At 33.2% G+C, this 144179-nt stretch overlaps 12 protein-coding genes across 14 annotated transcripts; 6 read left to right on the forward strand and 6 right to left on the reverse strand.

Moving 5' to 3' along the window:
* Window positions 1-3380: 3380 nt before the first annotated feature.
* Window positions 3381-13438, forward strand: pll (serine/threonine-protein kinase pelle). Its single transcript, XM_090115569.1, has 10 exons — window positions 3381-3578; window positions 4598-4820; window positions 5830-5909; window positions 6339-6416; window positions 6852-7017; window positions 7587-7724; window positions 8748-8874; window positions 11887-12051; window positions 12640-12833; window positions 13216-13438. The coding sequence occupies exons 1-10, from the start codon at window positions 3459-3461 to the stop codon at window positions 13389-13391; spliced, it is 1467 nt and encodes a 488-aa protein (XP_089971695.1). The 5' UTR covers window positions 3381-3458; the 3' UTR covers window positions 13392-13438.
* Window positions 13439-19358: 5920 nt separating this feature from the next.
* On the forward strand, window positions 19359-21935 carry LOC149898216 (juvenile hormone esterase-like). Its single transcript, XM_090115653.1, has 3 exons — window positions 19359-19512; window positions 19932-21271; window positions 21693-21935. The coding sequence occupies exons 1-3, from the start codon at window positions 19384-19386 to the stop codon at window positions 21862-21864; spliced, it is 1641 nt and encodes a 546-aa protein (XP_089971779.1). The 5' UTR covers window positions 19359-19383; the 3' UTR covers window positions 21865-21935.
* A 2928-nt stretch (window positions 21936-24863) lies between these two features.
* LOC149898217 (juvenile hormone esterase-like) lies at window positions 24864-27620 on the forward strand. Its single transcript, XM_090115654.1, has 3 exons — window positions 24864-25014; window positions 25287-26626; window positions 27291-27620. The coding sequence occupies exons 1-3, from the start codon at window positions 24886-24888 to the stop codon at window positions 27460-27462; spliced, it is 1641 nt and encodes a 546-aa protein (XP_089971780.1). The 5' UTR covers window positions 24864-24885; the 3' UTR covers window positions 27463-27620.
* Window positions 27621-28149: 529 nt separating this feature from the next.
* On the forward strand, window positions 28150-30129 carry LOC149898218 (juvenile hormone esterase-like). Its single transcript, XM_090115624.1, has 3 exons — window positions 28150-28275; window positions 28380-29713; window positions 29936-30129. Exons 1-3 carry the CDS (start codon window positions 28150-28152, stop codon window positions 30105-30107), a joined length of 1632 nt encoding a protein of 543 aa, XP_089971750.1. The 3' UTR covers window positions 30108-30129.
* A 771-nt stretch (window positions 30130-30900) lies between these two features.
* LOC149898219 (juvenile hormone esterase-like) lies at window positions 30901-33709 on the forward strand. Its single transcript, XM_090115625.1, has 3 exons — window positions 30901-31352; window positions 31783-33119; window positions 33496-33709. The coding sequence occupies exons 1-3, from the start codon at window positions 31224-31226 to the stop codon at window positions 33665-33667; spliced, it is 1638 nt and encodes a 545-aa protein (XP_089971751.1). The 5' UTR covers window positions 30901-31223; the 3' UTR covers window positions 33668-33709.
* Window positions 33710-34937: 1228 nt separating this feature from the next.
* Window positions 34938-45081, reverse strand: wfs1 (wolframin ER transmembrane glycoprotein wfs1). 2 transcript variants are annotated; one of them, XM_090115400.1, is made up of 9 exons: window positions 44898-45081; window positions 44242-44342; window positions 42455-42554; window positions 40425-40544; window positions 39665-39780; window positions 39088-39192; window positions 36636-37825; window positions 35879-36384; window positions 34938-35603 (listed from the first exon to the last, which is right to left on the reverse strand). In XM_090115400.1, the coding sequence occupies exons 1-9, from the start codon at window positions 44930-44932 to the stop codon at window positions 35231-35233; spliced, it is 2646 nt and encodes an 881-aa protein (XP_089971526.1). In that variant the 5' UTR covers window positions 44933-45081; the 3' UTR covers window positions 34938-35230. The 2 variants fall into 2 exon arrangements, with proteins under 2 accessions (XP_089971526.1, XP_089971525.1); XM_090115399.1 differs by having other exon boundaries at window positions 44242-44346; window positions 44899-45080.
* Window positions 45082-47840: 2759 nt separating this feature from the next.
* Window positions 47841-50645, forward strand: LOC149898221 (protein SHQ1 homolog). The gene has a single exon (XM_090115541.1). The coding sequence runs from the start codon at window positions 47948-47950 to the stop codon at window positions 49373-49375; it is 1428 nt and encodes a 475-aa protein (XP_089971667.1). The 5' UTR covers window positions 47841-47947; the 3' UTR covers window positions 49376-50645.
* A 4027-nt stretch (window positions 50646-54672) lies between these two features.
* On the reverse strand, window positions 54673-60017 carry LOC149898222 (myrosinase 1-like). Its single transcript, XM_090115261.1, has 6 exons — window positions 59983-60017; window positions 59094-59236; window positions 57250-57917; window positions 56140-56442; window positions 55312-55550; window positions 54673-54880 (listed from the first exon to the last, which is right to left on the reverse strand). Exons 1-6 carry the CDS (start codon window positions 60015-60017, stop codon window positions 54673-54675), a joined length of 1596 nt encoding a protein of 531 aa, XP_089971387.1.
* Window positions 60018-66449: 6432 nt separating this feature from the next.
* LOC149898223 (myrosinase 1-like) lies at window positions 66450-71969 on the reverse strand. 2 transcript variants are annotated; one of them, XM_090115324.1, is made up of 6 exons: window positions 71740-71969; window positions 70947-71092; window positions 69875-70542; window positions 69213-69518; window positions 67633-67874; window positions 66450-67160 (listed from the first exon to the last, which is right to left on the reverse strand). In XM_090115324.1, the coding sequence occupies exons 2-6, from the start codon at window positions 70999-71001 to the stop codon at window positions 66941-66943; spliced, it is 1491 nt and encodes a 496-aa protein (XP_089971450.1). In that variant the 5' UTR covers window positions 71002-71092; window positions 71740-71969; the 3' UTR covers window positions 66450-66940. The 2 variants fall into 2 exon arrangements, with proteins under 2 accessions (XP_089971450.1, XP_089971451.1); XM_090115325.1 differs by lacking the exon at window positions 71740-71969 and having other exon boundaries at window positions 70947-71196.
* On the reverse strand, window positions 71312-89510 carry LOC149898224 (myrosinase 1-like). Its single transcript, XM_090115263.1, has 7 exons — window positions 89476-89510; window positions 88951-89096; window positions 87721-88388; window positions 86995-87300; window positions 85992-86233; window positions 84102-84303; window positions 71312-71923 (listed from the first exon to the last, which is right to left on the reverse strand). Exons 1-7 carry the CDS (start codon window positions 89508-89510, stop codon window positions 71864-71866), a joined length of 1659 nt encoding a protein of 552 aa, XP_089971389.1. The 3' UTR covers window positions 71312-71863.
* Window positions 72478-80779, reverse strand: LOC149898225 (myrosinase 1-like). Its single transcript, XM_090115323.1, has 6 exons — window positions 80730-80779; window positions 80217-80362; window positions 79246-79913; window positions 76872-77177; window positions 75003-75244; window positions 72478-73638 (listed from the first exon to the last, which is right to left on the reverse strand). Exons 1-6 carry the CDS (start codon window positions 80762-80764, stop codon window positions 73419-73421), a joined length of 1617 nt encoding a protein of 538 aa, XP_089971449.1. The 5' UTR covers window positions 80765-80779; the 3' UTR covers window positions 72478-73418.
* A 1484-nt stretch (window positions 89511-90994) lies between the features above and the next one.
* On the reverse strand, window positions 90995-101080 carry LOC149898226 (peroxiredoxin-2-like). The gene is made up of 7 exons (XM_090115333.1): window positions 100927-101080; window positions 100806-100851; window positions 100191-100332; window positions 99632-99767; window positions 98647-98749; window positions 96145-96273; window positions 90995-91310 (listed from the first exon to the last, which is right to left on the reverse strand). Exons 1-7 carry the CDS (start codon window positions 100957-100959, stop codon window positions 91219-91221), a joined length of 681 nt encoding a protein of 226 aa, XP_089971459.1. The 5' UTR covers window positions 100960-101080; the 3' UTR covers window positions 90995-91218.
* Between the last annotated feature and the right edge of the window lie 43099 nt (window positions 101081-144179).

The following is a 144179-nucleotide window of genomic DNA, read 5'->3' on the forward strand; positions in this document are numbered from 1 at the left end:
TTATATACATTGAAAAGGTCTACAGAAAAGTCCGCGATGGTATATGTCTATCTCTTATGGATAATCCACAATAACATTTTTTTGTCATTTACTTTTTACGACAAATAATAGCTAATTTTCGAAGCGATTTTCACCAATACAGCATTAATTCTTAACCAATTAAATACATTTAATACATAGTTCATTTAATATAGATCTATATGGCTCTTTACACCGTATGATTTAAGTGAATATTTTCGAAGATATTACAGATTTAAAAATTGCGGGACGTAGCATTTGCTGCGGTACCGGCCGGCCCGTCCGATTAGGGCCCTTCTGGCCTCCTCCACTCAAGCGACAGCTCAAGCCGAGGTTCGTGGTCCCCGTCAAGGGGGGACGCCCTTGTGCATGTCGCTACCAGGGTGAACCTTCAGTTCACCCCCGCGTCCGCGTTAAAATGTAGAAGCCCTTCTGGCTAACATTGAGAGACACCACACAAAAAAAAAAAAAAAAAAAAAAAAAGGTACCGGCCGGCCGCGGGCCGCTATGTTTTTTAGACAACGTTCACAATTTTTCTGTAGTGTATTTAGTATCAGCATTGCACCCGTGCGAAGCCGGGGCGGGTCGCTAGTAAATAATAAAAAAAGCTCCTAAAAATAACATAAAAACGAAAGCTAGCTAGCTAGCAGTAGTACTATAGTACTATACAGGGTGTCCCACTGTTGGTATACTAAGCTCAAAGGAGGTTATAGTTTTGCATACGCTGAGTACGTAAAAAATATTTAAAAATTTCCAGACGCATTTTTTTTTCAAATAGATGAATTCTTAAAACTCTATGTGTACACCCATAACAAGCGAGCCGCCCAACTTTGCCACCAGCACGTGAGCTATCGTTTAAGATTATGTTTTCATAGATAAAATGCTCATATTAGAGAAGCGGTATATGCCGGCTACGCGAAGCTAGAGAAGAAAACATGGATTTTCAGGAAAAATTTAGCAAAAAATTTTGGACGTAATTTTTTTTTTAAGTATTTTTTACGTGATCAGTGTATGCAAAACTACAAGTTCCTTCGCGCTTAGTATACCAATAGTGGGACACCCTGTATAATTATAATACATAATGTATTATATTTTATAATACAATAGCTTTCATAAGTGAGCAAAATCGGTAGGAGAGCTTTTTGCATCCATTGCAGTGCATCCATTTGACGATCAGACACACAAATCTTTCGCATTTATAATATCATCATATCAATGGCGTATTGGTATAATACTATACTATTTTCGTAGGATTGGAAAAAGGTAACATGGATTAACAAGAGCCTGCGCTTTATATGTCTGCTTGAAGAAAATAAGAAAAAATCCAGATTGAATTTAGAAAACAATTTATAATTACTAATCATGTTCTTATAAATGTTGGCATGTTAAAATATACAAGGATCTTATTATACCTACAGGTATAATCCAAACTCTTCCACGCAAAAACTAAATATGTTCAAAAGTCGGTGACCTTTCAGTTTAAACAAGAATTCCATGTGAAGACAAATTAGAATATGATTTGTATCGATATCACTTTAAACCCAAAATCTATTTAATCGATTATTATAAATACGTGCGACAGATCCACAGTTGTTCAAACAATGTTACTCACTGCCCTCATTTTAAACCAACTGTTATAATGTGAAATGAAGCAATGTAGGTTTTTACATTTTTTTTTATTAACGTTTAAAATTTTCAATAGGTATAAAATGCACAAGTCTGCAAGAAAATGGTTTCCTTAGTTATTTAAATATTAATTAAATTATGGGCCAAAAACATTGAGGTATTATTACGTACGTAAGTACGTAGTACACTCAATGGCCAAAAATTATATCTTTTAGCATGAGCGAAACATAACGATATTCTCTTCTATACGCCAATTACAATCAATCAAAAGCTACTGCTTTTAAAACTCTACTAAAGATACTTTCTGTTTATATTTCTTTTATTGGCTTCACCTACAGTATGTTTGTAACTATGTAACCGACTTTTTTGACTCGATTTTGACTTAAAATAAGTCAAAATCGGACAGATTTAATTCAAATTTTGTACACTTATCAACGATCGGTAACAATACAATAACAACAATAATTTAATGATTTTAAGCGTGTTTTTTACTTCTTGAAAACTACTTGTAATTATTACCTATTTTAATAAAATCTTTGGCATTTAGGAATGTGAAATTCATTATTTTCTACGATACATGGGACATAAGTAGGTAAACTAGATACAAAGGGTATTGTCAATTGCGGTATAAAACCGCGAAATTTTAGATGTTGTGCCATCGGATGTTAGAAGTATTACAATCATACAAACCTACAATCCTTATTCTATAAATTTTAATATCGTAAGTGTGCGTGGCTATAAATCCTACCATAAATTACTTATATAAAATGCGAAAGTATCTATTAATTACTGAACTGATTACAATGAAATTGACCGCACATATAGAGGGTAACTTGGATTAACACATAGGATAGGTTTTATCGCGGAAATCCCAAGGGAACGGGAACTATGTGAGTTTTTCTTTAAAAATGCGGGCGAAGCCGTGAGCGGAAAGCTAGCATTATACGCCATATTATTCATCATATCAGTAAGAATTTAGTTCATTAAGTAGGTACTAACTTTCCGCTCCATGATGAATGATCATGAAATGAAAAAATGATCTAAATCATTTCTTAGGTTTCAAGCCATGTAGGTAAGTATCAATTTTTAAAGTGAAACTTTTATTACATCGTCTCAAACTTTTTGGTCTGTGTAGTGCATGTCGCGTGTATGATGTATCGCGGCTGCCGAGTAGGTATACCTACTCGGCAGCCGACCGTCACGCGACATGCGCTACACAAAGCAGTGTTCGGAACCGTTCGTTTCACTTTTACCGTGGTTTCATAAAACCACACAACATTTTTTTCTAAAATCGGTTCAATGAAAAGGCAGGCAGACACACACCGGACATACATTTTTATGTGCTTTACTTGAACTTCTAGTACTTACTCCCCATATTTTATAGATTTGAGGGTACTTTCGAAAAAAATATTTTTAATTTACAACAAGTAAATAATTGTTAACTAACTTTCTATTTTGAAATTGTATTAATTCCTGTACAGAAGTACTTGTACAATTTGATAAACTTAAACACTGAATTCTAAAATGGGATTATATGTATTATTAGAAATTTCTAAAGAAATGGTGATTATTCAAGCAAAATAATATGCGTCTCTAGTAATAACATTAGTAAAAATATTTTTGTTTTTATATATGGCAATAATTAAAATAATGTCAATTTGACATTGATTAATGATTTGACAGGGAAATCAGCTGTCCACTGCCCGCAGGCCGCAGCCCGCAAGTGTCAATTTTACGCAGTCATAAACAGGTGTCTATCGAGTTATGTATTTATTTTGTTGAATTTAACCTTAATAAATAAATGAAAGTGTAAAATGTATATTTACGAGTTACCTTTTGATATAAATAAAGAGTTGTGCAGATTATTAGACAACGATGACGACTGGAAGGAACTCTCAGGAGTTTATATGAAGTATTCTGCGTTTGATATCAATGTAAGTATAGTTTCGTCGGTAAGTATTATAATTTGTTGGGAGTTTCGGGTTTCCCCACACGTAAGCATATAACTCTTTGGATTTCCCAAATTAAATATACATTTTTGCCTTAAAACCGTTTTCTCTCGTGTATTTCACGTTATAACAGTTTTCCTTATAACAAATTTACGTAATATATAAACTAAAATCATGCTAGTTGGTTATTTCTATACATTACCGTTGGGTAACTACTTGAACTCAAACTATTTATTCATACTATAATCTACTAAAAGTATTTTTGAATGGTTATTTTTTATACAGTCATCTTCTCAAACATTACTTCAGTTATCTACTTAGTTAAAATCAAACCTAAAACTAATAAACATTATATAAATAACATTATATAATGAACAGAGGTGTTGTCGAATTCAAAAATATATTTATTGAAAATAATAACTTCATAATATTTCCTTCTGAGTGAATAATAACATTATTAAATAAATTAAATAAACAAAAATTAACATAATATGGTCAGTTTTATATCATATTATCTTCCTCTTCTTTGAAATGACATTGTTATTCTTAATTATTTCTATTGTAAACAATCTGAACTGTCTTAAGGAAAATCATCTCAAAAACTAAAGATAGACAATATTTGTATTATACATCATCCGATCTTCAAATCATATCTACTTAATAACTTCTACCTTTAAAATGTGTATGGTATTTCTAATAGATTACTTTTATAATAAACTTAATTCATCAATAATGATGTTAACAAATTGGAGATACTTACCTTGTTAAATTCATGTTGACTCTGAAATATGTTTATAAAATTATTGGGTTATACCTAATATAAACATTTCCTACACATAATGTTACAGGTAAATTAAAATACATGATTACACATACATACATACTGCTAAGTGATAAGGCCGCCTAAAAGACTATATTGATTTTTTATGTATAAAATTATAACAAAATTCTCTTATCTATAGTTATAATGAAGAAATAAATAAACATAACATACATTTTTATAGGAAATAGAACAAACAGCAAAACGGCAAGCTACATCGCCAACAAACCAGTTATTCACAAAATGGGGCCAACAGAACCACAGAGTGGAGGAACTATTCATACTTCTATACAGAATGAAACATATACCAGCTTTAAGGTGCTTAGTTCCTGTGGTGGATAGTCGGTTCCACAAGTTATTGCAGAAACATGACAGTAGGAGTATAAAGGACAGGAGTAATTTAATTGGTAAGTTTTTTAATGTTTTGTTAACTAGCGGTCCGCCCGGGCTTCGCCTGTGGTTCTCTCCATAAGAACCATCCTCGTACTTCAAGGAAGATAGTAAAAAAAGAATTATCGAAATCGGTCCACCCGTTCATGCGTGATGCCGTGACCAAGGAAAACGGGTTTCATTTTTATATACATACTAGCAGTCCGCCCCTGCTTCGCCCGTAGTACATATTTACGTTTTCTCTACATAAGAACCATTCTCGTACTTCAAGGAATATAATAAAAAAAGAATTATCGAAATCAGTTCAGCCGTTCTCGAGTTATGCGCTTACCAACACATTTTGCGATTCATTTTTATATATAAGAAAGATATAGATAAGTATTAGTTAAGGAATATATTAATAAATATCTAATTTACATTATTAGCACCTTGTAGAAATGTTTAGATAAATAATATTACAACTAATTGGAGACAATATAACTTTTCATGTATAATGGCTGCTTGTCCTGGTTTTGCCTTGGTTCAACTGTGATTAAAATTTAGAAAAGTACAGTAATATAAAATGTAATTACCATAGATAGGATAGACTACTGTCAGCTTCATGCTCTATAAGTTATGTTACAGTTAAAAGTAATCAAAAACTAAAAAGGTATGTTTTTCAAAGTACCAAATATGCAGTGAACAATAACATAATGTACTGGTTCTTTTGTGTTACTTTTTTTGTAGCAATAAAATGAAACATCAAACTTCACTTACAATAATTGTTGAACCAATATTCCTATAGGTCATGAACTGTATAATTATAATTCTATGAAATGAATCATTAATAAAGGTATAGGTTTGATTGTTTTAGTTTCTAAGAATGGATGAGTAACTTCATACAAATTTATTTTGACGACAGGATAATATGAAAATAATAAAAGTGAACATTCAATTTTACTTAAAACTGCTAAGGAAGTGGTCAAAGAGGCCAGTATTCATAATTTTATTATTAAGTATTAAATATTATTTTGTCTTTTCTTTCAGAAAATGCATATAAACAGAGCACACAAAAAATGGACGGTAGCGAATCATCATTGCCTCTTCCTGTTATGCTTATAGAGAAGGTAAATATTTTATTTTAATATGTTTTAATAACTTTAATATTTCAATAAAGATGACAATGCAATAATAATTTTTAAAGTTAATTTTTTATATATTTAATTTCACATGAAGTTATAATAAAAATATATATTACTAGCGGTCCGCCCCGGCTTCGCCCGTGGTACATATTTCGCAATAAAAGGTAGCCTATGTTCTTTCTCAGGATCTAAAGATTATCTGTGCCAAATTTCATCAAAATCGGTCCAGTAGTTTATGAGCCTATTCATTGCAATCAAACAAAGAAACAAACAAAGTTTTCCTCTTTATAATATTAGTGTAGATGACGTATTTAACGAAAAAACAATTATAAATGAAACTTATTATTTTTTCTTGTTTTATTTAAAACCATTTTTTATAATTTTTAAACATTTAAATATAATTTATCTTTTCAGGGTGCCCATTTCCCAACTCCAAGCCGCATTGTAGAAGTTCATACAAATACAGATGATTCAAATACAGATTCTACAAGGGTAACTATGATTCACAAATACTGTATCTTTTAAAAACATAATATGATTTTTAAATTGATAGTTTTTAACTAGCAAAAAAGCAATTATTTCTATATGTTTAATGTGTTGTTATGTTAAATACCAATCATCAAAATACATCATCAGCCAAGGAGGAACAAACATAAATGTAAATTATAGTGTACTAGCGGTCCGCCCCGGCTTCGCCCGTGGTACATATTTCGCAATAAAAGGTAGCCTATGTTCTTTCTCAGGGTCTAAAGATTATCTGTGCCAAATTTCATCAAAATTGGTCCAGTAGTTTATGCGTGAAAACCATACATACATACATAATTACAAACCTTTCCTCTTTATAATATTAGTATAGATAAAATTACCAAAAATCATAATACTTTTTTTTGCGTTTAAAAAAATCTGTAATCTTTCTTTTCATTTCAGAATAGTTCAACAGCACAAAGCGGAAAGGGTGATGTTTTAGACGACGAGTTCCTTAAAAGTGTATCAGCCATACCAATGTTGAGGTATGAGGATCTACGGGAAGCGACAAATAATTGGAATGATACTAATTTGCTTGGTAGAGGCGGTTTTGGACAGGTTTTTAAAGGTATTATTTTTTTTAGCCACAGACAATAACAGAGATTTTGATGTGCGTCATAGAGCATAAATATTTTGAATTTTTAAAGGGTTTTTTTGCCAAAATATATAATTGTTGTATCCAAGAGTTTTTGTACAATTATTAAAAATTTTAATAAAATTATTTAATTATAACATTGAATAATTACTATAATTAACAGCACAGTTCGTAAACAGCACATTTGAACTACATATAAACTAAAAAATGTGATTCTTATATTTTGGTATCCTAATTATTTTTATGAATCCCAAACGGAAAATGCAATCTAATTATTCTATATGTCCATTAATATTAAAAGTCGAATTGACGTGAATTACTTTTTGACGTGACAACGTCTTATAATTCGATAGAGCCGGCTGCACGCACGAAAAAACATGACTCATGCGGCGTTACCTCGCTCTGAGGCGTTCCATGTAAGGCTTGAAGTGCAAGCGAGAGCGCGGAACGAGCGACAAAGAAGCACAATCGGACGTTGTCACGTTCAACAGCTATCGTCAGTAAACCGACTTTACAGACAACCAATTTTTTTTTTATTTCAGGAGAATGGAAACTCTTACCCGTAGCTGTCAAACGGTTAAGAGATAATGATGACAAAAACAAGGAATTAATTCGTGAAATGTGCCTCAATCAGTACAGACATGATAATATACTGCCGCTGTATGGATATAGTTTAGGAGGTATGTTTCATTATTATTCATACTATCCATACTAATATTATAAATGCGAAAGTAACTCTGTCTGTCTGTCTGTTATTCAATCACGCCTTAACTACTGAACCAATTTGCATGACATTTGGTATAGAGATATTTTGATACCCGAGAAAGGACATAGGCTACTTTTTACCCCGGGAAATAGGATAGGTTTTATCACGGGAACGGGAACTATGCGGGTTTTTCTTTGACTGCGCGGGCGAAGCTGCGGGTGGAAAGCTAGTATTATATATATTGTATGTAGCTGTTATATTTTAGTATAAAAACTAATAATATCTAATATTGTACTATTATATGTATAACAATAGTATATGTATAACAATAGTATATGTATAACAATAGTAATATATTCTAGTATAATATTTTATCATAATCCAAGCAAACAAATCAAAAATAATATAATTAGTAAATTAACGGCAGGTTTCTGAATTGAGTATTTGTTGTTAGGAATGTCACGAAACATACTTAAATGGTGATTAAATATTTACTTATATCTAACATAAGCTTTCTCATATCTTAATTGAAATAATTTATTTGGAAACCCGCTGTAACAACTTTCTTTTATATTATACAACAGTTTATTTATTTAAAACAGTTACATCACAGAGATGACCCCCATAATAAAGTAAAATTATAATACCTACATTTTTAACTGCTTAAAGACATTTCTGTTGAAGACATTCATATTATAATTCAGTCACTTGAATGTTTAATTAGATTTCCGCCCGCGGCTTCGCCCGCGTTTTCAAAAACCCGCAAAGTTCCCAGGATAAAAAGTAACCTATGTCTTATTCTGGGTCTTCAGCTACCTACATACCAAATTTTTATTGTAATCGGTTCAGTAGTATTTGCGTGAAAGAGACAAACATCCATCATATTCAGAAACATTCGCATTTATAATATTAGTACGACAAATTACAAATTGATGTTTAAAAGCTCATTTCGTTATTCGTGTTTTAAAAGTATATACATATTTATTTATAATTTCAGGTCCAGAAGCATGTTTAGTATATCAATTAATGGCGGGAGGGTCTTTAGAGCAAAGACTTAGATGTAAATCTCATCACCCGCCGTTATCTTGGGGGCAGCGGTATAGAATAGTGCATGGTGTTGCCAGGTAAATATAAAGTTATTTATTCATTCTTGCTTAATACAACAAAGTAGAGTAAATAAAAATATTATAATAAATCCCATGAAGGTATTTAAATGTACGGTCTTTTTGTTAAATAACAATCTCTTCCAGGTAACCTAAAAGTGGAATAAACTTAGTGGAATTGAAATGCGATAAATAAAAAACAAACAGATATTAATATGGGTCTATTTATACGAAATTCTTGTCACGTATGACACAACACTATGCCATAATAATATGTGTTAGTGCCATAATTATTTGTGAAACTGGTTGCTATTATAAAATTAAATAATTAGTTATGACTTATGAAATATTCATTAGATTTGAAATACGTAGTTCCTAAACTATTTTTATACTTACTCTTCTATAGGCATGACGAAAGATTTTGAAATCCTCTTCCATAATGTGTGTATACGTTTACTATACAAGAAAAACCCTATATTTCGGTAATATACTTAAATTTAACGAAGATAAAAGCCATTTTCCAAAAAATATTTATTATCTGTGCCAAAACAGCTCGCAGGTGTCATGGCGTAGGCGTGACGTCACACTTTGGTAAATACGTAATTATTTGTACGCATTGCGAAGAAAATTAAAAAAATATTTATTTAATATGTGTTATAGAAACGAATTTCAAAGTTTATAAGTGGTGTGCAGTATTGCAGTGTGAATCCACATAAAAATAATGCTCAGAAATGTGTTAGTAATTATTTCAAGCGAGAAAATAATAAGAAATGATTGTATAAAGTTGGCGCGGAGAACCCCGAACCATGTATTCGTGAATTCGCAATTATATTTCTGTTCTGAGTCGATAAAGCATACGTGAAACAATAGAAAATAAATAAAAATGCGTATTCTCAACATATTCATAACAACAAAAAACATCTGACGTGAGTTGTTTACTTAAGCGTGACGTCACGCGTGTTTTAGTCAAAATGGCCAACTGCAGTATTTCAATGTTTTACTTTATTGATAATCTCATTAATCCTAATGTTTTTAAGATTTCTAAGTCACTATATGTAATTTATCTATTATACATTTTCCCTTAAAAACACTAATACGATCATTTATGGATACTGTCGTCATGCCTATTATACAGGGTGTCCCAAAAAGTAGTGATATACTGAAGCTGGGAGGTAGAGAACTTAGAGGGCTATCCGAATCACCCCCATGTGTGTTATGCGATTTTTCGTATTTTCGGAGTTATTACATTTTTTTCAATTTTTCATCTATCGCCGAGTACGATGAGATTTTTATTTATGGTGACGTGAATTATTGCGCTAGATGCTTGATTTTTTTTGGGTGCTAAGCTGAAAGATAGGCCAATTCAGTATGGTAACATTTACTATCATTAGATCTTCGAATGGAATAAAAAAAAGAATTAAATGCCAAGAAAGATAAAATTACCCAGTATGTTCATAACTTCAAGGGCCCATAAAAAATAAAATCACATAAAATGTTTTTTCCATTTGGCTTTTAAAAACTTGCTCTATCGATCAGGTAGCTACCCTAAAAATTTCATTTTATTATTATGAAGGCTTCAATCGAAAAATTGAAATCTAAATGTGGTAAGTGCAAAATTTTTATTAACATGATGATCATTTAAACCAATAAATAGGTGTTTAATTACCAGAATTTTTTTTAAATAGCCCCGCTGTTGCTCAATGCAAGTGCGACATCACCGTAAAAAGTTGTCTTTCTAATGTCTGAATGCTCTTTTATCATTTTTAATGGTTTCTTCTGCTACTATGAATTTCCGGGTTATTTCGTCCAAATTGTGGCAGTCTCTCGTCTTTGTAGTATCCCCACGGAAAAAATTCAATAGGGTTAATGTCCGGTGACCGTGGAGGCAAGGCTAAAGGGCAAAAATACCCTGAAAGATGGATTGGTCGTTGCAGCCTGCGCATGCGCCGGTGACGCCTGCTTTAAAACCTGGCCTCCACGGTCCCTCGACCTAAACCCCATTGATTTGTTTCAATGGGGATACTAAAAAGACTTCGGCTACTTGAGAGAATGCCACAATTTGGACGAAATAGCCCGGAAATTCATAGTAGCAGAAGAAACCATTAAAAATGATAAAAAAGCATTCAGACATTTAAAAGACAACTTTTTACGGTGATGTCGCACTTGCATTGAGCAACAGCGGGGATATTTAAAAAAAAATTCTGGTAATTAAACACCTATTTATTGGTTTTAATGATCATCATGTTAATAAAAATTTTGCACTTACCACATTTAGATTTCAATTTTTCGATTGAAGCCTTCAGAATAATAAAATGAAATTTTTAGGGTAGCTACCTGATTGATAGAGCAAGTTTTTAAAAGCCAAATGGAAAACCTTTTTTATGTGATTTTATTTTTTTATGGGCCCTTGAAGTTATGAACATACTGGGTAATTTTATCTTTCTTGGCATTTAATTCTTTTTTTTATTCCATTCGAAGATCTAACGATAGTAAATGTTACCATACTGAATTGGCCTATCTTTCAGCTTAGCACACAAAAAAAATCAAGCATCTAGCGCAATAATTCACGTCACCATAAATAAAAATCTCATCATACCCGGCGATAGATGAAAAATTGAAAAAAATGTAATAACTCCGAAAATACGAAAAATCGCATAACACACATGGGGGTGATTCGGATAGCCCTCTTGGTCCTCTACCTCCCAGCTTCCGTTCATCACTACTTTTTGGGACACCCTGTATAATGTATGTTCTGCCAAAAAAAAAAACAAATACCTATAATTATTTTAAAGTGAAACTTTTATTACATCGTCTCAAACTTTTTGGTCTGTGTAGCGCATGTCGCGTGTATCGCGGCTGCCGAGTAGGTATACCTACTCGGCAGCCGACCGACACGCGACATGCGCTACAAAAAGCAGTGTTCGGAACCGTTCGAACAGTTTCACTTTTACCGTGCTTTCATAAAACCACACAACATTTTTTGTAAATAAAATGTTTATTTTTATTTTATAAAAACATTTTATAATCTTTCAGAGGACTGCAATACCTCCACACAATGGCAGGAACACCATTAATACACGGAGATATAAAACCGGCTAATATTCTATTGGACCAATGTACGATGCCCAAAATTGGTGACTTTGGTCTGGCTAGAAAGGGTCCATATGGTGAAGATAGAACGCATATGAAGGTTTCTAGGTAAGAATATAGATAAATAATTATATAATTATTTATTATATTAGCTGTAGTTAAGGTTTTTGTTTTTATCGCCTGATATGTATCACTACATATTATAGAACAAAGTCCTCCACCACGTGTGTTTATTTAAAATAAACTTAAAAACTACTACACCACTTCCGTTATGTTTTCACCACTGAATAGCGTGGTTCTAGAAGGTTTTAGTACTGATTTGTTAAGATTTGTTTAAAGCTGCAGTCCACTAGTTAAAGAATAATAAATGCCTTCGGGCTTTTGTATTCTGCTCTATGTGTTCTCTATACAGTTCAAAATGATAAATAAACTTATTTATAATGCAGATTATCTTATCAAAATCCATTCAACCATTCCAAATATTTGAGAAACAACTACTAATAAAACAAATTGAAATGAAGCGATCTGCATCCTTTGTTTGACATAAATAAAATCCTCTAGTGTTTCCTTGTAGTCAATATAATAGTAGTATTATGGCAATCAGAAACAGACACTTTAATTTCATTGTTAATTTTAAAACACATGTTTAAAAAATTATATTACATACCATATTTAACTTAATTTCACTCATTCCAGAGTGCACGGAACCCGTCCATACTTGCCCGACGAGTATCTCCGATCGCGCTGTCTCTCTCCCGCAGTGGATGTGTTTAGTTACGGTGTTGTTATGTTGGAAGTTGCAACAGCACTACCAGCTATAGAGAGGGCGAGAAACATCATGTTGCTGAGCGATTATATGCAGCAACAAGCAAGGGAGGGGGTGGATTTTGGTAAGAGATCTATTACAACAGAAATTTATAACATTACAGTCGATCGGGCTACGTCAGGGTAGACATTTTTTCAAAATTTCCAGTTATCCTACATCCAAGCGAAAACAAATCCAAATAATCAAAAATAAATGATAGGTTCGAGATACTGGTTTTGAACACTGACAATTGAAATTTATTATTGTTAAAAAAAATCAAATATGTATAAGCATTTTCATGTTTCGAAACTAAAAATTTTATCATAAAAAATATATTGGTACTTCCTTAATTAACTCGATCAAACAAACTCTTCGTGTCAATAATATTAGCATACATAATATATTATGTCTCATTCATTACAACTACAATTTTTCCCATTTTAATAAATCTATTTTCATTTTCACAGCTACCCTCGAAGACCCTATACTAAAGAACACACCAAACGCAAACCCACGAATGTGTCGAGATTTCATATCTATCGGCTTACATTGCACAAAGTATTTACGACAAGAGAGACCAACTATGCTTGAAGTGTACAAACGTTTGGACGCTATGGAGTTCCCGGGGAAACATTATGCGTGAAACTAGCTTTTACATGCGGTTTTTCTTGTATAAATTGAGTGGATATCGCTGTTGCAAAGAAAAATAAACTTAAAAATAATTGTCGTCTTCCATCATCGTATTTTGAGTGAAAGAAAGAATAATAAACACAAAAATTATTACATTTTTTGTTCAACAGCATTGGCGTAACAACATAACAACAAAAATTAGTATCACGCTAAAATTTGTCCGAAACATAACTATGCCTACGCGTTTTTGGGCAGAGTTTATATTCAAAAGACTTTGAACTTGACTGCCATGTAATAAGATATTAATTTCAATGAATGTTTTATCTATAAAAAAAAGGTTTTATTATTAATAAAATTATGAAGACTAATGGAAATAAAACATTAATTTATATTAGTACAGGAATACTGATATTGATTTAAATAATATTGTTCTTTCCAAAAGATTCTCTTGCCATTTGAATGTGAATTTATACTTTATGAGATAAATTAAAAAAAAATTTAACACTCGTTTTATTTGATAAGAAACACATGTTTATATAAATAAATTTAAAATAATAATTTTGGTGCTATATTCAAAAGATTTGTAACATAAATGAAGTCTAATAAACCTAAATATACAGGGTGTAATCGTTAAGTGTGCACAGGCGATTATTCCGTAACTATTGCAGATAAAAAAAAATTTAAATTACTGATATCGAAAGTACTTAACCTAATGAGTAAAATGGCAATAATATTTTTTTAAAATAAAACGAGAAATATATAGAGTACTTTCGATATCAGTTTTTTTTTTAGATATCTGCAATAGTTACGGAATAAACGCTTGTGCACACTTAACGATTACACCCTGTATATAATATATTATTAATTCTGACAAATAAATCTGTACAAAGTCAATTATTAAATCTTATATATAAAAATGAATCGCAAAATGTGTTGGTAAGCGCATAACTTGAGAACGGCTGAACCGATTTCGTTAATTCTTTTTTTATTATATTCCTTGAAGTACGAGGATGGTTCTTACGTAGAGAAAACGTAAATATGTACCACGGGCGAAGCCGGGGCGGACTGCTAGTAATGAAATAAAATTAGTATTAAGGAAGCTTGTGTAATTTGTATACTGATGTTATTTACTTTTATTTACTGTTATTTACAATTTTAAGCATGTTTAAACATTCATTCAGTATATTGTTTTACAAAAGTGTAAAGGTATTTTAGTAAATTATGAAATGATAATTTACTGATTTTAAAAAAGAAGATATTATTATGTTCCACTGTACCTAAATTTTTCAGTCAGCTTTGTACTTTTAATGTATCTATTTGTATACTTAATAAATTAATAATAGCTTTAAACTGATTTTATACATAAAAAAATAATCGAATTAGAAGTAAGTAATATACCTAAATTAAAAATAAGTGTTATTATTATATTTTTTGAGTAAATATTAAATGACTGATTACATCTTGATAAAGTTTCATATTTTTATAATATACGCTACTATGAAATTATTGTGTTGTTTTATTTAATTTCCGCGGCGTGTTTATCCCTTACTAGCTGTGCCTCGCGGATTTACCCGCATTGTACCGCTCCTGTGGCTGTTGGTCTTAGCGTGATGAATGATGATATAATATAGCCTAGCCTTCCTCGATAAATGGGCTATCTAACACCGAAAGAATTTTTCAATTCGGACCAGTAGTTCCTGAGATTAGCGCGTTCAAACAAACAAACAAACTCTTCATATAACATTAGTATAGATGATATTTACTTTCAAAATTCTGTCGAAGTATTTTTTTAATCGAGTGGTTTTTTAGTTAAATCGAAACAAATAATCAAAATTTTATTCAATAATGGTTCTGTAAATATAATGACCACTGTTCATCTTACCAATTACCTATATGTTAATAACAAAAAATACAAAAACTTATGAACATAGAAAATACCTAACTAGGTACCTACTTCCACACTGAACAATATTTTTAACTTTTTTAACCGACTAGCTTTCCGCCCGCGAAAAACCCGCATAGTTCCCGTATGCGTGAGATTTCCGGCATAAAACGTCTATCCTATGTGTGAATTCAAGTTACCCTCTATAATATGTGTGCTAAATTTCGCTCTCTATTATGAGTTACAAACAAACATACACAATACACATACAGTATACACATTACGCACACATCCATCCCCGCAAACTTTCGCATATATTTTAATACTAGCTTTCCGCCCGCAGCTTCGCCCGCGTTTTCAAATAAAAACCCGTTCCCTTAGAATTTCCGGGATAAAACCTATCCTATGTCCTTTCTCGAGTATCAAAATATCTCTATACCAAATTTCATGCAAATTGGTTCAGTAGTTAAGGCGTGATTGAGTAACAGACTGCAGACAGACAGAGTTACTTTCGCATTTATAATATTAGTATGGATTAGTGGAAAGTAGGAATAGGAGTGGAAAGTGAGTGACGAAGTTTACGTACATAGCCACAGATAATATTAACTCAGGCCCCGGAATCACAGACACAATAGAAAATCTATTGTGTCGTGGACCGATCGGGCCGTTCGGGGCTCAATGGGAATAGTATGTACTATAATATATGTACTAGTTGTATCTTACAGACTAACATAATGTTGATTATCGAAAGTCGAAACGTATAATAGATAAAGCTCATTATTATTATTTTTTTGATAAGAAGATAATATTGCATTCATATGTTGCAGTTGTATACGTAGTATATTATTATTAGTCTGTGGTTGCAGGTAACTTATTTTTTAAACATGCCATTATAGATGCTTGTACCCTTCTTGTACCTAACTAGATCGTTGTTTTATACTAAAAATAAATTGGAACCGAAAACAAATTTTTATATTTATTTATAACTAGCGGTCCGCCCTGGCTTCCCCGAGGTACATGTTTACGTTTTCTCTCCATATAAACCATCCATGTACCTACTTCAAGGAATATATATTATAAAAAAAGAATTAACGAAATTAGTTCAGCCGTTCTCGAGTTAAATGCGCTTACCAACACATTTTGCGATTCATTTTTATAATATTATAGACTAGCTTTCTTCATGTGGCTTCGCCCGCTGACTATAACTTAACAAATTATATTCTTTAACCTTTCTTGTGAACCACTCTTAAAAAAAAGTGCATCATAATCCGTTGCATATTTTAAGCGTAATATGAACTGACAGTCAGGCGGCGGAAAGCGACTTTGCTGTGCCTACAAATTTGTTCTAAATCCGACCTTTTTGTATAATAGAGAAAAAAACAAAATAATAACCATTCATCTTCGTAAAGTGTCGTGTTCATATTATAGTAGCAACATAGACCTTGAAAAGACTATAATAATAATTCATGTTGATATATATGTTTTCTGTTTATTAGCAGTTGTTATTATGTATTAGTAAGTGCTAATTGGTTTAAAAAATAAAAACCACATTGTATCAGTCACGAGCTCACTTAGTTAACTATTTCAGTAGGTAAGTACCTATATAAAAAAGGTACTCTTTGGTTAACTATGTAATTTAATACATAAAAGTGAAGTCCCATGTCCCCTAGTGGGGTAAGAGGCAGATGCATTATACATCTGTTTCACTGATCGATTTTCCTTAGGGACAAGTAGGTGATCAGCCTTCTGTGTCCTACCAGACCGAGACATTTTTTTTTCTTCGTCTCCACCGGGAATCCACCGTGAACCCCAGGACCCCTCGGTGCTACGTTCACGCGTCAACCACTGTACCAAGGAGGCGGTCAATATATATATATTATAGGTATTATTTATTGTAATATATTACATAGGTACCTAGTTATTAATAGGAAATCCTGAGGAGAGAGACACCATATTCTAATATGCGACTAAATGAAATCAATTTCTTATCAAACACAAAAGTAATCAACGTTAATCTGTTGAAGTTTCGGAGTTATCTAGTAACAAAACAAAAAAATACAGTCGAGCTAAGAACCTCCTTCGTTTTTCGGAACGTCGGTTAAAAATTAATAATAAACACATTATAATTACAGTCTTGCTTTAATGTCAGTTTACACGATTATATCTGTGCAATAAATTATTCTAAGAAACCTCATTCACATTAAAGACAATATGTAATCCATTCAGGTCATACATGTAAAAAAAACGTGTCGTTTTATCATTTATGTTAACGAACCGGATAGGCCGTGACAGTGTTATTTGTATACTCTATAGTCTATGGCCATGACCTTTATTTAACTGGATTTTCTAAAAGATTTTTTATGGAAAAATTTAAGTACCTAATTAATAATTAACAAAAAACAAACCTACCTTCCAATTGTCAGAACTAAACAAAATTTAAATACGACGAACCGGAAGGCATCAAATTTCAAATAAAAAAGAACCATAAAAAAATCGTGTTGAGCAGCGGTTGCCACGATCTTATTGATATTGTGATACATGGATATCATAGACTTATTACATAGGAATATTATAAAAAAAGAATTTTCGAAATCGGTCCACCCGTTCACGCGTTATGCCGGAACCAAGGGATTCAATTTTATACATAGGTAAATAGAGATTGTGAATATAATAAAAATTAATAAAAAAAAATTAACTGCCTGTGCCGTACACGTATCCACTTCCTTATAAAAACTTTTAATAAAAAAATTTTTCGCAAGTTATGCACGCTGCATACGATAATTTTATGTATAAAGTTTAAACTATATGATGTTATCTCTCATTCCGAGGTTAACTATTATAGTTATGCTAAAACAACTGGTCTATAAATCCGGATTTTTTATACTTAATATTTCTTAGAAAGAACTCATAAAATGGGAACTAATTTTTTACATCAATCATATGACAAACAGTCATTTAAAAATGTAACAACTCTAGTAAGCTAGTCAATTTTACAAATACCCTTCAAATACCTATCTCACTTAGGAAGTTTTTTTTTAATTTACAGTCCAAAATTACTGACCAAGTAGAACTTACGTTCAGATTGTGGTTATACAAAACGTATAAAATAACGGTAACTAGATATACATTTATAATGTTACGTACTTGATAAAACTTATTCTAATACCAATGGCAATCAGCCAGCCCACGTACATTGCTGTGCTGATGTTATTATAGTGAACTGCCATAAAAAGTAAATAGGCAGATCCATACAGAGCAAGATGCTTTGCGTGCCTCGTGTGCCTCCACGAAAAGCGGTCGGCAGGCGGCAGCACAAACGCTTTTCTCGGCTAGGTCACATCCACAGAGAGCGATCAGCCTTGAGCCTATCGCAGAAATTGCTTCGCGAGGCTGCTCACTCTGTATGAACACGCCTTATGATTTGTTGATGTACACGTATTGCATTTTCCTGCTTCATTCATTATTTTTATTACACAGGTTCCTAATGAAACGACTTGTTAGTTAATTTAACTGCTTTATTCATTATTTTATTGCATAGGTACTTACTTAATGAACACCAGTTTCTATCCATTTTCATCTGCTAAACCCTGTGTCCTAAAAAAAAGTAATATTATTGTGGTAATATTATGCAGGTAGAACCGTAGAATACGGGTCTACTATCGAGGCACGCTCGCTTCGCTCGTATTGATTAAAATGATAACGGTTAATCAAAAAAAAATGTTGTGTGGTTTTATGAAACCACGGTAAAAGTGAAACTGTTCGAACGGTTCCGAACACTGCTTTGTGTAGCGCATGTCGCGTCACGCGTGACGGTCGGCTGCCGAGTAGGTATACCTACTCGGCAGCCGCGATACACGCGACATGCGCTACACAGACCAAAAAGTTTGAGACGATGTAATAAAACCCATTGCAAGACATCTATGAAATAATAAGTAGCACATATTTTTACGTAAAATCATAACTGGGCATATCACAAAACGGCTGAATTTTAAAAACACACTGTGACATAATAGTCTTTATGGAACCTGATCAGGTAGATACGGACAGAAATAAATGAGTTGTTTCAAAATATATTTTCATTTTCCCCGCGATCTCTAGTACGATCACATGTTTTGAAGATATAATGGTTAGAATTAAAGTGAATGAAGGGGTGTTGGAGGGTTGTAAAGTGGATAATATTTATGGAAAACCCTATTTTAGTTTCAAAGGTATTCCGTACGCGGAGCCTCCCCTGGGAGATTTGAGATTTAAGGTAACGAAATTAAGATAATTACGAAATTTAGCAATGACCAAAAAAAAGTATTTTAATTCGTATCTAGTGTTTTCACCGACATAATAATATTATATAGCTTGAACAATTTGATAATGCTATTTACTAATATTTTTGTTATCTGCTTCCGTTTGTTTTTACCAGCGGGTATAAACTGCAATATTTCTCGCCTATCGAAAAAATATTCTTATGCAAAAGCAGATGAGTATTTTTGTAATAAAGACGAACACCATCCAATTGTATCATCTTTTAACTTAATAATTTTTGAATTCCCAATAAATTCTAGTAGGTATCGTTGGAGTTTGGGATTGATGGTGATTGGTGAATAACATTTATTATTAAACCCTCTGTAAGTATATGATCATACTAGTAGTTAATGATATGTATATTTTTCTTTCAAGGCACCGAAACCTAAAACGTCATGGACTGGAGTTCGTGAGGCAAAACAACACGGCCCAGTAAGCTGCCAAATGGACACTATATTTGCACAATCTAAAGAATTTAAGGGGGAAGAAGACTGCCTATATCTAAATGTATATACTCCAAATATTGAACCAGAGAACCCACTTCCCGTCATGGTGTACATTCACGGAGGGGGTTTTTTGTGTGGCAGCGGAAATGACGATCAATACGAACCCGAATTTCTGATAAAACATGACGTCATTCTGGTGACAATAAATTATCGTCTCGATGTACTTGGCTTCCTAAGTCTTGACACCGAAGATATTCCTGGAAACGCAGGAATGAAAGACCAAGTCGCTGCGCTTAGGTGGGTGCAGAATAACATAAGGAACTTCGGAGGCAATCCTGATAATGTAACTATTTTTGGTGAAAGTGCTGGAGCAGCCAGCGTATCGGCACACTTGGTTTCACCAATGAGTAAAGGACTATTTAAAAGAGCTATAACGCAAAGCGGAACAACACTTTGTCCGTGGGCACAAACATATGGAGCGCGGGACAGAGCTATCCTCTTAGCCAGAGAATTAGGTTGCGAATGCAACAATGATAAGGAGATATTTGAGTTTTTCAAAAATCAACCAGCCGAAAGCCTGGTGAATAGAAAAATACCTATATTTTTCACTGAAAGTGCAAAGTTATTCCCTCATGTTTGCTATGCCATCGTTTCAGAAAAAAAATTTAAAGGTCAAGAATGTTTCATTGAAGGGGACTTCTTTGAACTTATGCGAAATGGAAATTGTATTCATGACGGGGTAGAAGTAATGAATGGATACACAGAGGATGAGGGTATTCTCTATTTTGCAATGGGTGCTCCTCCTGAAAAGGTAATTGAGCAAGCCAGTCATTACGCACAATTCTTTGTGCCGCACGACATTATGAACCATGTTCCCCCTATTCAGCAAATGGACCTTGGCAAAAAGATTAAGAAATATTATTTAAAAGATCAATTTGTGAATAAGGAACGTAATTTTGATGAATTACTGAAATTTTTGAGTATGGATTATTTTATACATGGAGCCTTAACTTGGCAAAAATTGTGTGCAAAGAAAAACAAAAATAAAATTTATTTATATAAATTTTCATGCAAATCTGAGAGGAACCTTTTCGCTCATATGATAGGATGCAGTTTCGTTTATGAGAAGAGAATTCCTGTATCGCACGTTGATGATTTACTATATCTATTTCCGTTTTCAATTGGTCTACCAGCAGTTGATGTGAATTCCAAAACCTTCAAAATGATTGATCAATTTACGAAATTATGGACTAATTTTGCTAAATATGGGTAAGTTGATAATATTTTTATTTCTGTTCTATGTAAATTGAAGCTAATTAGAGACTAATAATGGAGGTCGGTTTGTCATTTATTTTAAAGATACATTTAATTTATTGACCTTCGTTCAAAGTACTTGTCGTTTAATGTTTGTCTCGCTATTATATTTTGCAATTATATTCATAGATATATAAAAGACTACTTAAGACGAAATTGAAATGTTATTTGTTATTGTACTTATTTACTGTATTTTTACTAGCTTTAGCTACCGTCTCCTTTGGGCTTTGAGTACCTAATTTTTAAATAAATTCTCGCTATTCCAAGGACAAGTTTTAAAACAGTAATAATATATACATTATTACTGTTTTAAAACTTGTCCTATCTAATCCTAATCTAATTTCCAAATTGATTCATGTATGAAAAATTATTTAAGGAACCCTACGCCTGATGATAGTTTAGGAGCAAAATGGCTTCCATATACAACAGAACAAAATCATTATTTGGACATTGGAGAGAAGCTAACACCCGGTACATCTCCAGATGATGAACAAATGCAGTTTTGGGAAGATTTTTACAGAGAATATTGTCCACAAAGATTGTGTTAACCAACGTTAACAGTGGAAAAAGGTTTTCCCACAGGGTTTTCCAATGTGATAAAATATATTGCTTCAATTGACATTATTATATTATTCACCACTTATTCACTTATTTAGTTATTTTCCGATAATTTGTTTATAGACAAATTATTTTAATAAATTAATTGTGTATATTTTAATTTGTTAAATAGATAAAAGTCAGTTAAAGTTGCAGATCTTTATACCGATACTAGCTTACCGTCCGCGGCTTCGCCCGCTTTGTCTAAAAACTAATAAATTATATACTGAAACCTTTCTCTTGAATCACTCTATCTATTAAAGAAACCGCATCAAAGCTGTTGCGTAGTTTGAAAGATTTAAGCATACATAGGGACAGAGAAAGCGACTTTGTTTTATACTAATATGTAGTGATTACCTATAAAATACTGCTCAATGTTTTTGAATGAATTTGGTTTTGTAAATAGATGGAGCCAAGAGATAATTAATGTTTGGTCATGCAAAAAACGTCAATTAAGTACCTACCTACATGCGAATGATGATCAATCAGATAAGCAGTAATCGATGTTTTTGATATTTTTATTAATAATAATATATCTACGTTTTTAAGACCATTGACCTTGGTCGATAAATTAAATAGACTAGTGCTTCGTTTTAAGAGTAAAATATGATTCTTTTGTAAATTTCCAAAAATAAAAAAATAAATAAATCTATACAAATTTACCCCTGTAGTTTCTGTTCGCGTTGCAATTTTTTGGGATAAAACTATATTTTCACTTTTTTTTTTATTAAAGCTACATATATCCATATTACTTCGGATCGTATGACGGAACCTTGGTTTTCCATATATAATTAATGACATTGAGCGGAAAAAAAATCCTTGGGTGACGTTGTGGCAATTTAGTTCAAAAAAAAAGAATTGCCGCGCGTGATAAAGTTTCAACTGTATGCTATTATTGCAGTAAAACTTCTTTAGGCGCGTTGAGATTAAAATTTCAAGGTCGCGTCATGGCAATACATCACAAACAGTATGTCGACGATTTTGGTCTCTTTGATTCTTGTCTTAAGAAGTTTCACTTCTGGTTCTGACACGTGTGCTCGGCACATACGCTCTTTTTTATGTTGTTTTTGTTTAAACTTCCGTAGCGGTTTTATCTCATAGAGTGTACTATCATTATTCTGTCCACATAAAAGCTATTGTCTGTTATTTAATGCCATGACCTTTGTTACAATTAAAGGAGATAATTGAGGCCTGTGAGATTGTAGTTAGGTAGGTACCTAATAATTGTTTTCTTTTTTGTTTTTGTTTTCCATATAAAATTCACTCAGAATGAAAAAAGAATAGCCAATGTTACTTGGAAAAGATAGAGATATACTGTATAAGATATGGATTTCTGATTATAATAGAAAATAATTTTTAAAATCAGTCAAGTAGTTTTCACAAAAGTTACAAACAATCAAATCGTTCAAAATATTCACACATAATATCTAGGATTCAAATTATGCTTGTTAAGATTTATGAAGGAACTAGAATACTACAGAGATTGACTGTATTCTTCATTTCTTCATATTTTATTCATAGTAGGTTAAAATTAAGAAACACACGCAAACAAATGAAATTATTAAATTTTCACCGATCCTTGATAAATGTTCAAAGCTTAGTCAAAAATCAGAATCGATACTTAAGGAGTCGGTTAAAAAACAGGTAAAACTAATACGGTCTATATTTATAAGCGTGTTTAGAAAAATTATACGACTATCTAAACAAATTTTCTTAGCTAACTTTCTGACTCACAGGACTAGCTTACCTACAATTTACAAACTAACACAATATTTATACATCGAATTATATAATAGATAAGACCCATTAATAAATAAAGTTTTACACGAGTTTTAGATAAGGAGGTAGGTATCATATTAAAGGCAATTTTTATCTACTACTTACTATGTATTTACATAATATTATCGACCCTTCGACCCGATTTTTATCTCTATTAGGTTAATATTTATTTAGAAAATTCACTTTTTAATTCATATAATTAATACTATTATATTCGCCTATTGTTTTGTCTACAAAACATATACAAATTAGTAATAAGTAATCTTAAAAAAATATTTATTGTACAAAAAATAAGCTAGGAAAGTTAATCCTGCAATGTGATTGTTTTTAAGAAGCATTCAAGAGTAGGTATAATGAATATAATGTTAAACTCCTGTTTCACTTCAGTTAGTGTATTCATACATTAAATTACAATCACATTCGACGTTATTGCACAGATATATAAACATTACGGTCATTGCTTGATGCAGAAACAAAACATCCATTTATTTAAATTGTTGCTTTTATAATAATATGTATATGTAGCAGCAGGAAGCAGGACTGTATTGCATAGATTATACTAATTCGAAAGCAGTAATGTTTTAAGGTATCAATGAAACAATTATAAACCCGATAAGCATTAGTAATTTGGTATATTTTGAAAATTGATTGATCTAGAGGGTTTCAAGTCCTAAAGCCGTATATTTTTCAGTATGGGTAGTGATGGTGTTAGACGACCTATATAGTTCTGTCATTTTTCCATATAGGATTAACTATTGCCAAGCCAAAGCCAAGATAAGAGCATTCGATAATGTAGCGATAGGCTTTCAAGAAATTTTGTTTGGCTCGTCTTCAAAGCTAAAGCCATGCCAAGTTCCATTAACTTGTTTTTCTAAAGAATGTCTACAATGTACTTAATTAGACGTGTTATACCATGTAAGTACTTACTTTTAGCTTCCTTCACCGCTTTCAAATTATGATTCAAAATTTTAAAGAAATCAGATTCTTTCTTATTTTATCAACCCACGAGTCTATAAGAATAGGGGCCCGAGAATTGTATTTATTAAGGGCCCTGATAGGGTTGACCCGGCCCTGCTCGTTTGTGCCATTTGTCTAGGCTTGCCGATTAGATAAAAATAATAATTAAATGAGTTATTATTAATACATTACATTTTTCTTGTGTCTCTAGTACGATCGCACGTTTTAAAGAAATAATGGTTCGAATTAAAGTCAATGAGGGAGTGTTAGAGGGTAGTAAAGTGGATAATGTTTACGGCAAACCCTATTTCAGTTTCAAAGGTATTCCGTACGCGGAGCCTCCCCTGGGAGATTTGAGATTTAAGGTAACGAATATCGTAACTATGTTTTTTCAAAAATGCGTAAAACATATTAATTCTGTGTTCACAAGAAGTACCCTGTAGGTTTTGATTGCTCTGCAAATGACGAACGGATATCCGCCAGGTGATAGCAATCTTCTTTGCTTTATCAGAATGACAAGGAAGACCTCCAAAGTCCCAAATATTTCATTGAACTCTAGTAGCGTTGAAACTTGGATTGTTGTTGTATAACATTAATTAAACTTTCCGATGGTAAATTTTCATATTTGTCTTTCTAGGCACCGAAACCTAAAACGCCATGGAATGGAGTTCGAGAAGCAAAAGAACACGGCCCAGATAGCTGCCAAATGGATGTTTTATTTACACAGTCGCCAAAATTCAAGGGTGAAGAGGATTGCCTGTATCTAAATGTATATACTCCTAATATTGAACCAGAAAACCCACTTCCCGTAATGGTGTTCATTCACGGTGGTGGGTTTATGTGCGGCAGCGGAAATTACGAACATTATGGACCCGAATTTCTGATAAAACATGATGTCATTCTGGTGACAATCAATTATCGTCTCGATATACTTGGCTTCCTATGTCTTGACACCGAAGATATTCCTGGAAACGCAGGAATGAAAGACCAAGTCGCTGCGCTTAGGTGGGTGCAGAATAATATAAGGAACTTCGGAGGCAATCCTGACAATGTAACTATTTTTGGTGAAAGTGCTGGAGCAGCCAGCGTATCGGCTCACTTGGTTTCACCGATTAGTAAAGGGCTATTTAAAAGAGCTATAACGCAAAGCGGAACATCACTTAGTCCGTGGGTTCCAACATATGGAGCGCGGGACAGAGCTATCCTCTTGGCCAAAGAATTAGGATGCGAATGCAACAATGATAAGGAGATATTTGAGTTTTTCAAAAATCAACCAGCTGAGAACCTGGTGAATAAAAAAGTATCTATAATTTTCACTGAAATCGCTAAATTATTTCCCCATGTTTGCTTTGGTATCGTTTCAGAAAAAAAATTCAAGGGTCAAGAAAGTTTCATTGAAGGGGACTTCTTCGACCTTATGCGAACTGGCAATGGTATTCATGAAGGAGTAGAAGTAATGAATGGATACACAGAGGATGAGGGTATTGTCTATTTCGCATTGGGCTGTCATCCTGATAAGGTGTTTGAACAAGCCAGTCAGTTTACACAATTCTTTGTGCCTCACGACATAATGAACCATGTTCCCGTTATTCAACAAATGGCCCTTGGAAAAAAGATTAAGCAATATTATTTAAAAGATCAATTTGTAAACAAGGAACGTAATTTTGATGAATTATTAAGATTCTTGAGTATGTATTACTTCATACATGGCTCCCTAACTTGGCAAAGTTTATGTGCAAAGAGAGGCAAAAATAAAATTTATTTATATAAATTCTCATGTAAATCTGAGAGGAACATTTTCGCTCATACGATAGGATGCAGTTTCATATATGAACAGAGAATTCCTGTATCGCACATTGATGATTTATTTTATCTATTTCCTTTTACAAATGATCTACCAGAAGTCAAGGTGAATTCAAAAACCTATAAAATGATTGAACAGGTTACCAAATTGTGGACTAATTTTGCTAAATATGGGTAAGTCAATTGTTTTAGTATTCTTGAGGAGTGTTTAGTGTAATTTGAAGCTGGTAGGTAGGAGCAAATGTCTGAAACTGTAACTGGATTTGTCATTTAAACAAAAATATTGACTTTCATTCGAAGTAAATTGTATAATATTTGACGCACTATTAGCTTTAGGTACAAGATATCTGTGACAGCCAAGACTCGAAACGTTTATCAATGGTTTTGCCAATCAAAAGTTGTTTTGGTGTTTCTCAATGTTAGCCAGAAGGGCTTCTACATTTTGACGCGGACGCGTGGGTGAACTGAAGGTTCACCCTGGTAGCGACATGCACAAGGGCGTCCCCCCTTGACGGGGATCTCGAACCTCGGCTTGGGCTGTCACTTGAGTGGAGGAGGCCGGAAGGGCCCTAGTCGGACGGGAAAAGTTGTTATAGGTAGTTATTATGGGTATGCGAAGACTGCTTATATGAACTTATTTGTTACTTGACTTATTCCTTATTTATTTTTTATCATATTAATATGTTATGTTGATTGATTCTTTTCTTTATGAGTAATTTTTTTAGATAATCACGCCAATCTATTAGGGGAACTTGGGTTCCTGCAGTGGGAACGTATATAATATGATGATGATGATGATAATTTCCAAAGTGATTAATGTATAAAAAATTTGTTTAAGGAACCCTACGCCTGATGATAGTTTAGGAGCACAATGGCTTCCATATACATCAAAACAAAAACATTATATGGACATTGGAGAGAAACTAACACCTCGGGTAGCACCAGATGAAGAACAAATGCAGTTTTGGGAACATTTGTATAGAGAGTATTGTCCGCAAAAATTGTGTTAACAGTACCCAAACATAAACGGGATTTCCAATAAGATTCGTGTAAAATATAGCGAAATATAAAAGGAAAGAAGTATCTATATATTTTATGCAATGTCTGCTCACCTTGTTTAGGATAAACAGGCGATTTTATGGCACTTTGTGGGTGCTATATAATAATATGGTGGTTTTTTAATAAATATTTTAAATATTTTTTGTGGTTTCATTTATAGAACACTAGGCTCTATAAAGGCTCCTCTGATTTTGAATCTAATAAATACTATAATTTATTCATAGAGTTGCAACATGAATAACTATAATATAGAAAGAGAAATTAAGCATTTCAGTTATCAATTCAAATCAATAAGAAAGTTTAATTTCTAATTTAGTCTACAATCTATCTCTGTACTGTACTACATTTTAAACACGCACGATGAGGAGCATTTGAGTAGAAAAGTAACAAACATACTTATAATATTCGTACGACTAGTAGGATATGAATTATGGACCCTTATAAGTATTTGATAATTTTTAAATATCGGACACAACATGATGTAAAATATATTGCGACATACAACCAAAAAACAACTCAAAGATACTGAAGATACAGTTGATGGTGGCGATATTATTAATTAAAAGATTAGATAAGTATGTAGAAATAAAAGTCGACGTCAAAACTTTATCGTTGTTGTTGTTTTCCAATACAGTATAATGAAAGTAAGAGTAAATGAGGGAGTGTTAGAGGGCAGTGCTGTTGAAAATGCTTACGGCAAGCCCTTCTTTAGCTTCAAAGGCATTCCTTACGCAGAGCCTCCTATTGGAGATCTAAGATTTAAGGTAGGTAATGTCAATACATTATAATATATTAATTATGAATGGTGTACGCCAAAGACATAAACAATACTTGCCATTTATTGAAAAACTGTATATTATCTTTTTAGGCGCCAAAACCCAAACAACCATGGACAGGTGTTCGCCAGGCAACGGAACACGGTCCGATATGTTTTCAATATGACGTCTTCTCCAGACCACCAGTTAACACAGGCGAAGAAGACTGCCTTTATTTAAATGTATATACTCCTGATATTCAACCGCAAAAGTATCTGCCTGTGATGGTGTTTATTCATGGGGGTGCTTTCATGAGTGGAAGCGGTAATGACGATTTTTACGGACCTGAATTTTTAATAAGACACGATGTTATACTCGTCACAATAAACTATCGCCTCGAAGTACTTGGATTCCTGTGTCTTGATACTGAAGATATTCCTGGGAACGCAGGATTGAAAGATCAAGTTGCTGCGCTTAGGTGGGTGCAGAATAACATACGAAATTTTGGAGGTGATCCCGACAATGTAACAATTTTTGGTGAAAGTGCTGGTTCGGCTAGTGTATCGCTGCACTTAGTATCGCCCATGAGTAAAGGTCTCTTTAAAAGAGCCATAATGCAAAGTGGAACAATGGTCAGCTCATTAGTGGAACCTTACGGAGCGCGCGATAGAGCTCTTCTTCTTGCTAAAGAATTAGGATGCAATTCGAAGAACGATAAAGAGATTTACGAATTTTTCAAAAATCAACCAGTTGAACGTCTTGTTAACGTACAAGTACCTATAACATACACAGAACTTGCTAAACTTTCACCCAAAGTGTATTTTTCTATTGTCTCAGAAAAGAAATTCAGTGATCAAGAATGCTTTCTTGAAGGAAACTTACTAGATCTTTTCCGAAACGGCATCCATGAGGGCGTTGAAGTAATCAATGGATACACAGAAGACGAAGGAGTTTTATTATTTATGATGGGATGTGATATTGATGATGTTTTCAACCACGCCAATAAATTCGCAGAATTCTTTGTTCCTTATGATATCGCTAATCATATTTCCATTGATCAACAGATTGAACTTGGCAAGAAAGTCAAGAAATATTATTTGAAAGATGCATCTGCACGTAAGGAAGCTAATCTTGACGATTTACTGAAATTCTTTGGTATGAATTTGTTTATCTACTCCAGTACAGCGTGGCAAAAAATATGTGCAAAGAGAAACAAAAACAATATTTATTTGTATGAATTTACATGTAAATCTGAGAGGAATGTTTTCGCTCGCTTTGAAAAAGGATCCGAATTGATATATGACCGTAGAATCCCAGTGGCTCATGCAGATGACCTGACCTATCTTTTCCCGGGTTCAAGTATTTTACCACCAGTTGATATGAACTGCAAAACGTTTCAGATGATTGACCAAGTAACAAAATTGTGGACAAATTTTGCGAGATACGGGTAAGTTGTAAATATTATGTACTGTATAACATAAACATATTGCTGTTAGTAGATGCAGAGAGATTTAGGTGTATTTAGGTGGTTTATACCTGGGAAAATTGTATTGAAAAAAGGTTTAACTAATAGTTTTTCTTAGAGAATTATTCTTAACTCTTATAAATTTATCGTATTTTCAGTTAACTAGTTCAATAATAATATGTTAAACTTATATTTTATTTTTAGGAATCCAACACCTGATGACAGCTTAGGGGTAAAATGGCAGCCGTATACACTAGAAAACCAGTCTTATTTGGATATTGGAGGAAAACTAATACCTGGAGTATCGCCAAATAAGCAGGAAATTAACTTTTGGGAAGATATTTATAGAGAATACTACCCACAAAAACTACCTTGAAAGGAAAATTGTATACCTACTAAACAATTTTTCAAGTGTCTAATTTTTAGAAATAAATTATGTAGTTAACTACAGGTATAAAATTAAAGTAATTAGTTTTTATTCATTTCAATATAATACTTCCTGAGTTTTTCTCTTTTAAACACAATTATTACTATACAATTCTTGCTATTCCTTAGATATTATACCTATAATTAGATAAATTAATGAAAGAAAGATGAGCGTATAGCAAGCAAGCGAGTTGTCATTTTTATACGCGAGAGGGAGACGCTCGGCTTATACACGGTCGTTAGCCTTTTTAAATTTAATATTGTCGCTGATAAGTTTATTTTAAGATATTATGTCATTGTACTATTTATTATGTTTACACGATCTATAGCAGGTAAACAGCAAATTCTTCATTATGAATCATGCGATTTATTTCCAATAACTTGTAATATGACTTCTATCAGCTAATCTTTGGTTAAAATTATCTTCTATTGATAGGTATATAATTAAACAATTACATAATAATTAATACCTATCGGTGTTCGCAACCATTGAAGTAACAAAATGTTGTAGCGATAATTACACAATGTAAGAAATTATCCAAAATTATTTTCAGCACATTTATTTTTTGAAGATCGAGCGTCGCCAAATTCAATTGAATCGAAGATATTCCGTAAATGTTCGTTTCATAATCCAATTTTATAATCTTCCAAATTTATACAAAGTAGAAACAAATATGTATAAATTCTTAAAAAAAATCTTATTCTTCTCCTCAACTCCTTTCCGAAGCCTCTCGACCTCTAAATCTGGTCCTTCTTAGGGTTAAATAGCAAGGCATATATTTTTTTTCTTATCAATAGATTTGTCTTAATATAAGGAAAACCTCGTGAAAATATTTATCTAACACATACATAAATATACAGTTGGAAGATTGCAAGTCATGGTGTGGGCAAAAATTCCGTGTCATGGTACCTTTATTTACCAAAATATGAATTCGATAATGACGCTGCAACTGTCCGATGTCGATAGAGTAGGTAATGTTTAGATTAGATAAATGCAGATAGAAATAAAATAGACCTCTAAAAGCATTCGGTTACCGTGTTTCATAGCAGAACATGCTTGTAAGAAATGGTCCAAGTAAAAGTAAATGAGGGGGTCTTGGAGGGTAGTAAAGTGGATAATGTTTACGGCAAACCCTATTTTAGTTTCAAAGGTATTCCGTACGCTGAGCCTCCCCTGGGAGATCTGAGATTTAAGGTAAATAAGTCGTGGTTAAATGTCATCATGTTTAAGTTAATTTTTTTTTCGCTTAAACATATGTATATGCAAGTAAATTTGTTTATGAAATTTTAAAGACGAAAGTGATTTCATTTATTATCGTGTTATGTACTGTTTGTTCTGCGGATAATACAATCTCAGGCCATGAATGAAATATGAATTCATTCATTCATCAATGAAACTTTGCAACAAGTTGATGTGTACTATGAATGCTTACGATAATCTCGTTGAGAATCCGCTGTTTTTAAATTCATAGTTCTATCATCTGCATCGCCAATCTGAGAAGCATTGCCCTCTGGCCAGCACACTTATATATTCTTTTCATTATTATTTTATTTTATCAAATCAAACATATAAAGTAACTAAATAAGTACAATTATTATTAAGTCAATAATATTTTCATTTCAAGGCGCCAAAACCGAAAAAACCATGGTCGGGAGTTCGACAAGCAACCGCTCATGGACCAGAATGTTGCCAAATCGATATATTTTCTCTACCACCGATTTATAAAGGCGAAGAAGATTGTCTCTATTTAAATGTATATACACCTGACATGAAACCTCTCAAGCCTCTACCGGTGATGGTATTTATTCATGGCGGTGCCTTCATGAGCGGTAGTGGAAACGACTTTCTGTTTGGACCAGATTTTTTAATTAGACACGATGTCATCGTGGTTACAATAAATTATAGACTAGAAGTACTTGGATTCCTCTGCCTTGATACTGAAGATATTCCTGGAAACGCAGGATTGAAAGACCAAGTTGCTGCGCTTAGGTGGGTACAGAAAAATATAAGAAACTTTGGAGGCGATCCTGACAACGTAACAATTTATGGTGAAAGTGCTGGAGCGGCCAGTGTATCACTACATTTAGTTGCGCCTATGAGTAAAGGCCTTTTTAAGAGAGCTATAATCCAAAGTGGAACATTATTCAGTGCATGGGTGCAATCTTACAGAGCTCGCGATAGAGCTATACTTCTCGCAAGAGAATTAGGCTGCAAATCTAAGAACGACAAAGAGATTTTCGATTTCTTTAAAAATCAACCAGCCGAGCGTCTTGTCAAGAAAAAGACGCCAATAACGTACACTGAAATTGCTAAATTATCTCCCCAGATATTCTTTGCTGCTGTTTCAGAAAAACGATTCAAGGACCAAGAATGTTTTCTTGAAGGGAATGTTATCGACACTTTTCGCAAAGGCATCCATGAGGGAGTGGAAGTAATCAACGGGTTTACGGAAGACGAAGGTGTTTTATATTTTGCGTTGGGGTGCAACCCTGACGCTGTGTTCGATCACGCCAATAGACTTCCTCAGTTCTTTGTGCCTCAAGATATAGCAAATTATCTTCCGACAGATCAACAAATGGAACTTGGCAAGAAAGTTAAGAAGTATTATTTGAAGGACACGGTATTTGCGCGAAAGGAGAAGAATCTGGACGAATTATTGAAATTCTTCACTATGGATTTCTTCGTCTACTCGAGTTTAGCTTGGCAGAAAATCTGTGCGAAGACGAACAAAAATAAAATTTACTTGTATAAGTTTTCGTGTAAGTCAGAGCGGAATATTTTTGCTCACATTATAAAAGATTGTGAATGTATATACGAACGGAGGATTCCAGTGTCTCATGGCGATGATTTGATGTATTTTTTCCCTTGTTCAATGGGATTACCACCTGTTGACACCACATCCAAAACCTTTAAAATGATAAATCAAGCTACTACATTGTGGACGAATTTTGCGAAATATGGGTAAGCTAATATTATTATTCATTGCATTTATTTTATAACAGAAAATATACTATAATAATCTATACTAGTTGTTAAGGCATACATCTTATATATAAAAATGAATCGCAAAATGTGTTGGTAAGCGCATAACTCGAGAACGGCTGAACCGATTTCAATAATTCTTTTTTTATTATATTCCTTGAAGTACGAGGATGGTTCTTATGTAGAGAAAACGTAAACATGTACCACGGGCGAAGCCGGGGCGGACTGCTAATGTAAAATATTTTTAATCTATGAGGTACCTTTTCATAAATAAAGTATACGAGATATTTTCTTTTAATTTACTATGCTTCTTTTACTTGACCAAATAAATATATATTTTTACCTTTATTTTTAGTGACCCAACGCCTGATAACAGTTTAGCAGTAAAGTGGCACCCGTATACTATAGAAAATCAACATTATCTGGATATAGGAGAACAACTAACACCCGGCATTTCTCCAAATGATGAAGAAATGAGATTTTGGGAAGAAATTTTCAGGGAATATTATCCACAAAGACTGCCTTAGAGTTTAAGCAAAAGTTGTCCTAAAAAATTATTTACTTATTAAAAAAAATGTAATAAATAACTTGCGACTTTCATTTCCACACCAATGTATTCGTACGAATCGTGCCTAGGGGCTCGGACGTTGTTTATATGACGTTCGACCCAACTACCTTCACTTTGCTAATAGTCGTTGACTTGCTGCGATTTGTTATCAACTATCTACATCAATTAGGTAGCTGTGTAGAATCGCAGTAGGTACGTTCCACAGGTACATTCTTATTACATTTCAAACTAATATTTAACCCGGCCTCCCGTGTAATTTCTTACAGTAACATCTTTGTGTGTTAAGTAGCAAGATAAGGACTTTTCTTGGGTATAAATAAATATTTTAAATATTTTAGGACAATTTTCACACACGGCACGATCTGATCCCATACTAAGCTTTCGCTTGTGTTATGGAAACCAGATGGCTGATAAACATACATACATAATTTTAAATAAATACTTATATAGATAATTAACACCCAGACACAGAGCAAACATCTATGTTCATCACACAAATATTTGCCCCGGGTGGGAATCGAACCCACGACCTCTGGCTTGGAAGGCAGGGCCCATATCAATGAAATAATAGACAAAATACAGTTCCGTGAAAATATATATTTATACAGAAAACTATTCGTTTTGAGAACGAGTCACATTCAATAATAATTTAAATAACATTTGCAATAAAAATACATTTCATTTGTAACAATTAAAGTGTTCTAAGGCGGTTTGATACGGTTCGATTTATTCGGTTACAAATGCGAAATTTAAATTTAAAATTATATACAGCATTATTTAATTTTTTCTTTCAACGCAATTATTTTTGGAGGCAAAATCTCACATTATTCTTATTAATTGAAATAACATTTGGATTGTAAAACCATACTGTATATTATTATATTATATTAGTACATTTGAAAATTAAGGAAGATTAATTATTAAAACTATAAAACAATTGGATATTAACATGGCTTAAATATAATCAGTTTTTATTATGTTTTATTTTACATCTTTTAAATTGTTAAAGACCATGATTTTCGCATATTGTAGGACAAATTTAAACATACATATGCAAATAAATATAATACTTCCCAATTCATTTAAATATAATAAATACGATTATGAAAAATACTTTTTATACAAGCCAAACTTTTAGTAGATTTTACAATAAAAAAAGTAATTTAGACCTTTGTTCAGTACAAATAAAGCTCATTTTTCAAAAGCGATGTTGGAAATAACAGTGAGCACTGTGTAACAATAATTTAAGCCATAGTTTCTATTAAAATATCGATTTTTGTTGGTCTTATATCTCTAGACATGTCAATGATATTCATATCCCACAATTTAAATAACAGAGCTAATAGCCCTTAACAGAAAATGACTTACACACATCAAAAACTATCATATATATTCATTTCTACACTATAAACAGTTAAAAATTAACAATCTCTCATTAACATGGAAATTTCAAAAACACGTGATCGACGTACAGACATACAAAAACTAGTCACTAATTTTCCTTTTACACACTGAAAAAATATCATTTAAAAACTATCACTGGATTCAATAGGAAATTCAATACATATTTAGTAGAAACGATACAATCGTTGACAATAGTACGACATAATTCTGACAGTTTCGACAAAGATGGCGCCGGCGTACTTCGACTTCCACGCGCAATTTTACATTCGACGCAACTAATTTCATAACCTAAAATGTTTAAATCTTTCGAGCCAATATTATAATGTGTTGTTGGATCATTAAATAGAGTCCCTTTGAAACGTATCTTGTCGTCTAATCGCAAAAGTTTCGTGTAGTTTGTGAAGAAATGGTCGAATATTATGTCGATTTCCGCGTGACGCTTTAGTAGACCCCCGCTGGTTTCCATGCTGACTTTCACTTCGTAGATATATCTACATAAATAATAACGTTGTATTAAATAATTTTGTCAGTTTTACTTAATTAATTGACTTGGACATTGTTTCGAGTTCTTTTTATTCGACTATAATTATTAACTTAATTGTAAGTAGTATTTAATGAATTACTTTAGTTTGCATTTGAGTGTCATCCTTAATTCAAAGAATCTTGATTTTATAATAACGGAACTGACGTGTTTTTTTGCTGATTTATAGACATAAAAATTTTATTATAATACTTGAAACTAATAAAATAAATAACAATAGCATACTTATTCATATTATTCAAGTGACAGCTTTTCCCGCTCTGCCTCGCGACTCTGCGTACAAATTCGCAATCCTCCAAATTTAGACCTTCCCCCTTTTGGCATAGAGTCGAAAATTCCTGTCCATAATAACACTTGAAGTACTCTCTAATAAACGCCGGCAACCAAGACGCAAAGTCGTTCCATTTATTTTTCACACTTTTTATTTTAACATCTTTAACATAGCCTTCCCAGTTAACGTTAGAACCTTCTAGAACAGAGCATTTAATTTGAGTCGCGGCCATGTTGTTTTCAATCCAAGATGGCGCATGGCATTGGTTGTAATAGTCGTCCCAATTTACGTAGTGCGTATTATCTTCGTAATCTGTTATAAATTCGTTCTTGAGAAGGTTTTTAAGACTGGTTTTGTCTTCGCTTAATAATTCTATGAGACCAGAAGGTACGCCCTCATCTTGAAATCCGACTATTAGCTGGTTGCTGAAGTATATTAGAGTTATAATGGCGATGCTTAGCTGTAATGGAATAGAAAATATGTTATATGAACGTAAAGATATCATTAATTCATTACTATAGGACATATTTTTGTTAAATGTTTCTTAATGTGAGTCAGATTGTGAAATTTAATTACTAAAGAAAAGGTTATTTTACATGGTTAGATGTAGTTAGGTATATTGTATTGTAACTCGTTATTATTTCACTAAATTCTCTAATTTCTTTATTTACCTGACCTAACAATAATAATAGATGAAAAATAATAGATTACCTGGAAAGGAGTGACAAATTTCTTCGTAGCCTCTGTCTTCGCCAACAAACATGTAACACCCAACCCCATAGCGAAACTCAGCAAGACCGTCATTGTATACAACAACCTCGACACCGGTATATATTGTAAAAACGCAAAAATCGGTAACGTAACCGTAACAATACCGATTATTGGCAAAAACAGGAAAGAACACACCAGTGCTAAAGTACCGCGTATCAAACCATACGTCGTACACCCGTGCGAACAAGTTATGAACATTTGCAACCAACTCAATGTAACACAATGCGGTAGGGTGTACTTGAAGAACCCTTGCCAATTACTCCTCTTAGCCATTGCTATTAGAATTACGGGAATTAGTAGCGAGAAAAACACGCGAGCGTTCAAGCAAAATTCAATGCTATTCCCAAGTATATAAGACGGATAGTTTGATATGTGCAAGTCTAGGAACCGCCAACCTTGGTGGACGACTGTATCTTTCTCGTAGGGATACTTCGCTAGAACGTTAATTCCAAAGGATATTAATGCCAAAACATCAGGGTACGGTCGGCCATTTGTACCGAAAGAAAACAGCGTTAAAAACATGAGGCAAAATGATAGAACGCAGAATTCAGAAAACGGCACCCATTGCGTAGCTATAAACGGATAGAGAAATAAATTGACAAAAAGCGCCAAGAAAAACTGTAAAAACGGCCCCAAATTATTTCGCACAAAGAGATTTTCCGATTCGTCCGGCTGCAAGTTGCCATCACTATACCTCAGAAACAATCCTGACCACTTCCGAAAATCGATAAACTGCCTTTTCGCTAGCAACATTTTGAACGTACAAATCACCATGGCAACGATGCTTATATAATACAAAATTAAAGGTACTAGATTGTATAGACTGTCCGTGCTAACTGACAGATAGGCTACGAGTAGCAAAGAGAGTTCTAGATTGGACAATCTGAAGGATAGCGAGCCAAAATAATAGAGCAATTTTAGGTATAGCACTTGTATGAACACTTGGGGGTGTAAAAAGGCCTGTTGCAATATGGGGATATGGTCTAGGGCCTTAAGGCTAGGGTCTGTTAGGGTCAATTCATGGCTGACTAGAGGCAATTCGCCCTGACAGTAGTCAACGGCGGCGGAAACTAGATTATCGACTGTGAGATTTCGGATTTCGTCGTTGGAACTGCACCGCTCTGGGTATTCTGAAAATACATATTGAAAATTTAACTATACAAAAAATGAATACATATTATATAGGAAATTTATTGCATTAAAAACAGCTGACCAAATCACCAAAATCTTACATGAATAGTACGCTAAAACTTGTTATTATACTATGCCGATAATATCGAAACATTTAAGAAATTAAAAACAAAATTTCTGGAAATAAATGAAAATAAAACATTTAAGAACTAAACAATTCCGTTATATGCAAGCTTTTTATTGAGGAGTTAATTCGGACAAATTTAAAACGTTTAAAACATTTTTGAAGTGAAACTTCTTTATCGGGGTTGGAAAAAAAATTAGTGTAACATTTTTTCGTTACGCGTGACATTTTTCCGTTACGCGCCATCTTTTTCTTGTCCCTACCACGCGTGACTCGACGTATTTCTGTAAAGTTGCATATAGTAAATTATTTTTTGAAAAATAAGGTCATGAACACAGAAATATATCGAGATAGAAGGAAATAGTTCGTCGATTTATATGAGAACCGAGCGTGTAACATTTTGCGTAGGTACTTTGACGTCACGCGAGTCTTGTAGTGATGTTCACAACGTCAAAATAATTATTGTCCCCTAATAAATAGAAACTAAGTAGGTAGTTAAAACATTTTATGGAATCGATTTGGGAATCGATTTTGACCTTGACAGAAGAATGAGAATAAAAATGAATGTTCATTTTTACAAGCTTTTTATTAACTTAAACTAAAACTCTATATGCTTACTTTTGACAGAAAAATGAGAAATCAACCTTTACCGCGTTTCGACAGTTTGGAATGTTTTATTTTCATTGCTGGTTTTCAATACATGTCCAAGCTGTAATGGAAAAGTAGCATCATTCCGTTGCCGTTTACATTAAATTATTACGGAGCACAAAAATAAATTGTTTTATAAGTAATAACAGATATTTTAGGGCAAAAAGTACTTACCCGTGAAAGGAAATATTTTCATTGACACCTTCAACTTTTTTGGTGGTGTTTGCACAGTTAATTATCGAGCACGGGGCCATTTTCTGTTTGCATTAGTACGTCACACACGGAGAGAGGTCGTGAACAGACTGAGCATCGTGGCGAGCAAAGACGATGATTAATCGTCTTTTCGCCACGCGAGGTACTTACACTCTTTCCTTCTATCTCGTTATATTTCTGTGGTCATGAAGGAGTTTCACTTCTTCCGTGTGTACACTAGTACACGCACACATTTTTTTTTATTTGCGTTAAAGGAATCAGTAAATAAAATCATACCTTCATGACTAATTTCTGCGGTTCGAATAGTTCCATTCCCGTGAATGTGGTCTCCGGCTTGAAGTGACTCCAATGCTTGACCATCATTCAACGCTGGGGCTTCATCTAAATAAAGTTTTATGAAATTATTATCATTTTGGTAATTAAATAAAAAAATACATTAATATAATTTATAAGTTATAATTTTAGATGTGATTTGTTTGATATGGATGATCTTAAGAAAAAATATATACAGAGGATTCTCTGTTTCAATTTGGCTTAAATTATGAAATATTATTATATTTTTTTATTTATATTTTTTACTGTCTTGTAATATAAAAATGCAATAACTAAACTTAAATTCATGTACATTTAAACAGCAAAAATGTGTTTGCTATGATTAGTACACTTGGGCTTGATTTTTCAATCCTTGGTTAAAACTTACCCGTTTGATACGTATTACACGATAATATTAAAATGTCACTTGTAAAGTGTCAAATACGGGAAGAAGAATACATTTTTTAATGGTAGTTTAATACGTTATTCGACGAATAAGTTTTAACCAACAATTGAAATATCAACCCTTAATTTAACATACCATGTGACTCATCCAAAGCCTCATCTTCCTGTTCCTTTTTGAGGGTAGTCGTACAAATCTCACGGATGCGCCGCTCTAACTGCGCCGTTGTTATAAACTGCTCTCCGTTCGATAAGCTGAAAAAAATATATTATTATAGATTTCATCAAATAAGTTTAAATAAATATTTTTTCACACAAATTGTAACTGTTCTTCTTTCAAAATCACTCGAGATATATTTTCTAAATAAAATAAAGTCAGTAAATCCTTTGATATTTCATTAAACGCAGTAGACAGCATAAAATAGCGCTTAATTGACAAAATCACACAAAAAAAAAATCAGAGTCAAAAACATTCATTTTTTCACAATTCCCCCCACTCTGAAAACAATTTTTAAAGTGAAACTTTTATTACATCGTCTCAAACTTTTTGGTCTGTGTAGCGCATGTCGCGTGACGGTCGAACCGTACGATAATTATCGTACAAGTACGATAATTTTGTGCCTAAGTTTCACTTTTACCGTGGTTTCATAAAACCACACAACATTTTGAAGTGAAACTTCTTTATCGGGGGTGGACAAAAATTTAGTGTAACATTTTTGCGTTACGCCGTACGCGTGACATTTTTGCGTTACGCCGTACGCGTGACATTTTTGCGTTACGCCGTACGCGTGACATTTTTGCGTTACGCCATACTCGTGACATTTTTAAGGTCATAAAGAAGTTTCACTACTTACGTGTGTACTCTAAGTACACGCAAACATTTTTTTTCCAATACTAACCTAGCAAAAAGGTCTCTAGCGGCCTTTCTCGCGACCGTTTCCTGCCGGCTTGCGGCGAGGCACGACTTGGCGCGCACTATCGGCGCACTGTCCTCGTCTATCACGCCGCTGCGTATGCACCTATGCGAGGAAAAAAGAAAAAATACGTGAGAAATGTTGGAAAAAGAAATGTGGCACTCGGGGACTGCCGCGGTAAAGCTATTGCATAGCATGCCTTCAAGCCACACCTCCGTGTCCGTCGGAGTGGGGAGCGTGAGGTTTTTTCGTTACGGAATTTCTCGATTCGGTCCCCGCGCTCAAGGCTCGCGATTGAAGCTATGCAATAGCTTTAAAATGAAGTTTTGTTGCTGAAACCGAAAAGATAAAACAGGAAAAAAATGTATGAAACATGAAACAATACGATTTTTTGTAGCTGAAATCGAATCGACCAAGTAACTTCGAAATATAAAGAAACTAGGTTTCCGCCCGTGGCTTAGCTCACGTTTTCAAAGACAAAACCCGCATAGTTCCCGTTCCCGTGGGATTTCCGGGATAAAACCTATGTGTTAATCCAGGTTACCCTCTATATGTGTGCTAAATTTCATTGTAATTGGTTCAGTAGTTCTTGCTTGAAAGAGTAACAAACACACACACATCCTCACAATCTTTCGCATTTATAATATTATAAGTAGGAAATTATAAAAATAGACATGGATAAGGTATGGTACCTATAATGTGTATTTTAGTTACTACAAAAAAGGTTTTCGGAATAATGAAGTCAAAGATCAAAGACCATGGAAATATCATAAATTCGTACACTTATTACATACACTCACAAAAACACTCACATAAATTCCTGCAGCTCAATCTGAACCCTATTCCATCTCCTTTGCCAGAGCAAAAAATCACGAAAATTCCCATTCATTTATTAAAACTACCACTTCATTACGATTAAATCCTATTATGGTGGTCAGAGCGGAAAATTTGTTTGCAGAATATGTTTATTGTTGTTGAAGAAGGAATGTCAATATTTGTACAACATTATTTGTTACCTCATAATATCATTTCTTGCATTTTTATTTTCTTTCACTAGGCATTTGCGTGTATGTCGTCAATCCGTGCAATTTTGAAATTATTGACGTTTTGTGTCATCTATTTCTTATGAATGCCAGTTACAGAAAATAAACAAAAATATCTAAGAAGGTCCCATTAATACATAAATGTACCTTTTAAACATCTAGGAAGAATTTCAAATTACATATTATATGTTTTGTTCCATACTAGCGACCCGCCCCGGCTTCGCACGGGTGCAATGCTGATACTAAATACACTACAGAAAAACTGAACGCTGTATACAAAAACATAGTGGCCCGCTCCGGCTTCGCATGGGTATAAAATATATAGCCGGGCGGCCGGCCGGTACCGCCGCAAACGCTACGTCCCGCAATTTTTAAAATCTGTAATATCTTCGAAAATATTCACTTAAATCATACGGTGTAATGTAGGGCCATATAGTACAATGTATTCAAGGTATTTAATTGGTTAAGGATTAATTAAGTATTGGTTAAAATCGATTCGAAAATTAGCCATTATTTATCGTAAAAAGTAAATGACAAAAAAAGTTATTGTGGGTTATCCATAAGAGATAGACATATACCACCGCGGACTTTTCTGTAGACCTTTTCAATGTGTATAATACTTAGTACATTATTTTGATAAAACTCGTAGGGTTCAGCCTGCGTTTGCAATGTAAGCGGAAAAAATGTAATTATTTTACGACATCACATTAGAAACCTCAAAAATAACAGTACTTCTCCACTATTTGATGGATGTTATTATACATATAAACCTTCCTCTTGAATCACTCTATCTATTAAAAAAAACCGCATCAAAATCCGTTCCGTAGTTTCAAACATTTAAGCGTACAAAGGGACATAGGGATATAGGGACATAGGGACAGAGAAAGCGACTTTGTTTTATACTATGTAGTGATAGTGATTAATAAAAAATTGTTTCACTTAGGTTTTATTTTTAAATTCTAGTAAACATACCTTCGCAACATTCTTCTTGCTTCTGGGTGTGCCTGTTCAGTTGCGCAAATTAGCCATTCCAATGCCTGTTTGAAGTTTGATATTTTATCTGCCTCTAGTTCTGAAAAATAAATTTATTTTTTAGCTAAGTACTTTTGCCTTAAAATATCTCAAATAACAGTTGTTTAGAATAACACAAAAAATTAGTTTTCACTCATTGAAAGTCATGCCAGTATCATGTAACCATAGAAACAAAAACATAGAAGAGGTTTGGATAATGATTCTCTTACAAATATTATGTCTCCTTGTTATAAAAGTTAAAGCATGAGCTATAGGGGCATAATGAAGAAGTCTGAATTTGGCAGTAGTCCAGTCTGTGGGGAAATGTAAAAGCCTCTGCTCTACAAAAGGTGGCGTAGAAAATGTTTTGAAACAATATTGTTTAGGTATGAAAGGTTAATAAAAATCCAAGTTTTCGACCTTGACGGACCCAGGCGCTAGCCGCCATCTTGAATTAAAGGTGCTAAAATTAGGTATATTTTAAATAACTTCTCAATTGTTTACTAAATCACAAAAGTGTCTATGAGGGGTTCAAAGAAGACAAAATTACCTACATTTTTTTCATACATGATTATTCTGTAAGTCTTAAAGGTAAATAGTTACAAGCGACGGAAATAATAATATTTACAGAAATCATATAATTTTAATTTTGTTTAAAAAATGTGCAGCAATCTTTTTTTATTATTTTTGATGGTCTGGGCTGGTTAATGGTGGCTTCTTCATTATCGTTGCTGAAATTTTCTGTTTCATTGTCTGTATTTTTAGTTTCCAACCATGAAATTTCGTCGATTAAATTTACATTTTATTGATAACTTTACGAATCGTTCATATCGGATATCTTCTAAGGATTCCTTATCCATGTCCCCTCCGTAAAAAGTTACTAGAAAGCGTGCTCCAGCGTCTTCGATTTCTTCTGGTCATGATGACGAAATTTCATGGTTGGAAACTAAAAATACAGGCAATGAAACAGAAAATTTCAGCGACGATAATGAAGAAGCCACCATTAACCAGCCCGGGCCATCAAAGAGAATTAAAAAATGATAGCTGTACAATTTTTAAACAAAATTAAAATTATATGATTTCTGTAAATATTATTATTTCCGTCGCTTGTAACTTTTTACCTTTAAGACTTACAGAATAATCATGTATGAAAAAAATGTAGGTAATTTTGTCTTCTTTGAACCCCTCATAGACACTTTTGTGATTTAGTAAACAATTGAGAAGTTATTTAAAATATACCTAATTTTAGCACCTTTAATTCAAGATGGCGGCTAGCGCCTGGGTCCGTCAAGGTCGAAAACTTGGATTTTTATTAACCTTTCATACCTAAACAATATCGATTCAAAACATTTTCTACGCCACCTTTTGTAGAGCATAAATACCTACAGACTGGATTACAGGATAAAAAGTCAAACACTGGTTAGGTTACATCAATAAAATTATCACATACATCTTATCTTAATATATATAAATCTCGTGTCACAATGTTTGTCCTCAATGGACTCCTAAACCACTTAACCGATTATAATAAAATTCGCACACCATGTGCAGTTCAATCCAACTTGAGAGATAGGATAGTTTAAACATGTAGGTACCACGGGCGAAGCTGGGGCGGACCGCTAGTTTTATATAAAGAAAATTAAATGCACCATTCCCCACAAGGCCACAAGAGACTTCACTGTGTATGATAATTATAACATAATAAAGTTATAAATAATAATAACAAATAAAAAGATAAATTTACTCACCACATTTTTCCTCTAGTAATTGTTTCGCCAGAACAACCTGTGATTCGGCACACCCATCTTCAGCTAACTGGTTTCGGAGTCGCTTCAGAGATCCTTGTGGTCCATCTGAACGAAATAGATTCAACAAAAATAATAAGGAACCAATTATTGTATTGTATTCATGTACTGTGTTCTATGTGTGTAGAAAGTAAGAGAATAGCAAAAAAAAAACACTTCAAATTGTTTTAAACCTTTTCAATAATGCACTTAATTATAGGCTTGCAGTGAGTGTAAGTTTGATCCAAGTGAAATCCTTTGAAGAGTTTATCGTCATATTTATTGCAGCAACAATTGAACTAAGTCTTACAAAGGAATAAATAGAAAAGTAAAATCACTTAATTCCATGTCTCCTCGAATAATAGGACAAACAATAACAGGTTGACTTGGTTCTTTCATGCTATATTTAAGAATGTGTCGTTAGTGAAACAATATTCATTCCATAAGTCTTTTTCATTGAATTGTAAACTTAATTTATATCGATGTTTTACATGACTAATATAAATTTTTCAACTTAAAGGTGGTACATACTTAACATGCATAATTACCTACATATAACTTAAAATAGGTACATAATAATATTGTTGCACTTTATAAAATTATTGAATTTCAATCACTTACCATGTAGATTCCAACGTTTTCTTCCTACAGGCATTATTTCATAACGTCACAAAAAGAAAAACAACTTTCTTAATTTAATTTTATTACTATAACCAGTAGTAAGTTAATTATTTAAAAAAAATCTTATTCTAAATCAATCGATTGTTCTGTCAATTTGGCAATTGGCAAAATATTATGGCACAAGTGAATTTGTCAATGTGAAGTTCACTGGTGGGTGTTTACAGCTCAGAGGTTTACAGTTTCCGCTTATTATGTTTAATCTAGGGAATTCTATTTCGTGTTAAATTAAGAAAATCTGTGGAAAGAAGAATAATCTATTTGATGTTAAATGAGTGAATGGATTAAAAAATTACTCTGAAGTGTGGGGCTTTATCTAAAAATTATCTAACTGTAAATATCAAGTTGTCTTACTGCAAGCTACCCACGTATTTACACCCACTTTCCAAGTGCTTGCTCTCTTGTATTATTATTAGAAAGCTTAAAATAGAAACATTGTAAGCAGTTAAATAAGTTGCATCCTGTAACTATTTTAAAATTAAGTCACCGAACACCGGATAATGCGTTTGCCACACTAGACGGAAATTTCCAAAGAAAATTTCAAGAAAATGACCTCAGATACCAAAAGAGACCTCAAACATAGATACACCGAGATTATATCTGTAGATTAAATCTGTAGAAGGGTCAATTCTGTACATTGAAAATATTGAAAAAATAAATAGCAGGGGATGTTACTGGGTCGATACCAAACCCAAATATTATGTGATTATAAAATTTTTTGTCTGTCTGTCTGTCTGTATGTGAAGACATCACGTGAAAACTAACGGTTCGATTTTGATGAAACTTGGTATAATTATACCTTATAAATAGGATAGGTACTTTTTATTCTGGAAAAATACGTAGAAAAAAAATTAATCTTAATTTTTCAGTTTTATCCATAGACGTTGTTCTGTAGAACCGCGAACACACGTTGCGTATTATTATAGGCCTAGCCGTATTTGGGTCCAATAGATATTTATAAGATGTCATTTTCAGAGTTACTCAAAATGGAGACCATCCACGTGAAGACCGACATCCGCGCGAACGGAGTCGCGGGCGGAAGCTAGTTTTTAATAAGACATGTACATTATAGTACAATCTGTGGACACAGATACGACACAGATACATAATTTATTGATTTTAATGTCAGACACACGTCAGACAAATGTCAGAAATTCAGATATCAGTCACTCACTCTCTTCAAAGTTCCACTAATCCAGTGATCCACACTAATTGGTCACTTGAATCGTGCTTGAATTTGAATCACTTATCACAGTACATAGCACTCATCAGCACAGACTGCCACAGAGTACTTCATACTTTATATACTCATCGAAATAGTATGACACAGATGCCGTACAAAATCAAATGACCAAATTTACCCCGGCAACTGTCGAAAAATAAAAATAAATTCCGACTTTGTGGACCACCATTTTTGTACGGCATCTGTGTCATACTATTTCTATACTTCTTTTAAGCCATTATTCCGCAACGCCGTACAAAAATCATGGAGACAAGGGGAGAAAATCTCTACCTGAACTTTCGAATTCTCACCTGCACTCAGGTGGACAGCTTACGAGTGACGTCATACTTCATAGTGCTGAATCTTATTATTTTATGCTCTTATATCATTCTAGATAGGTCAGGTGGTGGGTCAAATCACCCATAATTTTTTCAACATGGGCCTGTAGTCTATATATTGTATTACAATAGTATAGAGCGCGTGTATTGCACAAATTGCTTAGTGCGCATCGTAGGCAGATGAGCTGTAGATACTATATAGATGTGTGTGTGACAAAATATAGGGATGGGTAGATATCAATTGCGTGTATGAGCTATCGATAAGTTATGTAAATAAATATGTATCATAAGTAAATTTTATGTTCAATATGTTATTAAAGGAGAAATGTATGAATAAAGTATAAATATGTAATTTTAAATTTGTTTGCCAATTGAATAAAGTGTGTTTATTCCATTTAAATATTATGTATTGTATTAGTAGTATAAAAAAAATGTTTAGTTGGAATATCTGAAAAACGTGTGGACTTCTTAAATAATAAAGTTAATAAAATAAAAGATCGGGTTTAGTACTATTTTTTTAATAATAAATCAAATAATAATAGTATTTAAAAATGAAATAATAAATAATCTTAATAATTTTTTTATCAATTCTCTACCTACCAAAATTTTCAAAAATCTATTTAGCGGTTAAAATATAATATCGGAACATTACATACTTTACATTTACACTGTAATACATTCGCATTCATAATATTAGAAAGTGTATGATACAAAAAACACCACAAAATTATTTTTAATACATTTTTAAAAGAGTTTTAATTTTAAAGTTAAATAAATAAGATGTTAAAATATAGTTCTTCTTGTAAACTATCGAGTACGGCTTTGGTCAAGTCATATCACTACGATCACGTGGCGGCAGTGAGGTGCGGTGTCCGCCTCCCACTTCCCCTTCACCCCCGCGATGCTAGATTTATTTTCATAAATTAAATACAACAATCGATTTACCGATGAAATGTGATACTGGATTTCAATTTTGTGTTTTTTCTAGTATTGTTCTTGCAAGATCGAACTGCACATTTCACCATGTTTATTCGTAAATATGAAAAAAAATCCCTAGAGAAACGCACTTCGATGGCACTCAACCTATATTACTTGCTCTGTGCACTCAACCACGACTACGAGCGCTCGCGGCGGGAACGTCGTGTTGTTCCCACCTGTGCCTACTGTTCCCACTTCGTTGTTCGCACTCTATAGATAGTGAGATAGATAGTTTAGAATATACTCTAGCTTATCAGTGTCAGAAGTTCAGAACTGTCAGACGTCAGTTTACAGTTTCATAATTCATTTCATTCTGTCATTCAGTGTCTATCAGTGTCTACCTATCATAGTTGCGCGCTGTGTTGTGAGATCGGTGTTTGAAAATAAATAAATAATGGTGTGAATTATCGCTCCATTTACTGAATCATAATAGACTTTGTATTAAAAAATCAAAATGTTGACGCCAAGTTTTAAATTATCACAAGACGAAAACCACGTGTTTATTACGGTGCACGCACCATACACAAATGTTAAAGATACGGAAATCGATGTTGATGGAGAGAATTTTTTGTTTGTTTCTAGTCCTTATTTCTTGCGACTGTGTCTTCCAGGAAAAATAGTTGAAAATGATAAATCTAAAGGGTCATACGTTTGCGATTCTGGTGATTTCAACCTTACGTTCGACAAAGTAACACCCGGCGAGCATTTTGAACACCTAGACATGATTACGAGTCTCTTAGCTCCTAAGGATATACCAAATGTTAATCCCAGTTTAGTCGAAATGCTCGAAGAAGACGGTATTACGATTGAGGATGACAAGGGTGCTGTGGGTGGTGCATGTAGTTCAAAGAAATATTCTTACGGTTTTGGGGGGAAGGTCTGTACGGATTTCGCAGATATCGGTAATGAATTTCATCAAATTTTTGATTTGAGAATACCCGAACAAATCAGCTTGGATGAGCGCCATACTAAACGTGAACAGCACGAAAATCGAAAATTCTCTTCTGATCATTATTTCGCTGATTTATTTGAAGAAGACCTTATAAGCCCCTATTTAATACTTACCCTGACATGGCAAGCCGAAGATTTTGATAAAAATGTAGAATTTAATGATGATGAGATCAGTTTGTTGAAGGAATTGCCTAACAAACATTATATTTTAACTAAATCTGAATACAATCAAGTGCTTTTAGGCCTCATAGATATACTGTATGCCTTTTGCTATGATAAAAGAACCACCTACAATGAAGGCACAGTTGAGTCTTGCTGGACAATAAATAAATTGTCATCAACATTGAGTTGGTTTTGTGTTTTTGATGATATGAAACAAGTATTGATTGCATGTTATAGGCGAGCTTTGTCGTATCCGATATTTAGAAATTTTGAGCTATGTCACAAGGTGAGGGATGATGTGATTTCTGTATTAAAGCTTGGTAAGAAGTTTGTGATAAAATGTATGGTAAGAATTCACAGGCTGTTCAATTCGAGCCAGGACGCAAGGTATATATTGAATCAGCTGTATATAACTGATTACTTGGTTTTCTTACAAAAGTGTAAGCCTGAGGAGTTGATGGAGCTGTGCGATAATCTTTCCAAAGTTGAATTAAAGAAGAGCGATCTGTCCTTAGAATTGGAGGAATTAGAAGAAGCAGCGAAAATGGTTCAAAGGGAAGAATGTCACATTGTGGGTAATGAGATGGCTTTGCAAATGGCCTCTATGTCCTTACTGCAAGGGGTGAAAAAGGCGAGTGACTATAAATATGATGACGATAGCAGTAGCGATTCCTCAGATTCCTCAGATTCCTCAGATTCCTCTGATTCTACAGATTCTTCATCTGAAAGCACGTCGGATTTGGACTCTGACGATGATGATTCCTCTTGACAGGAGGATGAGGAGGAATGTGTTATGGGTTTGTAAAGCCTTAACACTGAATGTGATGGATTATTTCTATTTTGAATAGAAGCAGTGCACAATTGAACATTATTATGTGATATATGTAATGTGAAAGAAAACATTACAAAGAAAAGAAGTTAAGAAAAGAGACAATTATTGGCATGATACAATCTTTTTGATTATAAATTTTGATTGGTGTTTAAGTAGTGAAAGAAAGTGCTTAGACACTACTATATTTGAAATATCTGTGTTAAATGTCTATTAATCATATTATGATAAGTTTTATTGATTTTGAACTCAAAACTTTTTGAGTAGACAACAAATTTTAATTACTGTTTATGTGATAAAGCAAATGCGAATACACTTTATTATATGTATTAAAAGTATCTGTGTTAAATGTCTATTTATCATATTGCTGCGCTCCGCGGTTTCACCCGCGTGGTTCCGCTCCTGTTGGTCTTAGCGTGATGATATATAGCCTATAGCCATCCTCAATGAATGGGCTATCTAACACCGAAAGACTTTTTGAAATCGGCCCAGTAGTTCCTGAGATTAGCGCATTCAAACAAACATACTCTTCAGCTTTATAGTATCATTAGTATAGATTACCCGCTCAATTTGGATTTAAAAATCAATAGAATCAATATTTTTGAAGTAGTGTTTTAAAAACTATTACTTTTTGTAGTAGTAGCAAATGCGAAGATTTATTATATAAGAAATAAATGTGTTACATGTCTATTAAACATATTATTACAAACATATTGGATTTTACAACTTTTTGATGTTAGTTTTATTATATGTAAATGTTGAAAGCAAAGCAAAGAAACTTTACTATATTTGAGATATGTGTTTGATGTCTATTATATGTGTACTACAAGTTAAATTCAATGAAATGTGCCAAAACTATGAAGTTTCACTTAAATTTTCAGAATTATGTTGCTTGAAATATCAGTCATTTTAATACAATGGTAGTATGAAACTGCTTTTTACAATAACTGTCAATGTTTCCTTTTCTGGAGGGTAGTTATAGATTTATAAGATTGATGTTAATTAAATGTTAAATCAATGTTATATGATAGAGAAGCATTTGTTTCTATTATGTGTTACTACATATTATGTGTCTAATGATAAACTTGTTTCCAAATTCCTTTACTGTAATCTCATAAATGTTTAGCTATTAAAATTTAACGAAATATGTGTCAAATTATATGTTAAATATGGTCAAGTATCTAAATGTGTATTTGTTGAATAAAATAAATAAAACTACAATATATATTTTATTGCCATCTCCTCAAATATTATCAAATAAAATTTTACTAAATTAAATGCAAAATCAAAACTCACACCTATTACCTAGGTACTAACTAAGTAAATGTTAATTATTGATATATACATCCATACTAATATTATAAATGCGAAAGTAACGTCTGTCTGTATGTCTGTTACACAATCACACCTGAACTACTGAACCAATTTGCATGAAATTATAAAGGGACGATACGAGAGGCACCACCTATCAAATAATGAAAGAATCGTAAAAATTTGTACAGCCAGTTCAAAGTTATGAGATAATAAACAAAAAAGAATACAGTCAAATTGAGAACCTCCTAGTTAGTTATTTTTGTTGATATTTCTTCTATTATTCCACTTCTTAAATTTTAAATAAATTAAAGGAGCTTTCTTTTTTTTATTAAATGCGAAAGTTTTTGTTATGTTTGCTTTCTTAAGTTATAAATTATAATTATTAATTAACTATTGGTGGAACCACAGTGTAACTGACGCGATTTTCTTATTCATTTTATACCTTCACATTAATATGTAGGTAGATGTACCTAGATTTGTTAACGTGAGAATTAAGTACATGAAGCTTTTTCATTTTTCGAGATCATAATCCGTTTTCCAATAACGCGGAGGCTGGGAAGCGTAGGTCGTACCGTAGCAACGTACCTAGCAACCAGCAATGGAAAATACAATACCAGCTTTGGGCACGTGGGCAGTGAGATCAATAACGGGGTGGAGCTTCCAGGAATTGCGCTTAACTACTTGTTGAACATAGGTCACCCGATTGCTCTAGAAGGATGCAATGGTTTTAAAATGTTATGCGAGTAGGTATGTACTTATATTTATTTTGCAGATGTTTAGGTAATTTTTGAAGTGAAACTTCTTTATGCGCGAGGAGAGTAAAATTTGAAGGTGTCATAGCAATACACGTAAGGTGACGATTTTGGTATCTTTGAATCTTGCCAAAGAAGTTTCACTTCTGACACGTGTGCTCGGCACACACGCTCTTTTTTATTATTGGTATCTTTTTTTTTAATATATCTATCTGACCCGGTATTAATGTTGTTATGCCAGGGAATAAACAAAATTCACAAATCGAATTACCAAAGATTTTATATTGACAACGTTTATTATTAGTATTGACACGAGTTACATAGAAAAATAACAAGCCTCTGCCCGGGGCTTCGAGGCCTTAAAGGAAGTAACCATGACAACGGCATGTTTCATCGCGATAAAAAGCCGGTAATCAACAAGTGGCTTTGTAGTGTGTGTAGCATTCAAACATCATAAACTCGCTTTCATGCGACGTGAAGGAAGGAAGTAAAAGAAATAAATAGGCAAACAACTTATAAAAATAATTATGCAAGGATGTACCTAGTAGTTGATATTGTGCTTTATCTCTATAAAGCGCGTCACACACGGTGAAGATACTATAATATTTTATCTTAAGATACTGTAATATTTTATATTACAGTATCTTAAGGTGTCCGGTATCAGCGTTCTGACCATCATTTTTCTTTTTGTCATTGCGTAATAAGACCCCACAAAATTTCGGGTCATTTGTAACAGGATGGCGGTTCTACAGGGGTCTTTGTACGCAATGACAAAAAGAAAAATGATGGTCAGAACGCTGATACCGGATACCTTAAGATACTGTAATATAAAATATAACAGTATCTTAAGATAAAATATCATAGTATCTTCACCGTGTGTGACGCGCTTTAAGCAAATTAAATATTTTATTATCTCTATAATATGTAATTGCTTAATGGAGTGCTTATTGCAATTATATAAAGTTAATACTTACCTACTATTGTTATATTAAAATTTAATTTGTTTAAATATATATTTGTTCATACAACCTTAAATTCTATTGGTAACTACGTAACTAGGTACGATCCTTATTTTCAAAATATTTGTTGCAGTGTAAATAATAAATCAAAACAACCCCGTTCTCTACTTCGCAATAATAATAACACCCTAGTGCACTCTAGTGTTGTTTTAACTCATTTTTTGAATTAATATAGAATATATAAATATATGGGTACATTTATATTGAGAAAACTACCTTCATCTGACTTTCTAAGCCCCTTACAGATTTATGGTAGCAGATATATTTTCCCAAAAAGTACTTATTTAAAAATATCAGGATCTCTGTGTTTCGTGACATAGTTAAATATAATATACTAGCATTCCGCCTGCGGCTTCGACCGCGTTTTCAAAAAAAAACCCGCATAGTTCCCGTTCCCGTAGGATTTCCGGGATAAAACCTAGCCTATGTCACTCAGAAATGATGTAGCTTTCCAACAGTGAAAGAATTTTTCAAATCCGCCAAGTAGTTTCGGAGCCTATTCAATTCATACAAACAAACAAACAAAAAATCAAACCTTTCCTCTTTATAATATTTGTATAGAAATATAGATAGTTAATGTTATAATTATACGCAATTAACTATTTTTAAATATAATATTTTTGGCATAATTAATGGGGTAAGGGGCACATGAAATAATGATACATATTCTGTTTCACTGATTTTCTTTAAGGACAAGTAGGTGATGAGCATACTGTGTCTGACCAGTTCACCAGTTTATATTTTTTGCTTCTTCGTCTCCAGCGGGATTCGAACCCAAGACCCCTCGGTTCTACGCTACATGTTAACCACTGTTCCAAGAGGCGGTTGACTCGAAAATTATACGTGGTAGTTAACAAGATTATATTGATAATGTTTAAAAAATTCTATAAAATATGAAAAAGACCTCCGCTAGCTTTCCCGGGTTTTATGACGCAGACATTCAAAGCGAAAACAACCTTCATATTCAATCAATAATGATTCCGCGCATGTCATAACGGCCCGGATTTAATGAAAGAGGATCTATTTATATTCTATCAAAAGAAAAGCACCTGTAGGTGTGTATGTAGGTTTGGGTACCAGCATATAATGTGTATGTTAATAAAAATCGTTCTGAATTATTTTCCATCATATTATGTTAGCATTAATTTGAACCTCCTTTGTTCGAGAGAAAATGTTTGAAAATTTTTGGTTCGGTTTCGGTTTATTCGGTCGGATTTTTCCTTCGCTAATTTAGCTCGTGGTGATGATGATGTACGATTATGTGTAATTTATTTGTCTATTTAATTGTTTAAAGCTCTTACTCTAACCTTAATTTTTTCATTGAAGCCCCTGGCTTTGACCACTGAGCCATCACCACTTTTTTTCAACCGAATTCAAAACGCCTACCAAATAACCTGAGCAATATTTTGTTTCAATAGTTTTTATTATTATTTTAATGTGGATTTTTAAAAATTAAAATGTTATTTTAAACATCAGCTAGTAGAATTAACACGTCTCTAAACAGTTTTAACACTATTTAAACATATACTTATCAAGAGAGTTTGCCCTGATAATTTGTTTATTTATAACGTCGAATCGTGAATCTAAATTATTCTTGAATTCTTTTCATAGTACAAGGTGGTACAAGTATATCATCAAAATACATTCAACAGGTCAGGAGTTCAGTCATATTAATATGTACGCACGTGTAATGAAAAATTGTGTAGGTGGATAAATATAATAAAATATATTAGATATAAGACCGTTTTGAAGAAAATAATCCACGTGTAATAAATAATAAATTGGTATATTATAATCTACACGTGTCTTTCTTTCCTAGAACCTAGTGAATAGAGTTTTGAAATAGATATTTCTTCGCAGCGGGAGTCAAGCCATTTGATACAGCATTCATGGACAAATAAATAGTGCTGTACACGAGAAATATAGTTTGAAAGGTTCAATTATAATTATATGAAAGGAGAAATAAATAGAGTATCATTTTATGCTTTACAATTTTTATTCAATTTTCTTGTCTTAGTAACTAATAAGAGTATTCGTAATAATAATATTATAATAAATAAGTTCTAAGATATGTTACAAAATGTCAACATTTAATTTTAATAACTAGGTATTATAAGATAAAATAAATACTTAATATAAGTCATTTAACATATTAATATACTGTTTTAATTAATGATATAGTCGCTAAGAGAACAATGGAAGTTTTCTTGTTCATAGCTGAGCTGGCATAAGGATCTGGGTTGTAGTCCATATCGATGCTCCTCGTTCGAACTATTTCTTTGTACACAAGTGCAGATTTTCGTGGCCTTCTCGTTTTCTCTGGGTCATTTTGATCGATTTCATAGAGGCCGAAACGGACACTGAAATCAAAACGGCAAGTGTTAAAATATAACGTAACACATAATAATATTATTATAATTATTGTAACTATATGCTCTTTTAATAGATCGGTAAAGAAATGGTAAGTTAAAAGCTATAGACGCATATTTTCCACGAAATGAAAAGCTTCATGAATTTTATAGCGCCTTCGCATTTTAAACGCTTACAATGTAGAAGCAGCGTAGCAATGCAACATTTTTTGAATTCTTAGTGCAGTGAACCAGTAATATAACGCACAGTTTTTTTTCTCAGTAGTCGGTTTTGCTGTTATTTCCTGCATCCTCATGGAAAATTTTTAAAGCATTTGAGTGCTATAAAACTAAAATATGAAATGGATTTTTTTTCACAGTCATATATACCTTATGCCTATTCAAGGCATCTGTAACTCATAAATCTATAGCATATTTATTACCTGTAGCCAAAACTCCATTCGAAGTTGTCCATAAGACTCCATGCACAATAACCTTTTACATTGACTCCATCATCGATGGCATCTAGAACTCCAGTTAAATATTCTCTATAGTAATTAACTCTGCCTTCGTCGTTCAGTCCTGTGGTTGTTGCAAAACCATTCTCTGATATGTAAATGATCGGGTTATTGTAATTGTCTTTGATGTATACCAGGAGCTTGTGTAAGCCGGGACCGTATGTCTGCGAAAATGTTAATAAGTGGTATGAACGTTGTTGTTGTTGTTAGAGTGTTAAAATTAAAATACAAAATATATAAGCTTGTTAATCGTATGTACCGAAAATAATAATATACTTCAAATCTTAGATCATTGTAAACTTCAAAATATGAATCAATCAATAAGTCATATAAAGTAACTACTAGCTTTACGCCTGCGGATTCGCCCGCGTTTTAAAAAGAAAATCCCGCATAGTTCCCGTTACTGGGGGATTTACGGGATAAAACCTATGTGATAATCCCCCTCTACTCGTGTGCTAAATTTCATTGTTATCGGTTCAGTAGTATTTGCGTGAAAGAGTAACAAACATATACTTACATCCATCCTCACAAACTTTCGTATTTATAATAAAAAGATGAGCTACGTGCTACGCTACCGGCTACGGAGCAGATTCTAGGAGCTATTTAAAAATAATTTATACACTTTAGTATTTGTATAAGTGGAATGGATGAATAATTTAATAATTACACATTAATACTTTAAAACAGTAGTTGTTCTACATGTACATATATATGTTGTAGGTAGGTATTATATTATCCTATAGTTTTACTTACTCCAATCCAAAAACCCGTATGCCACGTGGGATCCCTATAAGAGTCTATTTGCGCGTCATCCAGCATAGACGGCACTTCGTGCATGTTAACTACTGATGCGTTTCTATACACATAACTACTCGAATAGTGGTTGATTGATAAGAAATCTCCCGTTCCCCTCATGTAGTCAATTTGTTCTTGAGAGAAACTGCGTAGGCGAGACTCTGGGAGACCTTGCCTCGCGCTCGCTTCAGCAATAAGATCAATAAATCGTTGTGGGTAGTTCCCGGTTTCTGAGTAAATAGGGTGAGCGTACTGGCCGAGCTGAAAGGAAAAGTTATGATGAAACATTTTAATAATAATAATCTTTGAAAGCGAAATATGTCCTACGTACCATGATCAAATACTGTTTTCATTACTGCCTAACAAGCAAGGCTTCGGTTTTAACACAACGAGCTTTAATTAAACACGTCTTATTTATAAGACTTTGAAATTACTGGTCCGAATAATTTATATATTATGCGTTTGATAACAGGAGAGCTTTTTTATTGTTAAAAATAAAAATATCGCAACCCAACAAAAATGTATCCCTTTGAATGCAGACGAAATTGCGTTGGTCAGCTAGTGTTTGTTTAATATGCTTCAGAGTTTTTAAGAATCAAGAGAAACAAATACAATAAACATTGGAAATGGCCCCCAGTGGATATTTGCGCGTGCAAATGTGTAATAAAATGTTATTACCTGATATGATAATTTACTATCATTAATTGGTGGGTCATTATTGTAAATTTTATATCTCAACAATAAACAAGAGTAATCTTTTTTGATCTTATTAATTGAAATTGTTTTATCTTTTATTAGCTTTCCACCCGCGACTTTGGGCCCGCTAAATTTGCAATTAAAACCTTTCTATGGAATCACAATCAATGTATAAAAAAACGGTATCAAAATCCGTTATGTAGTTTTAAAGATAGGATAGATACAGACCTTTGAAAAGGCGCGGGAAGCGACTATGCCATTCTATGTAGTGATAAATACAAAAAAAATAGGTTAACTCTAGCTTTACCTACTGCTTAGAAAGTATGTAGTAATAAAAATTTGGTAATAATAAAAATTTGACAAAGAACTTACATTAAATATCATGGAGTCTTCCGCCGCTTGTATATCTTCCGGTGAATTGCTGCTCGGCATACTCATTTCGGAGTCCAAAGCAAGACCTATCATACCACCTTGATGTGCGAATTCATTTTTGTAAATATGGTACGCTCTTGCATGAGCTAGCAGTATATGACGCCCGCATTCATAGTATTTGATACCAGGAGACTTGATCCTAGGTGCGTGGCTGCCATAAGCGTAACCAAAAGAGCAATGGACAGAAGGCTCATTGATTGTCAGCCAAAGCTTGACTCTGTCACCGAAATTTTGGAACAGGACTCGCGCATAGTCGCCAAACCAGTCCACGATGTCTTCAGTCAACCAACCGCCCTGTTCATTCAAATTTTGGGGTAATTCCCAATGATATATGGTCAAAAATGGCGTGATGTCGTTGGCAAGCAGGCGATCGATGAGGGTGTTGTAATAAGCGATTCCTTCAGGGTTGATGTAGTCTGCGCGACCGAACGGCAGTATTCTAGGCCAGGATACGGAAAATCTGTATACACTGACGCCCAACTCTTTCAGGATGGCGATGTCTTTTTCGTAGAAATAGTATGAATTGGCAGCAACGTCACCGTTTGTTCCATCACGTATATGGTCTGGGTCGGTGCGTACTAAGTGATCCCACATTGACCAGCCCTTTCCTAAAATAGTGAAGAACGTTTACTTTTTAAGGCCCAGTGAAATTTATTTCTAATTATACGTATTATATAATTGTAAATGATAATAATGGTGATATTTATATGTTGATGCTTCATTAGATAGCTTCAAATAGATAGATACATAATAATTCATGTGCGTGGAAATAGTTTGAAGATAAAGCTTATTATCCATATCTACTAATATTATAAATGCGAAAGTAACTGTGTCTGTCTGTCTGTTACTCAATCACGCCTTAACTACTGAACCAATTTGCATGAAATTTGGTATAGAAATATTTTGATACCCGAGAAAAGACATAGGATAGGTTTTATCCCGGAAATCATACGGGAACGTGTTTTTCTTTGAAAACGCGGGCGAAGCCGCGGGCGGAAAGCTAGTCTGTAATATCTTCGAAAATATTCACTTAAATCATACGGTGTAAAGGGCCATATAGATCTATATTTAATGAACAATACATACACATGTACCACGGGCGAAGCCGGGGCGGACCGCTAGTATCCTATAAAACAATTTTTCCGATATACCTAGTATAATAATTCAACTCCGAGAGATAATTTTTTATCTATCATAACATTCATTACTTCCAATTATTAATATCTATGTAATACGATAAAATTTTTCCTTACAAAAAATATCGCCGACTTTCCTGCTTGCGTTGTGATTGGGGACTCCTTCATTAGATTGTTTGAAATAAAACTAACATTAAAATAGAAAAAGAAGACCATTTATCTAATATAGATCTCTCACCATTACATTTAAAAAGTAACCATTAAATTTAAAATAATTCATAATTATAAGGACTATAAAACCATATCCCGCATGTAACAATAATTTTCATCCTTCCTTCTTTAGAAAATGTGCTTTAAATTAATTTTACTCAACAATGTTGAACATAAATTGAATATTTATGAAAATATAATAACTAAATAAAAATTATATCTAAAATCGGATAAAAGTTTTTACGTAAACATAACGTTTATTGTTAAAGTATCGAATCAAAAACCATACTTTCAGTCCCTTTATTTAAAAAAATATCATGCGTATAGAAAGTTATGTATCAAACTTCAGATAAGCTTTTGAAAGTCCTAACTATAATATGACTTATATACTTAATAATATTATAATTTAAGCATGTATGTTTATAAGTATTTATTTACCTCCATCATTCCATGCTCCTTCAATTTGGTAGGATGAAGTAGCAGTTCCAAAGAAGAAATCATCTGGAAATTTCCTCAAGGACTTCTGCGTTACATTTCTAGCGACATTCTTCAAACTGACTGCCTGTATTGCTGATAAAAGGCTGAAAGAGAGTTTTATGGTTTCAGATTTTATTTTCTACGTAATTTTGGGAGAATTTTAGGGCGGGGTGGTACCTGTGGTATTTTATTGTAATAATTTTTCTAAACATGATTCCTCATAATATTTTTTATGTAGATGTTTGCGCTATTTTTACGCGAAACAGGCGCATGGACGATGGAATTTATTTCATATACCTAAAACACTAAATAATCAAATAAATCAAACAAATTAAAGATTTTCATAAAATTTTTGTCAATATAAGTAAGATACTTTTAATATATGTATAGGAAATTAAAATGAAATTTCAAATAAAAACAACTTCTAGTGTGTAAAGGCTCTATCTCCATTTATAAACTTTTAATTCAATGCGGAAAATAGGTACGATACATAATTTATTTTAGCTATTGCATATTGTTTTAAACATAATAAATTATCGTGTTTTTTAATATTTATTAATATGAAAATTAATAGAAGTTTTAATTTTAATTTTTCCTCAACTCATATCACTGTTTACTTATAAATTTTTCTCTTTTCATTGTAATTCAATAAAAATGTCTTAGAAATTTAAGTACAAAATATTCGCATGTGGGAGCTTTTTTATATACTGTACATCACAATAACACAATTTTTTTCATATTTACTTGATCACTAGTAAAAAAAATAGAAATTCATTTTATAAAACACCCATAAAAGATAGATACACCCATAAAAGACACACCCATAAAAGAGATAGGAGAAAAACAATACCTCAATATCACAAATATCTCCTTTAACAAGAACATGATTGCAACACAACTAGCCTCCACAATTAACTCTTGTCGAATTTATAAGTTCCAAATGTTGTAAAATCCGATCATCAGAAATAATCTATATTACATCTTGGTGAAAAAATGTTTATGTACAGGATGTTTATTTATTTTTAAGCTATTGCATAGCTTCTATGCATGACGACGCGGTTGGCGCAGTGGTAAAGTAACTGCCTACTGAGCCGACGGTCCCGGGTTCGATCCCCGGTCAGGGCAAATATTTGTGTGATGAACTCAATTATTTGTTCTTGGGTCTGGGTGTTATTATCTATATATGTATTTATTAAATATTATATTTATCGTCGCCTAGTACCCACAACACAAGCCTTAATTGAGCTTACTGTGGGACTAGGTCGATTTGTGTAATAATGTCCTATAATATTTATATTTATCTATAGCGGGCCTTGAGCGTGGGGACCGAATCCAGAAATTTCGTAACGATAATACCTCACGCTCCCCACTCCGACGGGCACGGAGGTGTGGCTTGAATGCATAGCATGCAATAGCTTTACCGCGGCAGTCCCCGAGTGCCACACATCTTTTTTTATAAACAATAGGCAGAGGTTTGGCCACAATGCCACCTGATGGAAAGCGGCGATGTGGCCTACTTGGTTGCACGTCTGCCTAGAAGGAGCCTATTCACCCTATAGCTTTGATGAGGTCCAAGTTGTATTGTTTAGGAAAAATGGTGTTAGGGAGTGAATTTCATTGTTTAGCTGTTTTCATGATGAAGGAATACTAGAAGCGACGAGTTCGTATATTGGGGATATCCACAATAAAAGGATGATATCCTTCGGAGCGCCTCGAGGTACGTTTAAGAAATGGAGTTGGAGGAATTAAATTGTGTAATCCATACCTACGCACATTATTATACGTTATTTATTTCCTGATGGCACAGACTAATAATAATATACTACGTATACAACTGATGGTAATACTAGATACTATTAAAAGATTATTAAAGATAAAATTAATAAATATAGAATGATTTTTTTAGCCCTATACATTTGGTTGATGTGTGAATGTTGGTAAGTGGTTAAAAGAGAAGAAATTAAAGAGCAAAAATACTTTACGATATTTATTGATTAGGTACCAACTTACATTTTACAATGATAGTCATTGAAAGGATTTCATATATTTTGTAAAATACATACAAATTATCTGTACTGACAGTGCTAATAGCACCCTTTGATTACTCTCTAATAAAAAATTATAACATTGATAGTTACTCAATGAAACTAAATCCATACTATAATATTATAAATGCGAAAGTAACTCTGTCTGTCTGTCTGTTACTCAATCACGCCTGAACTACTGAAACAATTTGTATGAAATTTTGTATAGAGATATTTTGATACCCGAGAAAGGACATAGGATAGGTTTTATCCCGGGTTTTTCTTTGAAAACGCGGGCGAAGCCGCGGGTGAAAAGCTAGTGGTCTATATTATATACCTATTGGTTCGAATACCTAACGTAGTTCAAATATCGCTTCAGAACCTTTTATGATTTTGAAACATACATATCCCCAGTAATGGATGATTTGTCATTCCATTTACATGTATCTACATATTTTAAAATATATAATGCGCATCGTATGCTTTAAGAACATACTGTACCTATATTTATATCTTTAGTCGGTCTTTCTGAAAACTGAGATAAGTTATTAACAAATACAATTATAAATTAATTAAATAACAAAATTTATCTGTCACTTTTATTCCGCACATCAATGAAAATTCCGATAAATTATTATTATGCAGACTTTAGACAGAGCCTTAAAAATTTAGTAGGTATCTTCACTATCTTTTCTTTCTCGATATCGTATATATTATCATATCATCACAGTTATAAGGTTCGGAATAAGTATGTGGGTCATTGTCATTGTCACCTTAAAAAAAGCTGTTCATTCGAATGTGTGCGTGTGTTATAACTTATAAGTGTAATGTTACGTGCTTATAAAATTTCCTCTTAATTTTATCTCTAAAAGTAAACCATACTAATGCTATACCTAGTATAACTGTAACAGATTAACTAAAACATACTATTTTTACTTTATATCATAAGCATAACACCAAATTGTCTACTTCGGTGGACCATTCAGATTCTACCCTTCATTAGAAAGTGCCTTCTAATAAATACGTGTGTTTTATCGAGAAATTAAATTTAAATGTTAAATCTGAAATTCCACCAACTCTCTGGACTCTAGTTGAAAGGATTTTATTGTCAATATTAATATTTTTGGTCGAACTGAAATATTATCTTTCACTTATAAATCGCCATTTTAGAATTATTGATCTTCGATTACTTTTTGTGTCGTAAAGTGGGAGTCGAATATCTAATTAACTTTGATTTTTATAAATCAAGTGTTTCATTATTTCGAAAAAAAATATCACAATGACCCAGGTAATCCCGAGGTAAGTAAAATGTATGTTAACTTTTTTGGAGCACTTATTTTATTAATTTATTAGGACCCCCGCCTCATTAGCTTCTTTTTCGCATATTGCCAAGGATTATGGTTAAAGGTTATCAGCATGGAAAATCAGCGACTGGTATCACATAGCAACAAATATCTATATCAACTAATATCAACAGTTCCTAGCCCGACTAATCTTTTGTTTATTAGAAACTAATGGACGAAACTTCAGAGGAGGCGTGATATCATCCCCCCCTGCAAGCTAATCCATTTCTAAGTACTCGATATATCCACATTCAATAACCTACGCAGATCATGAGCTTAATGTTATCAGAATAGGTCGGTGGCGTAATCTAAAGACTAAAGATAAGAATAATACGCTGGTTCTGTAAGGTTAAAATAAAATAAGGATGTAGTGGCCAACAGGTGGTCGTTCACACTATGTTTTATGCGAAAAAAATGGTTAGCATACTTGGCAGCTTATGTTCTCTATAGATTATGAATAATTTTTCCTTATTAGGAAACTGCAAAAAAGCTCAGATTTAATCCAATCAGTTGAAAATCAATAGGTAGGTGATAAAAAAAATAATGTTGACATGTAATTTTCATGAACAAGGTGGATCTTTATCAAAATACATAACTATATATAATATTGTCATCGAGATAATTTATTGTAGTTATCTAGTAATTAATCCTGTTTTGTATGTTTATTTGGTTTTGATATAATTAATTAACTCGGTGGGGTCGTCTATTATTGACGAGTCCAGATTGAGATTATCTATAATCATATACATATAGGTACAATAAAAGGAAGTCGTGTTAGTTACTCCACTTATAACTCAAGAACGGTTGAACCGAGTTAGATGAAAATTGGCAGGGAGGTAGTTTAGAGCCAGAAGGACATAGGATACTAAATATGTAGCATGGGCGAAGCCGGGGCGGACCGCTAGTATTATGGTATAAGATTATGACGATACGATATTATAAGCATGAATAATTTATATCACCTTGAAATTGATACGGTACAATATTTATGACAATAAAATAAATAAATAAATCGCTTTATCGGGATATAAAGTAGGTACCTATAATTTTTTTATAATTAATTTATGGGGAATTATAAAACGAGCGAACAAAAAAAAACTTTGCGACTGATGATGACATACTGTTTTAATAACTTGAGCGGTATGAATTTGACTAAGCGAAAAATTAACTAAACTGACGACGAATATTGATTTATAATAAAATCCAGAACGAGCTTACAAAAAGTGGATTGTGATAAATCAATTTCAGATATTAAAATTTTATCCGAGCGACTTCATTACTAAGTGAGCGACTGGAAATACAGAGAGGGCAACTTCAATATTAAGATAGATTCGATTTTTCTAAGTGAGGTTATACTTAGCGAACTACTAAAAAGTTCACTTTGAGCAAAGTTTTGTAAGCTGCTTTATTAATGATTATTGGTTACTGATATTCTATTTGAGGGCTTATGTTTTTTATTTTGATACGCTTTTTTAATGAAAACTACAGATTTTTAAATGCGCGCGAATTCGAATGGGGGCGGGGCGACGAATCGACTGGCAAAAAGGATCGTGCGACTGTCCCGAATTTTTCAATAGATATGTATGTGTCGTGGCCATATCGTAGATTTGCTCATTTCATGAAATGGCCAACATAGTTTGATCGTCGTTATCGTGTCGATTTGGTCATCGACATTTGGCCAGATCGAATAAAATATCTTTGAGAGTCCATAAAACATTAAAAATTCAGAATATTTTAAGTTAGTGCCGCGGTAGCGCCGGCGAATACCAGAAGCGAATGGTTTTTTCAATAGAAAACAGTTAGGTTAGGTTAGGTTAGACTTTAATAAACAACGCACGAGCCGAGCGAGCAAAGCGAGCGTGCCGCGGCAGCGGCCGGCGAGTGCCAGAAGCGAATCGCGTTTAAAAAACAAACAAAAATGGTCGCATTTCGTGCATGCATATTACTTTATTTTTACGGAGTTCATTGTTTTATTTAATTACCCTTATATTTCAATAATAAAATTGCTCAACTAATAGAATAGTGTTTCTTCAAATAGTTATTTCATATTATTTTTATTTTTTAAATGTGAGCTCATTATACTCTGCTCATTAGTGTATTTTTCAAAGTGGTTTATGTATTCGAAACACTTCATTTAAGATAAAATGCCGCTCAGTATAAAAAATACATTTGCCAAATATTGAAAAAAATGCAGGACGTAACGTTGACACTCAAACAAATATTAGGTCGCTCAAATATTATGAAGCTGCTCATTTTGTATTTTAAGTAACTCAAATTAATGTTTGTAAGTTGCTGTTCTGTTGATTTCTCGTCACTCGAAGTCAGTCGCTCACTTAGTAATTCTATAACCCAAATTAATTAATTTTGACACTTAGAACTGTAATTTACAGTCACTCGTTTTATTGCTACCCTTAATTTATTACAGTATTTATACTTAGTTAATAATATTTAGGTACAAAACAATAATCTACTTTTTCAATCAATTTTAATTCCAGATGGAAAATATGTAATATAGATTTGAAAATTTATTTATTATTTACTAGAGGTCCGACCCGGCTTCGCCCGTGGTACATATTTCGCAATAAAAGGTAGCCTACATAGGCTAGAAACTACTATACCCGAGAAAGGACATCCTTTCTCGGGTATCAAAATATCTCCATACCAAATTACATGCAAATTGGTTCAGTAGTTTAGGCGTGATTGAGTAACAGACAGACAGACAGAGTTACTTTCGCATTTATAATATTAGTATGGATTAGCGGTCCGCCCCGGTCTTGCCCGTGGTACTACATAATATTAGGTAGGTATATGCATATATATAGATTTCTGCCCGCGTTTTTCAGAGAAAAACCCGTAGGGATTTTATTTACTTTTCCCGTTCCCGTTCCTGTGGGATTTCCAGGATAAAACGCTGGATGGGCTCCAGTCTTATTCTAGGTCTTCAGCTACCTACATACCAAATTTTATTGTAATCGGTTCAGTATTTGTGTAAAAGATTAACAAACATCGATCTAAACATACCTCCATCCTCACAAACTTTCGTATTTATAATATTAGTAGCATAGCACATAGGGATCTCGATTGTTCGAGCAGTTCATGAGATTAGCGCGCTCAAACAAACAAACTTTTCAGCTTTATATTATTAGTAAATATAAAAATTATTCAGTGATTCCATACCTCACATACCGTAGATAAATAAATTAACAACAGTTATAAATTAAAATTGTTTTATTGATGTTATCTTTTTACAAGTACAATAAATATATAAAAGTTATTACGCAAAATACCAAATACTGGCATATGATATCTTAAATCAATAAATAAAAACAATAATACTTAATAACAATATTATGTTTTCACATAAATAAATAATAAATAACTTATTAATGACTTGAATAATATTTCTATACAAGGTTAATAATATCGACGTTTCTGCGTACGCGGAGCGAAACGGAGTTGGCCTACTTCTCTCTTTAGGTATACTATTCTATAATATAACGTAGCACATATTCTTTCAAAATATCTTAACATACTTAAGTCTGTTAATATACAGGGTGTCCCGCTATTGGTATACTAAGCGCGAAGGAACTTGTAGTTTTGCATACACTGATCACGTAAAAAATACTTTTAAAAAAAATTACGTCCAAAATTTTTTGCTAAATTTTTCCTGAAAATCCATGTTTTCTTCTCTAGCTTCGCGCAGCCGGCATATCCCGCTTCTCTAATATGAGCATTTTATCTATGAAAACATAATCTTAAACGATAGCTCACGTGCTGGTGGCAAAGTTGGGTGACTCGCTTGTTATGGGTGTACACATAGAGTTTTAAGAATTCATCTATTTGAAAAAAAAATAAGTCTGGAATTTTTTAATTATTTTTTACGTACTCAGCGTATGCAAAACTATAACCTCCTTTGAGCTTAGTATACCAACAGTGGGACACCCATATAATACCGTATAGTATCCTGTCTCTATCGAGACACATAATAATTATCATTTTAACACGGTTTTATAAATTTGACTGGTATGTTTGTATGTTTATATTTTATATAAATTTATATTTATTTTTTACCCACTCCTATTATATAGACTCAATTTTGACACATATTAATAATTAACCTAGTCTGTATAAGGCCGCCTGTCCATCTGCAAGAAAATTTCCGCAAGAAATGTCCGTCAGTCTGTCTGACAGCAGCTTGCAAGTCTACTTGCAAGTGGAAACGGGGAATTAGACTTGCAAGCTACTGAAGAAAGAAGTTTTCTTGCAGATGGAAACGTGGCCTTCGAGAAAGTGACAATTATGTTGATTCTATAATTAAAGCTAAATTTTGTAAACTATATTTATTTTTATTTACATTTAGTTTAGATTGTTCTCAGTAGTTCTGCGATACAATATTTATTTCAACATTCTTATAAATTAGCTATACATAAAATATCACAGATTAAAAAAGCGTATTAACAAAGGCAGATAATAAAATAAACAATGCAGATGTTTTAACTACAATAGCACTATTTGAGTCATCTTTGGCATTAGGGTCCGGATTGTAGGTAGGGTCAATAACCCGAGATCTAATTATTTCTTTGTACACTAGTGCTGATTTTCTGGGTGTGCGTGTCCGGTTCGCATCGTCGAAGTCAACTTGGTAGAGACCGAAACGCATCCTGTAAGAAAATATCAATTTATTTATTTCATTTAAGGTTCACTTACAGTTTAATAAAATACATCGAGTACATATTACAATTATGTAGGAACTAAATTCACACCTCTAATAAGAAAAAACAACACATATATATATATAATATACTTTATAGTTACTTATTCATTTAACATAGCAGAGCAAATTATTTAACATTTAATTATATAACTTGGCAGATAAGAATTTTTTCTATTTTTTATTAATTTATATTTATAAAGCATTTGAATGCCATAAAACCAAAAATATAAATTCAACTTTTTTTTACAAAAAATAAACAGACACAGAAATAAATAGACACATCTATCTGGCATGTAGGCGTGTTTGGCGGGCATTTCAGCCCGATCCGTTCAGTAGTTCGGGCTGTGCGTTGATAGATCACTATGTCAGTCAGTAAGTCACCTTTGATTTATATATACTTATTTAAGATTTCAACTTACGTGTATCCAGTAGCCCATTCAAAATTGTCCATCAGACTCCAAGCACAATAGCCTCTGATATCCACACCCGCATCTATAGCATCTAACAAGGAATTAATATATCCTCTTAGATAAGTAACTCTGTTCTCATCAACGAGACCAGTAGTCCAGTTACCGAAACCATTTTCTGTTACGTAAACTGTCAAATTGTTGTATTTCTCTTTGAAGTGTACCAGGAGTTTGTTAAGTCCGGGTGGGTATGCCTACAAGAGTATAAATGCAATTTAGTCTACTATTATTATGAAGAGGAAGCTGCTTAAAAACTAGTGATTTTAAACAATTGCATAATGCCCAGGGCTGGGTGACAAAGGCTTTATTTTTAAGTCGACTAATAACTGCAACTGTTTGTATATAACTCAAAAACTACTTATCCGATAGGCGATATCAATATTTTTTTCACCATCAGAAAGCTACATTATTGAGTGACTACATCTTATTTTGATTTTGTCCATATGAGAAGCTAGTTTGAAATCTGTTTATGAGCATGATAAGAGAGATCATAATTCACAAGATTTCTCACATACATATTTAATGAAAAATCGTATTTCGATTTTTCATAATATCTGACAGTGAAAGTCTTATCATATTTCTAATCGTTATTACGTCTAATCAGAATTCAGTTGCATTATCTACAAGATTATGCCACTTTTATATAATCGAACCGGTTTGGACTAACACTCGATTAACGTAGCTACGATAGTATTAAATAATTTGGAAAATCCAAAAGTGCACGCCTCATAATTTTTTTTTTTTAATATTTATTAATTATTATTTTTGTTTATTTAATAACAATTAAACCACATCGAATCAGACCCTGAAAAATGAAAGGGTTCTATTCCTGAGCATACTCAAGCGTAAGAGAAAAAAAAAGACTCGATTAGTAAAGTATTTCGGTCGCTATCGTGTTAACAAGAAAAAGGATCCGCACATACAGACACACGGACGTCCAAGACAGAACTTTTTTAAACTGTTTTTTAACTAGTTTAAATAACAAAAACGACATCAAAAATATCATGAACGTTAAAAATAGTGTTTTTTCTTAATATGTGTGTGTATGTATTATCTTACAAGTGCAATGTATGATACATAAAGACATTTTAAGTTTGAAAAATCAGATGTTTTGCGCGAAGTGACAGTAGTACCCACCTCAACGCTTCGCTTATGAGGCGTGCAAAAGAAACAAGTTTCAAAAGCAATTGGTCATTGTATATACGATTATTTTTTATCACTGATTTTATGTGCTGCAAATTACAAAAAAAGTCGACGCGGATATTATTCTTATTTTTATCAATTATTTTTCCTTTTGAATTTTTTGAATACTCATATCAAAGATCGTGAGGCGAGATTAGAACCCGCTTCCTTCGACTTATCATATCGTAGAAAAAATTAGTTTGCCGAGGTGGGATATTGGATGGATGTTCCTACTTCTTTTCTACTTTGTATATAAAATTTATAAATATCTGAAAAATCTTACATTACAGAATTCATGTTAAACAAACATTAATTCTGATAACAAAATAACTAGTTAAAACTTTACTTACAAAAAGCCAAGTGCCTCCTTGCATCCAAGAGGGGTCAGGATACGTGCCAAGGTAAGCATCATCTTGATGGGAAGGAACTTCGAAAGTTCCATTAAGAGAATCATTCCTGTAGACGAATTTACTCGTATAATGGTTCAACGCAAGGAAATCAGAAGTTCCCCTAATATAGTCGATTTGTTCTTGCGTGAATGGACGGAGACGAGATTCTGAAAGCCCTTGGTTTGCGCTAGCCTGGGCCACTCTATCAATCAGTCGTTGAGGGTAATTGCCGGTTGCGGAGAAAATTGGATCCATGTATTGGCCCACCTGAAAGGATATTTAGATTTTAAGTCCAGAAAAATGTTACTTGATGAGCTCTCTTAACCATTTCATGCATTAGGCGAGTAGAGGCAATCATGATAGCGTAGAGGGCCTAAATGTCTGAGGTCAGCCGTCATTGTATATGTTTATTCATAATCGCCGTAATGGTGGCAAACATCGAAGATTTGTTGGGTCAAAGCTGTCCATTGTGAAGAGGGCCCATCATATAAATATTATGTCAACTAAGGATAAGATCGACTTGGTGCCATGTTATGACGCCATTTCACACATTAGAGGATATTCATACTTATTTTGATCATCAACAAAATATTGTTCCAGTAAAATTGATTTATTATACTTACATAGAAAGCTCTGTAATCTTCCATAGCCTCATAGCTGGATTGAGAATCATCACTTGGCATGGACATATCCGAACTTATAACTATAGCAACTTGACCACCTTGAAATGCGAACTCGTTCTTATAAATATGGTACGCTCTTGCATGAGCCAAGAGAATATGACGACCACATTCATAAAACGCGATGCCTGGCGACCGTATCCTTGGCGCATGGATCCCTCGACTATATCCGTGATTGCAATGAATATACGGTTCATTTATAGTCAACCAATGCTTCACTCTGTCTCCGAAATTACGGTACAATACTCGAGCATAATCTCCGAACCAATCGACAATATTTTCTGTCAACCAACCGCCTTGTTCGTTCAAATTTTGTGGTAGTTCCCAGTGGTAAATAGTCACAAATGGGGTGATATCATTTGCAAGGAGTTCGTTGATTAAATTGTTGTAATATGCCACTCCTTCTGGGTTTACGTAGTCATGTCGACCGAAGGGCAGAATTCGGGGCCAAGAAATGGAGAATCTGTAGATGGACACGCCAAGTTCTTTGAGCATTTCTACGTCTCGTTTGTAAAAGTGGTACGAGTTGGCGGCTATATCGCCAGTTGATCTGTCTGCGATATGGCCGGGGTCTGTTCTGACGAGGTGGTCCCACATGGACCAACCTTTACCTATAATTTTTGGTAAGTATATGGTTATGGTATGGTTATAATGGTCTATGGGCTCTAATTTATGAAATATCTGAAAAAATGCGCTTCTCAGTTCAGTAATAACATTTTAACAATTTGTTCAGAGACTGTGACAAATTATGAAAACGAAGTAACTAGTACTTAAGTTTACCTTACTTAAAAAGCATTTAACAGTTGGTCTATCTAGGACTTCAGTTGGTTCAATAAAAAAAAAAAATTATCCCCTTAAGGTATACGTTAAGACTACATAGCTTGAAGAAGACATGGCTTATTAATTGATACTTCAAAGTTTAAATTTAAGTGTTTTATAAACAAAAAAACTTGAGAAAAATAATTGATATTTATAAAAACCAAATTGAGAATTTATGAATTGAAATAATAATTACCTCCTTCATTCCAACCACCTTCTATTTGATATGAAGACGTAGCAGCTCCAAACATGAAGTTGGCGGGAAACCTTCTCAAGTTTCTTTGCGTATTATTCCGGGATTCCTCATTATTCAATCTGACCGCTGAGATGCCATATATTATACTGAAATTAGATACACAAATAATTTTATTTATTTTTATTTCATTTATCTTTGGAAAACAAACAATACAACAAATTAGAAAAGCTGTTTAAGTATGGAAAGGCTAAATTATCTTATATATCTGGTGGTGTATGATGAAATAAGTAAAGAAATTGCCTTTACACTAATGCTATTGGAAAAATATTTATTAATGTAAACATTAAAGAGATTATTATCACAGTGTGTTAAACTTTTAAATGTATTTTTTTAATTACTAAAGGGTCCATTATAAGGGATGCAGTTTATGATGAAAGAAAAAATAATTAAATGTTAATTTAAAAACCAATTTCACTGAACATATGTAAAATTGTTTTTTCGACGTTCCTCAATAATGATGTAATAAAAAAATTCACGTACCTTAATAACACAATTACTTCTTTGAGCGCAAGCATTTTGTGCTAAATTTTCTGTGCTCAAAAATCAAATGTATCTCAAAATCGGAAAATAAGTAATATATTAAGGTTCTTTATCTTTGATCCATCACTATAAAGATTACTGGAATTGTTATCGAGTGACCATAAAAAAGGCTAAATATAAAATATTTATTCCGCACCTTTGGAGATAATACTGATAACGAAGAGATTTAATTATTCAATATGTATGTACTTACCTAATTAATTTTGTATGTGTTATATGATGCAATGCGCCTTCTTTCTTATGATTGAAACATTCGGAATGAGGTAAATTTTGGTGAAACTTTTAAGTAGGCAGGTAGGTAGAGAGCAGAGAGAGATCTAATTTTGGTTTGATAAAAACTGAGTATCGATGTCTGTTGAGATCAAGCTGATCAGTAGCTGCAAGTTACATCGTTAAAAATATCCACACAAGGGAAAGGAAGGAAAAGGAATTTGTCCCCCCGTAGTTCCTTAAGTATCGACCGTACAAAAAAATAATAGAACATAATTTAAAATTTAAATGTAATTTTATGTAGAATATTTCCTTAAAATAACTGTCAAAATTGTGCAGGTTAGAATTAAAAAAAACTAACTGTTAACTGTTCCTAACTTTGTTTGTGCAATAAAGTGTTATAAATAAATAAATAAATAAATTAAGAGCAAAAATAAGGATCCTTTGAACCTCCCGCCCTCCCTTGAGGACTTTCGATATTATGATCATCTGAACATGTCAAGGAATAACTGTAGTGATTTTTAAAACTACACGAATTATTTCCGCTAATGGCCTATTTTCGGCTTAATTTTCTCGGGCTAATACCTCACATACCGTAGATAAATAAATTAACAGTTATGAAATAAAATTGTTTTATTGATAAAATTGTTATCTTTCTACCAGAATAATAATTGCGCAAAATGCAAAATATTGGCATAATATGATATCTTAAATCAATGACACCTTAATAACAATATTATAAGAATATTATGTTTACGCCATACACAAATTATCTATAAATAACTTATTACCGACTTGAATTGATTTGTATACAAGAGTTAATAATATCGACTCAAAATAAATAATAATATCTGTAAAGACCATAATCATAGTACATATATAGAGAAAAGCAAGTTAACTTCGAAAAAAGGTACCTACATCGCGCCGTTTGTATGTATGCGCAACGCTGCGTACGTTTGTGCGTATGCGGAGCGGAACATCTGGAGTTGACCTACTTCTCTCTTTATACTATGCTATTATATAATATGACTTCCATATATTTTAGATATGTTATACAGAGGTACAGAGAGATAACATTTATTTATAAAATATAATCTTTACGTATTCTTTTAAATATTTTAACTAAGAGATATAATACCGTTTAGTATCCCGTCTCTATCTAGACATACTATCTATCTTTTTAACCACTAACCAACCGGTTTATATGTAAGCCATTCCTATAGACTCGATTTTGACACATGCTTTTATCTTATCCATACTAATAATATTATAAATGCGAAAGTAACTCTGACTGTCTGTCTGTTACTCAATCACGCCTAAACTACTGAACCAATTTGCATGATATTTGGTATGGAGATATTTTGATACCCGAGAAAGGACATAGGCTACCTTTTATTGTGAAATATGTACCACGGGCGAAGCCGGGGCGGACCGCTAGTTACATATAAATAGGAGAGAAAATATTGTAAATAATTTATTTACGCTGTATTGAAATAACTAAGTTGATCCTATCATTAAAGCTAGTGTTAGTTAGTGTAGTAGGTATTTTTATTATATGCATATATTATTTACATTTAATTAAGTTTGTTCTCAGTTGCTTTTAGCTGTCATACAATATCTTATTACAAACAAATAAATTATCTATACAGAAAATATCACAGATTAAAAAAGCATACTAACAAAAGCAGATAATAAAATAAACAATGCGGATGTTTTAACTACAATAGCACTATTGGAGTCATCTTTTGCATACGGGTCCGGATTGTAGGTAGGGTCTATAACCCTAGATCTAATTATTTCCTTATACACTAGTGCTGATTTTCTGGGTCTGCGTGTTCGGTTCACATCGTCGAAGTCAACTTCGTAGAGACCGAAACGCATTCTGTAAAAAAAGCATTTAAATTTTAATTGTATAAGTTGCCAGAATTTTTTTTAACAAAAACTACTTATCAACTTCTATTGTTAGAAGTAGATCAAATTAAAATGAGGCTGAAAATTTTTGCCCTATTTGTCTCTCACACAGTTAAAATCATACTATGATATCGTCAAAAAACAATTTGATAATGAGCGACGCCATTTTCAATCCCTTCTATTCCGACGTGTGATTTGACCTATGATTATAGACTCTATTATCTCTCAAATAATAATTGTTTCTTAGTTCTAGCCGAAGTCCGCTTTCAATTTATGCGTTTCGTGTCGGACGGCTGCGGTGCCGAAGCGGTGCATTTTTTATGAAAACAGAGGATCGTCCGTCGGATATTAAATTATATAATATTAAATGGTATTATTATAAATTTATCTAAATAGTATAAATGTGAAATAAATGTGAAGTGTATAATACTCAATGACCAAACAGATATAACTACGTATTTTAATCAAATTGCAAATCACGTCTTAATCAGGGATTAATTAGATAGCCATAACAATCAATTATATGAAGAGAAAAAAATAACACAAATATATATTTTGATTCGAGCTTAATAAGATTAAAACATTGGATAGTTTTAATTATTTTTAAATATGTATTACCTTTTATAATGCGATTAAGAAAAATAATAATAATGTTTCATGTTAATTATAAATAATCTTTTCAAATAATCTGTATTTCCGATTGATAGTAGATTCTATGAATTTCTATTTTTAAGTGCAAATGCCGTCTATCGTCAATCATCATATTATTGTCACAGTATTGTTATCAAACTCAAAAACGGCTTGACCGATTTTTATGAAATTTTGATGAAATGAAATCTGCATGACGTTACGTTAAATTGTATGCAGCGTCCTCTAAAATATTCGTTGTGTGGAGCTTCCTTATCATATTATGTCAAATGTGTATACACCTTAAACATGAATTTACATAACTCCAAAGCAAGTTAAATAAAACTAGTTTAAAAAATAAATCGTGACATACAATCTTGGGTTAACCAGTTTCTATATAAATTACTAGCTGTTGCCCGCAGCTTCGCCTGCGTGGAAAACATAAATTTTCATGGTAAAACCTTTAATCCCCGATTTAATCCACTTAGGGGTAATTTTTTCTAAATTCTTTCTTAGCGGATGCCTACTTCCTAAGTCCTAACATCTACTTACATGCCCAGCCCAATCCGTGCAATGGTTTGGGCTGTGCGTTGATAGATCACTATGTCAGTCTGCCACCTTTGAGTTTTATACATTACTCAAGTATACCTACCGATACACTGTATCTACCGAATAAATCACTTACTTAAAATATAAATTTCAACTTACGTGAACCCAGCATTCCATTCAAAATTGTCCATCAGACTCCAAGCGCAATATCCTCTGATATCCACACCCGCGTCTATAGCATCTAACAAGGAATTAATATATCCTCTTAGATACGTGACTCTCTTCTCATCTACTAGACCAGTTGTCCCGTAACCAAAACCATTCTCTGTTATGTAAATTGTTAAATCGTTGTATCTCTCTTTCAAGTGCACTAGGAGTTTGTATAGTCCGGGAGGGTATGACTGGAAGAATTATAATGCTATTAAGGTAACTAATATAAAGAGGAAAGATTTGATTAAACTACCTACTTCAAAAACTACTGTTTCTAAACATTTTGATGCATTAAGCCTGCATACAGTCCTGGGTGCCATAGGCTATTTTTTAAATAATTTATCATAAATACTTATAAAAAGGAGATTTGATTGTTTGTTTGTATCGAATTAATTCAAAAACTATTGAACCGATTTAAATAATTCTTTTACCAGCAGAATTCTACGTTATTCCTTAATGACGTAGGCTACATACAATTTTGTTTAATTTAATAAGCTTGAGATAATTTGAATTTTCATAGGTCATTAACAATATATAGGCCGATTAAGAAGAGCTGGAACGTCAACACATTTACACATTGCACATGTGTAGTGTCTGTGAAGACGCGCACGGCGTGATGTCATACTGCATACGCACCATGAAAAGTCTCTTTCGCGCGCAGACTAGCTTATGAGGGTGAAGGGGACAATTATTGTTTTTATTTTGCATTTGTTTATAAATACAGGGTGATGTAATTTAAACAAAGACGTTAGGTATACTACTAACTATATTCGACGAGATACTTCGTGGCACACGAATTAGAATTTTTTTTTTACTTTCCCTATGTTAAATTATGTAATAATTTTAATAAGTTTTGTGATCAAAATGTAAACGCCGTAAGTTAAAATTTTCATACATAGCTGAACAAAACAGCTTTCATTGTAATATAGCCTTATCTCTTACTTGCTAGGGTTTCGCTTTTCTTGATTCTTTGGAGTGGGCGCACGTGTTATTTGTATTGTTTTATCATTACTTTGAATTTGACATGAAATTTAATTATTATTTGATAATTTAATGATTATTAATACTTTTATTATTTTACAATTGATTATGACAATAAATAATTAAGTTAATGAATTGAGTTACTTTTAAATTATAATTTTACATATAAATTATGAGTGTTTTCATAATTATGTTTGTACTTATATATTTATCTACAACGCACCCATTTTACAATTCAAGTCTACACTTAAACTAGAGTCGCATTTATTTGTGAGTACTGTGAACATGCCAGCTTTCCTTAACAATAATAAGAATAACAATAATAACTGTCTTCCAGTGAAAGTCTTATCATAATTCTAATCGTTATTACATCTAATCTCAATTCAGCAGTATTACAAGATTATGCCTTTTTATATAATCGAACCGGTTTGGACTAACACTCGATTAACGTAGCTACGATAGTATTAAAAAGAAACAAGTTTCAAAAGCAATTGGTCATAATAGATAATATACGATTATAGTTTATCATTTGTTTTGCTGCGAATTACAAAACAATCGACGCAGATATTATTTTTATTCTTATCTATTTTCTACTTTACATTTTAAAAATCCTACTAAAATTTGTATCATTATAAATAATGGAAACCAAAAGACCCTGAGGCGGGATTCGAACCCGCTTCCTTCGTCCTTCCATTTATAGAAGAAATCCGATTGCTGTATGTAACGATAGATTTTTTTTTCTATTCTCTCAGATTTTTCAAAAATATATTAATAGCATTTATTGCTATAAGAATAAAACTTAAAACTGACAAAATAACACGAAAAATATTCACTTACAAAAAGCCAGCTGCCTCCTTGCATCCAAGAGGGGTCAGGATACGTGCCAACGAAAGCATCATCTCGATGGGAAGGAACTTGGAAAGTTCCCTTAAGAGAATCATTCCTATACACAAATTTACTCGTATAATGGTTCAACGCAAGGAAATCAGCAGTTCCCCTAATATAGTCGATTTGTTCCTGCGTGAATGGGCGGAGACGAGATTCTGAAAGCCCTTGGTTCGCACTAGCCTGGGCAACTCTATCAATCAGTCGTTGAGGATAATTGCCGGTTGCTGAGAAAATTGGATCCATGTATTGGCCGACCTGAAACGATATTTATATATAAAGTAAAGACGAATATTACTAAATGAGCTCTCTTAACTATTTGCGACGTTGAACGAGTAGAGGCAATCATGAATTAATGAATGAAAATTCTTTATTGCTTAAAAAATACAGAAACAAAAGCACACAACACATATAAAACAAGCAAAAGGCGGCCTTATCGCTAGATAGCGATCTCTACCAGGTAGAGGTCCGCGCCGCAGTCCAAAAGCCCAGCGGCGGCGCGCCGGGTGCGGCACCCGGCGCGGCGCGGCGTCGCCGGCGTGGGCTAGTTATTTTTAATAATTTTTTTTAGCCAATAATTTTATTGGCAATGTTATGTCAGAGCAAGCAAAGGAGTAGGTGGGCCACCTGATGTTAAGTGGTCACCACCGCCCATAAACACTTGTAACACAAGTGTTACAAGTGCTTTGCCGGCCTTTTATGGACAAATAAGCTCTTTTCTTGAAGGCCCCAATGTCGTAGTTGTTCAGGAACACCGCAGGTGGCAAATCGTTCCATAGTTTCACCGTATGCGGAAGGAAGTTGCGGGTGAAGCGGACAGTGGTGGAGCGCCAACCATCCAGATGGTGCGGATGGAACTGGTTTTTACGGCGTGTGGTCCGATGGTGGAACTGTGCGGCTGGTAAAAGGTGGAACAATTCCTCAGAGCACTCCCCATATTAGATTCTGTACAGTATACAGAGAGACGCAACGTCTCTTCGCACTGACAGTGGATCGAGCCTATCGGAAAGCCTACGGTCATCGACAATTCGAGCTGCTCGACGTTGGATGCGGTCAAAAGGAAGGAGTTGGTACTGTGGGGCTCCGGCCCAGAGATGAGAACAGTACTCCATATGCGGTCGCACCTGAGCCTTGTACAGCTGAAGTCGGTGGGCCGGCTTGAAGTACTGTCTCGATCTACTGAGCACACCAAGTTTTTTCGAGGCTAATTTAGCCTTCGCTTCCAAATGACTGCGGAATTGAACGTCACTCGAGATTTCAACTCCGAGGATTCCGATTTTCAGCGATATACTAAACTAGTAATCTTAAACCGATGTTCTACGACAAATGGGGTCTTTTTAGAGGTGAACGCGCAAACCTATGTCTTAAGGGGATTGAACTCGACAAGATTAAATTCGCCCCAATCCGAGACTTCTTGGAGAGAAGACTCGACTTCAGACAGAAGTTTGTTTCGACTCTCATTGAGGCTTTCCTTTGAGGTGTTTGCTCGGCCGGGATAAAGAGCATCCCCCGTACTGTCGTCTGCATAGCAATGAATGTTACTGATTTGTAACAAATCATGTTTATAATTATCATGGATAAAAATAATTTTGTTAACTTTTGCAGGATTTAGACGCGATCTCTTCGCAGTTAAGACTAGCCCAGCTACAGAAAAAACCCTTTCATTTGGCGTGCTTGTAGCTGAGATAGATAGAAGCGATCGCTCTAATCCGGCAAGCCAAGGAAAAACAACTTTTTTTTGTTCCCAGAACTTAAGAATGTTGTCCTCTACATCTCCTAAATCTGAAGGGTTAGCCGTAGCCAAATATCTCCAACACTCTTGAGCGACGTCGTCATCCTCATCAATAAATCTATTGGAGTGTTTTTTGGCTAGCTTTTGGAGTAAAACATATAGTATAGTAGACATTGTCTACTATATCGATGCGACGTTGCCGTGTTGTAGACAACAATGCGTGCGTGACACATGGTTCGCGCGCAAAATTTGAACTCGGCGCCAATTTTTCTGTGACCCGGCGGCGGCGGCGGCGCGCCGGGGTCTCTCGGCGGCGGCACGCCGGCGTGGCGCGGACCTCTACTACCAGGCAACCCTTAAAGTATAGGAAATAAACAAAACAAAAATAATGACAGTGTAGAGAGCCTAAATGTCTGAGGTCGGCAGTCGTTGTATATGTTTTTTTGTGTTTATTTATAATCGCCGTAATGGTGGCAAACATCGACGATTTGTTGGCATAAAGCTGTCCATTGTGACGAGGGTTGTCTGAGAATTTTCTTATTTTGATCATCAGCAAAATATTGTTGCAGTAAAATTGTGATTTATTATACTTACATAGAAAGCCCTGTAATCTTCCATAGCCTCATAGCTGGATTGAGAATCATCACTTGGCATGGAATGATCCGAAACGATAGCTATAGAAATTTGACCACCTTGAGATGCAAACTCGTTCTTATAAATATGGTACGCCCTTGCATGAGCCAAAAGAATATGACGACCACATTCATAAAACGCGATGCCTGGCGACATTATCTTTGGCGCATGGAGCCCTTGACTATACCCGTGATTGCAATGAATATACGGTTCATTTATAGTCAACCAATGTTTCACTCTGTCTCCAAAATTACGGTACAACACTCGAGCGTAATCTCCAAACCAATCGACGATATCTTCAGTCAACCAACCGCCCTGTTCGTTCAAATTTTGAGGCAGTTCCCAGTGGTAAATAGTCACAAATGGGGTGATGTCATTAGCAAGGAGTTCGTTGATCAAATTATTGTAATATGCCACTCCTTCTGGGTTAACATAGTCATGTCGACCGAAGGGCAGAATTCGGGGCCAAGAAATGGAGAATCTGTAGATGGACACGCCAAGTTCTTTGAGCATTTCAATGTCTCGTTTGTAAAAGTGGTACGAGTTGGCGGCTATATCGCCAGTTGATCTGTCTGCGATATGGTCGGGGTCTGTTCTGACGAGGTGGTCCCACATAGACCATCCTTTTCCTGTAATATTTGGTATTTGGTATAATGGTATGTGTGATTTATGTTTATGTGGTAAGAAAAAAAAATACTAGCGTAAATTAATTATAGAAATTATCAGATCAAACTCGTTCATTTAATTACTTATTTGCATTTACTAAATTATACTCGTAACTACTTAAAGGTTTCTCAAAGGAAAATTAGCTTATGAATCGTAATTTTATAGCATAAACGATAAGAATTATGTTTTTCTATCACATACATAAAGAAAGTATTTCATTTACTCTACTCTCATAAAAATTGAAAATTTATGAATTGAACAATTACCTCCTTCATTCCAAGCTCCTTCTATTTGATATGAAGATGTAGCAGCTCCAAACAGGAAATTTGCTGGAAATCTTCTCAAATTTCTTTGCGTATTATTCCGGAATTCCTCATTATTCAAACTGACTGCTGTGATGCCATATATTATACTGAAATTAGAAACATTATAAGACAAGTAAACAAATTAGAAAAAGCTGTATAAGAATAAAAAAAGCTAAATTATGTTCTTTCTGGTGCTGATGAAATAATTAAAGAAATTGCTTGACACTATTTAACACTAGTGCTGTCGAAAAATTATTTAATAATGTAAACATGTAAGAAATAAAAGTTATTAACTTATAAATGTATTTTTGAATAACTAAAAATATGGATCAATACCTAATTAACAGTGATGCAGTTTATAATGAAAGAACAATTAATTAAACGTTAATTTAAAATCAAATTTCACTGAACATAATATGCAAAATTGTTTTTTCGACGTTCCTCAATAATGATGTAATAAAAACATTCACGTACCTTATTAGCACAACTACTTCTTTGAGCGCAAGCATTTTGTGCTAAATTTTCTGTGCTCAAAAATCAAATGTATCCCAAAATCGGAAAATGAGATATATATTAGGATTCTTTATCTTTGAACCATCATGATAAAAATTACTGGAATTGTTATCTATTTACCAAAAAAGGCTAATTATATTCCGCATCATTGGAGATAATAATGATAATAAAGATTGACTTCTTCAATATATAGGGTAAGTAATTAATTTTGTATGTACGCACAACCGCTACATTGCGTAAATAAGTGTTTACTACATATAACAGTGATTATATTTTACCCAAATTGAAAAACTATATAATGCTGAAATCTCCTAAATTTAAAGGTACAGTGGGCCACTTAAGTTATATAAACTATTACGTATTACTTGTTGAAAATTCTTAAATAAATAAAAAAAATTAGTTACATCTGGAATAATTAATTGGTACTCATACAAAGAGATTTTAATCCGATTTTTTTTACAGGGAGTCTAAAGTCTCCGTTTGGCAGACAGGAAAACTAATCGTCTATTAAGGTGATAAGTGAAAAACCCACAAGGACTACTTATATCTAAGTGAAACAAAACAAATGTATATTCTACACCCTACTAGCATAGTATAAAAAGAGCAGTATGTTATTTTCGAACAAAGGTACATCAGGCCAAGCGCTCTGTATGCACGTTCATGTAAGTACCTACGTAGGTACGCACGCACACAACGCGACTCTGGCATCGTTCTCGTGAGGGCCGCGCCATTGCTGTGAGCGGTCGGTGTTTGTATATACAATTATTTAAAATATCAATGTGACAAGTGACAACCCTGCGCCTCGCGAGTTTAGCTACCGTGCTCTCCTAAATGCCGAGAGTTGGACTACTGCTCTCTTTATATGTACTATGCTACTAACACGGACAAGCAAGAGGTTTTATTAGGACTAGGGCTGGCTCTTCAGATATTTTTCTTTATCATAGTAGTCTTATTAAACTACGAATCTTTTTGTTGTTATATATTGTATGTATATTGATAGTCAATTGCAGGTTATGATAATGTTCAGTATACAAAAAAATAATTGGTATTTTTTAAAGAATAGAAAAAATTCGATCACGAGGCGTGATTCGATAATAAATTTATAAAGAAGTTAAATGCCATAAAGTCAAAATATCAAATTCAAAACTATTGATGTTAAATGAACCATAAGAACAGGAAAATAAGGGTTGGCTCTTTTTTGTTTTGAATACATTTCAATCGATTACATTGATAAAAGCAATCAGTCAATTGAAAGATATATTAATTTGATTTTGGAGAATCGTGAATGGCGACTTATCAACAAAAACAATTAACTATAGGGGCTTTTCACGTGAAGCGGGTATCGAAACAAAAATTAAATTTCCGATTTCAATCATTTTTTAGTAAGTTAGTTAATTAATTAGGGATTTAAAAAAATTATAACGATTAAAGGGTAATTGAATATCACTTCATAATCCATACTAATATTATAAATGCGAAAGTAACTCTGTCTGTCTGTCTGTTACTCAATCACGCCTTAACTACTGAACCAATTTGCATGAAATTTGGTATGGAGATATTTTGATACCCGAGAAAGGACATAGGCTACCTTTTATTGCGAAATATGTACCACGGGCGAAGCCGGGGCGGACCTCTAGTTTAAAATAAAGACGCTTTCTGTCTGCCCCTAGGAAATTACCATAGAGATCTAAATTACTTTAATCTTTAAAAGTAAACTAATTATTTTGATGGCTTTTTATAAAAGATAGTTTTTCCCTAAAAGTAGACTGTACTCTACTAAGTGGACGAAGCTGCGCGCTCATGTAGTATATGTATAGTTGTACCTACGCTAGTATTTCATAATACCGTTATCTATATTTATTTTAAAGAATACTGTTTTTTTTAAATGCCAGCTTCACGTGAAATGCCCCTTAAATAAGATATGTACCTATTTCCACGATTTCTTTAATATATCGTGAAACAACAAAATTACATTAAAAAAGTTTTGCTGAATTTTTCCTGAAAATCCATGTTTTCTCCTCTAGCATAAAACATAATCTTAAACGATAGGTCACGTGCTGGGAGCAAAGCTGGGCGGGTTGCTTGTTAGGGGTGTATACATAGAGTTTTAAGAATTCATCTATTTGAAAAAAAAAAACTGTGTCTGGAATTTTATTAATATTTTTTACGTAGTCAGCGTATGCAAAACTATAAGCTCCTTTGAGCTTAGTATACCAACATTGGGACACCCTGTATATATATATATATATACGCCCGTGGCCTTTGGCTTCACCCGTGGTACATATTTCGCAATAAAAAGAAACAATAAAATGTTCTTTCTCGGGTATCAAAATATCTCCATACCAAATTTCACGCAAATTGGTTCAGTAGTTTAGGCGTGATTGAGTAACAGACAGACAGACAGAGTTACTTTCACATTTATAATATTAGTATGGATAAATAGGAGAGAAAATATTGTAAATTATTTCTTTAGGTATACTCTGTATTGACATAATTAAGTTGATCCTATCATTAAAGCTAGTGTTAGTTAGTAGAGTTTTATTATATTGCACGCCTCATAAGCGAAGCGTTGAGGTGGGTACTACTGTCACTTCGCGCAAAACATCTGATTTTTCAAACTTAAAATGTCTTTATGTATCATACATTGCACTTGTAAGATAATACATACACACACATATTAAGAAAAAACACTATTTATAACATTCATGATATTTTTGATGTCATTTTTGTTATTTAAACTAGTTAAAAAACAGTTTAAAAAAGTTCTGTCTTGGACGTCCGTGTGTCTGTATGTGCGGAGGATTTTCTTGTTAACACGATAGCGACCGAAATACTTTACTAATCGAGTCTTTTTTTTTCTCTTACGCTTGAGTATGCTCAGGAATAGAACCCTTTCATTTTTCAGGGTCTGATTCGATGTGGTTTAATTGTTATAAAATAAACAAAAATAATAATTAATAAATAATTATTAAAAAAAAATTATGAGGCGTGCACTTTTGGATTTTCCAAATTATTTATTATTTACATTTAGTTAAGTTTGTTCTCAGTAGCTTTAAGAGCGAGCGCGCACGAGCAACTTTGTCTCCGCAACTATTTTGTCTCTCCCATCAATTTGTATGGGGAGTTGCGTCGCTACGTGCGCGCACTTTCATACTAGCCCATGGGTGAAGAGACGAAATAGTTGCGGAGACGAAATAGTTGCGGAGACAAAATAGTTGCGGAGACAAAGTTGCTCGTGCGCGCACTGTCTAAGCAGTCATACAATATCTTATTACAGTAACATAAATAAATTATCTATACAGAAAATATCACAGATTACAAAATCATACTAACAAAAGCAGATAATAAAATAAACAATGCAGATGTTTTAACTACAATAGCACTATTGGAGTCATCTTTTGCATACGGGTCCGGATTGTAGGTAGGGTCTATAACCCTAGATCTAATTATTTCCTTATACACTAGTGCTGATTTTCTGGGTCTGCGTGTTCGGTTCACATCGTCGAAGTCAACTTCGTAGAGACCGAAACGCATTCTGTAAAAAAAGCGTTTAATTGTATAAGTTGCCAGATTTTTTTTAACAAAAACTACTTATCGCCTTCTATTGTTAGAAGTAGATCAAATTAAAATGGGACTGAAAATGGTTGCCCTATTTGTCTCTCACACAGTTAAAATCATACTATGATATCGTCAAAAAACAATTTGACAAATGAGCGACGCCATTTTCAATCCCTTCTACTCTGACGTGTGATTTGACCTATTTTTTAATTTTTTGATTTGACCTATATGATTAATTATAGACTCTATTATCTCTAAAGAATTGATTCTATGGGCGCTTTCAATTTATGCATTTCGTGTCGGACGGCTGCGGTGCCGAAGCGGTCCGTTAGACGTACAGCGGAGCGTTTTGTATGAAAAAAGAGGATCGTCCGTGCGCTCGATCGACCTATGTTTTATATATTAAACTAGCTTTCCGCTCGCGGCTTCGCCCGCTTTGTCTAAAACCTAATTAATTATATACTTAAACCTTCCTCTTGAATCACTCTATCTATTACAAAAAATCGCATCAAAATCCGTTGCGTAGTTTTAAAGATTTAAGCATACATAGGGACATAGGGACAGAGAAAGCGACTTTGTTTTATACTATGTAGTGATGGTATTATTATAATTTGATTTAAATGGTATAGATGTGAAGTGTATATAATATTCAATGACCATAATACTCAATGACCATACAGAATACAGATATGTACGTATTTTAATCAAATTCACATTTAGATTGGTCTGTAGGTAATTTTCATTAAAGCAAATTGCAAATCACGTCGAAATCAGGGATTAATTAGATATCCATAACAATCAATTATTTGAAGAGAACAAAATAACAAAAATATAATATATTCTGATTAGAGCTTAATAAGATTAAAACATTGGGTAGTTTTAATTATTTTTAAATATTACCTATGATAATGCGTACTTATACCTGAGAAAAATAATAATACTTTTTCATGTTAATTATAAATAATCTTTTCAAATAATCTGTATTTCCGATTGATAGTAGATTCTATGAATTTCTATTTTTCAGTTCAAATGCCGTCTATCATCACTCATCATATTGTCACAGTATTGTTATCAAACTCAAAAACGGCTTGACCGATTTTTATGAAATTTTGATGAAATTAAATCACGTTACGTTAAATTGATACAGCGCCCACTAGGGAACTTAAACTAAGAATAAAAAAGTTGTGTGGGGATGAAAGAGCTTCCTTAGCGTATTTCAAATATGTAAACACCTTAAACATGAATTTACATAACTCGAAAGCAAGCTAAATAAAAATAGTTTAAAAAATAAATCCCGACTAAAGAGTATCTATTTTATCGAGTGACATACAATCTTAGGTTAACCAGTTACTATATAAATTACTAGCTGTTGCCCGCAGCTTCGCCTGCGTGATAAACATAAATTTTCATGGTAAAAACTTTAATCCCCTATTTTATCCACTCAGGGGTAAAATTTTCAAAATTCTTTCTTAGTGGATGCCTACGTCCTAAGTCCTAATATATACCTACATGCCCAGCCCGATCCGTTCAGTGGTTTGGGCTGTGCGTTGATAGATCACTATGTCAGTCTGTCACCTTTGAGTTTTATACATTACTCAAGTATACCTACCGATACACTGTATCTACCGAATAAATGACTTACTTAAAATATAAATTTCAACTTACGTGAACCCAGCATTCCATTCAAAATTGTCCATCAGACTCCAAGCGCAATATCCTCTGACATCCACACCCGCGTCTATAGCATCTAACAAGGAATTAATATATCCTCTTAGATACGTGACTCTCTTCTCATCTACTAGACCAGTTGTCCCGTAACCAAATCCATTCTCTGTTATGTAAATTGTTAAATCGTTGTATCTCTCTTTCAAGTGCACTAGGAGTTTGTATAGTCCGGGAGGGTATGACTGGAAGAATTATAATGCTATTAAGGTAACTAATATAGAGAGGAAAGATTTGATTAAGCTACCTACTTCAAAAACTACTGTTTCTAAACATTTTGATTTTTGCATTAAGCCTGCATACAGTCCTGGGTGCCATAGGCTATTTTTTAAATAATTTATAATAAATACTTATAAAGAGGAGATTTGATTGTTTGTATCGAATTAATTCAAAAACTATTGAACCGATTTAAATAATTCTTTTACCAGCAGAATTCTACGTTATTCCTTAATGACGTAGGCCTGAAAATCTTATCATAATTCTATTCGTTATTACATCTAATCTCAATTCAGCAGTATTACAGGATTATGCCTTTTTATATAATCGAACCGGTTTGGACTAACACTCGATTAACGTAGCTACGATAGTATTAAAAAGAAACAAGTTTCAAAAGCAATTGGTCATAATAGATAATATACGATTATAGTTTATCATTTGTTTTGCTGAGAATTACAAAACAATCGACGCAGATATTATTTTTATTCTTATCTATTTTCTACTTTGCATTTTAAAAATCCCACTAAAATTTGTATCAAATGGTAACCAAAAGACCATGAGGCGGGATTCGAATCCGCTTCCTTCGACCTGTAGAAGAAATCCCATTGATGTATAGTTTTCTTTATCTATTCTCTCAGTTTTTTTTTTCAAAATTGTATTAATTGCATTCCATGCTATAATAAGACTAAGAGTTAAAACTCTCAAAATAACATGCAAAATTTTCACTCACAAATAGCCAAACGTCTCCTTGCATCCAAGAGGGGTCAGGATACGTGCCAACAAAAGAATCATCTCGATGGGAAGGAACTTGGAAAGTTCCCTTAAGAGAATCATTCCTATACACAAATTTACTCGTATAATGGTTCAACGCAAGGAAATCAGCAGTTCCCCTAATATAGTCGATTTGTTCCTGCGTGAATGGGCGGAGACGAGATTCTGAAAGCCCTTGGTTCGCACTAGCCTGGGCAACTCTGTCAATCAGTCGTTGAGGATAATTGCCGGTTGCTGAGAAAATTGGATCCATGTATTGGCCGACCTGAAATGATATTTATATTTTAAGTAAAGACGAATATTACTTAACGAGCTCTCTTAACTATTCAATCATGAATGAATGAAAATTCTTTATTGCTTAAAAAATACAGATACAAAAGCACACAACACATATAAACAAGCAAAAGGCGGCCTTATCGCTAGGTAGCGATCTCTACCAGGCAACCCTTAAAGTATAGAAAATAAACAAAACAAAAATCATGACAGTGTAGAGGGCCTAAATGTCTGAGGTCGGCAGTCATTGTATATGTTTTTTTGTGTTTATTTATAATCGCCGTAATGGTGGCAAACATCGACGATTTGTTGGGCCAAAGCTATCCGTTGTGAAGAGGGTTGTCTGAGAGTTTTCTTATTTTGATCATCAGCAAAATATTGTTGCAGTAAAATTGTGACTTATTATACTTACATAGAAAGCCCTGTAATCTTCCATAGCCTCATAGCTGGATTGAGAATCATCACTTGGCATGGACATATCCGAACTGATAACTATAGAAATTTGACCACCTTGAGATGCAAACTCGTTCTTATAAATATGGTACGCCCTTGCATGAGCCAAAAGAATATGACGACCACATTCATAAAACCCGATGCCTGGCGACAGTATCTTTGGCGCATGGAGCCCTTGACTATACCCGTGATTGCAATGAATATACGGTTCATTTATAGTCAACCAATGCTTCACTCTGTCTCCAAAATTACGGTACAACACTCGAGCGTAATCTCCAAACCAATCGACGATATCTTCAGTCAACCAACCACCCTGTTCGTTCAAATTTTGAGGCAGTTCCCAGTGGTAAATAGTCACAAATGGGGTGATGTCATTAGCAAGGAGTTCGTTGATCAAATTATTGTAATATGCCACTCCTTCTGGGTTTACGTAGTCATGTCGACCGAAGGGCAGAATTCGGGGCCAAGAAATGGAGAATCTGTAGATGGACACGCCAAGTTCTTTGAGCATTTCAATGTCTCGTTTGTAAAAGTGGTACGAGTTGGCGGCTATATCGCCAGTTGATCTGTCATCGATATGGTCGGGGTCTGTTCTGACGAGGTGGTCCCACATAGACCATCCTTTACCTGTAATATTTGGTATTTGGTATAATGGTACGTGTGATTTATGTTTAAGTGGTAAGAAAAAAAAATACTAGCATAAATTAATTATAGAAATTACTAGCTTCAGCCCGCGGCTTCGCCCGCGTGGTGTTTTGATAAAAGATAGCCTGTAGGATGTTCTTTTTCGGGATCTAAAGATTGTCTGTGCCAAATTTCATTAAAATCGGTTGAGAGGTTTAAGCGGGAAAGCGTAACAGACAGACAGACAGAGTTACTTTCGCATTTATAATATTAGTAGGGAAGTAGGCATAAGATCAAATTCAGACCTTGCCACAAAAAATAAACAGTAGGTACTTACATAATAATTACTGATTTGCATTTCCTAAATTATTCTCGTAACTACTTAAAGGGTTCTCAAAGGAAAGTTAGCTTATGAATCGTAACTTTATAGCATAAACGATAAGAATTGTGTTTTTTTAACACATACTTAAAAAACACATTTCAATTACTCATAAAAATTAAAATCTTCTGTTCTGATTTAATAACATCAGCATATTGAAAATTTATGAATTGAAACAATAATTACCTCCTTCATTCCAAGCTCCTTCTATTTGATATGAAGATGAAGAAGCTCCAAACAGGAAATTTGCTGGAAATCTTCTCAAGTTTCTTTGCGTATTATTCCGGGATTCCTCATTATTCAAACTGACTGCTGTGATGCCATATATTATACTGAAATTAGATACATTATAAGACAAGTAAACAAATTAGTAAAAGCTGTATAAGAATGAAAAAGCTAAATTATGTTCTTTCTGGTGCTGATGAAATAATTAAAGAAATTGCTTAGACACTACATAACACTAGTTCTGTCGAAAAATTATTTAATTATGTAAACATGTAAGAAATAAATGTTAGTTAAACCACAGACTGTTAAACTTATAAATGTATTTTTGAATAACTAAAATATGGATCAATAATTTAACAGTGATGCAGTTTATGATGAAAGAAAAATTAATTTAACGTTAATTTAAAATCAAATTCCACTGAACATAATATGCGAAATTGTTTTTGGATGTTCCTAAATAATGATGTAATAAAAAAATTGACATACCTTAATAGCACAATAACTTCTTTGAGCGCAAGCATTTTGTGCTAAATTTTCTGTGCTCAAAAATCAAATGTATCCCAAAATTGAAAAATGAGAAATATATTAGGATTCTTTATCTTTGAACCATCATGATTAAGATTACTGGAATTGTTATCGAGTTACCAAAAACGGCTAATTATAAAATATTCCGCACCTTTGGAGATAATAATGATAATGAAGATCGAAGTTATTAATTTTGTATGTACGCACAACTGCTACATTGCGTAAATAAGTGTTTACTACACAGTTATAATTTTAACCAAATTGACAAACTATGTAATGCTGAAATCTCCTAAAAATTTAAAGGTAGGTACAGTGGACCACTTAAGTTATATAAACTGTTACGTATTACTTGTTGAAAATTCTTAAATAAATAATCAAATTGACTTACATCTGGTATAATTAATTGGTACTCATACAAAGAGATTTTAACCCGACTTTTTTTACAGGGAGACTAAAGTCTCCGTTTGATAGGCAGGAAAACTAATCATCTAAGTGAAAAACCAACAAGGACTATATCCAAGTGAAACAAAACAAATGTATGTATTCCATACCCTACTAGCACAGTATAAAAAGAGAAATCTTCGAACAAAGGTACATCGCGCCGTTTGTATGTATGCTTGCACTTGGCCACGCCCCCCGTTCATGTAAGTACGTAGGTACGCACGCACACAACGCGGCTCGGTTCCTACTCTGGGACCGTTCTCGCGAGGGCCGCGTCATTGCTGTGAGCGGTCGGTGTTTGTTTATACAATTATTTAAAATATCAATGTGACAAGTGACAACCCTGTGCCTCGCGAGTTTAGCTACCGTGCGTTCCTAAATGCCGAGAGTTGGACTACTGCTCTCTTTATATATGTATACTATGCTATTAACACGGTCAAGCAAGAGGTTTTATTAGGATAAGGGCTGCCTCTTCAGATATTTCATAAATCTATATCATAGTAGTCTTAAACTACGAATCTTTTTGGTGTAGGAATATTGTATGTGTATTGATTGTCAATTGTAGGTTATGATAATGTTCAGTATAAAAAAATAATTGGTATTTTTTAAAGAATAGAAAAAATACGATCACGAGGCGTGATTCGATAATAAATTTATAAAGAACTTAAATGACAATATAAAGTCAAAATATCAGATTCAAAACTATTGATGTTAAATGAACCATAAGAACAGGAAAATAAGGGTTGGCTCTTTTTTGTTTTGAATACATTTCAATCGATTACATTGATAAAAGCAATCAGTCTATTGAAAGATATATTTATTTGATTTTGTAGAATATTGAATGACGACTTTTTAACAAAAACCCAATTAATTATAGGGGCTTTACACGTGAAGCGGGTATCGAAACAAAAATTAAATTTCCGATTTCAATCATTTTTTAGTAAGTTATTAAATTAATAAATAAAATATGTACCACGGGCGCTAGTTTAGTATTTTTTATTGTTACACATTCAATTGTTTACAATTATTATTGTGTTATATAATTCGATATTTAATTGTATTACTAATGACAGTCTAATTCACGTATTATATATAAAAGCATTATTTTACAATTAAACAATGTTTATTCATTCCTGTCGATGACAATTAATATATTTTTTTACATGGCAACCCTTTTAGACTGTCAAAGTTGGAAGTGTTGCCTGTTATAAGGCATTTATAGGCCACTAACAGACTGACAAAATGTCTGACTGACTGACTAATCTAGTTCGCTTTCTGGAAGTATTCCTTGCTCTCCTTAGGATTAGGTTTGATTGTATCCGCGTTACTTTCTGGGTTCCAATTAGCGGGGCACACTGAAAGATAAAATTTAATTAAGTTAAACATATAAACTTAACAAACTCAAGGGAGAATACATTTATTTTATCTTAGTTAAAATAACTGAAAATTTACGCCTACAAATAATCAAATACGCTATCAAGGATCACTATCCAAACCAATGACTATGCTAAATGACGTTCAGTCAAGACGTTGAACGTAACATTTATTTATTGGTACATAATTAAATTAAACAACTTGACGAGTTGTTCTTTAGTCATTCAATTAAATAGCAGATTCTGACGACATGTATATTTTTGGCATGCCCCCGACGTCTGTACAGATTTTGTTTTATAAGGTGTCGTTGTTATCATCTGATAAGCTAATGCGATTATTTATGCAAATCATGTTTCTATGTAATATATAATTGTTATTAAATTTTTCGACACGCTATCATTAGCTTCACCTGTATGTTTGTATTTAGCGGACACCTTTAGACTCAATTTTGACCCACATTCAGTGCCAGCGTAAGGGCCCCTGACACACGGGGAGAAAATATTGTGGCACCCACTTGAGGCAAGAGACTCAAACTTCAGACCTTGGCGCCCCCCAGAATTTGTCGCCCTGGGCCATCGCCCCATCACGCCCCCTTAGGCCGGCACTGCCCACATTAAATGGACAGATTTAATTCCAACTTTGTACCATGATGTTATTATACAAAAAAATCATGGCTTTAAACGTTTAGTTTTCAAAATATAAACAACACACAGCAGTTGAATCTAGTAGGCATTTGATATATTTTAATGCTAAATATAAATATTTACTTTTACAACATTACTTCCCGCAACAAAATTAGGCAGGCAAAAATAATCGTAATTATTTAATGTGCCGTTATCATCTTCAGAGTTATTATATACAGTGTGGAAATTTTCGATGGGCCCTGGAGGGAAAGTATTTGAAATACTGGAGATAGCAAATTTTAGACTTCTAGACAGGGTCTAAGAAGAACGACGAATATTCGACATACATACAGAAGAATGCATTGGTACTGAATGCACGATTACGACGAATTACGAAACAAAAATCCTACTTCCCACTAATACCTATTATAAATGCGAAAGTTTGTGAGGATGGATATGTTTGTTATTATTTCACGTAAAAACTACTGAACCGATTACAATGAAATTTGGTATGTAGGTAGCTGATATAACCCCGGAAACCTTACAGGAGCGGGAAATATGCGGGTTTTTCTTTGAAGACACGGGCGAAGCCGCGGGCGGAAATCTAGTAATGTTATATTTTCCTCGAAACTATCTTGACCTTCAAATATCTCTTTTAGATACAAAAAGGCTTATGGCAATCATTAATTAGTGACAATCATCTGATAAGCTAATGCAATTAATTATGCAAATCATGTTTCTGTGAAAAATATAATTAAGGTTTCTAATATGCTTTAATTAGCTTCATGGTTCACCTGTATGTTTGTATATAACCGATTCCTTTGGACTCAATATTGACCCACTTTAAACGGATAGATTTGATACTTTGTACACTTAAAGGAGAATGACCACGGGTGGTATCGGTAAAATTTTAGTTGTGCCACGTATTCGTGCTATTGTTAATTCCTATTTGTATTTATAACTAGCGGTCCGCCCCGGCTTCGCCCGTGGTACATATTTACGTTTTCTCTACATAAAAACCATCCTCGTATTTCAAGGAATATAATAAAAAAAGAATTATCGAAATCGGTTCAGCCGTTCTCGAGTTATGCGCTTACCAACACATTTTGCGATTCATTTTTATATATAAGATGATCATATGTATCAATATTAAGTCTTAATTATACCGGAAAAATTGAAATAATAGTAAAAGTTTGTGTTTTGAAACATGTATGACCACGTATGGAATTGGTAAAATACTGGTTGTGTCACATGTTCGTGATATTGTAAATTCCTATTTGTATTTATAATGATCATATTGATCACTTTAAAGTCGTAATTATACCGAATAAATAGAAATAAAAGTAAAAGTTTTTGATTTGACACATATATCTATCTCTCTTGCAAGCGTCCTGCGTCACATGTCATAGTTTCGATTTGAAATGAATGTGTTCGACGCATTGTTCGACGTTATTTATTTTGAAATAATGTTTATTATTACGATCTACTTTTCACATTTATCTTGTAAATTAAAATATTACCTGTGTAATAAATGTAAAACTTATCGTTTATCGTTAGTTAGGGCGAACTCAGTTTCGCCACCAGAGACACCTTTTCTTTGCTATAAACCTCACGGAGCCCGAGACCTTTCCAACGAATGCAAAACCGTGGAAATTTGTTCGCGCGTTCTGGATTTATAGCGTCAGGAAGGAAAAACCGACTTATTTTCGGAGTAAAGAGAACATTATGCGGTATCTTCGAATCTTGCCAAACAAGTTTCACTTCCGACACGTATGCTGGGCCCACACGCTCTTTTAAATATTTATTAAATAGAGTGATTCAGGAGGAAGCTTTTTCGTAATTTGTCAAGTTTAAGACAAAGCAGGCGAAGCCGCGTGCAGAATGCTAGTGGTTAATGCCTAATTACAAGTTTAAGAGCGTATACGCACTATGCGGGCAGCCGCATTGCGGGTAGCCGTCCGGCTGACCGCAAGCACAATTATGTACGTAATATTCATTTCTATGCGCACTGTGCGGTCTGCGGTAGCCGCATTGCGGGTAGCCGTCCGGCTGACCGCAAGCACAATTATGTACGTAATATTCATTTCTATGCGCACTGCGATGCGGCTACCGCAGACCGCACAGTGCGCATAGAAATGAATATTACGTACATAATTGTGCTTGCGGTCAGCCGGACGGCTACCCGCAATGCGGCTACCCGCATAGTGCGTATAAGCTCTAAGATTATGTTTAGATAGACTTAGATTAAAAAATATGGGGGAGTTCAGGGGAGATTTCATATATGGCTTAAATAATGATATAAAATATCAGTTGAAGATAAACTATTGATAAAGCACAACACGTGCCTTTACAGTATGTTTATCTTATAATAAAAAAATTATTTGTACTTTGATGTAAATAGCAGTATCGTATTTATGGATGTGTTTAGTCAACACGGAATTATATTTATTTATCTATACAAAGAGGTAGTTTAGGATTGTGTTAATCTCTAGATTTAATTAACTGATTTTGAAAATTCTATAACTAATAAATATAAAGACCCATTATTTGTGAACAACAACCCGGGCGAAGACTACCGGCTAAGCAGCTATTTATATAGTAATACCAGCTGTCCCCACGTAAGCGTGTCCAATTTAAAGTCATTTCATATGAAAACGTAGGTACGCACATTGAGTTACTATGTAGAGATAAACTACGATAACATGGCGCGCCCCTCCAAATTACTGTTTCAATGTGTGTAGTGACATCCTTACGAAGGAGTTTGTATGTAGTTGTACGTATTCGTCTTTAGTACTTTACGTCCAGATTTGTTGGTCAACTAATCATAAGTTGCCGAGCGCCCAAGACAACGCACGTGTCGTTTTCATAGAATACGTCAGTGCAGCGCCATTACTAATAATAATGAGCGATTAGAGCGTGACTAGTCGAGCAACAAATCCGTGGATTTGTTTTTCTTTGACGGCCGTCTCATTACGCACACATGCGTTGTGAATCTTGGTGGTGCATTGTAAATACTTTCACAAATACTTTCAAACGTTTTGAATTTTGGAGGGGCGCGCCATGTTATCGTAGTTTATCTCTACTACGTACTAGATTCAGTGATGTTTAGTAATAGAACATTGCATAGAATCTTTTCGAACGCACTAAGAACAACGAAATAATTTGACATAGTGGGGTTAGAATGACCATTCGCTCGTTAGATTTAAATGCACCATAAGTAATTAACATCTTTTGAGCATTATCATTTCAGTCTTTAAGATAATTATATACTTGTTATCGGCAAATGAAATAATCGTTTTACTGTAGGTTGTTTATGACCATCATATTTAATCTTATCATTAACTTCAATATATATTTATAATATTATTGATTTATTACTTTACGAACATTAATTTATATTGTCATTGTTTTTATATTTAGTGTACTTGATAACCTTATTATGACTAAACCACCTTTGAATCCTTCTATTTAGTACAAAACGCATGAATATGCGATGAGCATATTTGAGCTTGTCGCGAATAGACGTAACAGAAGACTGTTAAAATGAATTTTATTACAAATTGAACTTCCAAAACGGCACACTACGCACACACAATTAGGCTTCAACGTAAGATGGAATTCAATGTTATCGTGAGCGAAAAAGAGACAATTGAAGCAAATTATGGCTACCCATACTTCAATATTTCTCTCGGAGTACTAATAGCCTAATTTCCTAACTCTTTTGTTTTCTTTCAAATAGCATTCGGTCGAGTAGTAAAAAGAGAACCCCGTGCGGCGCACGACGAACGCATGACGAGGGATTGACGCGACGTTGCCGTTACGCATAACGAGCGAGCGGCTAATGCGACGTTGCCGTTTTGCATGATGAGCGGCTGACGCGACGGTGCCGCACCGCACGATGAACGGCTGACGCGACGTTGCCGCACCGCACGACGAACGGCTGACGCGACGTTATCGCTCCGCACGGCAGGCGGCTAATTAAAGCTATGTTGCCGGTCCAAGCAAACAGTTTCATGCATTCGTTCATTTCAAACATTCGTCTTCGTGCATATTACGTTGAAAACACAATTGGGAGATTTTAATTGTAATGTTTAAGTTTTGTTTTGCTAAGTTGCTGCTTATGTACCTGTTTGTGTATAATCAATGTTTTCTAATCATAATTTTACAAAATCCATATAATCAACAAAATTACCTTCTCCATGTTTATCAGCAAACTGGAAAGCTTTCACCAATCTCAATGTTTCCTCCACAGAACGTCCTACTGGCAGGTCATTGACCGACATGTGTCGCAAGATACCGTTCCTATCAATGATGAATAGACCTGGAATATAGAGAAAATATACATAACAAATTATAGACGCTTTACTTATCGAAAATTGTAAGAAAGTCACTGGTATGACTTTTCTACAGTCTACTAACCCACATGGTCTAAGATCCGAATATAAGTCGAAATCTATCTCGTATGTCGGTACCAGTTACTTTCACTTGATAGGATGATAAAAAAAAAATGTCAGCGCTGTTTTATTACAAAATTGTTTTATTATCTCGAAACTGCAATTAATAAAAAATGAAAATAAAAGATTTTTTAATAATTAATAAAAAATATCCTGTTCAGGAGTTTCCCAGTCAACCCATTTTTAATACACTATTGGTCTCATTCTATTATCACGCCGTTGCATTTCGACTTATATTCGGATCTTAGACCAACAGCTTCGCATTTGGGGACAAACTAATTTCCCATGAGTACGAGATGTTTCAGTCTAATAAAAAGTAGCGTATCTCTAGCCTCTATGTTCACTATTTTCAGTATATAAACATATTTCAGACACTTTTGCGTTACTAATATCAGGAAAGAAAATATTATATTATTAGCGCCATCTATCGAAAGTTCTTGAAATTTACAAAGCCTTAATGTAGGATTTTTTTTTAAAATAGAGAAAATTTGATTGATGGCAAGATCACGAGTAACCGGCTTGGCGTCGCAATAGCAGAAAGACGCTGTTTCGTATCCAACTGCGAATTTTTTCTGTTTGAATTGAAAAAAAAATCATTTATAAAGCATTTGAATGCTTAGTATTAAATTTTTATATTATGATTAAAAATAATAATAAATTAAAGCCTCTCGGTTACTAGTGATCTTGCCAGCAATCAAATTTTTCTCTATTTTTTTTTTAATTCTAACATTAAGGATTTGTTAATTCCAAGAACTTTCGATAGATGGCGCTACTTATTTTCGCGAATAATATAATACTTTCTTTCCTGATATTAGTAACGCAAAAGTGTCCGAAAACTTGAGTATAGATATCTATAGAGCGCGAACAACCAAGTGGGAACAGTAGGCACAGGTGGGAACAACACGACGTTCCCGCCGCGCGCGCTCGTAGTCGTGGTTGAGTGCTGACGAAGTGCGTTGCTCTTGATTTTTATTCATATCTAGGTATAAACATGGTAAAATGTGCAGTTATATCTTGCAAAAACGATACTAGAAAATACACAAAATTGAAATTCAGTTTCACATTTCATCAGTAAGTCGATTCTTATACTTATTTTTATGAAAATAAATTTAGCATCGCGGGGGTGAAGGGGAGGTGGGAAGCGGACACGCGCAGGCTCGCTCGCGCGCCTCACTCCCGCCACGTGATCGTAGTGATGTGACCTGACCAACGCTGTACTCGATATAAAGTTTACTAGAAGAACTATATTATTTTAACAAATTATTTATTTAACTTTAAAATTAAAACTCTCTTAAAAATGTATTATTTAAATAAATTTGTGGTGTGTTTGGTATGATACAATTTCTAATATTATGAATGCGAATGTATTATAGTGTAAATGAAAAGTATGTAATGTTACGATATATGGACCGCTAAATTGATAGAATGGATAAAATTAAATAAAAAATTATTAATATTATTTATTAGTTATTTCATTTTAAATTATTAATTATTTCTCATTTTAAAACATTATTATTATTGTTCTATTTATTATTGAAAAAATAGCACTAAACCCGATCTTTTATTTTATTAATTTTAATATTTAAGAAGTGCATACGTTTTTCTGATATTCCAATTAAACATATTTTTTTAAAGTACTTATAATTAATACAAAAAAATATTCAAATGGAATAAACACACTTTATTCACTTGGTAAACAAATTTAAAATTACATATTTATACTTTATTCATACATTTCTCCTTTAATAACATATTGAACATAAAATTTACATATGATACATATTTATTTACATAACTTATCGATAGCTCATCACGCAATTGATATCTATCCATCCCTATTTGTCACACACACATCTATATAGTATCTATAGCTCATCTGCCTACGATGTGCACAAAGCAATTTGTGCAATACACGCGCTCTATACTATATCTATACTCTAAGGTCCGAAATATGTTTTTATCAATTTGAGTTGATTTATAGCATAAACACATTTTAATTTTGACTTTATATTTTTTAGTGAGTACTGATGTGAAAAAATATAAGCAATTAAGGCAAGTTGAACTAAATACTTTTCACACATGCTGTTATACACTGTATAGTTTTGTTTTATTACACTTTTCAATGTACCTATTATACATTCTCCTTCTCATTTACATGACAAACTCAAAAATATATTATTTTTAATAGTACATAGTTAGTAGTACATCTGAAAAAAGAATCTAAATAGAATGATTATTACCTCTTAATGCAAATCCATCTTCCAATAAAACATCATAGTCCTGTGAGATCTTTTTCTTATAATCGGCTAGTAGAGGAATATCCAATTTACCAAGACCTCCATCCTAGTAAGAAAATAATATTTAATAATAATATTAAATTCCTTTGCATATATACAGTGCAACCTTAATATAACGTACCTCAATATAACGATTTCCTCGATTTAACAAATTTTTCGTAATCCCCTTGAATTGTCCATAAGATTCAATATAAATTATCCCTTTACATTACGAACATTTTGTGCGAACCACCTCTTTATAACGAATTTTTAACTATCAAGAAAAGTATCCACCTCTAATTAACGAATTTCGTCAACCCAAATCCTTTATATAAAGTTCCAACCAATGCAATGTAATGATTCTTAATCTCATAGTATGTGATTCATGTCGCGACAGGTTTCGACATGCTTTTGTTCGTAAAACGATCATTTTTGTTTGCATAATTTAAATTGGAAAGTAATGTGAACACTGCTGCTCGTCACTATTGTTATAGATGCAAGTTGTATAGGATCAGAAACGTAAAAGACCTCTTTATAACGAATTTTAGACCAACCTAACCTCAACATAACGAACCGAACAGTTCAACGAATTACTTGATATAACAAATATTTATCTGTTCCCTTCCGATTTGTTATATCGAGGTTGCACTGTATATGAATATATGAATTAATATACAAAATATGTTAGAATGAAGAATGTAAGAATTTACTAATAAGAATAAACATATATAAGATTGTTGGTGGTATTAAGATTATTGCAAATTATAACAGTTATTCTGTTAAATAGCTAATATACAAATATAATAACAGTTATTCTGTTATTATGCTACAACAAAGTTGCATCAAAATCGGTTCACCAGTTTAGTCATGAATTCATGGTAGAATTTACCTACCTTCCAAACAAAAAATTAATATTAATGGTATAGAAAAAATGAATATAGGTACATACCTTCCTTGGTGTATTGACCCAGGCAAGATGGCTGAATTCCGAGTCTGTTGAAACACCAATCACTTGACAGTCAATGCTTGCAAAATCTTTTGATCTGTCACTGTATGCAATAAGCTCTGTTGGGCAGACAAAGGTGCTGAAATTGTAGAAATAATAATTATTACCTGGACTTGCCAATTTATTATTCCAGGTTTATATAATACTAGAGGTCCGCCCCGGCTTCGCCCGTGGTACATATTTCAAAATAAAAGGTAGCCTATGTCCTTTCTCGGGTATCAAAATATCTCCATACCAAATTTCATGCAAATTGGTTAAGTAGTTTAGGCGTGATTGAGTAACAGACAGACAGACAGAGTTACTTTCGCATTTATAATATTAGTATGGATTATTACAAAAAAATTCAAAGAAGTTAATGGTCTGCTGTCTGTTTTTATGAAAGCTTAGAAAACTATGCCATGGATTTCAATGCAGTCTTTCAAAACAGAGAGTGTGATTCTCGAGGAAGTTTTAGTATACAATTTGTTTTATAATTTGTCTCTGGTGGAAAGCCTATACTCACAAATCTAATGGGTAGAAGACGAGTACAACATATTTGCCTGAAAAATCTGCTAGTTTCAACTGATTGAATTCTCCATTTACTACAGCTGTGGCTGCAAAATCAGGTGCAGGCTTTTGTACCCTTGGGACGAATGTTGCACTAGCTGAAATTGTAAATAAGTTGGTTATTAGTCAAAATAAGTTTTTGACCCATATGAAGTCAGGAATATAATTTTGTGAGTATTATGTAGTTTGCATTCTAGTGAAAGATGAAGCGATGACAAATGCTTTAGGAGGTAAAATGGAGAAATATTATAAGAATAAGAACAGAGAGAAAAGCTGTAGATACAGATAGAATAAGAAGAACAGAACCAGTAAAATTTCTACAGGTTGACTTAGTTCAAGTTATGTAAAGTAAGTCTGATAATAAATTAACTGGGTTTTTAACGTGATTATACTTCTAATTTTCTATAATTACATGTATTCCAGGAAGTGTATAATTCATAGGATTCTTTCGCCTGTCTCAAGACGTACGAAAGTAAAATTTTATTCAATCAATTAAATTATGCCAAAGATCAGGAGGTCATTCGAATAATTATGAATTCCAAATTGTATGAATTATGTAATATCTACTTACTTGTGGAAAAACTATTTTTTGTTATGGATACGGCCGGTGTGAGAACCTAAAAGAAAACAATATTGTTACATAAAGTACAAGTTATGTTACTAACAGTGTAATGATAAACTGTATTACTTACTCGTCGAATACATTGCTTAACAAAGAAGGACATATTTTCCAGTTTAAGAAATTAAATAAAATGGAATTCTCTGGTAATTCAATGAACTGCGAAACCTGATAATGTCAAAATTAAACTTCAAAGTCATGTTAAATTTGCTGTCACAGAACGACGTTGAATGACTGTGTCAACCAAGTGTCAACTGTTACAAAAACAAAAATAGCTGTTGCCATCGCCAAAAACAAAAAGTATTAAGCTCCGTTTTCCAATTACAGCACTAGAGCGCATTATGCGGCATAATGCTTAACGTTGAATGTTCCAACTACAGCAACGCTTCGCACAAGATATAAGCTTCTTGGCTTCGCACAATCGAGCACTAGAAAAAGTAATGCGCGTGAATTGATGCGTGCAATCGACTTAATCGTTAGTAATTATTAATTGTTGGAAATTTTTTTAAAGCTTTCGTTTCATTGTAGTTTTTTCGAAATAATCAAAGTTAATTCAAATTGTGTTAAAAAATAAATATAAGTATGGATGAAGTTACAAACATTGAAAAAAATGTTAATGAAATAATCAAAATCCAAATTACTTAAAATAACCGTAAATATTTTTCAACCAATTATTATGTATACCACTTTATTTACACATTAATGAGGTTATTGCTAACTCTATGAATATTTTTTTTTCAACACTGAACTTAGCGCAACCTGCTGGTGCGTTTCATGTTCCAATTAAGCATCAGCATAATTCGGCATTGTGCGGCACTGAGTCGCATTATGCTTTGTAATTGGAAAACGGGGAAGGAGTGATTTTAATTTATATAAAGAAATAATTAAAACAAGCGGCATATTTCAAAATGGTTTAACTAGAAGAAAGGTAGATAGTAAATAAGTAAACAGAATTACCCACGAATAGAAAAATGGCCTGGTATTTTTTCAGTTAAAACGCAGTTAGAAATTTATAAGATTAAATTAATACGTAAGTAATCTTTTATAGTGCGACTAGGTTACGCCCGCGGCTTCGCCCGCGCAGTCAAAGAAAAACCCGCATAGTTCCCGTTCCCGTGGGATTTCCGGGATTGCGTCATTTTCCCGGGATAAAAAGTAGCCTATGTCCTTTCTCGGGTATCAAAATATCTCCATACCAAATTTCATGAAAATTGGTTCAGTAGTTTAGGCATGATTGAGTAACAGACAAACAGACAGAGTTACTTTTGCATTTATAATATTAGTATGGATTCTAACTTAATATAAAAAATACCTATACAATTGGATTGTTATTTTTGAAATAACAAAAACTCAAGTGGAAGTTTAACAAACAAACAAACAAGTGGAAGTTTATTAATGATTGTCGCTAAAATAATTAATGTCAAGCGATTATCACTCAATTCGGATTAATTATAACAGTAGATAATAAAAAAATATTTCATTGTATCGTAATATCATTAAAATAGGCACCAATCGCTTTTAATATGAATTGAGTCCGTTTTAAACCCCTGTCCAAACTTGCTATTTACTAAAACAACAAACAACGCCTAGTTTACATAATATTCAACCATTTTACTAATTAGCTAACGTTTCGCTGTTTGAAATGCACTATTAAATTAAACTCTAAACAGCACTAACATAACCAAACTCATTACATTTGCGCCTGTGAATGAACTCGCGTGAAATTACGGATAAGTTAATGTTTTGGTGAATTATTTTGAAATGTTTTGTTAGTAGATATTTTGATGCTTAATTTTATACGAAAGAAAGAAAAATACTGTACTCTTTTTAATAAAATTCAACATGGCACTGAAGTACTATACCCACTAGATGACAGAAGATAAGAACGAAAACCATTGACGAAAACAGATGTTTTATTGAAGGAGAAAAAAAAATTAACAAAATTAAATTGCCTCTTTTATGTACTCTGAAGTCTGATTGATATATTATTATGTACACATGGACCTAATGCATGTACAACAATCAATACGTAATAAAATATAGAAAGAGACAAGTAATTTACAGAACTTCTTATTTATCTTCAATAACAATTTCTTGCCATTTAAATTAACGAACTTAACCGAATCACGAATCTTATTTATTCACTCGATCTGATTGCGAGGAAGGCATGAAGAGTTATCGAAAGGTTTAAACAAAGTTTAATGAATAACTGTCAAAACTTTGCTCCACCCGACGTTTATCAAATTGCCTGTGCTTATCAAAGTAGGTACTTCTGATTTTGCTAAAGCAGAACTACACTGAACTTACTCATATTGAACCACATAACTTCTGGATTTCATTGAGCATATTAATTGATTGCATTCAATTTTCTCTATAACAAAGTTTAGGTATGCCTAAGGTCGCTTTAGTTAACACAAGGATGACTTATCTAATATTAAAATGATTTTATACATACTAACTCCACATGTTTTAGTAGGTTTAATAATTGACAGTGACCCATGCATCATTTTTTAAAGAAAGCTAAATAATAGTTATAGTTCAGGATCCATCGACCATTTTTGCACTTGATTACTATCAAGCTAATTTTCCGTGAGTAGCTTTATTTTGATGAGACGCCCAATAAATTACTGTACGAAACTCTCAATTGTGGTAGCTAACAGAGGTAACAAGGATAAAATGTTTTGATTTGATGGTTCTCAAATATTTATTACGCAATTTGTAGGACAATATGTCTGTTGAATTACATAAATATGATCTAAATGGAGACAAAAAAATCTGCTGGTTAGTAATAATCTAAGATGACCTCGATAACGATACACATTGGAAAGATGGGACTCTTTGATCAAACCATAGATTTTGTAGGACAATTAATATTTTTTCAAATAATTTAGATAATTATCTTGAACAAAAAAAAATTCAGTTAGTAATCATCATCAAAATAAAGCTACTCACGGAAAACTAGCTTGATAGTAATCACGTGCAAAAATGGGCGAAGGATCCTGTAATATAACATTCAAATTATATTAATCAGTGCGAGCCGTAGAGCCGTAGAGTATTATTAAAATTAAATGACAATGACAGCATAATGTCAAATAAACACTGTTTCGCTTGGAATTGTTTTTGCGCAAATATTGTTCATTAAGTTTAATTATTCAAATGCAATCCTAGTGATGCATTACAGCCGGTGTAGTGTTGAATAATATTATAATAATGCAGTATACTATTTGTTCATCTAATAATGTGATGTGTGTAAACATGAAATAAACTACTTTGTTTGTTACAAATGTTGGTATATATCTAATGTAATGTTCACACAAGTCTTATGTAAAGTTATTATAGGAAGTAATTTTAGTAGATAATATATTTTAATTTTGCCTTCAAAATTAATAAAAAAAAAACAAGAATACAGTTAACTTTCAAAATTTAACAAATGGAATAGAAACGTGTAAAAACCACGTTGGAAATACTTTAAATGCTGCTCTGCTTCGGATTTCAAATCTCTTCTGACATCTGACATTTAGATTTGAACGCTGAAAAAATGACAGATGTCCTGAATTGTTATTTTTCCCGCTATTCGATTACCTTCGCCAAGGCTTTGTAATTTTTGAATCATTATAATATTTTTTTCATTCAGGCACTATTCTCTTATAAAGTACGTTTTAATTTGAGTTTTGTTTATAAATAAAATTTGTGTACGGCTGTTAATTGAAGCATATCATGCAATGCAATGGCAAACGATTTTAAAACTTCTTTTGAGAAGACTATATAAATAATTGTTGTAAGTACATACCTACTTAATCAGACACGCTTCTGAATGAAAATTATACCTAAGTAGTTGAAAAAGATATTATTTTGTATATATTATTGATAATGTGATAATATTATAATAATTCATCAATCAATCATTGAATAACATTTATAAGTACCTTTTTAATGAAACTGGTTGCAAAGTTAAGATATTTATACAAATTGCGTCCAGAAACTGAAAAGTGTATTGAACGGCCTTTTGAACGTCAAACATAAAATTGCACTAGCAGCATGCCTTCAATTTGGGGTGATCAGTCGGGTGTGAAGGGTAAAGGTGGATGTACATTTATACTGTCTTTGACTTGATTGACACTGGATTGATCTGGCTATGCTGTATTTTTGTAATCGTATTGATTGTGGAATAATTGTATTAAAAAAAAGCGTTCGGTTGGTTAATAAATTATTCGCATTATAATTTTTTAAATGAAAAAATATAGCCATAATTTTTTTTGAAAAGATGAGTTTTCTAAATACTAATAATATATTATACTACCGAACTTACTACGAATCACTTTTTGTAGTATGTTATAGGTACCAAGTAGTAATACAGTAAAACGGATATAAAATGGTAAAAGGTACAAAGGTACAAAGGTACAAACATACTTAAAAGGTACCAATAATATCTATAGATAAAATAGTGATCTATTTCGTAATATAACGTTTAGATATTTCTGCAGACAGATGCAAACAAAATCGAACTATTTGTAAGCCTAACGAATCTATTGACGTTAGGTGATTACACTGGCAACCCAAAAGCGAAATTTCTACCCAAATCGTTAGCAAGGCTATTCAACTATTTTGATAAAAAATAACATATAAAAAAAGGTCAAGCCTTTTTGGAAAAGTTTGGTTACTCTGTGACGAAAGAATATTATATATTACCATAGACAAATATAATCGTCCATGATATTACGTAATTATAGATTGACTATCCCTATAAAAATTATTTGTTACTGTATAAGGTAAGTATTTGAAATACATGAACAGATCATGACATGATGACCCTTTAAAAATTATTCTATTGAATTTGAATAACCAATCTATTGAATAATTTCATTGTCATGAATAATTTTACATACCTAATAAATTCATACACACATCCGATATTGGCTATAATTTCAAAGGAAAAAGATCAGAATATCAGAGTTCTTCCTAATGTGACCCAAGGGCCCGTAAAATTCAGGAAACCGTATAACTTATTTGAAATAATTTACAGGGAAATGGAATATGAATTCAATCTTCTAGGATTTAATTTTACTGTGAACTCATGACAAATTTTAATCCTCTTTCACGTTACATTTTAATGGACTGCATTTTAACTATAATTTGTTTTTATATGGGTTTTCATAAGCGTGATTCTTCATAAAATATTATGACTGACATTACGTGCTAAAAATTTATAAATTTTATTTATAACTATACGTAATATTGGTTAGAACTTTTTTGAGGATTCGATTTATAAAATAATTGATTCAAAATTAAAGAATTTTGTTATTAATTACCCTAGTTTAATATTATGAAGGTATTTTTGGAAAGCGTTAGCCTGGCCAAGTTATGACGTATGAACTATGAAATATGTATGTATGTAATGTATGTAGGTCAAATCAAGAATTTAAATAAAATCAACATATCCAATAGGTACTTTAGAATACTTTAAAATATTCGCATTGGTTTTCTTAATTCTTAGGGTTATGAAGGTGTTCTAGTTTTAGGAAGTTAAAAGACTAGCAAAGTGAGTTATACCTACCTTTGATGTGAGATTTTATCTACTTTTCACGAAGTTAGCATGTTCGAAGAAAGTTTACTTCTCTTATCTTTAAAAAGTTTATATTGATATGATATTGATCGAATCAACTTGAAGGGAAATAATAACTGAGGATAAATTTAGCACACACACGCGTTCTTGCTAAATTATAAGAACCGGGTAGTGTTCAAATACGTGATTCCGTATAAACGGTTTTATGTTTGATTTATTATCTATCTAATGATAAATAAGGATTTTGATGAAGATTTGCTTTTGTGAAACTAATAGTTACGTTTAAAACGTCGTATTACGGGCTGGCCACGGACACCGGCGGCGCGACCGACGGCGCGACGGGCGGCGCGGCAAGTCGCGCGGCGCGGTAAGCATGCCACGGGCAGTTGCGTTCGCCGCCGCGACCAGTGTAGACGAGGAGACGAGATAGCTTTATCAAAGTTAGCTCGACGTTGTTTGGAGAGTAGCAGCTTTTATGCTCAAGATTTAATGTTTGGAAGATATAGTGGAGTACACGAATTAAATAGAAATCGTGTTACAGACGGAGAATTCCACCAAAAATATGAAAAATATAGGCATGATGAAAAATTATGTTGCGGGTGGCTAGACTTCCAAATAGCTGGTCTAGCTAGAATTTCTACAATAAAAGCTTCCGTCTCCATTTTCGCGAAAAAAAAAACAAACTATTTTAAATTAAGTTCGCTCCGGGAGTAGTCGCCGCGTCTGCCGCTCGACTCCGTGGCCTGCGCCGTAATAACTCATACATTTGTTTCGATCGCTAGTCGTGCCGCGCGATTCGCTCGGGGAAATTCGCCGGTCGTCTCGCTGGTCGCCGCTGCGCGTGGCATGCCCAGTACATTTCCATACATTTGATTCATTCGCAAGACGCGCCGCCAGTCGCGCCGCGCGAATTTTCGCTATAGCGAATTGTCCGTGGCCAGCACGTTAGGTAACCTTATGACCATATTATATTCGAGAAGAGTTATTTCTTTTTACCAAACATGTATAAATGTCAATCACACATATAGTCGACTTAAGTGTATATTAAAATGCGTAGCGTCAGCATATTTTTCATAACTTATTCCAAATGTTTGACCCTACTTTAGACGGCGTTAATTGCCGCTAAATATTCAAGAAGTTAGAAAGTTCCTGGCTTGTAAAGTTTTAAGCAAATTGCGCACTCACTCGGATACCCCAGGTTAACTTTTGAGACTAAATAAATGTGATAATTTATACGCTTCGATGAAATTATGAGCGTTCAGTCTGGTAAGTATCTATACGAAAATAAGCACGAAATATTATTTCCTTAGTATTAATGATTATTTGGTGGGCTGGACTTTGTACTGTTTTTATTCATTGTTTCAAATTGGTTTATTTTGATGCTAGTAGCAAAGATGCTAGTAGAAAAGAGCGCCAAAAGTGGTTTATCGCAGATAAAACCAAAACTAAAAGTAATTACACAAAATGCTCTGACAAATATCTTTCAAATGTTTTAATATAATTGTTTATGAAAAAAAAATCATAATAAGTGATGTCAAGTAGAAAACGTAAAAGTGTGAAAATTAGAGCTAACTTGGTGATTTTTTTTTATCGAGTCAATTTTAATATTTTATGTTTTTGATTGAACAGAATCGATGAACATATCATCTAGTTTGATATATAGGTATTTTATTTTTTAGATTTGGTCTTGAATATTACACGTATCATCTAATAGAAGATTGGTAATTTTGCTTTATACGCACCCTTAAACACATTCTTTCCATAATACTGTATAAGTGTAAGAGCTTACAATAAAGAGTATATTTTAGTTTTTACAGTGAATATTATGTATAGTATAAAAAGTTCTATAACACTCTCATTATGTTTTATTTTCGCAATAGCATGTGTCAAAAATATAATATACTGTTGTTTCATAAAGTTTATCAAAAGTGATTGATCTCGATGTATTAAAATGAGAATATGTTTATTTAAATATAAAAGTTCACATATAAATAGGAATGGAAAACATGTCAAAGTTATGAACCCAAAAGCCACATCGCATTTATAAATTGTCTGAATTGCATATAGTCCATTGAATAAAAAGTTCTAGAGTGCGTGAGTTAGTAACGTAAGATGTTTCTTCGGAAACATGTCAAGAGTCCCTAGGTAATAAACATACTAAAACCCCGGGCCACTAGGAGGAGCCCCGGAGTGGGAGGAGGGGGGAAATGGGTCCATTTTTTCATTTTTCGCTTAAATCTCAAAAACGGTACATGTTAGAGAAAAACTTTCAAGGAAAAGTTGAAAGGCCATAAAATTATCTACAAGTTGTACATACATCATTTTTTCCTATATCCTACCGTTTCTGAGTTATACGCGGTAAAACATGATTTTGGCTCAAACAATTTCCACATCAATCGATCAAAAAATATTTCTTTCTTCCAAAAAACTCAAATGTGCAACTTGTGACCGGTACTGATAGATTGCTCTTAATTAGGTCTATAACAGGTAAAATAAACACATTCCTCCATGGAAGCCTTTAGGAGGAATCGATTGTCAAAATATTATAATATGGTAGTTTGAGTTACTGAACTTGATCTTTTTATTTTTTTTCTTCCAAAAAACTCAAAAGTGCAACTTGTGACCGGTACAGATAGATTGCTCATAATTGGGTCTATCATTGCTAAAAATACCAGATTCCACCTTGGAGGCGTTTACGGGGAATTGAATTTTATTAGGGTAGTTACGATACTTGAACTTTTTATTTTTTTTCTCCAAAAAAACTCAAAAGTGCAACTTGTGACCGATACTGATAGATTGCTCTTAATTAGGTCTATAATTGATAAAATAAACACATTCCTCCATGGAAGCCTTTAGGAGGAATCGATTGTCAAAATACTATATTAGGGTAGTTTGAGTTACTGAACTTGATCTTTTTATTTTTTTCTTCCAAAAAACTCAAAAGTGCAACTTGTGACCGGTACTGTTAGATTGCTCTTAATTAGGTCTATAATTGGTAAAATAAACACATTCCTCCATGGAAGCCTTTAGGAGGAATCGATTGTCAAAATACTATATTAGGGTAGTTTGAGTTACTGAACTTGATCTTTTTATTTTTTTCTTCCAAAAAACTCAAAAGTGCAACTTGTGACCGGTACAGATAGATTGCTCATAATAAGGTCTATCATTGATAAAAATACCAGATTCCACCACGGAGGCGTTTACGGGGAATTGAATTTTATTAGGGTAGATACGATACTTGAACTTTTTATTTTTTTTCTTCCAAAAAAACTCTAAAGTGCAACTTGTGACCGGTACCGATTGATTGCTCATAATTAGGTCTATCATTGATAAAAAAACCAGATTCCACCATGGAGGCGTTTAGGAGGTATTGAATTTTATTAGGGTAGTTACGATACATGAACTTTTTAACTAACTACCCTAATAAAATTCAATTCCCCGTAAACGCCTCCATGGTGGAATCTGGTATTTTTATCAATGATAGACCTAATTATGAGCAATCTATCTGTACCGGTCGCAAGTTGCACTTTTGAGCTTTTTGGAAGAAAAAAAATAAAAAGTTCATGAATCGTAACTACCCTTATAAAATTCAATTCCCCGTAAACGCCTCCGTGGTGGAATCTGGTATTTTTAGCAATGATAGACCCAATTATGAGCAATCTATCTGTACCGGTCACAAGTTGTACTTTTGAGTTTTTTGGAAGAAAAAATTAAAAAGATCAAGTTCAGTAACTCAAACTGCCCTAATATAATATTTTGACAATCGATTCCTCCTAAAGGCTTCCATGGAGAGGAATGTGTTTATTCTACCAACTAGCTGTTGCCCGCGACTTCGTCCGCGATTATAGGTCGTTTTTCATCATTCGTCGTTTAAAAAAAATACGTGACACTTTATTTTTGAATGTTCTTAATTATTGTCTCTTATAAAATTTAACTACTTACATTAAAATTGAACACTCTGATAAGAAAATCTTTAAATCTGAAGAAAACATGAATGAATGTGATTTAAATTCTACATTACTTAGTATCAAAATATAATAATCTAAATTAAATGTAGATTAACAGTTTGAGCACACCATTATAGAATATTTACTTAAGTATTAAATACTAAAAACACGATGACTTTCTTTCGCGCTCGGTACCACAAACTAAACATGTTTGTGGTAAGTGGCCCGCGTCACTTGACCCCCCCGCGAGTTCCCCTCCGTTGCTATGCGAAAATACATTCGTTGCTCTATTTTAGGAAAAATTTGTAATACTGTGGCCTGGGCGTTATAACACGTCCAGGGAGTTCCTGAGTGCCGATATCACCATCTTGAGGTTTTCCTCAAGATGGTGATATCGGCTTCTAATGTCGATTTAAAACTGCATTGTTACATACGAATTAACCTGTTCTAAAATTGTGAAATGAGTTCAGTTTTAAATTTGAGAAATATTGATTTCTTGTATTCCACTATTCGTTGTAGTCGAATACAAAATATATTTAAACAAACTTAGGTTGGCCTACAGGCAAAAGAGATCCTATCAAATGGTAAACTTGACCTTGTATCTTAAAAGTAAGCATGAACGGACCTTCTGATAATTATTGAGCACCAAAGGATTATTTGAAACGCGCTACTATAAGAGCGAATATTGATAATAACAGTTTACATTGCACAGTATGTTCATCTAAAAGTAGTGATTTCAAAGGTTCCGTTGTATCTTCAAATGAAAGCCGACTCCTTACTACACTTTAAAGCATTACAAAAAGAACATACTACGCCTTTACAGAAGATGATCTGTAATCAATTGTGAGGTTATAAGCAAACCCACTTTTATATTTGTCAGACCACACCACCGAATTCGTAGATTGTTTACCTCAAGTCATTAAGACTATGACGAAATCTGTCTGCAGTAAGACGGGCCTCTCGCTATTCGTCCGTTTCCAGAGACCGAATAGTTTCAATTCTTAATCTTTCATTAAACAAACTTATTAATCGTTCTTGTCTCATATAATTGTAATATTCGCGTCCCTACTCTAGTCATTGCTTATGCTCATGTTCATGTTCAAGAGATCGAATAATATTATGATGCACCCTATCATTTGTCAAACGGTCTTCATATTGAGTAAAGTTTCAGATTCTCGAGATAAAATATGACTGTCGTGATCAGTAGTGAGACGTAATTCCCTCTCAGTGAGGGTTTCGGTCTCACGGGATAGTACAATATGCCGGTTGCGATCAGCTGTGAGACGTCATACCCTCTCAGTGAAGGTTTCGGTCTCACGGGATAGTAGGGGAGACCGGGTTTGGTTGTCTCACGGGTTGGTTGTCACAGCGGTCTTAACACAAAACTGAACCATCGAATAAGTCTGTTGAACAGCGTGGCAAGAGCGATACAGTGACAACGCTGTCCCCACTTCGCGTCAGACCGCCCCGATCTGCCGTGAGGGCCTCACACATGTTTATTGTTTTCGCACAGATTTTTTATGATATGAGGACCGAATATGCTCCTCATAACATCACTTTTTGTGAACGAAACGACAGCGCGGTTTAATTTAATGCCAACACCATTAGAAAAAAGGATTATTATTAATTGTGAAAAAATATCATGATTTACACTATTAACACTCTTTTAACATAAAATATAAGTCTGTGAGTCTGTAAAAATAAATCCAGCTAATTACACATCAAACTTATGTTTATAATTAGGTATACGACATGAAAATATATTAATTACCAAGCAATAATAATACAGATAAATACTGAACATAAGTAGATATAATAGATATTAAGTAGTATTAGTTAAAATATACTTTGACTGTTAGTCAAAATTTATTTTTACTAACAACATGTAAATGAAGAAGAAATAATAATTACCAACGAACTAACCTTTTCTATAATACTTAACACGGCACATTTTTCAAATTATCTTGCTCAACCCTGCTCAAAAATTTGAGGGTTTTGTTGGAACTTTAATATGTCAAAACTATTCAGATATATCTAAACTACGATACAACTTGCTTGCGGAAATGCTCATTACAATTGTGAATCTTAAGAATAACTAACAACATACTATTCAATTTTATTGAGCTGATGAATATCTTTTGCCTGGAAGAAATCACCGTCGCCTAATAAATATACTGTGTTTTCTTATAAAACCGTTACATAATTTATCTACTTAAATAATGAAAATGATATTATATTTATAAAATATAAAACATATTATGTAAAATGATTAAAAATAAATAAATGAAGCAACTAAGATTCAAAGAAAACATCTTTTTCAGTGTTAACCCTTAACACGGCAAGCCCTGAAATAATGTACCCAGATATTTCAGAATTGGTTTTAGTGATAGTTATTGATTAAAAAATACTATAGTAGAGAAAAAAATAAAACAAATTTTCTGTAAGTAGGTTTTTCAGGATGTCCGTTAAAACGGCCTTTGCCAAGAACCCCGTCTTCATTGCTGTCTCAAAAAACGGACAACGCTGTAATACAGCTTAAAAAATAAAAATGAAAAACAAAAATATTCACTTAATATAACACAATTGAAAACAATTTCAAGTAGCATTTTATTGTTTTATTGTATCACAGTATTTTCATTATCTGTTATAACAAAAAAATCTTCAATTTTAACTAAATACCTAACAAATGATAATTGAGCCCTCTCGAGCTCAATTACACTATTTAGTTGTATGGAATGTTAAATAACATTTATTATTTCGTGTCAAGCAACCTTTGGTTTCATGTAATACAGATAATAATGGTTTTTCTCAATGTGAAGTGATATTTGGCCGATAATTAGGACATTTAGACGAAATGCATGTGGAGGTCGAGGAACTCCCGGTTCTATTGTAGACCCAACAGATTTAAGTGATCTTAGATTATATTCGTCATTTTGAACTTAATTAAAAATAATTCTACATATAATTAAAGACTCTAAAGCAAGAAAATCCCATAAAAGTGATATTTTATTAAAGTACGAATCATGGCAACGTCCGTTTCTTGGGACATGCCAAATGGTTCTTAGTTACCTGTATCTACGGCACTGTCCCAAAAAACGGACCAGCTATATTTCGAATATTTTGTCATAGAATTTTTTGAATATTTCATAATCTTTAGAGCAAAAACAACAGTTTATCTCTCCTGAAAGTTAAATCAATAGAAATCAAACACGGAAAATATTTCATTAAAGCTATTATTGACCAGAAACACAAACCATCACTAATTCCGGGAATCCCTAAATTCAACAGTCACCAGCACACGAATCAAATGTTCTCTATAATTGGCATGTAGGAGAAAAATAAAGGATTGTTATCGTACTTTCTTCAACGTATTCAATTTTCTAGATTTTTTGGAACGTTCAAGATTTACACGGCTATAAGGACATGTACTAAAAAAGTGACAGAAAAGCTTTAAGGGAATGCTCTTAGCAATCCTGGACGATGAACTGTATCATGTACTCTGATCCCAGTACGGTCGGTACCTCGATAGCCATGACGATAAATATTATAATCAGATAACCGCAAAGTCAAAATAAAAACATTACTTTTACAGTTGTGAGTGCAAAATTTACGTTTCATTTGGAATAACATTTTTTTAGTACTAAAACGTAGTCGTTTGATATGTGGTTGGCTGCCCCTCCTCTCCTTCCTGAAAAGTATCCTCCAAAATTTCTCGAAATACTTCCAATGATTGAACCATTGGACGTTGGACATTAACTTCAGTCAAAAATTGACGAAGCGGATGATTATTAATTTCCACTTAATCCTCGCTGCTACTATCTTTATCATCAAATCATCAATTTTCAAGTGGTGTTGTAAAAATATCAGCAGAAATCGTCTTCCAAAGGCGATATAATTTTATGAGCATTGAATCTGTAAATAACAAAATCAAAAGTTAACTGTAAAAAAAGCTACTTACAAATAAAATTTTATCAAAAACTACTGTTCCCAAATCCCAATGCACCTCAAAATAATAAAAGAATTCATCATTTTATTATTTCATTCTAAAAGTGTAATATAATACCTACCAACAAAAAACATGAATTGCTATCATTATAAAAAATAAATACCTACCTATAAGTAACAACTTACTTTTTGTGGGAACGCATGATGGTGAAAATTCACAAAACACGAAGATTGCATTTGATATTTTTGGTTTTATGGCATTCAATTGCTTTATAAATATCACTACATAGTATAAAAAAAGTCGCTTTCTCTGTCCCTATGTCCCTTTGTATGCTTAAATCTTTAAAACTTCGCAACGGATTTTGATGCGGTTTTTTAATAGATAATAGACTGATTCAAGAGGAAGGTTTTAGTATATAATTTATAGGTTTTAGACAAAGCGGACGAACCCGCGGGCGGTAAGCTAGTAAATTTATAAAATACGAAGATTTTTAAAATTGTAACTAATGAACGCAATCAATATTAGATTAACTGTAGATAATGGTGTCTAGTTTTACTTAAAATAATAAACATCTACCCTCACTTTAAAAAAATGTAGTTTATTTATTATTTACACGAAATATACCTTATAGGGAAGGGAAGATATGGGCTAAAGAGTTAAATAAATAACATAATTATATTTAAATTATTAATTTCCAACTGTAGGTATATTATTCAGTAGTGTTAACATCTAAATTGATTTGATTTTTACGAAATCTCATAGATGGCGCTGTTACAAAATTAACATTATACAACTTACATTCTTTAAACTATGTTTCTCTTCCCAAGTTACTTAAATGGCATCATTTTTATAGTGTCAATCTAGATATTGTCAAACAAAATTTATATATGCGTCATTTGATTATTAATTTCCAATAGTTAACGTGTGTTTGATTTTTCTAACACTTCATAGATGGCGCTGTTTCAAATTTGTCTTTATACTGCTAAGATTCATTTAACTGTTTCTCTGCCCAAATTACGTAAATGACATAGTTTTTATTTTGTAAAGCTAGATAATAGCATGGCTTACTCGAAACCAACATTTAAACATGAGTCTTTAGATTGTACGCTGTCGTAGTACACGGAATATGTAAGAAAAATAAAGGCTCACAGCTCCTCCCCCGAAGGTGATATCATGATAATATGTTTAAACTATCCTCACCCGACCTCTTAGGAATATTCATGCAAAATTTGAAGTAAATCTATGCAGTACTTTTCGAGATTAGCTCGGTCAAACATACAGACAAACAGACAAACAGACAAACAGACAAACAGACAAAAATTCTAAAAACTATATTTTTGGCTTCTATATCGATTATAGATCATGGATTATGTATTATTTTAAAAAAATATTCAATGTACAGTTTTGACTTTCCTACGATTTTATTATATGTATAGATTATAGACCTAATTAAGAGCAATCTATACTGGTCACAAGTTGCACATTTGAGTTTTTTGGAAGAAAGAAATATTTTTTGATCGATTGATGTGGAAATTGTTTGAGCCAAAATCATGTTTTACTACGTATAACTCAGAAACGGTAGGATATAGGAAAAAATGATGTAGGTACAACTTGTAGATAATTTTATGGCCTTTCAACTTTTCCTTGAAAGTTTTTCTCTAACATGTACCGTTTTTGAGATTTAAGCGAAAAATGAAAAAATGGAAACATTTCCCCCCTCCCCCCACTCCGGGGCTCCTCCTAGTGGCCCGGGGTTTTAGTATGTTTATTACCTAGGGACTCTTGACATGTTTCCGAAGAAACATCTTACGTTACCAACTCACGCACTCTAGACCCCCCTTGGAGGGACTCATTCAATGGACTATATTTGTTAAACAGGACGTTAAATAAAACAGGGAAATTTACGAGAGTTTGGCCCATGTTAATATTTTTGGGTTGATTGGACGCGTCTATGTGACGGCATTTATTCTTATTACTTTAATTTACTTTATAACTACAAAACTTATTAATAAAGAACATAATTAATTATTTATTAATTAATTATTTATAACCTATATTATGACCATATTGATAAATCAAAAAGCCGCAGTCGGTTTTACCCGCATTATTCCGCTTCTATTGATCTTAGTGTGATGATATAATTATAGTAATATGCTATAGTCCATTTATGGAGGAAGTATATTATATTAGCCTTCCTCGATAAATGGACTATTCAACAGTGAACAAATTTTTCAAATCGGTCCTGATGTACCTGAGATTAGCGTGCTAAAACTAGCAAACTAACAAACTCTTCAGCATTATAATATTAGTTCAAAAACAATATGTTCAGTTAAACTTAATTATATAAACACTGAATTATGTAAGTATTCAATTTAAATAAGAGGGTAGTTGAAAATCTACATTGATGAAACAACGAGGTCGCGCAGGTGGAAATCCCTTTGAATATTCATGGCGTTAAGTGATTTTTATAGGACTATAAACCTTTTATTCGTTCCATATAGACGTGTTGAAAATGTGAAAATTACTTTGATGGCGCGAGGACGTTACCACATAATTTTGTTCGTAGACGTTATAGATTAAGTATTGTCTTTTTCGCAAAAGGGGCTATGGAAGTCTAAAATAAAAAATAAATTTAAACAATAGTTTCTGAGCTTAGGGCATTTAATAAAAATCTCTTCAGCTTTAATACTTTTAATAGTACTAACTCGGTCAACGCCGTCATTAGGTACAATTATTTTAAATTATTTTCGTCTATCAAATAACTAGAAAATTAACTTGAAATTATTCAATATAGTATGAACAGTGTAAGTTCAACACGAAACATCTGCAGTATTTGACTATAAGCTACTAGACCGGGAGATACTGACACAAAATTTCGAGTCATTTGTAACAGGATGGCGGTTCTACAGGGGTCTTAGTACGCAATGACAAAAAGGAAAATGATGGTGTGAACGCTGGTACCGGTGGGTTAGTCGCGTGGGCGTTAGTCGAACTCGTCGGAAAAATAGCGAAAGTCAAACGATTTGTAACACAAAAATTTTAGAATTTACCGATAGCCCATAAAAAAGAAGTAGGCGGTAGTGTCATGCCATACTTTTCCGGTATGACTTACAGCCCGCCATACCGACGCGAATGTGTTGATTTAAAAAAAACAATTATTCAACCATTTGTACCAAGCTAACTTTTGCACAGGTAACCATCGTCGTGCAGCCATTTACGAAAATCGCCATGCCATACTTTTCGGACGATTCCAAATGGTCGCCATACCGCCGAAAATCTGCAAGTTTTTTTTATTTCGCCTATCTTTTTGTACCAGTATTGCATTTGGCTTTTTGGAGAGTATTTGATAAAATGTGACCATTAATATATTTGCCATACTTCTAGTAGGGGGAAAAAGTGCTGTCATACTTGAAAAATAAATTTATTATTAATTTATATAAGTGAAGATTTCCAACACCTAGATCTTTGAAATTTTGTATTTATATTCGTTGATCCTCAAACTTACAGGAAAAATAAGTGCCATACTGTTACAAATCGTTTGACTTTCGCTATTTTCCGATGAGTTCGACTAACGCCCACGCGACTAAGCCGCCGGTACCAGCGTTCACACCATCATTTTTCTTTTTGTCATTGCGTACTAAGAACCCTGTAGAACCGCCATCCTGTTACAAATGACTCGAAATTTTGTGTCAGTATCTCCCGGTCTATACGGAATCTTATTCTACGAAAATCTGCTACGCGATAGCTACGATGTGCTACGTGCTACATACAAGTTTTTGGTGTAGCACTATCTACAAACTATGCTTGTTTGAAACTATATTTAGTTGGTATATTTTAGACTAGTAGCTTGAATTATTGTAGTTGAATGTATTGTTTGAGAAAGATGTATGATATTATATCGTAGGCTTTTTAATACATAAATCTCAGTACCATAATTTCTTTCTTCTTTTTATACCAAACGATAAGCTCAGGGGAATTTGAGTCACTCGTTTGTGACCACAAACGAAAAAGGCATCCTCTTACGGCGATTGTTTTATTGTTATGTAACTATCGTCTTGCCTTTTTATAGAATCATATCGGTGTACAGGTAAATTAGCTTGGAGAAATTTTTGCGTTTGTAGTAGTGTATGGTCAGCAAATAAAATAAAACAACATTTTATTTTTAGTTTTTATTTTATATATATAAGGGATTTTAAATTAAACTATATGTGTTTCTCCTCTGAATTGAAAAAATTAAACTATATGTGTTTCTCCTCTGAATTGAAAAAAAAAATTTGATTTGATACAGATTTTCGGCGGTATGGCGACCATTTGGAATCGTCCGAAAAGTATGGCATGGCGATTTTCGTAAATGGCTGCACGACGATGGTTACCTGTGCAAAAGTTAGCCTGGTACAAATGGTTGAATTGTTTTTTTTAAATCAACACATTCGCGTCGGTATGGCGGGCTGTAAGTCACACCGGAAAAGTATGGCATGACACTACCGCCTACTTCTTTTTTATGGGCTATCGGTAAATTCTAAAATTTTTGTGTTACAAATTGTTTGACTTCGCTATTTTTCCGACGAGTTCGACTAACGCCCACGCGACTAAGCCGACGGTACCAGTGTTCACACCATCGTTTTTCTTTTTGTCATTGCGTACTAAGACCCCTGTAGAACCGCCATCCTGTTACAAATGACTCGAAATTTTGTGTCAATATCTCCCGGTCTATACGTAATAATTATAATTTTTGAATGAAATGTGTGCTTTATGTTCTAACGGTACCAAACGACTGCACGTGGCACCTGCGGAGTGCGGACAGCGTAAACTGGTTTATTCTGGTTTTGTGCGTGTTTCCACTTTCCACTATCAAGTGACGATTTATTTATTTGTTTTGTTTCGTAATTATTATGGTCAAATATTAATTATGAAACAAATTATTATGGACACGATATTTTATTGTTTCACGGTAGTCGTCTTGTCGTTTGCTCAAGGACGTGAAATTGAATGATATATTTTTTTTTATAAAGTCAAAACCATATTCTTTCAAATAAAACCTTGTTTTTATTGAAAACAAAAGTGTTGCTAGGAATAAGTATAAAATTAAATAGTAATGTTAGGATATCGAAACATTTTTGTATAGGCCAGAACGATATAGTGGAAACGCGCTCTAAGATCTGAGTAATATACACACCACTACATATGCAAAAATTTCTCCAAGCTAATTTACCTGTATACTCTTACTTATGTCAATGAAAAATATTTTTAAATTATAAGGGAATGATAACCGAGAGGGTTTGACTTTGATCTGTAGACCGTATAAACATTCGACAATATAACATGCCTTTGTCGTTGCAACGTAAAGAAGATAAAAAAAAAACTACTCAAAAAATAACGCTGTATTATTACCTAAGAAGAATGTAATAGAACAAAAAAAATGATCTAGAATAGAAAAAAGTTGTCTTTTTCCTTTGAAATAAAATGGCTATTCATACATATATAAAAATATGAGGTCCGAAATTAGGCTTTACACCGGCGACTTTTCTTAAACAACTGTCTAGAACGGAAGGAAATACGTCATTACTTTAAACTAATATCACAATATAAGCTTTGCCCATCAAAAGCTTTGTGCCAGGGCCCATTAGTGAACAATACTCCTTTGACACCTAGCTTTCTTTGTAACTATCGGTTATTCAGGATCGTATTACGTCCATTTAAAAATTAGACGTTAATTTTATGAGTTATATTATGGTTTTATACGTTGTTTTTTTAGCAATATTAAAGATTGTTTTCTTGTGGATAAGTACTTAAAAGTGTTTTGTAAAAGAGGTTTTTTTTTACTTAACGATTGCAAATGTCCGCACATGTAACATTAAAAATAGATTATTTTATTATAATTGCTTCCTTAGGACACAATATTCTATGAAATTAAACATATAATACCAAATCAAATGTTATATTAAATTATATGTAATTATATTTTTTTATCAAATACAAAAATATGATACTAATAATTTTAAATTATACCCAATTAACATATTCGAGACGAATCAAAGGTGTTCACAACCATTTCCCAAACTCAATTTGTATCATATTTATCCAAGTGACTAAAATTGGAACATGATGTTTATTCACTGGCAAAACGTATGATATGTACAAAGGCTTTGTGAAATTATTTAATAAATATATTAAAATACTGGGAAGTTACGGCGTAGTTATGGTCCGGGAGCCAGCAGCAGATTTTATGACCAAGTTCCTCTCAAGCGGTAATTAGTAAAATGCATCAAAGTATAGTATTATGAAGCCTCGTGAACGTCAGCTGAAGCTCGGTTGGGGGGAAGAGCGGTTGTAGCCTTCCGTATCAGCTGACGGTTTTTCCACCAAGATACAGCCAGCTGACATATATATTTATCCACAGTTACATATAAGCTATCATCAGGTAAATTTTTGTTTGAGAGGAAATAACGGAAAATAAATTTTTCTTTAAATTTAACTTTCATGTTCGAGACACCAGCTGACGTATAATACACCATGTTGTAACCAGCTGACTATTTTTTTTCGTTGAGATATTGGGTTAGCTACAACTTGACAAATTTTTAGCTGAGAGAAAATGAATGAATGAATGTATTTTTTTTCCTATGTGCGTGGGAGGCTACAACCGCTCACCCCCCCAACCGAGCGCCAGCTGACGTTCACGAGGCTTTATAATACTATACTCTCATGCGTCTGACGAATTATCTCTTGAGAGGAAATAGTTAACCAAATTTGCACCTGGCTCCCTAACCATTATGACGGCAATCATGGTTGAAAATAATCCGATTTTCCGCGAATCTTTTTTGTGAACTTTAAACCTTTAATTCTTTTGTAAAAGTCAATTCATCGAAATGTTGTAACTCTCGCATTGATGACACCTTTTGTGTAAAAAGAAATAGCAGGATACTTCATTTATTTATTCTCAGTTAAACGTTATATTTAATACTATTTGAATAAATGTACATAAAACTTGACCAAATGGGTATATTTGTCAGCTTGTGGATTTATGTATACGACGAATGAATGAATGAATATTCTTTATTGTACATACACAGAAATACAGTTTGTTACATGGTTGAGATAACTTATGATATAAATGATTTATGTGTAGTAAATAATGATTGTTTATGGGTCACATGTTATTACAGGTTGCTTGTGTTTAACTGAAGATTCATTATACGTCGTATATTGTTTGGCGCCTGAGAAAATTCAAAGTTCTGAACAATAAATTCGTTAGAATACGCTAAGCTATTTTAATAAGTCGGAATTCCGCTGTGAATATACCAAAAACAAACAATTTTAGTCGCCGCTATGTTTACACGCTCGCTGTAGGTTTCAATAAAATTCAACGCCATTTATACAGCTCAAAAACTCCCCTTTGACAATCCGTTTATTTGTTCGGGTTTTAGGGATTTAAAACCGTATTTTTCCTCTTGTAAAGTTGGAGAAGTACGAACATCTCCTTATCTGACGTCGTTTAATAAAGTCGAATGTTTAGTTAACGAAAGTATTACGACTGTTTAGAAGCGGTTGGAACGTTTATGTAAGGTTTAGATGTGAATGTAGCTTTTGAGATTAAATTTATCAATCAAATTTATAATAAAGTACATAGTTGGGCGCTAAATATTTTAATTGTTCTACTGTAGATATTTTTGGCGTTTCTCGATTCGTATGTTTTTTTTTTTATAAAAAAACATTTAATATCAAGGACCAGCTTCGACTTATCGCTAATATAATAGAAGTTATGTATTATTTTTTATTTAAAGGTCGCACCAACGGTTAACGATAATATATTTTTGTAAATAAGTTTTATACGATACTAGCTTTCCGCCCACGGCTTCGCCCGCGTTTTCAAAACCTGCGTATCTCCCGTTCCCGTGGGATTTCCGGGATAAAACCTAGCCTATGTGTTAATCCAAGTTACCCTCTATATGTGTGCTAAATTTCATTGAAATCGGTCCAGTACTTTAGGCGTGAAAACCATACATACATACATACATAATTACAAACCTTTCCTCTTTATAATATTAGTATAGAAATACAACGAACTATTATTACATAAATAACGTTGCAATCTTCGAAAATGTAGCAATGAATTCACATACAAAAAGCGCAGTTCCTATATCTAGACTTTCAACTACATTACACAATGTAACAACTAAACATAATTAAGGCGATCCTGGTTACCTAACTTTACAACTAGCTATACAAATATGAGCCAATTACGAGGGTTTAACATTGTTCAAGCTCTATAGAAGTCCTAAAACGGTAATATTACTCTGTATCACTTCTTGCATACAAATAAAGGATAAGGCAATAGTAATTTACAAATGTGGTCTAATTCTAGGACATTCTGAACTTCTATTATAACAATTTTAATTAACATCTCTACGGTTTTGTTGTTCTTCCGTCCCACCTTATTATGAGCGTGATTAAATAAGGAGTGCACAGTGCACTTGTGTTTACGTTTAAAATAATAACTTTTTATCCTGGGCTGAGTGTGCACTGTGCAGTTATCTTGTCTCAATTCAGATGGTCACCGAAACTTAATTTTTGTTAATAGGAAGAAATTTCTAAAATCTATTGTTAAAACTGCGTTTCCACCCACCGTTTCCATAAAATGGTATTTTATTTAGAAACTGCGAAAAGCACCCCAAAACAGTATATGACTTACGCGAGGTTCAGTGACCGAGCTGCTTCGCACTTACTTTGCTAGGCTGCTCGCTCTGTGGATCGGCGTATTGAAAGATCAAACCCATCTCCTACCCCTATATTATTATTTAGATAAATAAATTAAGGTCTAATAAACATTAAATTTATATAATATCAAGGATAAAATTTTAAATCAAGCTAATTCAGAGCACAAAAGCGGTTGGTAACTACAGGCGGCAAGCGAACAATAGTTCATGTTCGCAAGAATAGAAGATTATATTGTCAGAGATTGAAATACAGTACAGTAGACGACATGATCGAACGAAAAAGTTATGAATTGTTGAAGTATTATTATAATTATAGATTAATATATCCGAAAATAAAACTTTTAATTATATACGCGTATCAAAAGCTAAAAGATTATCTATATTAAGAAAATGAAATTATAAGAATAAATAAATCTCTAACATAATTAATAGACAATGTTGTAAATACATAACTGATTATTACATAGTATAAAGAAAGTAGCTCTCTCTGTCCCTTTGTATGCTTAAATCTTAAAAACTACACAACGGATTTTAGTGCGATTTTTTTAAATAGATAGAATAATTCAAGTGGAAGGTTTTAGTACATGTATAATTTATTAGGTTTTAGACAAAACGGGCGAAGCCGCGGGCAGTGAGCTACCGGTGTAAAATAAAACAAAAGCATGTCAATGTTGATACTTGAAAGGTATAATAATTTGCATAAAAATTACAAACAAACAAGAACTAAATTCATACTAAGCAAACCAGTACGAGGCAAAAATTATAAACTCTCATCGGAATATTCAATAAAAGTTCCAGAGAGAACCGCAAACTAACTTTCATTCGACATTCGACTTTTTCAACTTTTTCTATTTGAACTTTCTGTATCTTGTTTATGGATTTTGCCTCGTAAGCTTTTATCTGGTAACTAAAGCCTTATTATTACTGTAAATGAAGAAACAATTGCATAAAATATATTATAATAAAAACTGCAGAATATATGTATAGGTATCAATTATAAAAACTTTCTTTCTTATAGGTATGTGTTATCAGTATGAAAATTTTGTCAATTTATTTTTAACGAATGCAAAGGCGAAAGTATTATTAGGGTACGGTCAGTTAAATTACTACTAACGGTATATTAATATTTTCCTTACCTTTTACTCTGTGTTTTATATTCCATTCAGTATTCATTTATTTTAGTAGGAACTAGAATAATTAGAATTGCATACGAATAGAAGGTTATTAGCATATCGAAATGATAAAAGTTTAACCGTTTAGCTTCAGTGCTTGCTTGTAATCGCACAATGTTATGGTAAAAGTTGTGTATTAACCTGGAAACCTATAGAAATGGGAACTGTTATTTGCATATTTAAATAACAGGTCTTTCCTTCAACAAGAAATAAAAAAAGACGTGTGGCACTCGGGGACTGCCGCAGTAAAGCTATTGCATACTATGCCTTCAAGCCACAACTCCGCGCCCGTCGGAGTGGGGAGCGTGAGGTTTTTCGTTACTAAATTTCTGGATTCGTTCCCCGCGTTCAAGGCCCGCGATAGAAGCTATGCAATAGCTTAAAAGTATAACCGTTTTATTACAAAAAAAAATAAAAAAATAAATAGACCTGGTTTAAACCAAGACTATAAAGTCATGGTTTAACAGTTTACAGTTTTTAGTTTAACAGTTTTTAGTTTTAGCATGGACGAATAATATAATGTACAGAGGTTTAAACTCGTCCTTATATAAGGTTTAACGCTAAAATAAGATTTGTAATAAAGCATTTACTTAGACCATGGTTTTAATACGTTTTAGTCCGTGTTTTGGTAGACGGTTAAAATTTTATCGAACAGCGAACTTATTAGGTAAATAGATAAATAGATTAGAGAAACAGGTTTAGAATACGTAATCTTAGTACTACTGATAAAAATATTTATTTGCTACCTGACCCGGTACATTTCTTATCGCTTGAGAAACATTTCTTCAACTTTCTCGTGATATTTATTATTCAGATGTTAGCTCAGAATGCAAACTTTTTACAAGATTTGTTAAAATAGTAAGCGAGAGTCTTATATAGTAGTGAGAGGTATCTTGTGAGCATAAATGCGATTTAAGTTTTGTAGATGTTTACTGCTAGTTTTAAGTGTAACAGATGGAAACAAAATATTTTAGTATTATCTACTCTTGTCTAATTTTCACATTCAATAATATTTTTGTAACTGATGTTCGAGATAAATAATTATCATGGCAACTCGTTATGTACAATCGACTAAATAAAATATATTATATGCATTACCTTGGAGTTTTCAAAATTAAAAGTGTTTAGGCTAAAACTGTCATATAATATTAGCATTAAATCATAAAAGACATGTATAAGATTACCAAAAATAACACCCCGTTCAAGGAATAAATCCTTCACTCATTTTATTTTAATTAACAATTTATCTTCCACGGTCCCCCGAGTAGGGCTTCGCAAGATCGGCGGTTTACCCCTTGGGCCTTCATATATTTGAGTTTTCCATTTGCAGCTAAAAACAATTTCAATTACTGTGTTTCTGTATGGGGTTTGATCCTTAAACCTTTGTCCGATTTGCAATCAGTAAATATGAATAGTTGGTAACCGAGATACGTTTGTTGGATTGTTGGAATATATTCACAGAGGGTTTGCGTAAAGTAAAACGGCCATTTCCGTTGTTTTGCAATAGTTTATTTAACGACTATCCTGTAATTTCCCCTGAGGGCAAAACCCATGGGCAACGCTTTCCAAACTTTAAATAATTGACTTAAAAATAATTTTATTATATTCTAAAGTTATTTTTATTCCAAATGTCTTCCAAATCGGTATTATGGTTTATCTGTGAAAGCGTAACAAACAGGTAAAATTTCACATTTATAATATTCAAGGCATCTATATCTTAATGTGTATAAGACCGCTTCCTTTACTTTAAAGCAACGCGTAAAACCTTAGAAGACGGATTCTTATTTTTTTCGATTTTTTACACCACTATGTAACATAATATTATATTATACTATCAAGTTGGGCTCTGCATAAATACTACGACTATACTGATTGTTAGTGGAATCATACAAACACTCTAGTGATGTGTAATTGACAAACAAATCCAAACTTAAGCTCAACCCTGTTGACTTGGTCGCTTCGTTTGCATCTTAGCAATATGGCGGTCGATCCAGATCGAACCTAGATAGGTTGCTAGGGTTGTCACAAATGAAAAATCTATTATTTTTTTATTAGCAGGTTTTTACTGTTGAGGCCGAAAGAGTATGATGGAAATGTATGTGGCAAGGTATGATGGAAATGTATGTAGTACCTATGTGTAATGTATGGAATAATAGAATTGACCGTCTTTTAAAATTCTAGACGTAAGTGATAGTCTTTCCGCATAATTTAAATTAGTAAAATATAAGTTCAGTTTTAAGTTCTATGGTGTATGTTTCTGAAATTTCTTGCTATTTTGATAATTCAGCATTTTTATTTGTGTCCATAGTTAATGACTTATTAAAAATCACGATATTCATTACAGCTTTCTTAGTTTTCTATGTAAGAAATCAAAAAATCAGATCAAAAAGTTTTTAAGTTATAACTCCGTGTTCTGTAGGTACTTGTTTAGGTACTATAAATGAATTTTATTATTAACGTTATTCACAAGTGACAACCCTACGCAACAATAGCATTGTCAATGGACCATACACAATGTTTGTAGAAATTAGACGATATTGCTGTGGTGTCGGTATTTGATGAATTGATGAGTGGTTTTCGAGTACTACGCCATGTTATCGATATATCATAATCATACTAATATGTTTTATGCTTAGTGGAGCTAAAATAATGAAAATCTTCAGACTGGTATATCTAATGTTGGCTAACAAAACTTTGTTTTATTAACCGACTTCAAAAGAAAAGCAGGAGGTTATCAATTCGGCCGGTATAATAGATATTTATTTTTTTACTCTCTATTTTCAAACAAACGACGAATAAATTTATTATATTATTAAAATCGAAATATACGAATTTTAAAAACACCTAAATCATATTTTTTTGGTTAATTATTTTATGTTTATTTCATTGTCTACCTTACATTTACCAACTAGAAATTGAACTGCCTTTATTTAAATAAATACTAGATTTCCGCCCGCGGCTTCGCCCGCGTTTTCAAAGGAAAACCCGCATAGCTCCCGTTCCCGTGGGATTTCCGGGATAAAACCTATCCTATGTGTTAATCCAAGTTACCCTCTATATGTGTGCTAAATTTCATTGTAATCGGTTCAGTAGTTTTTACGTGAAAGAGTAACAAACATCCATACATCCATATATCCTTACAAACTTTCGCCTTTATAATATTAATAGGATTAATCAAAATAAAAATATCTAGAAATATTATATTAACACGTTACCCCATCCACCTATAAAAAATCACTCTGCCCAACCTGTTCTATGTTGCAAAACCTGTTCTATTTTGCAAGTACGTTACCTCATCACTATAAAAACGGTATCTAGTTTCACGTCGCAGTAACTAACTTAGTTCAAAGACAATGTGCCAATCAGGTGCAGTACAGCCTTTGTTCCCAGATTGAATCGCAAACATGATGTGACTTGGTGATCGAACACCGCAATCTATTTAGTTCTTCAATGGATGGTCGTGTAGTTTATTATGTAGTGCTAAAAGTAAGTTAAACAAGGGTTTTTTGGATGGGAAAGTAACGATGGATGAGTCTGAGAAGGGTTTTTTTCGAAGATTGGAGGATAAACTAAGGATTGATTATAAAAGTTTTGTTTCATTTCAAAAGTATATATAAAAAATAAGTTTAACGTATATATACTAAAATAAGTTTAACGGTGTAGGTATCTTTTACTTTTATCTTTTACTAAAGCGATTTTACAAAGTAATTTTAAGCCATTTTTTACATTAGAAGATATTTAGTACTTAGTTCATTAATTACGACTAATAGGCGTAGCAGTTCCATTTATTTTATTACATATTTAATTCTCAAATAATAAACAGCTACGTTAATATTTATTTAACTCAAACGATATATTATTATATTATGATTAATATTAAAACATACTTGGCGTACAAGAAATACTCTGACAAAATGACGGCTTAGTTATTGAATAAAGATAAGATATTTCTTACTAACTCTACTCTCAAAGTTTAACTCAGTTTTGTTCAATTAGAAACATGAGAATCAATATTATAAGGAAAGGCGTAATATAAAAGAAAGGCTAAGTATCAGTTACATAAGTAGTTTTCTGAGTACTGCGATCATATTTCAGTATAAGAGAGATAATATTAAGCATATCTACTAAAGTACACAGGTAAGAAATGCATTAATACGTCGATAAACAGAACATATTATATGTACATATTATTAATTATTAAACCGTTAATGCTTTAAGTAGTATCAGGACACCCTCACTGTTTCACTGATTGTTACTGTATACAGCAGAAATATTATTCAGTCAGGGATAAAATACAAATTCATTCAATACATACTCACATATTTTATAACCGGCAGAACGGTTATAGAGGATATACTTTGTATCAGAAGTAACTACATATGTATAGCCGACTTACAAAAGGGTTGATGGAACTCTAAAAAAACATTCATCTTTAAACAGTACAGGTAAGAAGAGAAGAACAGTATTAAACTATAGCACCTTTATCAGACATAAAATTATTAAGAAATTTCGTGATTATACAACATATATTTATTTCAAAGTACGAAGTCTCAATAAAAATAACAAATAACAACCCAAAAGTTTGAAGATGTATTGACGTAAAACGATACTTGAATACGTAATAAAAGGGATAAATATAACGATTTGTGACTGTATGAATGGAAAGCCCCAAGTCCAAGGAAGTCCATTAGGACACCCATTTATTCGGTCGGAAATTTAAGGAAGTGAAGCCATGTTTTTGTTACAGCTGCACTTTTTCTTTAAACGTAAAATGAATAAGTGACATAAGGAAAGTAAACGTGTCTAAATAAATGAAAATTCCCAAAAAATCGCCTTACTTGGGAACATTGTACATACACTTTTCAAATATCACAATATACCTAATTACAAGACATAATATTTTATGTTAAAATTAAATAAAAGGATTGATACAAATAAAAGACCTTTTAAAATATTAAAACGTTTTATTTCTTCTATTACACAATACAAAAAACTTGTGTCCCTTCGTCCAGCATACTCACCACAACTCACCATGGAATCCTGATATTTCATGAATGTCAAAAAACTGTTCTGAAATAGTGCTAAATAGTGCCCAAAGGAAAAAAATAGTGCTCTTGTACTTGCGAAGTTATAGCCATAGTTCGATGAGTATGCTGGACGAAGGTTTCGCCCAGCATACTCACCTCCGTCCGGAGAATCTGTATACGCTTCAAACATAATTCATACTTCAAAAAATAGTTCCCAAATAGTGCCAAACGGTGCCCAAAAAGAAAAAACAGTGCTCGAATAACTTCGGCTTCGTTCAGTGAGTATGCTGGGCGTAGGTTCTACGCCCAGCATACTCACCTCAGTGCGCGAATATCGAACGAGCTATAGGTATAATTTACGTCTCAAAAAATTGTACTTGAAATAGTGCCCAATATCAGTCCAATTTTTGCTTGACTTTTGACTTAGAAAACCATTAAATTTTAATGTAAACTTCTACATACTAACGTAAAATGGGGTACAGTCGTCGACACATGTTTTTGGACAAAAATATTAAACTTTCTAATTGTAGACTTCATGTTATTGGAAATAATTATGGTATTTTCTCACATGTCAAAAACTTTCGATTAAATGCATTATTATATATTTTATAAATAATAATAAATGAATGAAACTTTAAGCGTAAATGAAGTCTATTACTTCATTGCATTGTGTGTTTGTCTGAATAAAAACAGTCATTTGCAGCCAATAAAATTAATATCTTGAAAAATTGTAAAAAGGAAATTATACAGTTTCTTTTTGTATATATGTTGCAGGCAAAACTTATAACCAGTCAAAACTAGTACTGTGACATAGTTATACAAATTTTTAAAACTCTTTCCAATAGTTTCATCAATGAAAGGTTTAGCAATAAAAAACATTTTTAATTACTTACGTTATTTATTACTATTTAAAGGGCCAAAGTAATCAGAATTCTAGTTAACTAGTTCACAGCTTTTGTTAACATTCATAATATAATCAATGTAAATAGAAAAAATTGTAGTTTTAATATTGTATATAATATACATATAAAAAAATGTTTAGCGTCGTGGGCGCCGCGCGTCGTAAGCCCCATACCTATTGACCGTACGTGCATCCATTACTGCCACACTATATTGAACTTTATCACATGAGGAATACAGGTCAATTCCGTAAACGTTGTGGTACCGTCCTTGATCCGGAAAATGATTATTTTGAATAATTTTGTCAGTTGTAATGTAAGCATTAATAACAGCAACTTTATTTTTCATGCATGATTTACTTCATTTGATATCTTAATCCTTCAAGCGCCGTGATCTAGACAAATATATAAAATCATTGTTCCTAGCTACCGGGGTCCCATGCGACGCGCGAAGGCTTAATCATATTATTATAAAGTATTATTAAAATAATGTGTAATTAATAATATTGCGATTCTAAAGTAAATACTCCCTTACATAGACAATATAACAAAACAAATAATTTACACAAGACAAAAATTGTTAGAAAGAAAGTTAATAATATTGTATTCGACTGTACTCAATGTAATGTATGTAGAAGTTTACAATCAAATTTAATGGTTTTCTAGGTCAAAAGTCAAGCAAAAATTGGATTGATATTGGGCACTATTTCAAGCACAATTTTTTGAGACGTAAATTGTTCCTATAGCTCGTTCGATATTCGCGCACTGAGGTGAGTATGCTGGGCGTAGAACCTACGCCCAGCATACTCACTGAACGAAGCCTGTAACTCCGAAGTTATTCGAGCACTGTTTTTTCTTTTTGGGCACCGTTTGGCACTATTTAGGAACTATTTTTTGAAGTATGAATTATGTTTGAAGCGTATACAGATTCTCCGGACGGAGGTGAGTATGCTGGGCGAAACCTTCGTCCAGCATACTCATCGAACTATGGCTATAACTTCGCAAGTACAAGAGCACTATTTTTTTCCTTTGGGCACTATTTAGCACTATTTCAGAACAGTTTTTTGACATTCATGAAATATCAGGATTCCATGGTGAGTTGTGGTGAGTATGCTGGACGAAGGGACACAAAAACTTTTAGCTCTAAATATCAACAAAAAAATCCAAAAGTGCACGCCTCATAATTTTTTTTAATAAATATTTATTAATTATTATTTTTGTTTATTTAATAACAATTAAACCACATCGAATCAGACCCTGAAAAATGAAAGGGTTCTATTCCTGAGCATACTCAAGCGTAAGAGAAAAAAAAAGACTCGATTAGTAAAGTATTTCGGTCGCTATCGTGTTAACAAGAAAAAGGATCCGCACATACAGACACACGGACGTCCAAGACAGAACTTTTTTAAACTGTTTTTTAACTAGTTTAAATAACAAAAATGACATCAAAAGTATCATGAACGTTAAAAATAGTGTTTTTTCTTAATATGTGTGTGTATGTATTATCTTACAAGTGCAATGTATGATACATAAAGACATTTTAAGTTTGAAAAATCAGATGTTTTGCGCGAAGTGACAGTAGTACCCACCTCAACGCTTCGCTTATGAGGCGTGCAATAGCTTTGTATAACTACAGATAATATTTTAAAACTGATACTCTATTACCTACATTGCTTACCTATATTATCTGTGCTGACATAATTTACCATAATATAACATTACAAAATACTTATCTGTATTGACGTAACAGTTTAAAATAGCCGTTTGCGGGTAGCTAAATATATCCACAGGGGATGAAGGCTTCACTGGGCATGTGGGTCGCCTGCTTATACTGCGTTCATGTGCTTTTTGAGTTAGGACTTAGGAGACTGTATTTTGGCTTAAAGAATAAAGATATAGGATAAATTGTTATAATAAGAAACGCCTTATTTAAAAGAGTTATTTATTTAGTCCAAATTTAACATTTTTTGTGTACATAAAATATTTTAACATTAAAGAATCAAAGGTAAAAAATTTGTTACATAACATGTTAGAATTCCTTGCTAAAAGCATTTTTGTTGGACTTCCTTTTCTAGAAGAAAAACAGGAAACAGTCTTTACTGCAGATAATCGACAAAAATTTAGTTAATTATCATTACAATGCCTACCTAAATTGAAATATTCTAAAAAGTAAGGTACTTTCAGCTTAGTTTATCTATTGAATAATAAATCAAATGTATAAATGTTATTTATTCAATATCCGAAATGGATGTGACAATTACGTAAATTAAGCTCTCCATTAGATTATAGATTAAACCTGGGTGAACAATGGGATTGTAGGTGAATGCTATTAAGTTGGATTCCATTAATATATTATTGACTAGCTTTCCGCTTTGTCTAACACCTAAATAAGATAATACTAAAGCCTTCCTTCAGAACCATTCTATATATTATATTATAATAAAAAAAAGATGCGAAGCTAGTTAAATATTAGTTTGAATGTAATAAAAATGTACTGCGATTCTACACAGCTACCTAATTGATGTAGGTAGTTGATAACAAAACGCAGCTAGTCAACGACTATTAGTAAAGTGAGGGTAGTTGGGTCGAACGTCGTATAAACAGCGTCCGAGCCCCTAGGCACGATTCGTACGAATGCGCCACGAGTCAAAGGAACGCGGCAATTTATACTATTCAACAGCTAAGCATGTTCGGACAGGAAACAGTGACAACTAAAATGACAACTATTCATCCACATAAATATTAAATCAAAAGTTACGTCTAACACGGCCATACTGACAATCGTACGTCCTCGTACGCCTTTTCTCGTATTAAAACACTATACGGTAGTTCATCTCGGGATTACACAACCATCCTGCCTCAGCCACACTGACCTGACAGAACAAAAACCACATCCACATGACATAGGCACTCCGTTCGCGTATCTTGGTATATCTACGCTCGTACGACTAGTGAAATACATCACTACGATACGTCAGCGACTAGACAATACCTCAACGCCAGAGTTCAACTAGCGATTTGGATCACTACACACAATTCCTTCGATGAACTACATTCCCGTTACAATAATCCGCGCAACAAACTTTTTACTTTACACAACGCACGAAAAAACACAAACGCCAGTATGCCGTTACAAAACTACGTAAACTTAAACACATACAAAAACTATGGGCTTGAATTCTATCCCGCTTCTGATATAATAAAAAAAAGATGCGAAGCTAGTTAAATATTAGTTTGAATGTAATAAGAATGTACTGCAATTCTACACAGCTACCTAATTGATGTAGGTAGTTGGTAACAAAACGCAGCTAGTCAACGACTATTAGTAAAGTGAGGGTAGTTGGGTCGAACGTCGTATAAACAGCGTCCGAGCCCCTAGGCACGATTCGTACGAATGCGCAACGAGTCAAAGGAACGCGGCAATTTATACTATTCAACAGCTAAGCATGTTCGGACAGGAAACAGTGACAACTAAAATGACAACTATTCATCCACATAAATATTAAATCAAAAGTTACGTCTAACAATATAATAACCAGCAATGGTCAATTATTATGGTATAATATGTATAATTTTCAAGTCAGTTCAATTCACGGCGTAAACTGTCTGGAAATAAGGCGCGGGACATATACAAGCGGCGCGGCGCGCATCGGGCGCACCGCGGGCGCGCTGTTGGCGTCCGAAAATGATATTTATATAGAGTGGTTAAATGCATTTTCTTCATGCATAATTTAGTAAAATTATGTTTTTTGTGCTAAAAGAGATTTGAAAGTAACGTTAATTTGAAAGTAACGATTTTGTTTTGATAATTCCTTGTAAGTAAATAGCGAGGATAACCCCACGATTGCAAATATATCTTTGTTGGAAATGTTGGAATTTACTTGGAAAATTTTATAGTACTTTTAAAGTAATTTTAAAGTAGTACTGGTATAATGATGGAAGAAAAGAAGGTTAAAATAACACAAAATTTATATTGTACTAGCGGTCCGCCCCGGCTTCGCCCGTGGTACATATTTCGCAATAAAAGGTAGCCTATGTTCTTTCTCAGGGTCTAAAGATTATCTGTGCCAAATTTCATCAAAATCGGTCCAGTACCTAGTTTATGCGTGAAAACCATACATACATACATACATACAAACCTTTCCTCTTTATAATATTAGTATAGATAAAATATGGTTTTCAAACACAGGTTTACATTTAAACCATATAAATCTTATCATTAAAATCTCAGTTCAAAAGTATTTACAGTACTGATCATTCCACAATATTATTACAATTACAAATAAATAAAAAACACAATCAAAATCAGGATTATCTTTATTTCTGACATTGTAAATACATGGGAACTTTCATTATGCTCTTCTTCATTTTCACTTTCCCTACTGCCATCACCTGTGTAAATCATTTCATCGATTAATTCAATTCACCTTTAAAAACAAAACGAAGAAGGGTATGTAATAGCAGCTCTATATAATTCCACACAGAGAGAACACATTTTTGACTGACAGGCTACCGTCTCCTACCACCCGATTTGTTTTTGATTGTGTATGACCGTGAATTGACCTCTATTTGGATGCGATGGGGGAAGCGCGCCTGCGGTACGCCTGCGGTACGCCCGCGGCGCAACGGTGGCGTGCCGCCTCGACGCCTGTCCAAAATTCTTTCATACAAAATGTATAAGAAGGATGTGGTGCAAAACAGATTGAAGAGGCGCGCTTATGGCACGCCCGCGCCCGCACCGCTTGTGTTTGACCCGCGCCTAAGGGGTAAATACGGCTCCAGCTCGCTTCGAAGCTGCAGGCAACAGCTAGTCATCTATATTCTGTTTATTAATAAAGCATAGTTAATTTACACAATATATTGCCAAGAAAATAATAATACATGTATGTAAGAGTACGTTCGAATATAATGTTCATTGGTGTATAAGAAACGTGCTTTCATGATCAAATTTAAATTTTAATTACGTACCAAGCAGTGTATAACGAATTCATCGTATTGATATGACGAATTCATTAAGTAATTATCTTTTAATTATTAACACACGGCTACCTGTGTTTAATATTCAAAAGAATTGCGAAATGTACTTTGTATAAAATCTTAATTTAACAAAATTAGGTAATTAAGTATTGTATAATTTAGTTAAGAATTTAGAAGCTCTTCAGCTAAGTTTTGTAAATTATTTACAGACTGTTACTGTAATTAAATTAAATATAACTCATAATTCGTATGAAATTTATTTTTAACGCGCCTATTATTAAATTGATATATAATATTTTATACTATAATATGTGTTTCTCCTCTCGATATTCATATCTAAGAATAACATAGATTTTTTATAATAATATCTAAGATTCGCTATATCAAAATATACGTATACCTAATTGCTACTATATGACTATGACCGTCTCCTCGGTACAGTGGTTGACGCGTGAGCGTAACACCAAGGGGTCCTGGGGTCAATTCCCGGTGGAGACGAAGAAAAAAACATGTCTCGGTCTGATCACCTACTTGTCCCTAAAGAAAATCGATCAGTGAAACAGATGTATAATGCATCTGCCCCTTACCCCACTAGGGGACATGGGACTTCACTAATTGCTACTATGCAAAACATTTCCAAATTCAAACATCAAGAAAACATAAACAAAAACTTCACAGCATTTATTTAACGGCAACTTTGAACTTTTTTCTTTTATTTCACTCAAAGCATGTGTCTCCAATTTTAAACTGGAAAAGGTGGGTCGTGGAAAGTTCGAATCACTTAAAGTTTAGACAGGTGTAGATGCACAAAATTAAAGTCGGCAGACTTTAATTTTGTGCATCTGTGAATTTGTATTTTGTATCTGTATTCAACAATAAAGAAAAATGTTTATAACTTTTATTAGTTAAAAAGTTAAAAAAATATTTTTGTTTGTTTTTGAATCTAAAGAATGCCACAAACGCCTATAGTATACGCATTCATATTTAAATAGAAAAGGTTGTTTTAAAAATAGTAAAATATTCTTTATCTACTATAGCTTTCTTAACCCTAGAAAGATAGTCTGCGTCAAAATGACTCATGCGTTTTCGAAATATAGCTGTATCTTTTTAAATGTCGCGAATCCATAACTGTGCGTTTAGGACATTTCATAACTCACTGGTAGAAATCCTATGGTATACATATCAATAAAGTTAATCTAACCGATTTTGAAATATAACGACTACGTGAGTCAAAATTACGCATGATTATCTTTACCGTGACTTTTAAGATTTTGAATTCTATGGTAGTTTGAATATTTTTAGCTTATTATTACTGTATATTGTAACTTATGTTATAAATTTATGTTTATACATGTTGAAGCAAATATAGAAAACAATTGGGGATAGAAAATTGGGAGAATATTGTATACTGGCCGCTCTTATGCAAAGCGATGAGGGTCCCTGTGAAGATACCGATAGTGAGGTAGGAGGACCACGAAATTGAAGATGACGAGTAAAGTGACATAGAAGAAGCTTTTCCTGATGAGATACAAAGCAAACATGATATATTACATTCAAGCAAAAGGCGGAGTAGATGCATTAGACCGAATGTGTTCCCTGATGTCCTATATTAGGAAGACAATGAGTTGGCCAATGGCTTTATTTTATGGAATCCACAATGTTAATAACAAAGTACAAAAATATCCGAGTCAAAAAAACGTGAAATATAGACGCATGGAACTGTCTTCTTTGTTTATGCGTGGGGGTTTAGAATCACCAGCTTTGAGAAGATATTTGCGTGATAATATCTCCAATTTGTTGCCAAATGAAGTATCTGGTACATCGTAAGAAAGTACTGAGGAGACCTTCAGTAAAAAAACGTATTTACTATACTTTTATCCGTCTGAAATAGGACGAAAGGCAAATGCGTCCTGCAAAAAATGTAACATAGTTATATTATGTTGTGAGCATATGTTGATATGTCCTAAAGTTGTTTCTCACTAATTTTTCATATAACTATATCTACAAAATTTATATAACATATAAAAAGTCTGATAATTGTGGTAAAAAGTAAGTTTTTATAAGAAACAATACGTGTTACAAGAATTGTTGATTTCATGCAGACGTTTAATGTTTTCGTCTTTTTATATATGTAAAAACAATATATAATTATTCTAATATAACTGTAAATATATAAAAACTTAAAATTTATGGAAAAAATAATAATATACCTCGACTTAGAGCGATTTAAAAAACATGCGTAAATTTGACGCATGACTATCTTTCCCGTACTACTCAATATGATTATCTTTCTAGGGTTAATAATAATAAGTTTTTCTTTCGCTTCTAGAAATACCGTCTTATCATCTTTAAGTCTATCCGCAATGCTTTTGTTCATAATGAAGAAAAAATTAACCGAGTTTTCTAGTATACTTACGAATGTTTTTATGAGAAAAATATTTTTGAAAAATTTAAAGAAATGGCACATTTAATTTCAAAGAATAATCCGAAATCTTGGCAGCTTTAAACAAATTACCTACTATACCTCTTATTAACATCTTTAGAATGGACTAAATTCTTTGCCTTGCCTTAGTGTGCGTCCACACTGAATGCGCGGTGGCGGCGGCCTAGGCGGGCGCGACGAGCGGGCGCTCGCGGTGGCCACACCGACGCGCGAGCTCAAGTAGCGGTTCGACGTTTTTCGGGTGTTGCAAACTTTGGACGATTTGCTATTTTTACTGGACAGTCCGATTTTAAGATGAGATCATTATAGAAGTTGTACACGAAATAAATAAAACAGAGGAATAACGGGTGAATCTTATATGAAGAATTGAGATTATACCCTACAAAATTACTGTGGTGTAAATAAGTGTTTTAGATTGAATCGCACTTATAAATAAAGAAGTTTCACTTCAACAATTAAGTATTTACCGCTATTTTACGAAAAACAATAAAGGATATAATATAAGAAGTCGAGCGACAAGACCGAACTGGTTTGATACCCCCGCCGTCCGCGCATTGGGTCGCTTGCTGACTAGGCCCGTAGTGTGGCCAGAACGCGCGGATAGGAGAGTTTGAAAACTACGCGCACTGGCTCGCTCATTACCGTCGCACTAGGCTTCCGCCATAGTCCTTTCAATGTGGACGCAAAGGCGCGTTTCATACGTTTGATATTTCGCGCCCGCCGTCGCAACCGCGCTAGGCTCGCAGTGTGGACCTGCACTTACAATTAAACAAATCTAAACAAGGTTTGTTTTCTTTAAATTTGTCTTTCAATTTAGACTTAAAGCTTTCCATTTCAAAGGGTATTCATAGACAGAACTATGGAGAATAAACATAAAACATCTATTAGGTTCCATTGTGTGAACCCGAATCACTCGTGGCTGTACGGGACTCAACTAATAAGGGTCTAATTTAATTATCGTTGTAATGCCCTTTCAGACGATCAGCGTTTATTCGTAGACCCAAAATTGGCGTGAGTGGCTTGCTCAATGCTTGTATATAAATGAATGTGCTGTGAATAACTGTACTAATATACTGAGTACATCCTTAATATAATTTCATATAAAACGTGGTTTGCGTGAAAAATTTCAATAAAATTGTTTATAAGTAGGTACCTACGTATCAGCAAATTTCTGGATGATAATACCACACACCTTTCTCTTGTAATATTATGTCTTGTATGTCGTAGGCGTAAGTGAGCATTGAAAATGACTCTCACTTATTGTATATAAGTTTTATAGTTTATTGTGATTGAATGAACATTTTTTCGGCCTTACATGTTCTTCACACAACATAGCTTTGTAAAATATGACAGGAATTAATGAGTTTTAAAATATAAACAAACATCGTATATCCTTACATGTTTTTATTTCTTGTTTATTGTCCACGTGTTTGCTTTTTAACGATTAATAATTACTATAATAATTAATAGTACTAGTTAGTTGCGTGCATCGAATGCTTGTGTGTTACAACCTTTATAATAGTATCCATCTCATTCCTAGAAACAAAACAAATCTCCACGATTAGGGGGGATTCAATCTGTTGTCGAATAATGGGACTACACTAGAGTAAGACGAATAATCCGATACGAAACAAGAAATTCAAAACATTTACGTTGTAAAATTTACGTCGAAGATCTTTTGTTTTCGTCCCATAATTCAAGTTTGTTACAGCTGTGAGATTTGTACTTGTTTGGCTACAAACAATGTTATTAAAACGAAACAATGTTATTAAATCGGTCTGAAAAATATTCATATCTCGATAATTGTTCGCAATATTAAAAGTTACCCAGTTAATTGGAGTGTTGTTTGACAGACTGAATCCACAATTAAGAGTTTATGATTGGATCTCTTCGATTGGAAATATTGTAGAACAAGCTTATTTTTGTGTTGTTAGCTTGTTGTTAGCGTGTGATTCTGATTCTGTCGTGTTTTCTTGTTTTGTGCTCAGATCATCGAAATTAATAGCTAGTTAAAAGTAATGTTGTGTCTGTGGAAGTTTTCTTGTGCTTTCACAATTTTGTTACTTCAAATATTCAGTTCAGTTATTGTAATTAGGTACCAAGTTGGACAGATTCTTAGTATGATAATGAGCAAATAAAGACACTTTCATTACAAGCTTTTGAAAGCCATTTATTGTGGATTGAAAATACCTTATAAATATGCGAAATAATAATATTAATAAATAAATATATATTCCATTTTCTACATTATTTGTGCTGTAGTTTTAAGTTTTAAGTAATAAATGAAATGATGAAAATGATTTGTCTATAACGGCTAACGGCCTTTTTTATTTGAAGCATTTCGTTTAGTTTATTTGCTGAGAAAATAATTTTATTAGGTCTCACTATTACCGTTTCAACGACTCTCCTTTGAGAAACAACGCAATAGACGTTTAATTGTCCGAATTATAGTCAATTAGAGACAAGTTTTGATTTTAAATCTTTCTTGAATCAAGCTAATGTTTAATAGTCTAAAACAAATTAAAAAATTACTATTTACTAAATCAATAAATTATTTATGTAACTATGAATAAGACAAAAAACTGTCGTACACTTGAATTATTCAAGGGTAAAAGCTCACTAGGGCTGCAGGGTAATATTATCTCGTTAAGGTCTAGTGGGTAAAGTCACATCAGCGCAAGATGTCTACTTAGAGCGGCAGCGGAGGAGTGTCTTTAGGGCACCAACGGTGGCGTTCACAGGCCGAGTTAGCAGGCTTATTGCGCACCCATCAACACGCACTGGACCAGCGCGATGGGTTATTATTTGTCCAAACCTCTTCCCTCATAAGGACGAAGGGAAGAGAGGCCTTTGCCCAGCAGTGGGACAGCCATGGCTGAATAATAATAAAAAACTATGAATAAATTAAAAATATTACGAAGTTACGTATGTACTGTATGTTACCTACATAACATATTGTAATCGGTTCAGTAGTAGGTATTTGCGTGAAAGAGTAACAAACATCCATCCATCCATCAATCCATCCTCACAAACATGCGTATTTTTAATATTATCTAGTAGGATAGTAGGATATTACTGGCTAAAAATAGTTTCCTTATAATATAGCAAAATAACATTGAAATCGTTCAAGAAATTTTTGAGATGATTGTTGCTAATAAACTAACAAAAATCCGGGTTACGTCTATATCCCTCTAAGTATGGCTGCTGTTTAAATACAGCTGTTTAAAACATTAATAAATGCTTGAATACCTTATCCCTTAGTATCCACAATCAAGATAAGGGTTAGTTAGGCTACGTGTAAAAACTTTTTGAAATTAATTAACCACCCAAACCGCTGATTTTCATAAAGATTACTTTGAGTGTAAGGATTAAACATTTGAAAAGTCTCTTTGGTTAACATTCTTCTGTCCACGATGTTTTTATAAGCTTTAAATATAAACTTCGTTAGATGGAAACTGATTAGGAGCCGTTTCTATTTAATAAAAAGATAAAAGCGAGTAGATTTCCAGTTTGAGGGTTCCGTCGAAATAAATAATTCAATTATATGCGAATAAATTGATTAAAATACGTTTGTACAGAACGTAAGTTCTAAAGGTTTCTGTTAAGTAATAAATAATGGATAAAATAATTAAACTTATGGTAGAAATAAAAAATACTTTTTGTTAATAAAATTGTTTTCAAGTATGTATTTGAAGAATGGAACATATTTGTATTTTAGAAATAATGTCTTATTTACTAGACATAAATTTGTCTTGAAAAATTGATGTATTACGTAATTGTAATTAGACCGGGAGATACTGACACAAAATTTCGAGTCATTTGTAACAAGGATGGCGGTTCTACAGGGGTCTTAGTACGCAATGACAAAAAGAAAAATGATGGTGTGAACGCTGGTACCGGTGGCTTAGTCGCGTGGGCGTTTGTCGAACTCGTCGGAAAAATAGCGAAAGTCAAACGATTTGTAACACAGAAATTTTAGAATTTACCGATAGCCCATAAAAAAAATAGTAGGCGGTAGTGTCATGCCATACTTTTCCGGTGTGACTTACAGCCCGCCATACCGATGCGAATGAGTTGATTTAAATAAAACAATCATTCAACCATTTGTACCAGGCTAACTTTTGCACAGGTAACTATCGTCGTGCAGCCATTTACGAAAATCGCCATGCCATACTTTTCGGACGATTCCAAATGGTCGCCATACCGCCGAAAATCTGCAAAAATTTTTTATTTCGCCAAACTTTTTGTACCAGTATTGCATTTGGATTTTTGGAGAGTATTTGATAAAATGTGACCATTATTATATTTGCCATACTTCTAGTAGGGGGAAAAAGTGCTGTCATACTTGAAAACTTAATTTATTATTAATTTATATAAGTGAAGATTTCCAACACATAGATCTTTGAAATTTTGTATTTATATTTGTTGATCCTCAAACTTACAGGAAAAATAAGTGCCTTACTGTTACAAATCGTTTGATTTTCGCTATTTTCCGACGAGTTCGACTAACGCCCACGCGACTAAGCCGCCGGTACCAGCGTTCACACCATCGTTTTTCTTTTTGTCATTGCGTACTAAGACCCCTGTAGAACCGCCATCCTGTTACAAATGACTCGAAATTTTGTGTCAGTATCTCCCGGTCTAAATGTATTTTTTGGAAACATTGTTTTGCCTCATTATCACACAATTTTCTGACTTGTTATAAGTTACATGTCATTATTTTCTAAGTTCTATATTGAACAAGAAATCGCTGAAAATATTAGTTCTCAAAAAAAGAAGGAATCCTAAATTTTAATCATCTTTTTATGTTCTTGCTTCTTAAAGTATTTGAACGAAGATCTTATTCAAAGGTCTTAACTCTACTACTTACTGTTTAACATAATAGTTTTGTCCTTTGAAGTTATCTGATAACACTCCCAAAATATTTAGCTATAAGAAATTATTACATTGTATCTATTTCTGTTAATTAGAATTAGTAAAACACATTTTTAGGTTATAAATAATGTAAAGGAAAATCTATAATAATAAGCTCCATTATACGTTTAAAATTATATCTCGACTAGCTTTCCGCCCGCGGCTTCGCCCGCGTTTTCAAAGAAAAACCCGCATAGTTCCCGTTCCCGTTTGATTTCCGAGATAAAACCTATCCTATGTGTTAATCCACGCTGCCCTCTATATGTGTGCTAAATTTCCTTGTAATCGGTTCAGTAGTATTTGCGTGAAAGAGTAACAAACATCCATACACCCATACTTACAAACTTTCGCCTTTATAATAGTAGTAGGATTAAGGAAGATCGCCACAAATCCAGTTCCAGAAAACAAATACATTTAAATAATTTGTATCCGCACAAAACAAAGGCGTCTCGAACATTCCATGAAAACTTCAAAGGTATCAATTTCACTCAAATATTTATCGCTACCAAATTCCCCGCATTATAACATAGTGTCAAATGCCTGCGGGATGAAGATATACGAACAAAAGAGTATTGTGTTCATTGACGTGCAAAATATTCGGAGAAAAAAGGCTTTTATGCCAAGGGAGTAAGGGTCAGAATCCCGCATCAAGAGGACCAGCTACAGGCGCAAGAATATCTGAGGTTAATGATGTTATTAAGGTTATGTGTCAATTTTCGGATTCAGAAACTTCGGATTAGATGCTTGGATTTTATGTAAAGGTACATAGGGTATACCTGTCTAGGAGATGTGGGTCATAGATATGAAGGAAGTAATATCGACTATTTGAATATATTTTTAATAAATAATGTGCGGGTGCCAAAAGGTCAATACAGATAACGTAATGTACCTATATGGAATATTGTGACGAAATTTTTAATATTTGTGTTTTTATTTATTCTTTGGTTTGATTTTAGTATATAGTATCTACTTATATAAGCGATTAAATTAATAAAGTACAAAGTGACTCTCTCCATAAATTTTATTTTTCCACATACTTAAAAACTATTTGATGCATTTATCTAATTAAAAATTTCAATTAATCTATGATATATTTCTAATATACCTACCAATAACGATTCAATATCACAACAATATTAATATTCTGATGACATACACTAGACAAGTTCATTATAAATCCAATTTATATGTAATCAAATTTAACAATATCTAGTATTAATGCATTGCTATCGATCATAACTACTATGTTATCACCTAACCTGGGTATATAGAAACTAGATAGCTCTCAAGTTAATACGTGTGTTAAGTGCTAAGCTTTATCATCATCACTACATAGTATAAAACAAAGTCGCTTTCTCTGTCCCTATGTCCCGTCTGTTGTATGCTTAAATCTTTAAAACTACGCAACGGAATTTGATGCGGTTTTTTTAATAGATAGAGTGATTCAAGAGGAAGGTTTTAGTATATAATTTATTAGGTTTTAGACAAAGCTGCCGGGCGATGGAGCGGGGATTTAGTCCATCGTCCGGAGAGATGTGGTGGCGTGAGACGTGTTCCGCTTACGCCGCCCCATGAGGTTAGAGCTGGTTGGCTCACAATTTGTTTTGGCCTGGCGACGGGCAGCCGCTGACGGGGTCACGGAAGAATTCTACCATACCCCGTCGTTGATGCGGCTTGACGGAACACAGTGGGGTTTTGGTCGGTAGGAATCCGACATAACCCAC

This window comes from Colias eurytheme, chromosome 23 (genome assembly GCF_061535395.1).
Source record: "Colias eurytheme isolate Ceu_HAF_F1 chromosome 23, ilColEury1 Martin Lab GWU primary, whole genome shotgun sequence".
In the NCBI taxonomy this organism is placed as follows: Eukaryota; Metazoa; Arthropoda; class Insecta; order Lepidoptera; family Pieridae; genus Colias; species Colias eurytheme.

Coding starts and splice junctions, on each gene's coding strand:
- LOC149898222 (XM_090115261.1), bottom strand. CDS start 60,017: ATGTTCTTGTTAAAGGAGATATTTGTGATATTGAG. Junction 57,918..59,093: donor AGGAGCATGGAATGATGGAG/GTAAATAAATAC, acceptor TCACTATTTTAG/GAAAGGGCTGGTCAATGTGG. Junction 54,881..55,311: donor GAATGGAGTTTTGGCTACAG/GTAATAAATATG, acceptor TTTTGATTTCAG/TGTCCGTTTCGGCCTCTATG.
- LOC149898221 (XM_090115541.1), top strand. CDS start 47,948: ATGTTGACGCCAAGTTTTAAATTATCACAAGACGAAAACCACGTGTTT.
- LOC149898219 (XM_090115625.1), top strand. CDS start 31,224: ATGGTCCAAGTAAAAGTAAATGAGGGGGTCTTGGAGGGTAGTAAAGTG. Junction 31,353..31,782: donor TGGGAGATCTGAGATTTAAG/GTAAATAAGTCG, acceptor TTTCATTTCAAG/GCGCCAAAACCGAAAAAACC. Junction 33,120..33,495: donor ACGAATTTTGCGAAATATGG/GTAAGCTAATAT, acceptor CTTTATTTTTAG/TGACCCAACGCCTGATAACA.
- LOC149898216 (XM_090115653.1), top strand. CDS start 19,384: ATGGTTAGAATTAAAGTGAATGAAGGGGTGTTGGAGGGTTGTAAAGTG. Junction 19,513..19,931: donor TGGGAGATTTGAGATTTAAG/GTAACGAAATTA, acceptor TTTTCTTTCAAG/GCACCGAAACCTAAAACGTC. Junction 21,272..21,692: donor ACTAATTTTGCTAAATATGG/GTAAGTTGATAA, acceptor AAATTATTTAAG/GAACCCTACGCCTGATGATA.
- LOC149898218 (XM_090115624.1), top strand. CDS start 28,150: ATGAAAGTAAGAGTAAATGAGGGAGTGTTAGAGGGCAGTGCTGTTGAA. Junction 28,276..28,379: donor TTGGAGATCTAAGATTTAAG/GTAGGTAATGTC, acceptor TTATCTTTTTAG/GCGCCAAAACCCAAACAACC. Junction 29,714..29,935: donor ACAAATTTTGCGAGATACGG/GTAAGTTGTAAA, acceptor TTTTATTTTTAG/GAATCCAACACCTGATGACA.
- LOC149898226 (XM_090115333.1), bottom strand. CDS start 100,959: ATGTCCTTCTTTGTTAAGCAATGTATTCGACGA. Junction 100,333..100,805: donor AAAAAATAGTTTTTCCACAA/GTAAGTAGATAT, acceptor TTACAATTTCAG/CTAGTGCAACATTCGTCCCA. Junction 98,750..99,631: donor GGGTCAATACACCAAGGAAG/GTATGTACCTAT, acceptor TTTTCTTACTAG/GATGGAGGTCTTGGTAAATT.
- LOC149898223 (XM_090115324.1), bottom strand. CDS start 71,001: ATGTTTGGAGCTGCTACGTCTTCATATCAAATAGAAGGTGGTTGGAAT. Junction 69,519..69,874: donor AAGATTACAGAGCTTTCTAT/GTAAGTATAATA, acceptor ATATCCTTTCAG/GTGGGCCAATACATGGATCC. Junction 67,161..67,632: donor GAATGGGCTACTGGATACAC/GTAAGTTGAAAT, acceptor ATTTTCTTACAG/GATGCGTTTCGGTCTCTACC.
- LOC149898217 (XM_090115654.1), top strand. CDS start 24,886: ATGGTTCGAATTAAAGTCAATGAGGGAGTGTTAGAGGGTAGTAAAGTG. Junction 25,015..25,286: donor TGGGAGATTTGAGATTTAAG/GTAACGAATATC, acceptor TTGTCTTTCTAG/GCACCGAAACCTAAAACGCC. Junction 26,627..27,290: donor ACTAATTTTGCTAAATATGG/GTAAGTCAATTG, acceptor AATTTGTTTAAG/GAACCCTACGCCTGATGATA.
- pll (XM_090115569.1), top strand. CDS start 3,459: ATGTATATTTACGAGTTACCTTTTGATATAAATAAAGAGTTGTGCAGA. Junction 8,875..11,886: donor ATAGTGCATGGTGTTGCCAG/GTAAATATAAAG, acceptor ATAATCTTTCAG/AGGACTGCAATACCTCCACA. Junction 12,052..12,639: donor ACGCATATGAAGGTTTCTAG/GTAAGAATATAG, acceptor CACTCATTCCAG/AGTGCACGGAACCCGTCCAT.
- wfs1 (XM_090115399.1), bottom strand. CDS start 44,932: ATGCCTGTAGGAAGAAAACGTTGGAATCTACATG. Junction 37,826..39,087: donor CGCAGAAATTAGTCATGAAG/GTATGATTTTAT, acceptor ATGTATTTTCAG/AATACCCAGAGCGGTGCAGT. Junction 35,604..35,878: donor CACTTGAATAATATGAATAA/GTATGCTATTGT, acceptor TTATTTATGTAG/ATATATCTACGAAGTGAAAG.
- LOC149898224 (XM_090115263.1), bottom strand. CDS start 89,510: ATGCTTGCGCTCAAAGAAGTTATTGTGCTATTAAG. Junction 89,097..89,475: donor GAAGTTATTGTGCTATTAAG/GTATGTCAATTT, acceptor ATCTAATTTCAG/TATAATATATGGCATCACAG. Junction 86,234..86,994: donor AAGGAGACGTTTGGCTATTT/GTGAGTGAAAAT, acceptor TAATTCTTCCAG/TCATACCCTCCCGGACTATA.
- LOC149898225 (XM_090115323.1), bottom strand. CDS start 80,764: ATGCTTGCGCTCAAAGAAGTAGTTGTGCTAATAAG. Junction 79,914..80,216: donor AGGAGCTTGGAATGAAGGAG/GTAATTGTTCAA, acceptor CAAATATTACAG/GAAAAGGATGGTCTATGTGG. Junction 73,639..75,002: donor GAATGGAATGCTGGGTTCAC/GTAAGTTGAAAT, acceptor CTTTTTTTACAG/AATGCGTTTCGGTCTCTACG.